General features: G+C 43.1%; 1 protein-coding gene across 2 annotated transcripts; it reads right to left on the bottom strand.

Moving 5' to 3' along the window:
- Positions 1–29,855: 29,855 nt before the first annotated feature.
- LOC124616679 lies at positions 29,856–109,013 on the bottom strand. 2 transcript variants are annotated; one of them, XM_047145009.1, is made up of 6 exons: positions 108,980–109,013; positions 97,714–97,860; positions 68,073–68,157; positions 63,301–63,362; positions 56,949–57,046; positions 29,856–30,770 (listed from the first exon to the last, which is right to left on the bottom strand). In XM_047145009.1, the coding sequence occupies exons 3-6, from the start codon at positions 68,091–68,093 to the stop codon at positions 30,571–30,573; spliced, it is 381 nt and encodes a 126-aa protein (XP_047000965.1). In that variant the 5' UTR covers positions 68,094–68,157; positions 97,714–97,860; positions 108,980–109,013; the 3' UTR covers positions 29,856–30,570. The 2 variants fall into 2 exon arrangements, 1 of the variants encoding a protein (XP_047000965.1); XR_006979863.1 differs by lacking the exons at positions 63,301–63,362; positions 97,714–97,860; positions 108,980–109,013 and having other exon boundaries at positions 68,073–68,125.
- Positions 109,014–127,477: the final 18,464 nt, after the last annotated feature.

Here is a 127,477-nt window from a genome sequence, read left to right on the forward strand (position 1 = left end):
AATAAAACACATTTATAACATTTTTCATACACAAAAAGATGTAATAACACTTTATGAAAATACTAGAACAGTTTATGAAAAACATTCTATTACTTTAGTGCACTCTAGTGGGCACAATCGAAACTAAATCAGTCCCCTATCCAATATTGTCCACAACCGGCTGATACCTAAACTACGTGCGCGTCCAGTCTCGCGTCACCATCTGTCACTATCCAGCTCTGAGACACATCTCCCACTTAATCGCCTCCAAGGCAGGATCGGTATACGACGCTACGCCTCAAGCTGTTACCGAGTGGTTGAAAGCTTTGATGACAGCTGATTTCACTTTCAATATTCTGTTTAGGGGTTCGTGGATAAGTGAGTGTAAATATGGTATTATTATTATATGGGATGGTATTATTATATTAATCCTCTTTTTGAGCATTATTGTATTATTTTACATATTAGTGTATATAAAGAATTGTTCGCCATGTGTACTTGATCATTCAACAGGGTTTTCCTTTCTGCTTTGGTTTTCTGTATGTGGTAATTTTCTTGCAGGTTTAGTGTTTTTTATTGTTGATTATAACTATTTTCATGTCATCTTCTCTAGTGGTTGGTTTGCGTTCATATTCTCTTAGGTGTTCTGCAAATGTGGAGTGGTTTGTCCCATATTTCCAGGCTCTCGTGTGTTCTTTGTATCTGACATCAAATGTTCTACCTGTTTGTCCTATGTACCTGCCTTAGCAAGTGTTGCAATATAGTTGACATATACCTGCTTTCTGGTATGTGTCTCTGTTTTTCGTCAGTTTTGGGGTGTATTTTTGTACAAAATTCTCTGTTGTGTATATTATTTTTATTCCCTGTCTTTTGAAAATGTTGTTGAATTTATGGGTAAGTTTGTGTTTGTATATCGTTGTGGATCACAGACAACAACACAACAGAACCAAACACAACCACACAGGATAATCAGAAAAAGATGAAAGAAAACACAAGATGGTACACAATGACATACAAGCAGAAACTCATGCATAAAATGACCAACATTTTCAAAAGACAGGGAATAAACGTAGCATACACAACAGACGATTATATACATAAAATGATCGCCAATACTGACAAAAAACAGAGATGTATACCAGAAAGCAGGTATATATCAACTATACTGCAACACTTGCTAAGGCAGGTACATAGGACAAACAGGTAGAACATTTGATGTCAGATACAAAGAACACATGAGAGCCTGGAAATATGGGACAAACCACTCCAAATTTGCAGAACACCTAAGAGAATATGAACGCAAACCAACCACTAGAGAAGATGACATGAAAATAATTAGAATCAACAATAAAAACACCTACTAACCCTGCAAGAAAATTGCCACAAACAGAAAACTAAAACAGAAAGGAAAACCCTGTTGAATCATCAAGTACACATGCCAAGCAATTCATTACTCACACTAATAGATAAAATAATAGAGTAATGCTCCCAAAGAGGATAAATATAATAATACCATCCAATGTAATAATAATACCATCTTTTCACTCACTTATCCATGAACCCGTCCACAAAATAGTGAAACGAAAAATCGAATCAGCTGTCATCAAAGCTTTCAACCACTCGCTAACAGCTAGTACATTCATACATTCATAGTCAACACCATACAATTCAAACCACCAGCCTCCCCAACCCCCCCCCCCCCCCAAAAGAACTCTCTTCATCTCTCTCTCTCACTCTCTCTCTCTCTCCCACACACACACACACACACACACACACACACACACACACACGTTATACACATCATAAACAGAAGTTAGTCTTGAACATAAGCTTCATTAGGTTGGCAACAAGTAGGTAAATACGCCAAAGAGGAGGAAACACGTAGTGGAGTTCCAATATTTACGTTGTTAAAAGCAGTGTCCGACGAAATAGTTATACCGAGTGGCAGAAGAACAATAGTACAACACACAAAAAAGAATAAGGAACATGGTGAACAGCGTGAAGGAGGTCAGGACGCAAAATTGTGCGTATATATCAGTAATAAAGAGGCAGTGCGACCTCCAGAGAAGATGAGAGGAAACACAGATCAGCAAATCGTAAGTAATTACTTTTTCCATTATAAATCGTGATGTGAGCTGTTTAATAATCTAAAAATAACAAAAGTGTATTGTTATAGATCCCACTAGCGATACCTTAGGACAAGAAAAAGTCGAAACGCGTCTGGGATAAATAAATTAAGTGGCGCCATGAAAAGGCGGTTTCATTTACAAAACAATTATTTTTCAATAAATGTTTACATTTTCCATTACATCTCCCCTTAAGCATATGTGATGGCAACAAATCATCATAAATTGTTTGAATCACAGTGGAATAATTTAATACGAACTGAAAACTGTTCCCCAGATTAACATCAATAATAAATTTGAAGTTTGTGAAAACTGCTTTTATATCTAAATCGCCGACAATCTTATAATTAAATGAAAACTAAACTGAAGTTTTGTTTTTTCATTAGGTGTTACATTATGCGACAAAGTGTGTCAGAAAAATTGTTAAGGAAGAAAATAAATTTTTTTAACAACAATTCAAATCATAACTATAGTACACATCCTTGTAACACTTTGCCAGAAATGGCAATTCACCTGTGCATTAACTACATTTATTTACTATTATCTCGTTTTGAAAATTTGTGTCAAACCATATAAGTCATTTTTCAAATGATGGCTGAGGACAAATACTGCAGCAGAGATGACACCAAAATATATTCTTCAGTACACATCTTTCTTTCCATAGAGGATTATCAGTTGTCAAACCTACACACTTGGATATAACACCAATTGAATCTGGATAGTTGAGATGGGTACTGACAGACTGAAGCAGTGATGTGGCTAACGATGAGTGCCTGAAGGTTCATCCACAGAATGGTTGTGAGGCTCCTTCACAACAGGTGGAAATGGAGTAACAAATGTTTTATGATACTTGCTTGAAATACTTTTTGGCATCAGTTTGTGTCACACATTTTCTAACTAATTCGCTGATGAATTTTCTTTCTTTGTGTGCAGTCTACATCAGGCACATAAACTGCCTGTCCATTATTTTCCCAAATTAGCATGGATTGTTACAGGCTGTTGCTATGGTCAAGATTCTGGCATTAAATATTACAACTCACCATTCAATCACAAAAATAAGTAAAAGGAACGTACACTGCCTTTTACTTCAGGTCACTAAACCTGTATTTTTATCTGATTCGGCCCTATTTTGAAAGAACATATGAAGAGGAGCAATAATTTTGAGTTATGTCCCTACTAATTTGCAAAAACAAAAGTTTTAAATTTCGTCTACTGCAAGTTATAAATATTAAAACAAAATCCAAAATATTTTTAATCAAGTGGAAAACTTTTAAGAATGAAGACTGAGTCTTGTTGTATTTTGATATTTTTATTGCAGGAAACACAATGAAAGAACTACCACAACTGTATTTGAAGTGTAGGTGCAGTCATCATTTACACTCAGTATTATCAAATATATTCCCATAAAAGAAAAATTAATCAATATTGTCATTTTTTCATATAATTTGACCTATTTTAGTCGATGTGAGTCTCTTTCTCTTCTCAGTGAATATTAGTCCTGCTTTTGAAAATATTCGTTCGCAGGTCCATGATGTTGCTGTGGTACATAATACTTTTTAGAACCAATTGATACAGCGTTGGCCACAGCGATTTTTTTGTTTCCCACCAGTTTAAGAGTTCGCTGTTTCTAGGCAAATATCCGTCCACTAAACATTTGTCCAATTCGGCAATTGATACATTTTCTGGGTTGTGACTTGCTAGAAGTTGACTAATAGTTTCATTAACTCCTACCAGATTGAAGAAGTCTCATGTGTAACGGTGGAAACTGGTTGAGAGATTAGCTCTGTTTTCCTTTTCTTATTGAACAATCAACGCATTAATTTTTGCAACAGCCTTTATGTAGCAATCCTGAAATGTTTTGCCATCTGAAAATCCTTGCCTTTGAATCGGGTGGGGAGGGGAGAGGGGGTCCAGTAATGTTGCCTGACTAATCATTTCATGTGAGAGACAACATCAAACCACTATGATAACCCTTTAAGCAAATTATTAACCAATGACGCTATATCTTGAAGATATTCTTTATTTTTGTCTTGAAAAGATTTAGTTGCCATTGCATTAACCTTGGCAAGATTTTGATTATTGAAACTGAGACTTTTTTCTGTGAGGGCACTTCTTCGGTTACCTCATCAAAAACTTTCAAAATCTGTAAAGCCTGCTGAATTATCTCCCAATCTGCATCTTTTAAGTCCGCAGCTCGTGGTCGTGCGGTAGGGTTCTCGCTTCCCACGCCCGGGTTCCCGGGTTCGATTCCCGGCGGGGTCAGGGATTTCCTCTGCCTCGTGATGACTGGGTGTTGTGTGATGTCCTTGAGTTAGTCAGGTTTAAGTAGTTCTAAGTTCTAGGGGACTGATGACCATAGCTGTTAAGTCCTATAGTGCTCAGAGCCATTTTCTTGTATCTTTTAAGCTTAAGGTGATCGATTTTCCACCTAAAATAGCGAGGTCAGAAATTGTGGGATCTTTATTTAAAGTAAATCTTTCCAATATTTCGTAATAGGTTACATCTGGTTGGGTCTTCTTGTTTCAATTTTAGTCTGTCTTTTTTTTTTAATTTCCTTGCGTTTCAGCAAGTCTGCTTAAACCAAAGGTTTTCTTGTTAAGAAACTGGTCAACGGATTTCTGTATGGACTTTTGGATTGCGTGTTGTACAGTGGGGCTTAAAGAATGTTCAAAGCATGGATATGTGGAAGTTTTAAAAGCCATGCAGTTAATTTAGTGTTTGAACCATTTTCTGTTATTCTAGAAGTGATTTTAAAATTGATATTGTATTTGAGAAAACAGACTTTACCCAGTTTGAGATGTTTTCTGCAATCTGTTTGTCTTCGAATTGTGAGCGCTCTAGAAGGTATGACTTTAGTTCACTCTTCTCAAACTAATGTTACTTACACTCGTCCACGCATCAGATGTACTGCAGACTGCCTGTTCGGTGGGCGAAAAATTTTTAATTTTACTGCAAATCATTTTCAAAAGCTGTACATCTAATGGCATACATTTTCTTAATGTGAACGGCTTTATAATATATTAAAAAATTACTTATTGGTTGTTGTAAATGAAAAGCAGTTGAGGATGCGGGCGCCACAAAGGAGATAAATCACGGCTTGGTCCAGAACCTGACGGTACCAGTGGGCTCGACTCTGCTTGAGACTCGATTTGCCATTTTGGCAGGATACCTTCAGCCGAGGTGGCCGGCACGGTAGCTCAGCGTATTCGGTATGAGGGTTAGCTGTCCTCTGTAATAAAAATTAAAAAAAAAAACAGAGTTAACCAATCAACGACGAACTTCAACGGGTGTCTTACGACGTCCGCCCCGAGCAGATGCAACGAACGATAGCGAACAAAATGAGATAAAAAAAAAGTGGAAGCAGACGTCAATGAGGACGGTTCACGAGAAATGATTCCTCGAATTTCTGCATCGACTGATGGCGACCTTGATTGGCTTTCTGACCCACATTGTTCCAGAGGTACTGTATGATGCTTCGATTTTAGATACCTTTCCAGGTTTTTATGATGAGCCAGAAGCCATGAAAATTATGTGCTCGCAGTAGTGTCATTTTCCTTTTTCTTCCATTTTGGTAAAAGGGTACCGAACATCGCTCGTAACTCTTCTAGGCGAAGGCAATGTGGATAACATATTGTTGCGCAGCACTGAAACTACACTGGAAAAATTAAAGTATTTGCTATTAATATAGCCATTTTACAATTTAAAAACTTAAAATGAGAACAAATATACACTCCTGGAAATTGAAATAAGAACACCGTGAATTCATTGTCCCAGGAAGGGGAAACTTTATTGACACATTCCTGGGGTCAGATACATCACATGATCACACTGACAGAACCACAGGCACGTAGACACAGGCAACAGAGCATGCACAATGTCGGCACTAGTACAGTGTATATCCACCTTTCGCAGCAATGCAGGCTGCTATTCTCCCATGGAGGCGATCGTAGAGATGCTGGATGTAGTCCTGTGGAACGGCTTGCCATGCCATTTCCACCTGGCGCCTCAGTTGGACCAGCGTTCGTGCTGGACGTGCAGACCGCGTGAGACGACGCTTCATCCAGTCCCAAACATGCTCAATGGGGGACAGATCCGGAGATCTTGCTGGCCAGGGTAGTTGACTTACACCTTCTAGAGCACGTTGGGTGGCACGGGATACATGCGGACGTGCATTGTCCTGTTGGAACAGCAAGTTCCCTTGCCGGTCTAGGAATGGTAGAACGATGGGTTCGATGACGGTTTGGATGCACCGTGCACTATTCAGTGTCCCCTCGACGATCACCAGTGGTGTACGGCCAGTGTAGGAGATCGCTCCCCACACCATGATGCCGGGTGTTGGCCCTGTGTGCCTCGGTCGTATGCAGTCCTGATTGTGGCGCTCACCTGCACGGCGCCAAACACGCATACGACCATCATTGGCACCAAGGCAGAAGCGACTCTCATCGCTGAAGACGACACGTCTCCATTCGTCCCTCCATTCACGCCTGTCACGACACCACTGGAGGCGGGCTGCACGATGTTGGGGCGTGAGCGGAAGACGGCCTAACGGTGTGCGGGACCGTAGCCCAGCTTCATGGAGACGGTTGCGAATGGTCCTCGCCGATACCCCAGGAGCAACAGTGTCCCTAATTTGCTGGGAAGTGGCGGTGCGGTCCCCTACGGCACTGCGTAGGATCCTACGGTCTTGGCGTGCATCCGTGCGTCGCTGCGGTCCGGTCCCAGGTCGACGGGCACGTGCACCTTCCGCCGACCACTGGCGACAACATCGATGTACTGTGGAGACCTCACGCCCCACGTGTTGAGCAATTCGGCAGTACGTCCACCCGGCCGCCTGCATGCCCACTATACGCCCTCGCTCAAAGTCCGTCAACTGCACATACGGTTCACGTCCATGCTGTCGCGGCATGCTACCAGTGTTAAAGACTGCGATGGAGCTCCGTATGCCACGGCAAACTGGCTGATACTGACGGCGGCGGTGCACAAATGCTGCGCAGCTAGCGCCATTCGACGGCCAACACCGCGGTTCCTGGTGTGTCCGCTGTGCCGTGCGTGTGATCATTGCTTGTACAGCCCTCTCGCAGTGTCCGGAGCAAGTATGGTGGGTCTGACACACCGGTGTCAATGTGTTCTTTTTTCCATTTCCAGGAGTCTACATGCAGCAAATTCTATAATCAGAAGTTACAGAGTAGGATATGGGAAGTTGTGATCTGCGAAACCTAGAGCCACAATCGTGAGGTTCATATCACATACGAAAAGTTCTGAAACAGTCATAGAGATTAAGAAACACGCAAAACGCAAGCCTGACAATATGCGAGGATTTCACTGTTGAAAGTTAAAATTTTTTAATACTTTAATATCCGAATTTGGGCTACATAGGGTCTAAACAGGAGATGACAGGATAATGGTGCGGATAATGGCTGGAAAAGAGCAGTGTAAATGAACTTGTCTACTCATGCAGCCACTATTTCTACTAGCGTGTTTGTATTGTTACTATAGAACATAGCTGACATCACTTTCGATTCGTTTCGACAAACGCCGCCGTATATTTCAGAATATCGACATCCATAACCTTCTTCTGACGAACTTGGACGCCAGGCTCAAGCCAAGCGTGCTCTCCAGTTCCATAACTATAGACTCCACTGTCCTAAGACATCGCAGAAGTAACAGATGAGGAGGTGGCGTAATGGCACAAAAACACTTTGACATACCACCGACCATGCCACTCACATCCAATACTAATGCAGACAAACAAGACAAATATATGTTTGTAAATATCAAATCCATTTAAAAAAAAAAGTTTGCCTAGTGTGCGTCCTCTATGGACCTCCGAAAGTAGGCAGGATAGCCTGTTTCAAAACTGACCTCTCAAAATTCGATTCAACTTAGGATCATACAAATAATGCTTGGAACACTAACATAAATATTCTGCCACTTCACTGTGAAATTCAAATGTGCAGTTTCTTCTTCACATGCAACGGTATTTCAGCTGGCACTTACCCATAATGCAGCCTATAGTCATGTCCCGATACATACATTTGCCACGAGACCCACAAGCAAAGAAATTCGTACCTGGAATATCAGCTTACATCATCATCACCAAATTAACTCTCTTACATAATAAATATGCTCCCCCAAAGACTGGAAACCTGAAGGGAAATATGGTCGCAGGTTCGAATCCTGCCTCAGGCATGGATGTGTGTGATGTCCTTAGGTTAGTTAGGTTTAATTAGTTCTAAGTTATAGGCGACTGATGACCTCAGAAGTTAAGTCACATAGTGCTCAGAGCCATTTGAGCCTGAAAGGAAAACCTGCAGCTTAGCTAACAGAAGAGCTAAAACAGTCCATGAATCTCAGAGACATTGCACGTCGGACTCACAAACGGCCGCCTACCCTTGTCAGTAAAATTGATTACATGCAGAAAGCAAACAGAATCAATCAAACTGAAAGAAACGATAACTAATATATGCCAGTGCATTAATATAAATCATAAAGACCAGATACTCTATGGAAAAGCTTGTGTGATCTAGGGAAGAATAGGCAAAGTAGAAGCTGCAGCTGATTCCATTGTCCCAACCAAGGATCTAAACCAGTACTTATCTTTAGCGATAACCTTCACTGAACCATAAACAAAAAATAGACTTATAAATTATTTCACAGAGGTAAATAACGGAAGCTGCGAAAAATTCTTTCTTGAGCTGACAACGCTGCCGAAAAATCCTTCAGCTCAGCATTTACTGTACGGGACGACGTCGCAATCCAAATACTCAGGCTTATTGTTGATCCACTGCTGCTCATAATAACTACTGTTCCATAGACCTTGAAGCTCTTTCCTGAACAACTCAGTAGAAGCTCTCGTTCCCATCAAAGTACAAGCACTAGAGATCCAATTGCTAAGAAGAGTAGCTGGGTACATTCTGTCTGAGGCGAGAGTCAATGCAGACATCAGAACAACGTAAATGAGCAGATTAAAGAATACAGAAACAACTAGGAGAATTATGTCAAAAGAATGGAAGACGACAAATTTCCAAAATTGGTGATAATTATTACCCAGTGGATAGAAGATATTTAAGAAGCCTGAAGAAAATCAACAGTTTCAGCCAAGAGGGCTAACAGGTAAATGCCTACTACATGTAGAGAGAAGAAGAAGAGGCATCATACTAAAAATATTATGCCTTTTCTAAGTAACTGTGATTTTAATAAGTTTTGCAATTAGATATAAAACTCTGATTTGATAGAAGAGGACTCGTGAGAGCATTAATCTGTTCAGGTTAAATGAATAAATAAAAAATTAAACACAATATGCATGTTTTCCAAGGATGAATTGTCAATATTTCTGTCACTGAATGTAACAGCAACATCAAATGTAGTGGGAAGAGGTAGAAGCAACGTATTAAGACTCGTCCAAGCTTTCGAAGTGATTTATTGTTTCAGACTACAGTGCCCCCGTTCCTCTTGATCTGCGTCACTGGGTCCCACAATGCTGAGGACACCACTTCGCTGTCTGCTAAATGGCTTGGTGTGGAATGGCTGCCTCAGCGACCCGTACGCGCACTGTGTGTCGGCCTTGTATGCCAGCGGAGCTGTGGCGTCGTCAGAATGCCATAATTTGACTCAGCAGTCTGAGTTCATGCCGACTGAGGGCCGCTCGGTGTGAGCCGCAGGTGGCCAGCTGCGTGCTTCTCGCCAGCATGGCTAATATCGTGGCGACGGCAAGGGCCCGCGATCCGGAGTCCGAATCTGCGGCCGTCGCCTCGGGATGCCTCCAGCATGTGCTGGAAACCAGGACGACTGCCCGTAGTAGCGAGCCATGGAGTGGCCCGCCGCTGGCTGGCTATGGACCCTGCTTTGGCCTCAAAGGGTCGAACCAGCGACCCGCTGTGGACTGGAACGCTGGCTCCCCATCTGCTGCTGTGTGTAGCTGGTGGTGTGATATGCCCCGCTGTCCAGGAGAGCTGCCACACTTGAATTAATCTCATTAGAAACTTGCACCTATTTATATGTGGCTGTGCACCTCTGTTTTGCCATACGCGCCGCTTCACATCACGTACTCATAACACGCTAGGTTGGCCAGTGGGCCCCTTCTGCCTGTGATTTGTGACATGCAATACTGCTACGTGTACTATTTCAACAATTTGACGCCCCTGTGGCCTCTATTCTACTTAGGAACTGTTGGTATGCGTAACTCACTGCAATCCCTATCCTAAACGGTGGTGCCGCTACAGTAAGGAACGATCGTTTGAGGCAAAAAACTTCGTTTGGACATATGCACTCTTCTGAATGGTTTCTGAGACAGAACGTGTATTTAATGTACACTGTTACTCACTTTCTCTATTATTCAGTACATTGTCATTGTTTACAATCTACCATAATAGTGTAGACGAATTCGAGACGAATAATTTGATATAGGACACGTGGTCTATGAAGTCGAGAAACTAGCTCAAACTGGCTTACCTACACCTCAATGAATGCGCGTTGCGCAATAATTTCCATATTCTCTCGCTCTCTTCACGCAACCTCAAAGTCCCTGAGAAAAAATGAATAGGACACCTTTATAGGAAATTTCATGTATTTTAATTTTGTACTGCGAGAAGTTTTCGCTAGAGGTCGCGGATTTCTTGCTATTGAAGAAAAACATATGAAAGTAACTTTAAATATGTTTTGTATCAGAAACCATTTGGAATATGGCATATGTCCATATTTAGTTTTTTGCTTCAGCTGATTGTTCCTGTAATATTTATGAATGTTGACCACTCCTCCTGAGACAACCTGTATACATGGACTATCATTTATTTTAAATTATCGTTACATTTAATATCCTATCCACCCAAAGTAATTAAAGGTGCATAAAGGCTACTGACACACCAACAAAAGCAACTATAGATGCAACAGACACAGAAGAAGAGATAATAGTACACCTAACACTCACACAACAAGAAAATAGAAGAAAAACAACACAAGAAGATGGCGATTAGAACAGATCAAATAAGGGTACAAAGAATTAAAAGTTGAACTCGGGTGGAGACGTGCTCAGTCATGAAAGCGAGTTGCAAGCTGTTGCACTCTGCGAAGGGATCAGAGAACAAAGTGACGCCTCTAATCGCCGCGTGGTCTGCAACAGGTAGTTGCTTTTGTGGGGAGCATTGAGCTAGTTTGCAATCCAATCCTTAAGAATGGTGGGGAGCAGTGAGATGCCTTGCAAGCTGATCAATGAGATTGTTGGTGAGCTAGTGAGACAGCCTACGGTCCGATCGGTGAGAGTGGTGGGAAACGCTGAGCTGTTGGGAGGGAGTGATGTGTGGATCGCTTTGCGACACGCTCTGAACATGCCGTGCCTGAAGGCCGCACCTTTTACGATCGCTTACTACACATTACGAGTGCGATGCTAAGTCAAAGGATAAGAAGTAACAACTCGCTCAGAAGCATGTAAACGTTTATTGAGCTTCTGAAATCTGAGGTACTCTTTTGAAATCAAGAACAGAAACATGCTGGAAATGTTATCAACATTAATGTATCGTTCTGAAGAACTCTGTTTTTGTTTGACTCGGTGGACGGCGCGGCCGAAAGCGAAATGGAGATCCCAGGTTCGAATCCCATCAAAGTATAAATTTTTTCCACTCACAGACTGGGTGTTGTGTCGTGCTTGCTTTCATATCGTCATAATTACCATTACTATCGAGATGGCTGAATCGACACTGACCGACAGCCAATAAATTGGGAAAAAACGGAGCTTTCTTTTTTTTATTTTCTTGTACTTCTTGTACTAATAAGGTTTGCAAATCCACATGTGCACATGGTCTATAACACATTTTTTGTAGCATGGGAAACGTTTTCTTAAGGATGTGACCTGGGCGCCGTTGCAGCCTAGCACAGAATTTTCTTCCCGCTCATTACAAGCACCAGAAACGCATTTTGAAATCAGATTAGCTACCATTCATTTATTCCGAATCATCCATTATCTAATCTTTAGAAAGATGTGGCTCTCTGAATCAATTCAGGAGCAGGGTGGCCATATCCAGTTTCCACAGAGAATCGTCCTCAAGATGGCTGTACTGATGCCAATGCATTGATATGCTGTCGCCAGTCCAAGACCCTGGATGTCCAAAACGAAGTCAGAAGTTCGATCAGTACAGTAATTCTAAAATTGTAATACCATAACATATTAAAATCAATAAAAACCCTTGATAAAATGTGGCTAAAGGAAGTATGTGGGCCTATTATAAGACTTTTCTTTTAGACTTCTAGATCATACTCGTGGCCAACGGCCTTGCCGCAGTGGTAACATCGGTTTCCGTCATATCACCGAAGTTAAGTGCTGTCGGGCTGGGCTAGCACTTGGATGGGTGATCATCCAGACTGCCGAGCGCTGTTGGCAAGTGGGGTGCACTCAGCCCTTGTGAGGCAAACTGAGGAGCTATTAGATTGAGAAGTAGCGGCTCTGGTCTCGTAAACTGACATACGGCTGGGAGATAAGTGTACTGATCACATGCCCCTCCATATCAGCACCCAGTGATGCCTGCGGGTTGAGGATAATACGGCGGCCGGTCGGTACCGTTGGGACTTCATGGCCTGTTCGGGCGAAGTTTAGTATAGTTTAAGATCATATTCATTCATATCATAAGGATGACTAACAGATGGTAACGGAAAATATAAAATACTGAAAACGCTTAAAAACAGAAAAAGAGAAATATTAACAGTTGAAGTTTTCATAAGAGTAAACGAGAATTAGGACTTATGATCATTAAACTTGGTAAAAATACGGTTTGTATCACTATTCAAAAGAAAAATTAAACTGTAGGTGAAATAAGAACATTGCTTCACAGTAACGAGAAAATTAAGACAAAGGGTTGTAAGGGCAATTCGCTATCGCATCATAGCCGTCAGTAAAAAATGGGAAAATTCATGAAACACAATATAATAAAAGGTCACGTAAAAAACTAATTAAACGAAAAAGTAGCTATCCTTCTTATTAAACAAGACCTGGATGAGTTTCTTCACAGAAGGCTAACTGTTCATGCAGAAGGGCTGAAGGGTTGTTCTTACAATACATGAATATTTCCATCTCTTCCATAGTGGTCAAGAACGGTCCCTTGTAAGCGGTTCTGCCCTGATATGATAACGGCCTAAACCGGTCAGCATTTTGAAATAAATGATTGTGTGCAATCTTGACCCTTTCATTGAGTGATAATTTGCAACAGATTGCTGTTTTATCTCCCAGCATGTTAGCTAAAATTAAAGACCTCAATGTTTTTATTTCTTCTCCCTGAACTTTACTTCGCCTTCTACTTGGTATCCTCTACTGCTTGCTCAATGCATGGCCTGAATAACGTTGTGAATAGGCTGCAACAGTCACTGCTTTTCTTTCATGTCTTTCGGCTCTTACGACAGCAATCTTGTTTATGTACAAGTAGTGAATAACTTTTCGCTTCCTGTATTTTATCCCTGATAATTTCAGAATTTGAAAGACTGTACTCCAATTCTCAAAATGTACAGATGCTACAAACGTAGGTTTGCCTTTCTTTAACCTTTCTCTAATATATCTTCGTCGATACCTTATAAGTCAGTATTGCATCGCGTGTTCCTATTATCATCTTCCCCGAGGTCGGCTTGTACAAGCTTTCCATTCTTCCGTAAATAAGTCGTGTGAATATTTTGCAATCACAGCTTATTAAACTGATATTTGGGTAGTATTCGCACCCGCCAGTATCTCGCTTGTTTGGAGTTGGGGTTATTACATTCGTCTTGAAGTTTTTCATTATTTCGCCTGTTTCAGATATATTTCGGGCTAGTGGAATAATTCTGTTACGGTACCTTCTCCCAGCAATCACAATAATTCAGTGCGAATGTCGTCTATTCCTAGAGCTTTGTTATAACCCTCAAACTTTCATTGCTCTGTCAAATGCTTCTCGCAGTATCAGCTCTACCACCTGATCTTTGTTTACTCCCTCTCTCGTTTCTTTAACGTTCTCTTCGTTTCCCTTGTACATTCCTCCTATATATTTATTCTATCTTTCAACTTTCCATTCTTTGCTTAGTGTTGGGTTGCCATCTAAGATCTCTTAATTTTCATACAGCTGCTTTCGCTTTTCTACGAAGGTCTCTCTAAATTTTCCTTTAGGCGGCATCTGTCTTTCTTTTAGTCGTACTTCTACAGCTTGAATTTGTCGTCTAGCCTTTCCTACGTAGACATCTTGCTCTTTCTGTCTAAACTTATTTTTAGACTGTGTATTCGTTTCGCTTTCCTCAATGCTTGTACAAGTGTTTTCTCCTTTCGTCTATTTAATTCAATGTGTCTCGTATTATCCAAGAATTTCTATTTGGTCTTGACTTTTCATCTAATTGATGGTCTGCTGTCTTGATTATTTCATTTCTCAAAGATGCCCATTTTTGTGGTTCCCTACCTCATTCGGTAAAAACGGAACCCTTATAGGATAAGTTTGTTGTCTGTTAAGACCACCTTTCTCAGGAACGCATAAACGTATCAAGCTGAAATTAATGTCAGATACTAAGATATACTGTCCCTTGGCAGTGTCAAAAATTTAAACTTCCAACATTAGACCGCAAATTTTAATTTCCTGTTTTTTACAAAGTCCAAAATAGTTGATTTACATGGATCTGAATGTGGTGAAGTTGAAAATGTCAATTTCAAATCTAGATTAGCTCAGTTTTGGAAATGACTGAAACTTTTATGTTATTCACGAATTACAATAGGCCATGAACAAGTGTAGCACTTCCCAACATACATTTACTCACAGAACATTTGGCAATGGCTTTGGGCTTAATTCGATGCACTGATCACAAATATGGAGTCAGTTTTTACAGAACGGCTCTAGTTTTTTGTTAGATAGGCTCTAGTCTTTTAGAAATTTGGTACGCTATGTCACTGAAACATATGAGCAATGCAAAATCGTAAAGTTTAGCCTATTCACAAATCACGCGGAACAGTAAATCAAAATACTTTATACTAAGCACGTGAAATGCTACAGGTAATTTAGTTCAATTAAAGATAGCCTATTAAGACCTACCTTGTTTACATCAAGCATTCCCTCTTCGCCTGCCGCTTCTGGAGAAGATGCGAGTCTTTCTCCGAAGTGTAACAAAAATCTGCCAAAATTGAAACATTGAATCATCCTCGGTATCTATGTTCCGTTACAGAGATTTGTTGGCGAAGTCACACACCATGTTCTTCACTAAATTTACCCATAATCTTCACGGAAAACGTAGATATGTGAGTTAATGAAGTGCATTTTGAGTGATATGTTGCATATATGTTCGTCATAAGCACAAATAAGGTCATTCACAAGTTCAATATAATTTTTAGTTTTTTGCTCAAGACCAATACGTAACTTTCTGAAAGTATTGCGACACATTTTGCTCATCAGGACAGAATACAACATCTTACATACTTGTGGACCAATGAGTACTTCCTTCTTGATCTCAGCACTCACCCAGGGAAACTTTCGAGGCAAGTATTCAAATCCTCGTTCGTTTGTCCTATACATTTCTTTTGTGCAAATGACTTCATCAGGTTTACATGTAATTGTGCTATTTCGACTTTACTGGGATTTAAAAGAGGCTCTCAAGAAATATTTTTCTTGAGATTTACAAGTGGCTCCTGTGACACATTTTTCTTGCCAGGCAATAAGGCTTTACTCAATCGTGGCCAGTCCTTTGGTCTGTAATCTACATCCTTAGCACGACTGACCCACTCACTAAAGGAGCAACACTACTCAGTATACTCACCTTGTGATTTCTGTGGCATTCCAGACACAGCAAGAAAACGAGAGCTAAAAAACAGAAATAAGGCTGTAACAAACTTCATAAAGCACGAAAACGGGAGCTAAAAAACATGCGTTATTGTATTTTCCAATTCAGCGTTAAAAAATTTATTCTTCTTTACGTAATAAATTCACTGATAAGCAATGAAAGTCAACGCAATCAAAAGATACCGCCATTTGTGTTGCATATTTTGATACCTGCAAACTCACCTAGAGAAGAACTATCTATACACATAAGTAAGTTTTACGGAACCCTAAGAGCTCGAGTCCTGTCCGCACCTGACCAGTTTGTCTTTACTGTATTTCCTTTACTCGTCTTCGTTAATCACTGCCTACCTTTGAAACTCTCAACACCTTCTGGTTCTTTCAATATATACAGGGCGATTATAATTAAAGTTTAACTTTCAAAACGCTGTAGAAATAACACCACTAGTCAGAATGATGTCAAATTGCAACGGAATATTGTCGCAGAAGGGGGAAAACGTATGGCAGAAGAAAAGAATAGTCTATATGTCAGAATACGTAAATGAAAACACCTGTCATGCGCACAACCCATGTGAAACGTCCCCTTAGAAAAATTATAAATGGCTGTGCTTAAACTTCTTACATTATTTGATTTTCAAACAGCTGAGCAAAACTGAACGTACTCAGACATTACTCTCTTTACTTATTCTGATCAACACTAAACCGACACACAATATTTTTAGCGCAACGCAATCTAACTTTCAAAAATCCCTACAAAAGAATAGCCCTGACTAACATTAACCTATGCGTTTCACAAATCACTTACCTCACAAAAATCTTCGTTACTCGAACTACTGCAATACAGCGAGCGCCACTACTGCCAGCTAAATAGAAGATTCAAACTACTGAAGGCACTAACTACTGATAGGCATAGTTATCATCATCATCATCACCACCATTTAAGACTGATTATGCCTTTCAGCGTTCAGTCTGGAGCATAGGCTCCCTTATAAAATTCCTCCATGATCCCCTATTCAGTGCTAACACTGGTGCCTCTTCTGATGTTAAACCTATTACTTCAAAATCATTCTTAACCGAATCCAGGTATCTTCTACTTGGTCTGCCCCGACTCCTCCTACCCTCTACTGCTGAACCCATGAGTCTCTTGGGTAACCTTGCTTCTCCCATGCGTGTAACATGACCCCACCATCTAAGTCTGTTCGCCCTGACTGCTACATCTATAGTGTTCATTCCCAGTTTTTCTTTGATTTCCTCATTGTGGACACCCTCCTGCCATTGTTCCCATCTACTAGTACCTGCAATCATCCTAGCTACTTTCATATACGTAACCTCAACCTTATTGATAAGGTAAACTAAATCCACCCAGCTTTCGCTCCCCTACAACAAAGTTGGTCGAAAGATTGAACGGTGCACAGATAACTTAGTCTTGGTACTGACTTCCTTCTTGCGGAAGAGAGTAGATCGTAGCTGAGCGCTCACTTCATTAGCTTTGCTACACCTCGCTTCGAGTTCTTTCACTATGTTGCCATCCTGTGAGAATATACATCCTAAGTACTTGAAACCGTCCACCTGTTCTAACTTTGTTCCTCCTATTTGGCACTCAATCCGTTTATATTTCTTTCCCACTGACATTACTTTCGTTTTGGAGATGCTAATCTTCATACCATAGACCTTACATTTCTGATCTAGCTCTGAAATAATACTTTGCAAACTTTCAATCGAATCTGCCATCACAACTAAGTCATCCGCATATGCAAGACTGCTTATTTTGTGTTCACATATCTTAATCTCACGCAGCCAGTCTATTGTTTTCAACATATGATCCATAAATAATATGAACAACAGTGGAGACAGGTTGCAGCCTTGTCTTACCCCTGAAACTACTCTGTGCCATGGACTCAGTTTACCGTCAACTCTAACTGCTGCCTGACTATCTATGTAAAGACCTTTAATTGCTTGCAAAAGTTTGCCTCCTATTCCATAATCACGTAGAACAGACAATAACGTCCTCCTAGGAACCCGGTCATATGCCTTTTCTAGATCTATAAAGCATAGATACAATTCCCTGTTCCACTCATAACACTTCTCCATTATTTGCCACAAGCTAAAGATCTGGTCCTGACAACCTCTAAGAGGCCTAAACCCACACTGATTTGCATCCAACTGGTCCTCAACTAATACTCCCACTTTCCTTTCAACAATACCTGAGAAGATTTTACCCACAACGCTGATTAAAGAGATACCTCTGTAGTTGTTACAATCTTTTCTGTTTCCATGTTTAAAGATTGGTGTGATTACTGCTTTTTTCCAGTCTGATGGAACCTGTCCCGACTCCCAGGCAATTTCAATTATCCTGTGTAGCCATTTATGACCTGACATTCCACTGTATTTGATGAGTTCCGACTTAATTTCATCCACCCCAGCTGCTTTATTGCACTGCAATCTATTGACCATTTTCTCCACTTCCTCAAATGTGATCCTATTTCCATCATCATTCCTATCCTATTCTACCTCGAATCCGAAACATTACTGATCGCATTTTCACCTGCATTGAGCAACTCTTCAAAATATCCCCTCCATCTGCCCAAGGCATCAACAGGATTCACCAGCAATTTTCCTGACCTGTCCAAAATACTTGTCATTTCCTTCTTACCTCCCTTTCTAAGACTGCTAATTACACTCCAGAATGGTTTTCCAGCAGCTTGACCCAAGGTCTCCAACCTGTTTCCAAAGTCTTCCCAAGATTTCTTCTTGGATGCTGCAATTATCTGTTTGGCTTTGTTTCTTTCTTCAACATAACTTTCTATGTCTACCTGAGTTCTAGTATGTAGCCATTTTTGATACGCCTTCTTTTTCCTTTTACAGGCTGCCTTGACTGTGTCATTCCACCAAGCTGTTTGCTTCATCCTACTTTTACACACTACTGTTCCAAGACATTCTTTAGCCACGTATAGTACTGTGTCCCTGTACCTTGTCCATTCCTTTTCCAATGACTGTAATTGACTACATTCAACTAACTGGTACCTTTCTGAGATCGCTGTTATGTACTTGTGATAGACATAGTAACTATATATATATCAGTCCATGATATCCAATATTACAAATTTACTCTTTCTGATGGACACACGTCCAGATCGTCCGCTCTCAAAATTCCACCATCTCTTTCCCTACATCCACCACTGCTGGCGGCTCACCTCCAACTGCGCAACGCTACGCGCTGTTAACATCCAGCTGCCCAACACTACCATAGCCAACAACAATGCAAACTAGCCACAGACTGCACACAGCACAGCCAGTGATTTTCATACAGAGCGCTACGTGGCGTTACCAACAAGAAAAACCTAAACAGCCTACTTACACGTGGAAGTTGGTATAAACAAGCCGGGTACACGACTTTACCTCCTTTAGCCTCTGCCACGTTCGCCAGGACTGTCTCAATGCGGGATCTGCTTGTAGAGCTTATTACAAGATTGATGACTGAGAACACGTCACTCTGCAGAAGTTCCGGACACTGAAGGATTTGAAAAAAGGCGTTGGTCCGATGACTGCAGTGGGTCTGGAGAAAATGATTCGGAAATTCGATAAGTCGCTACGGTCGCAGGTTCGAATCCTGCCTCGGGCATGGATGTGTGTGATGTCCTTAGGTTAGTTAGGTTTAAGTAGTTCTAAGTTCTAGGGGACTTATGACCACAGCAGTTGAGTCCCATAGTGCTCAGAGCCGTTTTTTTTTTGAACTGCATACAACATGGAACAAGCACTCCCTACTACAACATCTCAACACCGACTCACCACTACCACATCTCGACAAGCACTGCCAGTGGAGGCGGCCGAATAAAACTCTTTGGCGCAATCTCTGGCGCTGTGGCTCAGTGTAGCCACCTTTCATATGCCCTTCCTCCACGGGCCAGAATTTGATGGTATTTTTGCCAGCATTGGTGGTGAAAATACCACCAAATTCGTCCAAGAAGAAAAAAAATTACAGACAAAAATAAAAGATAATATTAATAATTAAATATCACATAACTAGATGAAATTTTGGCTTTGCACTGACCTTTCAATAACCTAATATGTAAAATACAGTAAGCAATACAAATTCTTTCATACATGTGACTTTACATAATAGTTTACACAATACACAAAAAATCAGTTTATACAAATGTTCACATAAAATGCTTTCGATGATTCAAAAAAACAAGTAGTTGATAGTTCCAGCAGTAGCACCCAGCAATGGTCAACAGGTGCAAATACCAACAAGTGACATCATTTTAGTAGAAGCAGTTCCATCAGTGGCACCCAGCAATGTTGAACAGGTGCAGACACCAACAAGTGACATCTTTCAGCAGAAGCAGTTCCATTAGTGGCACCCAGCAATGTTGAACAGGTGCAGACACCAACAAGTGACATTATTTCAGTAGAAGCAGTTCCATCAGTGGCACCCAGCAATGTTAAACAGGTGCAGACAGCAACAAGTGACATCATTTCAGTATAAGCAGTTCCATCTGTGGCACCCAGTAATGTTGAACAGGTGCAGACAGCAAGAAGTAACATCATTTCAGTAGAAGCAGTCCCAATAGTGACACCCAGTAATGTTGACAGGTGCAGACAGCAACAAGTGACATTATCTCAGTAGAAGCAGTCCATCAGTGGCACCCAGCATTGTTGAACAGGTGCAGACACCAACAAGTGACATTATTTCAATAGAAGCAGTTCCATTAGTGGCACCAAGCAGTGTTGAACAAGTGCAGACAGCAGTCCATAATATTCACTATCACTAATCACACTGTTCATCAGAGTTTATCAGCAGAAATTAAACATGTCCTAGTGGCACCAATCATGTAGAAAAAGTGCAAGTAACAGTCCATAATATTCACTATCACTAATCACACAGTTCATCAGCAGAAATTAAACATTTCTAAGTGTCACACATCAATGTTGGACAGGTGCAGGTGTGAACAACAGTTTGAATGCACACACAATTGCTTTTACAAAATTATTATCAATGCTCTTACACTAAACATACAAATAATAATAAACACACAAATGATATCAGATAATTGTCATATTAACTATTACAATACACAAATATCAGTAAACCTATAATATTTATGGTTGTCAGTGCAAGCCACAACAAACAAGTAAAATAATATTTAGGAGATAGGTCGGTACCAATTATCTGGGATTAGGAAGGGAAAACACACAAAACACACTCACTCATCTTTCGTCCACATTAGTGCTACTGTGTAGTTGAATAGTGTTAACTGTGTAAATGAAATTCTGTCAAAATTTGATGTTCAACTCGTGTATCAAGTAGTAGTGGCACAGTGTGTAACAGTCAATAATAGTTAGTCAACGTCATAGTCATCATGTCAAGACCAATGTTTGCCAAGCCAAATCAAATATACAGTTGCTGAACAACTGTCAGTGAGCCAAGATATGCAAATGCTTCCTCTCTCAAAAAAAAGTATATACTGCTTAGTGATTTAACAAAGTGTGTGTGTAGACAATCTTCCTTCTACTTGAGTGTTCTAGTCTGCCATCTTCATACTCCTTGTTCCATATAAACCAACAAAAAAAATATGCTCCTCACTTACTTTACCTCTTATCCACCAAAACTCCAATAATCATCAGCATCACATAATCTCAATACTTCAATAATACCTCTTACGTCGATACATATAAACTTATCATCAATATCATTTACCTTACCTCTTGTCCACCAAAACTCCAATAATTAATCATCAACTTCACATAATCTCAGTACCTCAATAATACCTCTTCAATACGTCGATACATATAAACCTTATCATCAATATCATTTACCTTACCTCTTGTCCACCAAAACTCCAATAATCATCAACTTCACACAATCTCAATACCTCAATAATACCTCTTCAATACGTCGATACATATAAACCTTATCATCAATATCATTTACCTTACCTCTTGTCCACCAAAACTCCAATAATCATCAGCTTCACACAATCTCAATACCTCAATGATACCTCTTCAATACGTCGACACATATAAACCTTATCGTCAATATCATTTCACTTCCATAACAACTCTTTCCTCTAGTCAGTCTCCTCGAACAAGTACAGACAAAATCCTAATGCAAACTTCAATTCATCATCCCATGCAATCCGAAGACACAGTGTCTACACACAACCTCTGTGTAATCCATCTGACCCAAATCTTCTACTCATTATGAATTAAAAGATACATTTTGGTTACCTTGTCCATCATTAAGCAAAAGAAATGCATACATGACCTCTAACAGCCTTTAGTTTGAATAACTCTCAGTAAGTAAGTACGAGTACGTAGTATGAAAGATCACATAACACTTTGAGTGAATAAATCGTAATATTTCACAGTGTGTACACCACTTCAAGAATCATGGCAAATCAGAAACATACATGTGGAGTATTACTTGTGTCAAGTGTCACTTCCTATTTCAATTGCTCACGAAGAATGCAGTGTAATAACTGTCAATGGTCTAACCCTAGTGTTGGTATGTCATGTCGTTAGCTTCCTTCCTATTAGCATAAATTTATACAGCTTCCATAAAACCTCCAGCTCATGTGACTTCTATGAAGTTTCTTGTACTAATGTCGTTCGTCGAATTATAGCAGTTCATTTTCTTATCTTAAAAATATAAGGCACTGAGCATAAGCAAAACATGCAACAGCAAGTAAATATACCAGTAGAGAACAGAATGTCAACAAGATGATGCAGCACAATCCCTACAACGAGGCTCTGCCAAGCGAACAATAATTAATACCATAGTGTAACCTAAACTCTATGTTCGTACACTGTACATCAGCATTGCTATATTCTAAATTGAAGAGTAGTTATGACAACGAAACAGAAATGTGTAAATATGCAATCCATACGCAAAGCAGCAAATATGTATCTTACATAATAAACTGGTCATTAGCATCATATCAGCATAAGCAAATAAATGTTCATACGTAATCTTAATAAGTAAACATGAAGGCGCAAGCAGATAAATCACAAAGTATAACTTACATACATAACCACAGTCAGCACAATTAATCAGGTGACAATTATAATTTAAATAAATAAAACAGCAGGTCCATAGTAAAAAAAAAAATATGACGTCAGTGAAAAAGCATAGCAGCCAAGCGATGCATAATATACATAAGTAACAACCCTGTTCATTAATCAATCATTGTCAAAATCAGTTAATGTACACAAGCACGTCGCTTCACAAGTAAATTCATAGAACATGAAATTTAGCACAAAGTATGAATCACGTAATCACGAGCAGCAAATTACGTCTAAAGTACATACCTAAGTGGAAATATGTTACCTGAAAAATAAATTCAATTAATAGTTACGCTTTTTAGTTTATTACTTTTTTCTTCGAAATTACATTCTTCCTGAAAATTTCTCGATAGCAAGTCCTCTTAACGCCGGACACACACAGAATTTACCTGAAGTTCTTAAATATTTTATAGAACCGTATCCTGAAAAATACAGAACGTTAATAACATAATTCATCAAGTCACTATAGCTTTATACTGAATTTAATGGGGGAAATTAGACTGTGTATTTGTTTACGGCTGTCAGTGCATTCGCACTGAGCGCTCGATCAGCTGTAGGTACGCGTGCCGTAGGAAGTAATTGTTTGCGGTCAACGACTGCCTTGTGCGGCGCGCAGACTTGACTGTTGCTTTGAGTATGTGCCGCCGCCAAAACACAGCGCGGTATCCTTGTATTCTCTGCATGTTTACATGTAGCTGTTAGTTTCTCTAAAGTATGTCATTCCACAAAAATTTTAACGTTTGATATATGATGTATTCCTTTAGAGCGGCGAGATTTAAGAGTTTCTACTTCGACAGTGTTATCATGAATGATTTTACGAACCCTATATGGACCGTTATAAAGCAGAAAAAATTTGCGACACAAGCCTTTTCCTTTGTGAGACAAACGATGAGACTTAATTAACACCTTTTGACCAACTGACAAGGTTTTTAAACGACCAGGACGTTTAGCTGATTTCTCTCTTCTAGCAGCCGCAGATGCAATACTTTGTAGAGCCAGATTCACAACTTCAGAATGCCGCAGTTTCCGTGTAGGCGGAAAAGGAACGATTTCAGAAATGCGATTTGTCGGTGCTTTATTTTTTAATATCAATGTAGGCGGTAAAGAAGTTGAGTCATTAGGAAGTTCATTCAGAATGTTTTGAAAAATATGAAGATACTGATTCCACGTTCTGTGATTCTGATGACAATAAAGACGACACAATTTATTGATTTCCTTCGTCCATCTCTCTGAAGCGTTAGATTGAGGGTGAAAAAGTGAAATGAAAATTGGTTTAATCTTACGACGCTGTAGAGTACGAAGCCAAATTTTAGAGCGAAACTGTGATCCATTGTCTGATATAACCTTATCAACATGACCCACTTCTTTAAGAAAATGTTTGATGAAAGCATTAGATACTGAACGAGTTGTTGCTTTGCGTAAAGGTGTAAAACACACATATTTTGATGTCAGTTCCACTGCTACCAAAATGTACGCAAAACCATTAGTAGAACGAACCACTGGACCGAACAAATCGACTGCAGCCATCTCCTTTAATTTCGCTGGAATGATAGGAAACAACGGTGCTCTGTGAGAAATAGTTGGCGGCTTAGCCTTTTAACATAATTTGCATTTGGCAAGAATAGATCGAATACGTTTTTCCATATTACTGAAGTAGCAATTTTCTCATAAGTTATGAAAGCATTTTCTGGGACTAAAATGTGCATAACTGAAATGTGTGTACCAAATCAATTTTTTAACCTACTCATCAGGAATACAAACTAACCAAACAGAGTTGTCGACCGATTTTCGTTTAAAAAGAATATCATTGCGAACTAATTAATACTGTCTAACAAAAATCTTTAGATAAATCCGGGTGTGAAAGAAGTGGAGCAGCAACTAAAGCATCACGAAGTTGTTCAAATTCTGACTGAGCTTCCTCATCCCAACACCAATTAGAATTCTTTCCAGATAGTTCACATAAACGAGGTGAGGCCAAATTGTCCAATCTAACAAAGCGTCTACGAAAATTACAGACACCAAGGAAACTACGAACATCACGTTTTGTGGTAGGTACAGCATAATTACGAATAGCGTCTAGTTTCTCTGGATCAGGAAGAATACCTTCTGTAGAAATAATATGACCAAGAAATTTCACCTGAGAACGACCAAATTCAGATTTTTCCATGTTCACTGTAATGCCAACTCTTGCAAAAATACGTAATAATGAATCCAAAATTTTGTTGTGCTCACTCCAAGAACGTTTAGCAATAAGAATACCGTCAACATATGAAATAATATTGTCACGAATATAAACAGGTAAAATTTCATTTAAACTACGAATGAATGCAGATGAAGATACAGTAAGTCCAAATGGTAATTTCCGAAATCACTTTTAGGTAAAATAGTCATATCCGGTTATTCTTTAACGACTCTCTAGATAGATTGATAGTCGAAGAGTCGTTTTGACAGATGCAAAGAATAGTAGAAGAGTAGGCAGCGGTGCAGAAGAGTAAAAGGGAAATAGCACCACTACAGCTCGGGGCCCTGTGCACGCTACGGCACATATTCACCTAGCGTAGTGAATCCCCTGAGGACTTTAATAGCCGCACATAATTTCTAGTTTGTGACTTAGTGGCCAGTTTCGTGGAAGTGCGTACATAAATTGATCTAACCATGAACATGGATGTATGTCGTTCTTAGAATTGCGAAAGATCTTAAATTTCCGAACAGTTAAGAAGCGTTTATAATCAAAGTTTTCGCCTCGTGGCGATAAAGACCTACCGCGTCTGTCCCAGTCCGAATGTCGATTATTGTCAAGTTCGCGCCCCTGGCGCTCTCTTGTTGCATCCCGTAAATGAAACAAATTACTTTCTTCAAACCCTTCTGCTATCTGTGATTCTAAATTTCTTTTGCTGTCTTTTCCTACGATTTCGCCTTCAATTTGTTTAACTTGCTTTTGTAATGCCTCAAATTCGCTTTTAACGCGTTCATTAAATTTTCCCTGATTTTCAACATGCTTACTTATGTTCTGGTACTCTTCGGTTTCTGCAAATGGCAATGGAGCTGTATCATCCGAATCTCTGTCCCCACTTAAACTAAGACTTGTCAGTTTATCTGAAATAACCTTAACTCTTTCCGATAAGTCACCTATTTTTTCTTTCTGTTTATTTACGTCTTCTGTAAGTGTCGCGACTCGGGTTTCAGTATTGACACATTTAGTAGTTAACTGTTCATATTGTTGTATTAGGTTATTTATTCTGTCATTTGGTACGGATTCCTCGATTCTCTCAAATATTTCTTCCTTATCGTGTGCCCATTGTAAATTTAACTCTGAAAATTTCTGTACTATCACGCGATCTCTTTCCTCCTGTTCTCTATCCTGTTCCTTTTGTCTGATTTCTATTGAAATTAATCTATTATTGTGAGCATTCAAAATCGGTTGTACTTCTTCTCTAATTTCTTTCTTTAATTCATCTTTCATGTTTTTGAAACATGTCCCTATTCGTGAATCTAACCGTGTTTCCATTGTTTCCATCTCAGCTTCTAGCCGTGTTGCCACTGTTTTCAATTCAGATCCTAACTGTGATCCCAATGAGTCTAACCGTATTTCCATTGTTCCCATCTGTGTTTTTAATTCAGATCCAAACTGTGTTTCCATTCGTGCTCCAAAATTTAATATAGCACCCATCAACTGCTCCATATTAACCCGTTCGAAATTCTTTTCGCCCCTAACATTTCCCGCAAAACTAACTTCCTTCTGCATAGCCATAAAGCTATCTGTGTTCGATACTATTCCAGAATCTTCTATCGTTAATCTCGTATTCTGTGAATTTTCTGATTGAGAAAAATTTTGAAATGGTTCCGGACTATCTTCCCGACTTATTAAATTGTTTTCAACTTCATCATTCATCATACTGTTCTCCTGTGTTGGCGAGTTCGCCATGTTAACAATTTCGTCATTCTCACTATTCATCAGTTTTGCCTTTTTCATTGATCGCGTAATCATTTACAAAACATACAAAACTCGTCACTGTACGAAAATTACACACAATGACTCTTTATCTCCAACAATACCATTCACACGAAATGTTTCCCTCAATCACGATTAACGAACAATTGAAATAATTGCACTAAATTGTCAAACCCGTAGACAAGACAACAAAAATTAAATTCTGCAAAAAAAAATACCATTAGAAGAATGACAATTACCAAATCTACACATGCAATATAGACTACAATTACTAAACTAAAAATTACTACAACAATACTACTGTCTGCTATTTTAACAATCAGAAGAATTCCAAGGGACGATCCGAAGCAGCGGTCGCCACGTGCATGTGGGCTTAATTATATTAATGAAAATAATTTTTATTTTTCGTAGCTGCATGTTCGGTTACGCTGTCTCGTAAACGGTTGGCCCTGACTAGTTTTAGTACGCAATCTGACTGCATAGAATAACAACAAAGAATGGAAGAAAACTTCCGTTAACACAATTAATTAATTAAGTCCCCAGAACTATAAAACGTACGAAACCAAAGCACAAGTGTAACTGTTCTGTGTGTGGAAGTGTGATTCAACGTACACATCTGGCACGGTTCTTCTTCAATAAGACAAGAAATTTTAAATACCATTTATACTGAAGTAATTTAAAAAAATAGAAATACTGTAATTGCGCAAGAAAACCAGAATTACACCCTAATACAAGAACGCAAGCCAGATGCTTTGTTGACTGAACCTGTAATGACGCATTATTTAAGACATTGAAAAAAAAAAGGGAATTTTTTTACCTTCATATATATTGACGAAAAGCACTCTGATCATTACAATATCTCCATTCGAACAACATCTGCTGTCTAGCCCATCAAACAACTGCATACAACATGGAACAAGCACTCCCTACCACAACATCTCAACACCGACTCACTGCTACCACATCTCAACAAGTACTGACTACTGCCACATCTCGACAAGCACTGCCAGTGGAGGCGGCCGAATAAAACTCTTTGGCGCAATCTCTGGCGCTGTGGCTCAGTGTAGCCACCTTTCAACATGCTTTGCGCCAATCACATGGAAATTAATAATCCGATTTAATGCTTTTTATGCTGTTTTTAACCTCAGGACAATTAAAAACAAATGTGGTTCATGCTTTTTATGTGGTTTTTGGCCTCAGTACAATTAAAATCCGATTTTTCCCCTGCGATGTGGTGTGACCTTGCCGTGTGGATGGGCTTACGTAATTAACAGTATCACACCTGTACACCCATGCACACTGGGTAGTACAGTTTGTTTACTGTCAACGTACACCTTTGGCAATGTTGTATGATTCATTTGCCATATTAAATTATGATGCTTACAGCGCCATTTATTGCTACATTTTGTAACTATTTATTTTTCTTCTGCCATACGTTTTTCCACTTCTCGGCTAACATTCCGTTGCAGTTTGACGTCATTCTGATGTTATTTCTACAGTGGTCTGAAAGTTTAACTTTAATTATAATCACCCTGTACATGTTCTATCTCCTATGTTAATCTGCAATGCACGACAATAAATTATGGTCAGAGTCCACATCTGCCCCTGGAAATATTTTGCGGTTTAAAATCTAGTTTCGAAATGTTTGTCTTATCACTATATAATCTATCTGAAGGCTTCTGGTATCACCATGTCTCTTGCATATATACAACCTTCTTTCATGATCCTTAAATACAGGGTTATCAATTACTGAACTTCGTTTTAGGCAAGGCGGTTTCTTCTTTCAATACATTCAGCCCATTCTATGTTCCCCTACTATTTTTCCTTTCCTTCCTTTTCTTAACATCGCTTTACAGTTCCCATCTCAATTGAGTTCTCCTTTCACTTAACTGTCAGAATAATTTATTTTATCTAGTCATATATTGTTTTAATCTTTCGGTCATCTGCGGAGGCAGTTGGCATATTAACACGCACCATTGTGACGGTCATTGGCTTTTATGTCTATCTTGGCAACTACACCGCATGCGCTATATTGTTCAGAGTAGTTTACCCGCATTCTTATTTTCTTATTAGTTATTGAACCTGCTCCTGCGTTACTCCTATTTGATTTTGAATTTATAACCCTCTACTCACCTAATCAGGCGTTGTATTTCTCCAGCCACAGCACTTCACTAAATCCCACTATATCTAACTTCCGCCTATCCTTTTCCCTTTTTAAATTCTCCATCTTACCAACCCAATTAAGGGATCTAACATTCCAACCTCTATCTGCCCCCGTAACTGTTGGACTTGCGTGGTTGGACACCAACCAATCCGGCCCAGGTTCGACTCTCGGCCACGTCGAGTGGATTCTTTGCTCTTCCGCTCGGAGAATAGATGTTATCCTCATCATCTTTTCATCATTGCTGACACACAAGTCATCTAAATGGTGTCCCTTAGTAGTCCTCGTGCGGAAATTCGAAGGCGGGAATACTTTACCCGAGAGGATTCTCTTATCAATAAACCACACAGCAGTGTTGAATTTCCTCAAGAAAAATAATGGCTGTAGTTTTCCCTTCCAGTCAGTTGTCCGCAGCACCATCGCAGTCAGCGCATGTTGGCCAATGATGACTGACCAGTCAAACATCCAGACTGGTGCTCTTGCAACTACTTAAAAAACTGCTACGCAAGGACGTACCCAGGATCGGAACTAGGGAGGGGGGGGGGGCAGGGGGCAGGTCATACTAGTCTCAGGAAACAAGGACTCGAGACAACATACAGCACTTCCTATTAAATAAAACAGTAAACCAGTGAAAAACTGCTTTTAATAAACATTTTAAATACAAGAATGCACTTGTACAATCCGAGAATACATGCAGCATTTCTTATTAAATAAAACAGTAAACTAGGAAAAAAACTGCGAATATCTTCTGAGGGGGGGGGGGGGGGGGGCAGCTGCCTCCGCCCCCCCCCCCCTGCCCCTCGCTGGGTACGCTCATGCTGCTACGCGTTTTCCTTGCTGGGACATTTATTCTTGAAGTTATTAGTCGCAACGCTTTGGAAATCTTCTCCCGCCTCCACAAAATGTATTTTCGGTCGATAATTGTGACTTACTTTTCGAATTAGTGAAACATAACTATCTTGCATGTTATATGGACTTATCGTCAAACGTGACCAAAAGTAACCAACGGTCACAGAAATAACAAAATTCGACGTTCCGCCCAAGGAAAAATTGTTGTTAAGACATTACTCTGCTATATAGTACTGATTATCCGTGAGTGTATTATGTAGTAAATAAATAAAGATATATTTTTGGTTCTCCTGTTAGTAACATAAAAATTGTTCACTGAACTCCAACAAATTCTTGAATGATAAATACTACTAAATACAGGACATTATTAATGCCTTGTCACAAGAAAAAAAATACTTACTTCAATAAGATAGGAATTCTTATTCCACATGACAGTTTTGCGATTTCCATTTTCGCATTTAATTGCGATTGTCCACTGTTCCCGCCTTTGAGTGTTGGACACACTTGCATTATAAAGTAACATTCATGTCTACTTTTCCATAACACACATTCATAGCGTTAAAAAAGTTTACAGTACTACTGTACGGATTACACTAGCGGAAGCAAAAACAGCTGACGTCGTCGTTCTGCAGAGTGTAGACAGTAGCATGGCAGTTGATGTTAATGATGCGTGGACCGCTAGAGGTTAATTCGTGAGAGGAGAGGCGCCGTCTCAGAAGCGGAGGCAGTGTCTGGAGAGTGGGGCGGAGTCTCGGCGGCGAAGGCAGAGCCCGGAGTCCAGCCTGGAGGCGCGGGCAGCGCCCTCACGGTGGCGGGGGGCAGGGCCCGCCCCCCGGAGGCGGCAGGCAGCGGCAGCCGGTCCGTGTCCCGCCTCCAGCCTGCGAACAGTCCTAGCAGCTCCCAGCTCCCTCTTGAGGCAAACTTATTCTACACAAGTAAGCTCGCCAGGCAACATATTAGGCTGCCCCTGAACTCTTTGAAGAGCTTCTAGGTGCTGTACAGCTGGCAACAGACGGTCATGTCACCTTCCAGTATTGACATCAGTCATGGCCGTGAAGTGGTGTGTGCGGGAAGCAATACTTGTTTTGTGCTGGTACTTAAAAGTGGGCGCAGAGCGTTCGACAAGTTGGTAGCGATGCCTTCGCCAGCGTGCTTCGAGCGGTAAAGCCGTCAGGATCCCTGTCTCCGCAAGCACCCATTTACTGCCCGTTAGGGGCAGGAAAAACCTACCAGTTAAAACCGATACCGGTATTTCAGTTCTGAATACCCGATGTATTTGTTTGGTTTCCTTTAAAACAGGTTATTTTCATTTTTTACTAATAACCGGGTAAAAAAACCGGCAAATAATTTGCCACAGCAGCATTGCTAAAACTTTTAATTTTTAAATAAAACTTTCCTTTACAACGAGTAATGCTTATTCTGAAGGTGGCAGGGGTAAAATACAGGGAGCGAAAGGCTATTTACAATTTGTACAGAAACCAGATGGCAGTTACAGTATAAGAGTCGAGGGACATGAAAGGCAAGCAGTGGTTGGAAAGGGAGTCAGACAGGGCTGTAGCCTCTCCCCGATGTTATTAAAAAAATGGCTCTGAGCACTATGGGACTTAACATCTGTGGTCATCAGTCCCCTAGAACTTAGAACTACTTAAACCTAACTAACCTAAGGACATCACACACATCCATGCCCGAGGCAGGATTCGAACCTGCAACCGTAGCAGTCGCGCGGTTCCGGACTGAGCGCCTTAACCGCGAGACCACCGCGGCCGGCGATGTTATTCGATCTGTATATTCAGCAAGCAGTAAAGGAAACAAAAGAAAAGTTCGGAGTAGGCATTAAAATCCATGGAGAAGAAATAAAAACTTTGATGTTTGCCGATGACATTGTAATTCTGTCAGAGACAGCAAAGGACTTGGAAGAGCAGTTGAACGGAATGGACACTGTCTTGAAAGGAGAATATAAGATGGACATCAACAAAATCAAAACGAGGATAATGGAATGTATTGCAATTAAATCGGGTCATGCTGAGGGTATTAGATTAGGAAATGAGAGGCTTAAAGTAGTAAAGGAGTTTTGCTATTTTGGGAGCAAAATAACTGATGATGGTCGAAGTAGAGAGGATATAAAATGTAGACTGGCAATGGCAAGGAAAGCCTTTCTGAAGAAGAGAAATTTGTTAACATCGAGTGTAGATTTAAGTGTCAGGAAGTCATTTCTGAAAGTATTTGTTTGGAGTGTAGCCATGTATAGAAGTGAAACATGGACGATAAAGAGTTTGGACAAGAAGAGAATAGAAGCTTTCGAAATGTGGTGCTACAGAAGAATGCTGAAGATTAGATGGGTTTTCACATAACTAATGAGGAGGTACTGAATAGAATTGGGGAGAAGAGGAGTTTGTGGCACAACTTGACTAGAAGAAGGGATCGGTTGGTAGGACATGTTCTGAGGCATCAATGGATCACCAATTTAGTATTGGAGGTCAGCGTGGAGGGTAAAAATCGTAGAGGGAGACAAAGAGATGAATACACTAAGCAGATTCAGAAGGATGTAGGTTGCAGTAGGTACTGGGAGATGAAGAAGCTTGCACAGGATAGAGTAGCATGGAGAGCTGCATCAAACCAGTCTCAGGACTGAAGACCACAACAACAACAACAACAACAACAACAACAACAACAAAAATGCTTATTCGTAAAATTTCCATTGCTTTGAGATATTAGATTGTTATAGAAACTGGGAAACACGATCAGCCCTACTTTCATAGCAACTCCTACAATTAGGAACTAGCAACAACCACGTTAAGAATCGATACAGCATTGCAGAGACAGTACTGTCCCTGATGTCGTGTGGCGCGGCATGTTAGACGGTACATTTCTCGTGCAGAGTGCAAGACTTGCCCCCATCTGATCTACACCGCAGTTTCTCGCTGTCGTCTTCAGGCATTAGTAATGTTACAGAATGGTGCCATCACTCGTTTATGGAAGTATTCTACAAAGTACAGAAGCAATGAAGTAGAATGCCATATTTGCATAAGAAGATTGAAAACGGTAGGAGGCACGACAGACTTGCGAAATAATATAAGAAGAAAACATCCACAACGTTCCTGTGAAGAGAAAGTAACTTTGATTGATATACTGATAATTTTATAAACTTTGGATAATAACGGAACCCTTAATTTTGTCGTTGCTTCAGGGAAAAGAATTAGTAACATACAAAACTGACAATGCAGGGAAGTCATCAACTTCTGACCTTTCGTTCTTGCTGCTGTCACGCCCGTCTCCTTCACCTTCGCAATCTCTGCTAGGAACGAAGAGACAGATTTCTCCTGCAGCCTCAACCCCACATCGATCGTGATCTCCTTCTTCTCAGCCTTTATCAGAACTTTTCAATCTTGGTTCGATGTCTACGTTTAATTCTGGAACTTCGTAATAGCAACAGAAAACCGAAAATCGGTCATTTCAGAAACCGCTTATTTCGAGCCGTTTTAACAGTTTAAACTGGAGACGAAAAGAACCGGTGTAACCCGAAACTGGTTGTTTCAGCGATAACCACCATCCCTACTGCCTGTATCTCGAAACGCGATGGAATCGTCACTCGACCAACGTTATGCTGTCAAGTTTTGTTCGAAACTGAACAAATTTGTAGCGGAAGCCACCGATTGACTGTGCAAGCATACTAGGACAGCAGTCTATCGTATTCGCAAGCTTCGTGGTGGTTAACAGCCATGTACCGCAAGTCTCTAGAGGAACGGGAGGTTCCAAATGATTCGAAAAGAGTACAGGTAGTTCCAGTTTTCATGAAGGGTCGTCGAGCAGATGCGCAAAACTATAGGCTTATATCTCTGACATCGATCTGTTGTAGAATTTTAAAACATGTTTTTTGCTCGCTTATCATGTCATTTCTGGAAACCCAGAATCTACTCTGTAGGAATCAACATGGATTCCGTAAACAGCGATCGTGTGAGACCCAACTCGCTTTATTTGTTCATGAGACCAAGAAAATATTAGATACAGGCTCCCAGGTAGATGCTATTTTCCTTGACTTTTGGAAGGCGTTCGATACAGTTCCGCTCTGTCGCCTGATAAAGTAAAAGCATACGAAATATCAGACCAGCTGTCTGGTTGGATTGAAGAGTTTTTAGCAAACAGAAGACAGCACGTTGTTCTCAATGGAGAGACGTCTACAGACGTTAAAGTAACCTCTGGCGTGCCACAGGTGAGTGTTATGGGACCATTGCTTTTCACAATATATATATATATATATATATATATATATATATATATATATATATATATATATGACCTAGTAGATAGTGTCGGAAGTTCCATGCGGCTTTTCGCGGTTGATGCTGTAGTATACAGAGAAATTGCAGCATTAGAAAATTGTAGCGAAATGCAGGAAGATCTACAGCGGATAGGCACTTGGTGCAGGGAGTGGCAACTGACCCTTAACATAGACAAATGTAATGTATTGCGAATACATAGAAAGAAGGATCCTTTATTGTACGATAGCAGAACAAACACTGGTAGCAGTTACTTCTGTAAAATATCTGGGAGCATGTGTACGGAACGATTTGAAGTGGAATGATCATATAAAATTAATTGTTGGTAAGGTGGGTGCCTGGTTGAGATTCATTGGGAGAGTCCTTAGAAAATGTAGTCCATCAACAAGGGAGGTGGCTTACAAAACACTCTTTCGACCTATACTTGAGTATTGCTCATCAGTGTGGGATCCGTACCAGGTCGGGTTGACAGAGGAGATAGAGAAGATCCAAAGAAGAGCGGCGCGTTTGGTCACAGGGTTATTTGGTAAGCGTGATAGCGTCACGGGGATGTTTAGCAAACTCAAGTAGCAGACTCTGCAAGAGAGGCGCTCTGCATCGCGGTGTAGCTTGCTCGCCAGGTTTCGAGAGGGTGCGTTTCTGGATGAGGTATCTAATATACTGCTTCCCCCTACTTATACCTCCAGTGGAGATCAAGAATGTAAAATTAGAGAGATTCGAGCGCGCACGGAAGCTTTCCGGCAGTCGTTCTTCCCGCGAACCATACGCGACTGGAACAGGAAAGGGAGGTAATGACAGTGGCACGTAAAGTGCCCTCCGCCACACACCGTTGGGTGGCTTGCGAAGTATAAATGTAGATGTAGATGTAGAAGAAAGGACGGAAAGAGGTGGTCGACGAACCCCGCGCTGGACGGCCGTCAGTCAGCACAACCGACGACAATGGCCCGTGTGCGTGATCTGTTAAATACTGACCATCTGTTGAGAGTCCGGAAGATTGCAGAAACTGTCAACATTCCCAAAACAATTCTACATGAACTGGTGGCCGATAAATTGCGTATGAAGGTTTATGCCAAGTTGATTCCCAAACTTTTGACGGACGATCAGAAGAATCACCGGATGGCTGTCGCGACTGAACTTCTCGAATGAATGGGAACTAAACCTTCTTTTTTGGGCAGTGTCATCACTGGGGATAAAACGTGGTATTTGGAGTACGACTCAGCAACGAAGCGTTGAAGCCGCGAGTGGCACACATCGGGATTCCGAAAACCGAAAAAAAACAAGAATGAACAAGTCGAAATTGAAAACGACGTCGATTGTCTTTTTCGACGCCAAAGGTGTGGGCCACAGGGAGTTCGTTCCTCGAGGCCTAATCGTGAACGTTGCCTACTATGTTCATGTGCTGGAAAAACTGCGAAAAAAGGTCGTCCAAGTGAGGAAGGAAGTCCCCCACTACCTGGCAGCTCCACCACGACAACGCTCCAAGCCACATTGCCCTGCACGTCCGTGGGTGCCTGCCGAAGCACAGCTTGTCAACGCTGCCGCACGCAACCTCGCTACAGTCCAGACGTGGTTCCAGCCGACTTCCTTCTCTTCCAAAGGTCAAGACCGCCCTGAAAGGAATCCGTTTCGGATCGACTGAGGCCACTCAAAGAGCCGAGACGAGGGTCCTTGCTGAGGTCCCCACTAAAGCCTGCCAAGATGTCTAGCGTGTGTGGAAAAGCTGCTTGAAAAAGCGTATCGATGCCCAAGGGAACTACTCCGAATAATATTAAACGTTTGTAACATTATCTGCGATAAATCTATTGGTGATAAAAATTCCATTACTTTCTGGACACACCTCGTACATGCCAGTCACTTGTATGGACTCGACGCAGTAAGATGGTTTCACAGAGGATACGTGCCAGAATGTCAGCAAGAAGCCATCGTATTTGCACGTGTTGGTGAAAGCACACTGAACGAAATTGCCAGGTTTGTTGGCGGGACAGTCCAGTGTGTCTGCAAGGAATGATGTGCCACTCACAGCTACACAGAGTACGCGAAAGGACTTGCCCCCCTTCTAACAGTCGTGTACCGCAAGTCTCTAGAGGAACGGAGGGTTCCAAATGATTGGAAAAGAGCACAGATAGTCCCAGTCTTCAAGAAGGGTCGTCGAGCAGATGCGCAAAACTATAGACCTATATCTCTTACGTCGATCTCTTGTAGAATTTTAGAACATGTTTTTTGCTCGCGTATCATGTCATTTCTGGAAACCCAGAATCTACTATGTAGGAATCAACATGGATTCCGGAAACAGCGATCGTGTGAGACCCAACTCGCCTTATTTGTTCATGAGACCCAGAAAATATTAGATACAGGCTCCCAGGTAGATGCTATTTTTCTTGACTTCCGGAAGGCGTTCGATACAGTTCCGCACTGTCGCCTGATAAACAAAGTAAGAGCCTACGGAATATCAGACCAGCTGTGTGGCTGGATTGAAGAGTTTTTAGCAAACAGAACATAGCATGTTGTTATCAATGGAGAGACGTCTACAGACGTTAAAGTAACCTCAGGCGTGCCACAGGGGAGTGTTATGGGACCATTGCTTTTCACAATATATATAAATGACTTAGTAGATAGTGTCGGAAGTTCCATGCGGCTTTTCGCGGATGATGCTGTAGTATACAGAGAAGTTGCAGCATTAGAAAATTGTAGCGAAATGCAGGAAGATCTGCAGCGGATAGGCACTTGGTGCAGGGAGTGGCAACTGACCCTTAACATAGACGAATGTAATGTATTGCGAATACATAGAAAGAAGGATCCTTTATTGTATGATTATATGATAGCGGAACAAACACTGGTAGCAGTTACTTCTGTAAAATATCTGGGAGTATGCGTGCGGAACGATTTGAAGTGGAATGATCATATAAAATTAATTGTTGGTAAGGCGGGTACCAGGTTGAGATTCATTGGGAGAGTGCTTAGAAAATGTAGTCCATCAACAAAGGAGGTGGCTTACAAAACACTCGTTCGACCTATACTTGAGTATTGCTCATCAGTGTGGGATCCGTACCAGATCGGTCTGACGGAGGAGATAGAGAAGATCCAAAGAAGAGCGGCGCGTTTCGTCACAGGGTTATTTGGTAACCGTGATAGCGTTACGGAGATGTTTAATAGACTCAAGTGGCAGACTCTGCAAGACAGGCGCTCCTCATCGCGGTGTAGCTTGCTCGCCAGGTTTCGAGAGGGTGCGTTTCTGGATGAGGTATCGAATATATTGCTTCCCCCTACTTATACCTCCCGAGGAGATCACGAATGTAAAATTAGAGAGATTAGAGCGCGCACGGAGGCTTTCAGACAGTTGTTCTTCCCGCGAACCATACGCGACTGGAACAGGAAAGGGAGGTAATGACAGTGGCACGTAAAGTGCCCTCCGCCACACACCGTTGGGTGGCTTGCGGAGTATCAATGTAGATGTAGATGTAGATACGAGGTGCGACAATACATTAATGAGACTGATTTTCTTTGCAAGATGTGGCAACCCTGTAGGCTTCCGTAGGCACAATATCTTTGACCTTGATCTACACTCCTGGAAATTGAAATAAGAACACCGTGAATTCATTGTCCCAGGAAGGGGAAACTTTATTGACACATTCCTGGGGTCAGATACATCACATGATCACACTGACAGAACCACAGGCACATAGACACAGGCAACAGAGCATGCACAATGTCGGCACTAGTACAGTGTATATCCACCTTTCGCAGCAATGCAGGCTGCTATTCTCCCATGGAGACGATCGTAGAGATGCTGGATGTAGTCCTGTGGAACGGCTTGCCATGCCATTTCCACCTGGCGCCTCAGTTGGACCAGCGTTCGTGCTGGACGTGCAGACCGCGTGAGACGACGCTTCATCCAGTCCCAAACATGCTCAATGGGGGACAGATCCGGAGATCTTGCTGGCCAGGGTAGTTGACTTACACCTTGTAGAGCACGTTGGGTGGCACGGGATACATGCGGACGTGCATTGTCCTGTTGGAACAGCAAGTTCCCTTGCCGGTCTAGGAATGGTAGGACGATAGGTTCGATGACGGTTTGGATGTACCGTGCACTATTCAGTGTCCCCTCGACGATCACCAGTGGTGTACGGCCAGTGTAGGAGATCGCTCCCCACACCATGATGCCGGGTGTTGGCCCTGTGTGCCTCGGTCGTATGCAGTCCTGATTGTGGCGCTCACCTGCACGGCGCCAAACACGCATACGACCATCATTGGCACCAAGGCAGAAGCGACTCTCATCGCTGAAGACGACACGTCTCCATTCGTCCCTCCATTCACGCCTGTCGCGACACCACTGGAGGCGGGCTGCACGATGTTGGGGCGTGAGCGGAAGACGGCCTAACGGTGTGCGGGACCGTAGCCCAGCTTCATGGAGACGGTTGCGAATGGTCCTCGCCGATACCCCAGGAGCAACAGTGTCCCTAATTTGCTGAGAAGTGGCGGTGCGGTCCCCTACGGCACTGCGTAGGATCCTACGGTCTTGGCGTGCATCCGTGCGTCGCTGCGGTCCGGTCCCAGGTCGACGGGCACGTGCACCTTCCGCCGACCACTGGCGACAACATCGATGTACTGTGGAGACCTCACGCCCCACGTGTTGAGCAATTCGGCGGTACGTCCACCCGGCCTCCCGCATGCCCACTATACGCCCTCGCTCAAAGTCCGTCAACTGCACATACGGTTCACGTCGACGCTGTCGCGGCATGCTACCAGTGTTGAAGACTGCGATGGAGCTCCGTATGCCACGGCAAACTGGCTGACACTGACGGCGGCGGTGCACAAATGCTGCGCAGCTAGCGCCATTCGACGGCCAACACCGCGGTTCCTGGTGTGTCCGCTGTGCCGTGCGTGTGATCATTGCTTGTACAGCCCTCTCGCAGTGTCCGGAGCAAGTATGGTGGGTCTGGCACACCGGTGTCAATGTGTTCTTTTTTCCATTTCCAGGAGTGTATAAGCTGCTTCTAGTCCAAGTGACACATCGATGCAACTGCTCAGCCGTGAGTTGTGCTGTAGTAAGTTAAGACATGTTTGTGTCTCTGGTGATGGAAATGGAACCGCATAATATTGCGCAACGGTATGACATTTCCTTTTGCGTTACATCGGGTGAAAACGCGGAGACAACTAACGGTAAGCTTCAGAAGGCTTTTGGTTCAAATGGTTCAAATGGCTCTGAACACTATGGGACTTAACTTCTGAGGTCATCAGTCCCCTAGAACTTAGAACTACTTAAACCTAACTAACCTTAGGACATCACACACATCCATGCCCGAGGCAGGATTCGAACCTGCGACCACAGAGGTCGCGCGGTTCCAGACTGTAGCGCCTAGAACCGCTCGGCCACCGTTGCCGGCGAAGGCCTTTGGAGAGGAGGTTATGTGAAGAGCTCAAGTTTTTTGTTGCCATTAAATGTTTAGTGAAGGCAGAACGAATGTTGAAGATGAAGATCGCAGTGGACGACCATCAACCTCACGGACGGATGTCAACTTGGCCAGGGTGCTGAACTCCTACGATCTGATCGAAGATTATCCGTGAAAATGATTGCAGACGAACTGAACATCAATCGAGAAACGGTTCGTCTAATAATAACTGAAGATCTTGGTATGAGAAAGATTTGTGCAAAAATGGTCCCCAAAAATCTCACACCACAACAGCGAGAAACACAGATAAATGTGGCAGCCGATCTGTTAGAGCAAACGGAAATCAATCTAGAATTGTTGAGCCACGTTATCACTGGTGATGAAAGTTGGTTTTTTCAGTACAATCCGGATACAAAACCTCAAAGTTCACAATGGTGCTCAAATGGATCACCCAGCCCAAAAAAAGCTCTCATGTCAAAGCCAAAATTGAAATGCATACTTGTGTGCTTCTTTGATTCCAAGGGAAATGTTTATAAAGAGTGGGTGCCTCCTGGACAAACAGTTAATCAATATTACTACAAAAAAATTTTAGAAAGACTTCGTAAAAGAGTTCTTCGTATCCGTGCCAACATTGCTGATAATTGGATTCTGCATCACAATAATGCGCCATCCCATACTGTTCTGTCAGTACAGCAATTTTTAGCCTCAAAACAAATTTCAGTACTACCACAGCCACCTTATTCACCAGATATCTCTCCGTGCGACTTTTTTCTATTTCCAAGAGTCAAAACGGCGGTCTAGGGACACCATTTTCAAACAACACAAGATGTCCAAAATGCTGTGGCGAGGGTCTTGGAGGATATTACAGAAGATGAGGTCCAGAAATGTTACCATCAATGGCAGAAGCGCTGGAAAAAGTGTGTGCAATCAGAAGGGAACTACTTTGAAGGAGACAACACTAAACTTGACGAAAACGGTACGCAACATTTTTTTCACATCAGTCTCATTACTTTATTGTCGCACCTCATATAACACGGCGTAAGATCACTACTTGTAAAAAGATACTATCCGACAGGGACTGAGGTCGAGTGTCACGCCTTTCCAATGAGAATCGGTTTCAAAACCAACAGGAGCTGCTGGAAGTTTCCGAGTGAATATCCCGATGGGATTTGTTACTTGAAGTCGCATAATGACATTGCTCGTAACGGCACATCAACCCGAATGACTCACTGGGCCACATAATACACAGATTGAACAATAGGTGACTAGAGGCGTGCTGTGCGATCCGATGAGTCGCTATTTCGTCTCTTTTCAAAGGATGCGAGGCGTCGATTGCACCGATGGCCCAGTGAGGCGTTCAACCCGCAATGTGTGGATGGTGCACCAAAGGAGGTTCTGTGATGTTATGGGGGTTTTCTCGTACCATGACTTGGGGTTACTCATTCAGATTACCGTGGACACAAGCCAGGATGTTCTTTACGAACGTTGCCGGTGACCAAGTGTTGCCCCTCCTTGTACATCGTGCAATCTATAATGACATGTCAGTGGTTTTTTCTTGTTTTTCTTGTACTATCAAAATTACATTCAGAAAAATAATGAATTAATTAGCACTGAGCCATTAATAACACAGAAAGGAGTCTTATTAATAAAATATACTGATGAGCCAAAACATTATGACCACTGCCCAGCCGGCCGGAGTGGCCGAGCGGTTCTAGGCGCTACAGTCTGGAACCGCGCGACCGCTACGGTAGCAGGTTCGAATCCTGCCTCGGGCATGGATGTGTGTGATATCCTTAGATTAGTTAGGTTTAAGTAGTTCTAAGTTCAAAGGGAGTGATGACCTCAGTCCCATAGTGCTCAGAGCCATTTGAACCATTTTTTTGAACCACTGCCCACCGTGCGGTTGCATGCAGCTTGGTGGCGTTGCGAGAACGTGACCGGTAAGGAAGTACGTAAGCAGAGCGGAGATGGCTGGGTAGTCATTCCAGTGAAGATACGGGTCGCAGATGGGGAAACCCACTGAGATAAGCGACTTTGACAAAGAGCAGATTATTATTATCTGAAGCATGTGAACGGGTATCTCGAAAACGGTGTAGCTGATCGACTGCTCATGTGCTATACTCGTGAGGGTCTATGAACAGAGGTAGGAGAGCACTGAAACTACCACTAGGCCCTAAATGGTTGCACGTCCACCAATCTTCACGGAACGTGGGGTTCGGAGGTTTGTCTGCTCGGCAAAGCAGGGTAGATGGCGATCTGTGGCATCTCTGGCGAAAGAACGCAATGCTGGTGCACTCATACATGTTTCTGAACACACCACTGAGCGCTTATTCATCAATATTGTGCTCCACAGCAGACGACGCCTACGAGTTCACGTGTTGAGCCAACGACACCGTCAGTTACTATTGCAGTGGACACTGGATCAGCTGGGATTGGACAGTGGATCAATGGAAACGTGTCACCTGGGAGAATGAATCACATTTCTGATCGATGGTCTTCTCCACAAATGTGGCCATTCAGGCGAACAGCGGCTCGAAACGCGCACACCGCCACCGAAGCAGACTGGTGGGAGCAGTATTATGCTACGATAGACATTCTCTTGAGCTTGCACGGGACCTGTGGTAGTATTCGAAGACACCGTGCCACCTGCGAACTACCTGTATGCTTGTTGCCTTCCCCGACTCTGACGGTGATGTCATGTTTCAGCAGTATAAATACAGTAGTTTGAGGAGCATTGTAGTGTGGTCACGTTGATGTTTTGGCGACCAAATTCACTGATGTAAATTCTATGGAACCCATCTGGGTCGCTATACGGCGCCTTCACCGCGTACGGAAATCAGTGGCCCGTTATTTACGCGAATTACATGACCTGTGTGTAGGCTTCTAATGCGTTGTATCTCCACAAACCTATAACAGACTGTCGCATCCGTGACAGGTAGCATCAGTGATTTATTTCGTTCCAAAGACAAATGGTTCAAATGGCTCTGAGCACTATGGGACTTAACATCTGTGGTCATCAGTCCCCTAGAACTTAGAACTAATTAAACCTAACTAACCTAAGGACATCACACACATCCATGCCCGAGGCAGGATTCGAACCTGCGACCGTAGCAGTCCCGCGGTTCCGGACTGAGCGCCTAGAACCGCTAGACCACCGCGGCCGGCGTTCCAAAGACAGAACAACAAGCTATTAAGCAGGTGTTCACAATGTTTTGGCTCATCGGAGTATGAATCCATTGTGTCTCAAAATCTGCAGGAAGGCGTTTAAATTTTTAGGTTTAAGTTCGTAGCGTTTCTCTGTAAGTTTAATAAACACAATAGATACACATAACAAAGACTTTGGTTATTAATAATACGAGGCGTGTTTTTTAAGTAGGTACCGCTTTGAAATTAAAAAAAAGACGTGCTAAGGTATCTTAATAATTTTGTTTTTACATGAAAGCCTGTACTTTAATCTACCCACTGACGCCATTACAGTCTGATTCTTCCTTGTTTACGTTGTGTACTGAGTGTTTAAGATGCCTCCGATAATCGTGAGTCCCACCGACTGTGAAGTACGGGCTGTTATAAGATTTCTTACTGCTAAAGGCCTAAAAGCGATCGATATTCATCGTGAGATCTGTGCAGTTTACGGAGAAAACATTATGAGTGATGGAATGGTAAGAAAGTAGGTGAGAGCATTTAAAGATGGCCGCACAAATGTGCATGATGAACAACGGAGTGGGCGTCCTTCCGTCGTTAATGAAAGTTTGGTGCAGGAAGTGGACAATAAGGTGAGAGAAAACAGACGCTTTACGATTTCCTCCTTGCGGGATGACTTTCCTAATGTTTCCCGTAGTGTTTTGTATGGCATTGTGACCGAGCACTTGAATTACCGAAAATTGTGCGCACGCTGGGTACCGAAAATGTTGACGGATGTGCACAAAACCAAACGTTTAGACAGTGCATTGACTTTCCTTGAGCGGTACCACAACGACGGTGATGATTTCTTAAGCCAAATTGTTACTGTCAATGAAACATGAGTGGCCTACGTCACACCACAATCAAAGCAACAGTCCATGGAAGTTGACCAAGGGCATCGTTTTGCTGCAAGACAATTCCCGTCCCCATCTGGCGAATCAGACCAAAGATCTCATCTCATCTTTTCGATGGAAAACTCTAGATCATCCTCCGTACAGCCCCGATCTTGCGCCCAGTGACTACCATCTGTTCCTGCACTTGAAGAAACACCTGGGCGGTCAGCGTCTTCAAGACGATGACGAAGTCAAAACAGTGGTCATGCAGTGGTTAACAAATCATGCGACAGACTTCTATGAGGAGGGTATTCAAAAACTGGTACAACATTATGGCAAGTGCCTCAATATTGACGGAAATTATGTAGAAAAGTAGATTAAGGTACAGGCTTTCATGTAAAACTGTAAATATTGAGATATCTTAGCACGTCTTTTTTTAATTTCAAAACGGTACTGACTTAAGAAACACGCCTCGTATATTCTCCTTCACTATTTACAACAGTCTGCCAACTCTGGGATAACTTTTCGATTCCGCCACTGTAGAAATTATACGCGGTTTTGAAGTGAAGAATTCGTCGAGCCATGTTCGGAAACCATTTTCATCCGGAATAGAAGTTCCTCGAAGGCTGTCAGACAAAGAGCGGAAAAGGTGAAAATCTGAGGGCGCAAGATCAACTGAATAAGGCGGATGCAGAGTGACTTCCCATTTTTTTGTCAGTCTAGCAGAATGCGGGCGAGCAAAATCGTGGAGTAGCATCACTTCACGCAGTTTTCCTGGTCGTTCTTGGATTGCGCCTGCAAGACGTCTCAGTTGTAGACATTAAATGTCAGCAGTGATGGTTACCCTTCGGTGAATGAATCCGTAGTACACCACACCACTGCTGTTCTACCAGATGCATAAAGTTATTTCTTGTGAATACACGCAGGTCTTTGTACGGCGAGTCGCTGCGTTGTTTGAGCTCAACCATTCCTTTATTTTCCTTACGTTAGCCTGAAGGCAACATTTCTCGTCACCAATAATGATGCAGGGTAGGAGCGGTCGGTGTTGTTCACGAGCCAATTGATGACGAACAAGCAGAGGTGCACATGTGGTGAGCCACTGATTTTTGTTATTTTGTCTTAGAGCACGCAGTACCTATATACCAGATTTTCGAACCTTCCCCGTTGCATACAAACATCACACTATGGTGGAATGATCACAGTTCATTGACTTGGATCATTGTGTATTAAAGCGTTTAAACGATTTTCATCAAACCCCGAAGGTCTTCCTGAACGTGGTGTCACTAATGTCAAAACGATCCTCCTTAAAACGAGAAAACTATTTTCTTGCCTTGTTTTGTCCAATGGCATTATCCCCAAACCGGCGCAGATGTTTCTGGCTGTTCCGCTGCTGTCACCTCTCTGTTAAACAAAAGGATACGTCGGAAATGTTCCGATTTCTCAACGTAACACTCCATTTTCTAGCGTCCGAAGATTCATTCACTACCTCCAAATGAAAAAACGACAGTATGTAAATTCATATAGCAACAGTGGAGTACAATGAATAAGTGACAATCGATAAATAAAACCATAGAGATCGGAATACCTACATGCAAAACAAGAACGCTACGAATTTAGGCACCAACTTAATACAATATCTTTGTGATATAACCTCTCTTTTGTCTGTCTTTCTCCTTCTTTGGATTTCCTCGTCCTGCCATTGGTCTGTTAAGATGTATGTACCATTGTAAACTCATATAAGTGATAATAATTGTTTATTTCTTAACATTAATCTCTTTAATGTGCCATTGGCTCGTTCTCAGGTGGAACTCTGAATGAGTCTTGTTGCACGATCGCGAATAACCGGCCTGAACGATAACTGTTTAGGCGCCATTGCGGCACTCTCACCGAGGTAGCCACCAATTGTAGTAATTGCTTAGAACTTGCACGTCATTTCATTAAAAAATTACGACTGATCAAATAGTGCACTTAATATAATCTAAATCTTCACGGTCACGAAAATGCGAAGCCAAGCCAGTTATTCCGGGGGAATTATCCGTGCGTTTTACATATTTTAAATCCGTAGACCTTTCGTCAGTTTAGCTCACCCAGTTGTAATTAGAGTGAGTTAACTGGCTACCGCTCGTACGGCTATCAAAATAGATCATTAATATGCTCCAAATGTAATTTTATTTCAAAATTTGCTTATTTCATGACTGTTGGTGCCTTTTTCTTGTAACGCAGCTCTCGTACATTCTTATATCGAAAAGCTCATAAAATTAAAAGGGAACGAAATTTATTGGATTTTAGTAACGAAATTAAAGGAAAGATTGTAAAAATAAGGAAATAATGCAATTAATAATGTAGTGTCGTCGGTAGCTGGACCGACACATTGAAGTTTAGCTGAAAAAGAAAGCTTGACTAACGCGGTAGCCGATAGTGCACGCATACAGCAGACGGGCGTGAAGTCTGGAACATGAGAACTTATAAATGAATACGAAGAAAAGTATGTAGATGCTTTTTACTTAACTTTTATTGACTCCTGGGAATACATCTCTCTTGAATACTCGTAAGCTATAGGCACTGATACAAATGGCTCCTTGCTATTCGTAGCCATTAACTTCTGATGGCTATTCTGTCTCTCGGCTAATGAGAGAGAAAGGCTTCGTACATCTGGGCGATAGCTAGGTTCGCGTACAACTGGGCGGTAGCTTGGTTCTCGTACAACTGGGGTCGAGTCCACTCTCGTATCACGAGACCTGCCTTGGTGGTGGCGCTAGGTCTGCGATCACAGTGGCGACACGCGGGTCCGACATGTACTACATGGACCGCGGCCGATTTAAACTACCACCTAGCAAGTGTGGTGTCTGGCGGTGACACCACAAATAAATTCTTGCAAAGACATCAGTGTTAAAGGCTACAACACAAGGTAAGATAACATACCGCTCATCCCACCTAGTCCTGCTTTCTGTAGCTATAAAATTTGTTTATTTGAGACTTTAAGAGTAGAAAATTTAGTCGGTAGTAATATTGGTAACTAATACGCAATTATTGTGTACTTTGTAAAAACCGGCCACAGAATGGCGGATATTCTTAATTAGGCCCGGGCAGTTTGTAGTAACGATTAGCTTTTGTCTTGCAAAGAAGTATTTGATAGTGTTGAGCAGCACGGAGATACCATCTGTAAGCTGTTTACATGTTAGCTGCATTACGATAAATAACATTTTCGACAAATAGCGTCAGCAGTTCAGGGTAATGGCTTCTTCTCAGACAGAAACTGAGTCTAATCAGATACCAGACGGAGAATTCGCCTTTGAAACCTGTCAATCCTATCACGTTAATTTTACAAAAACCAGGAGCCTTGGCTAGTAATGCAACCAGTCCGAATCAGAAACAGGAAGGTATGAATTAGCAACAAGACGATTTGACTAGCCAGGTCGCAAGAATTAATGAGAAGGTCAAAAATCAGACTGAACAGTTAAAAACTGAGATTGCTAGTTATAGGACCAACGAGTTGCGAGCTTATCTAGGTTCTATTAGTAACGATATCTAAAACGTGAAAACCACCATTACAATTACTGCTGAATCTGAGGAAAAATTGGCTGTGGACAAATAAAAAACATGGAACATCTTGTAACATATCTAAATTGTCCTGCGCGTTGATCCCTTGACGACCCTTGGCAAATCAAGCCTGAAGCTTTTGACTTAGCCCAGTATTGGGCCGAAAAATTGACAGCCCTGCGCTCGAAAAAGTAACTGACTGAAAACATTAGTACTTTTAAACTAGAAGAAGAAACTTTGAAATGCACCGTTCAACAGGCTGAAATCCAACTGGAGGATCTCTCCACTGATCAGAAAGGAAATTAGATGAATTTTTGAAGGCAAAGGACGAACAAATTACAGAAGATGAGAATCATAAATACAGAAAGCCGTGCAGCAAACTATTAACAAAGCGTATTCAGATCAGAGCATTTCTGCACAACCAGTTAAAGATGAATTTGGACTTGTACCACAAATTTTGACACAAGATTTGTCTAAATAGCAACGGAATGTCAAAACTCAGTTTCATGATCAGATAGGTAACACAAAAAAAGAAATTAAACGCAGCAAAGCAACAGCTTATAAATGACACATCACTAGCAGCTCAGGTGCCTGAGATTTGTTATGCGAAAATACATACCCGGTGAAAACACATACGACAATGAAATACACAGTGGTAATCTGATACCAGAAAACGTTACAACTAGAAGTACGGGGGCAGAGCCGACTCCTCCTATTTTATTAAACGAAAGTCTATTAAAGCACGAAAATGGTTCAAATGGCTCTGAGCACTATGGGACTTAACATCTTAGGTCATCAGTCCCCTAGAACTTAGAACTACTTAAACCTAACTAACCTAAGGACATCACACACATCCATGCACGAGGCAGGATTCGAACCTGGGACCGTAGCAGTCCCGCGGTTCCGGACTGCAGCTCCTAGAACCGCACGGCCACCGCGGCCGGCTATTAAAGCACAAACAGCTTCAAATGTTCAGCTTAATGACAATCAGTAATAACGACAATGACAAGAACTGCAATAACAGTTGCGGAGCGTTTGGTTTCTCGCAGCTGCACGTGAAATTTTGTTGGCGCGCTACGTCAGAAGACGGAAACGTCAGTTTAGTGGTGCAAGCAAGCATGTACGCGGCCACTGCGAACCACTCGACACACAGGGCGTGGTCCGCCTAGTGCCACGAAAATTGGGATTGACGGAAACTCAAATGATTATCATCCTCCAGATTGTGACACATTACACTGAACGTGACATGTTTCAGACATACCACTTACATCAACAACGAACTACTAGAATAGGGGGGAGGGGGGCAGTGTAATATCAGATCAATTACTTGCTAGCATGAACCAATAACAAAAAGGATTGGAGGACGTTATTCGCACCGAGAACTCTTTTCTCAAATGATCGTGGCGAGAACATAATGTTCCATGCACAACGTATTTAAGATACATTGTCACACCTTGTAAGCCCTTTATGTTTCGAATCTCTAATGCGACCACGTGCAGCTGCTGGATGTCTTGTTCCTAATTTAGACTGAACTCGATGTCCTAAACTACGGTAGTGAGCTGCATATCGTCATTGTGTTAATTTGTTGAATTAACGACCACTCCTGACTGGTCTCGTTATTGCATGGCTACCCTATGAATGAATTACAGTTCCTAGCAGTTATAAAATGGGCAGGGTAGGCAACATGAGTGAGGGTATGTTCTGCAATAAGGGTACTTGCTAAACTAAATGGGGGTTACTGTTCATGCAGATTTAAATCTGTGTCACGCGTGATGAATTCTTACCAGAGGTCTATCAGTTTTACATTATAGTGCTATTTTTGAAATGGCAAGAGTGAATTTGAATGTTTTAATCTAAATTTTGCCATAAATTTTCGAAGTAGGGCTTTGGCGTGGTACATGTGTTGCTTGCAAGTAGCTCTGAGTTCTTTCCTGTGTTTGCCATACCGGCCTGTCCTGTTGGTTTATTCGCGCTGTTTAGCCATTGCGCTGCGCCTGTGTGTTCGTGTCATTACGTTTGCGTGACTCGTTGCCACGTAGCTGCGCTCGCAACGCTTGTGTCTGCTCCCGCCCTCGATTTTCTTAGGTTACCGCCAAAGCCCGATAGTTCTATTTTCTTGTGTATCTCTGTAACTGAATTTGATCCACTCTGTTGCCTCTTTATTCCTAATCTTAGTCTGTTATAGAAGTGGGTTCTTGGATTTCTGCCGCCAGCAGTCTGTTACGTGTGGCGCCGTCACGGTATCTTGCCTGGAGGTGAGAGTGATTGAGCTACTTTACTGTTGCTGCCGCGGCCTAAATTTTTATATTCTGAGAAATTTTGTTATATTTTTTTTAAAGTCATTAGTACTAATTGAGGCTGAAAGGGCAAACTAATATGTTTCAATCCCATTGTGCTTGGCTGATTCGCCCTCAAATTGAATGTTTGAATAATTCGGTTTTCTATTGCCCTGGTAGAATTTTGCACAGAGCATAACTTAATCATAGCTAACACTTGGTTCAAGAATCATGAAAGAAGGTTGTACACATGGGAGAATCCTGGAGATACTAAAAGGTATCAGATATATTATATAATGGTAAGACAGAGATTTAGGAACCAGGTTTTAAATTGTAAGACATTTCTAGGGGCAGATGTGGACTCTGACCACAATCTATTGGTTATGAACTGTAGATTAAAACTGAAGAAACTGCAGAAAGGTGGGAATTTAAGGAGATGGGACCTGGATAAACTGACTAAACCAGAGGTTGTACAGAGTTTCAGGGAGAGCATAAGGGAACAATTGACAGGAATGGGGGAAAGAAATACAGTAGAAGACGAATGGGTAGCTCTGAGGGATGAAGTAGTAAAGGCAGCAGAGGATCAAGTAGGTAAAAAGACGAGGGCTAGTAGAAATCCTTGTGTAACAGAAGAAATATTAAATTTAATTGAGGAAAGGAGAAAATATAAAAATGCAGTAAATGAAGCAGGCAAAAAGGAATACAAATGTCTCAAAAATGAGATCGACAGGAAGTGCAAAATGGCTAAGCAGGGATGGTTAGAGGACAAATGTAAAGATGTAGAGGCTTATCTCACTAGGGATAAGATAGATACTGCCTACAGGAAAATTAAAGAGGCCTTTAGAGAAAAGAGAGCCACTTGTATGAATATCAAGAGCTCAGATGGAAATCCAGTACTAAGCAAAGAGGGGAAAGCAGAACGGTGGAAGGAGTATATAGAGGGTCTATACGAGGGCGATGTACTTGAGGACAATATTATGGAAATGGAAGAGGATGTAGATGAAGATGAAATGGGAGATACGATACTGCGTCAAGAGTTTGACAGAGCACTGAAAGACCTGAGTCGAAACAAGGCCCCGGGAGTAGACAACATTCCATTAGAAATACTGACGGCCTTGCGAGAACCAGTCCTGACAAAACTCTACCATCTGGTGAGCAAGATGTACGAGACAGGCGAAATACCCTCAGACTTCAAGAAGAATATAATAATTCCAATCCCAAAGAAAGCAGGTGTTGACAGATGTGAAAATTACCGAACTATCAGTTTAATAAGTCACAGCTGCAAAATACTAACGCGAATTCTTTACAGACGAATGGAAAAACTGGTAGAAGCCAACCTCGGGGAAGATCAGTTTGGATTGCGTAGAAATGTTGGAACACGTGAGGCAATACTGACCTTACGACTTATCTTAGAAGGAAGATTAAGGAAAGGCAAACCTACGTTTCTAGCATTTGTAGACTTAGAGAAAGCTTTTGACAATGTTGACTGGAATACTCTCTTTCAAATTCTAAAGGTGGCAGGGGTAAAATACATGGAGCGAAAGGCTATTTACAATTTGTACAGAAACCAGATGGCAGTTATAAGAGTCGAGGGACATGAAAGGGAAGCAGTCGTTGGGAAGGGAGTGAGACAGGGTTGTAGCCTCTCCCCGATGTTATTCAATCTGTATATTGAGCAAGCAGTAAAGGAAACAAAAGAAAAATTTGGAGTAGGTATTAAAATCCATGTAGAAGAAATAAAAACTTTGAGGTTCGCCGATGACATTGTAATTCTGTCAGAGACAGCAAAGGACTTGGAAGAGCAGTTGAACGAAATGGATAGTCTCTGAAATGGAGGATATAAGATGAACATCAACAAAAGCAAAACGAGGATAATGGAATGTAGTCTAATTAAGTCGGGTAATGCTGAGGGAATTAGATTAGGAAATGAGACACTTAAAGTACTAAAGGAGTTCTGCTATTTGGGGAGCAAAATAACTGATGATGGTCGAAGTAGAGAGGATATCAAATGTAGACTGGCAATGGCAAGGAAAGTGTTTCTGAAGAAGAGAAATTTGTTAACATCGAGTATAGATTTAAGTGTCAGGAAGTCGTTTCTGAAAGTATTTGTATGGAGTGTAGCCATGTATGGAAGTGAAACATGGACAATAAATAGTTTGGACAAGAAGAGAATAAAAGCTTTCGAAATGTGGTGCTACAGAAGAACGTTGAGGATTAGGTGGGTAGATCACGTAACTGATGAGGAGGTATTGAATAGGATTGGGGAGAAGAGAAGCTTGTGGCACAACTTGACTAGAAGAAGGGATCGGTTGGTAGGACATGTCCTGAGGCATCAAGGGATCACAAATTTAGCACTGGAGGGCAGTATGGAGGGTAAAAATCGTAGAGGGAGACCAAGAGATGGATACACTAAGCAGATTCAGAAGGATGTAGGTTGCAGTAGGTACTGGGAGATGAAGGAGCTTGCACAGGATAGATTAACATGGAGAGCTGCATCAAACCAGTCTCCGGACTGAAGACCACAACAACAACAACATTGCCCTGTCCAGTATTTAGACTCATTTAGACAAGATAATTGTTTGCCTTTAGGACTGGCTGGTTCTAGTGGTAACGTTTGTTGATCTTTGTGTTATGAGGGTAGCCCAGAAAGTAATGCACCGTATTTTTTCTTCAAGAATTCTTTATTGAACAAAATGAGAATTACACACACGAAAGAATGGTGTTTTATCTACACACCCCACTTTACCGCGTAACGTCCATCCCGTTCTATGGCCTTCCTCCAGCGCGAAACAAGGGCGTGTATGCCCTGTCGATAGCAATCTTCGTCCTGGTGGCGCAGCCAGTGCTTCACTGTGTGAACGTCCTTTGCTGACTGACTGATGCAGCGCCAACTGCCGAGTCGTAATGCGTCCGTCCTCGCGATAGACAACATCAGCTCGCTGCAACATGTCAGGTGTGACAGCCGTGGACGGTCTCCCCGACAGCTGCAAATCGTGGACTCCTCCAAACCACCTTCTGACGACCTCAGCCTCCGTGCCCAGCGACTAATCGTACTTCTGTCGACGGCAGATTATCCACAGACTTTGCACAAGCATTTGTGAATATTCCCCACACTTTCTTTCTCTGCAGTAAGAAATCCAATGAAGGCACGTTGCTTGTAACGTACATCACCTACAGACGTCATTTTGGGACTGTCCTGCAGCTAGGCTATCTGTCGGAAGTGACGGTAACTTGGCGCGCTCAGTCACGAAACTCCAAATAATACATAGGTAACGTTTCGCATTCGTGGCGTTGTTTTCGTCTAAGAAAAAAAATGCGGCGCATTACCTTCTGGGCAACCCTCGTATTTCTGTATTTCCACTTTATGTAAATTTTGGAGAAGTTACATTTAATTGCCTCGCAGGAGCAAAACTATTTTTAAATTTACCCTTTATAACTTGGTCATGTGCTGGAGAAATTGACAACTACTTGGCCCCATTGTTTAGGTGTATTTAATTTTTTATTATTCTGTTATCTATTTGCTTTTACATTTTTAGAGGAATTTTATGCCCTTTAATTATTTGTCTAGGAAGAACATTATTTATTTGAGCCTGTGCGGTTAAGTGCAGTCTCAGCACGACTATGGTTTGCCAGTAAATTTCCTGTGCAATATGAAGTTAATATTGTATATGAGACGCAATTTTACTGTAATTTTGGCATTAAAGAGCTGACTGAGTACCCGTTTTTGTTTCCCTGAGGGATGATATCAGTTGCTGAAATTCTGACTGATTGCTATATGAAATGTTATTTACTGTCGTCGTTACAGCCAGTTACACCGAGTGATTGTTAATCCAGTTCTGAACTTAAATACGGAGTGTATAACAATGAATGCTGCTGCCCCTGCATGTTTTGGGGTCCCTCCTTCCACTCCACAGCAACTTGCGCTACACCTTGCGTCATTTTAGCTCAAAGACGTATCAGTAGGTTCATAAAAGGAAATCAGTCAAAAGGCACAGTCCAAGTAAGTAATTAGATGCAGTTTGGTCGGGAATATGGAATTTTTAGAGAGGACGAGACAATCTACCTTCCATAAGGAATAGAATTTAATTAATGACCAAGTAAGCAAGTGTATAAGAATTTTGTGAAAAATGTTTGAGATAGCGCAGATCTACAGATTTGTTCCAAAATTGTTGAATATTGAACAAAAAACAGGGGTCGTTAGATGAAATGAAGGTCGATGCACAGCTATTGGAACATGTCATAACAGGTGATCGAACATGGGTTTACGAATTTGACATCGAAACTAAGGTCCGCAGTTCGTGGTCTCGCGGTCGCGTTTTTGCTTCCCGAGCGTTGGTTCCTGAGTTCGATCCCCAGAGGGAGCAGGGATTTTCACCTGCCTCGAGATGACCTGGTGTTTGTGTTGTCCTCATCACTTCATCATCAATCATGAAAGTGGCGAGTTTAGACTGAGCAAAGGTTGGGAATTTGCACGGGCGCTGATAACTGTGCCGTTGAGTGCCCCACAAACCAAACGTCATCATCATAATCGAAACTAAGGCTCATTCATCCCAGTCGGAAGCAAAAAATAACAAAAGCTTCAAAAAGTCATCGTTTCACATGAAATTAAAAACTCATCCTGTAGAGAGTCCTGTAGGGTCTTGCAGCACACCACAATGTTAAAGAAATTCGAGACACTGTGTTCCAGTTATCATCTGGGAGCGGCACAAGGCTGAGGACACAGCCAGTTCGCCGAAGTGCCACATGTTACGTCAAGGTGCAGCAGAGGTTCTGGTAATGAGGTGTCGATGCAGCAGCATCCCAACCAGCGCTGCATTCGTTAATTGCCAGACAGCTGAACAGTCACTAGGGTGCTGTTTTGTTACACATACCGCTGGACCCACCATGCAGAGGTTCGAACTGGCAACTGTAACGAGCGGGTTGTGAACACCCCACAACCTGCTCACCAATATCCGTGGTTTGGAGCGCCGCGCCACTTTGCCTCCCCACTGGCCTGCGACAGCCGCCGCTTTAGGGGCTGTGACCGTGAGCTGATGACTCAGCTCCTGGTGCGTCAGCATTGCCGAGCCGCCGCACTACCGCCCAGCCAATCCACTGCAGCGTTGCGTCTTCCCCATGGGCTGCGACATCGATGCCTGACCACACCCTTGGAACATGAACACCAGAGGCCAATGCTAGGACGAGTCACTGGGCAAGAGTGCGTGTCTTTAACTACTGTAGCTTCATCTCCGACGGACTCTAATATCACTAGGCAAACCATAGAACGCCTAATGCCGAGGTGGGAAAGCCACTGCCGCACTTATCACTAGAAGATCGGCTCTGCCACCCCTCCCCTGCAGTCTTGGCAGCCTTGACCCATCCATTTTGGCACTCAACAGGGTACAAGCGACTGCCTATCTTGCTGCACTGCTCCAATAGCTATCCCAGAACTAGTTCCAGAAGTGTTTTTGGATATTTCATACTGGACTGGCATAAGTGTGTAATTTCTAACGGGAACTATTTTAAAGGAGATAACAGTGGTGTAGACAAAAAACTCTCGCTGTTTTTTGAACACATCTCATACTTTGTCGATAACTGAAAATGAAAATTATATTTAACTGAGTATTTTAACGTAGTTTATTCTAATTACAATGCAGTTAATTATTTTCTCCCCTTCTAGTAACAGTTTAGCATCAGTCGCTGAATCAATGAAGAACTCCAAACGGTTGAAGAAAGGTGCAGAGGTTATTACACATTTCAAAAGCAGTCGTCAAACAAATGTGTACAATTGCAAGCTTGTACCGCTAATGTCGCATTGTAGTAGAATTATTCACCACGTTTTATGCTAGTTTTTCTGTAGGCCGAAAATCTCCTCCGTACGAATAAAGGTACCTTGTAAAACTCGACTTGCTCTCATTATCCGTGAGATGCATAGGGCCGACCTGATGACGTGATGAAACACAGGAGCGTTATTCTGTGGGCAGCGATTCAAACCCTCGTCCGGCCTTCCAGATTTGGAGTTTTCGTGATTTCTCCAAATCACTTAAGGCGAATGCTGAGATGGTTTCGATTTCCTGCCCTGTTTCTCCCCCAGTTCCGAGTTTGTGTTCCGTCCCTAGTGACATCATCGTCAAGCTACGTTAAACCTCCGTATTTCTTCCTTCCAGAGAGCTGCTGATAGCAACGACCAGGTAGATACCACCTTTCGCGACCTCCAGAAGGCGTATCACGCTGTTCTGAACTGTCGCTTAGCGAATGGGATCTGGAAAAAGCTTTACCACTGAATTCAGAACGTAGTAGCACACTGAACTCAACTCAAGACATTCTTCTGAACGGGGCTAAATCGTCGTATGTAAAAGTAATATCGGAAGTAGACCGAGGCAGTGTTTTCGTCTGATGCAGCTCTCCACGCTAGTCTGTGTTATGCAAGCCTCTTCATTTCTGCATAATTATTGCAACTTTCATCCATTTGTACTGAAGCCTTCATCTCCCTCTATAACTTTTACTGCCGCCCCCCCTCAAATGGTTCAAATGGCTCTGAGCACTATGGAACTTAACTTCTGAGGTCATCAGTCCCCTAGAACTTATAACTACTAAAACCTAACTAACCTAAGGACATCACACACATCCATGCCCGAGGCAGGATTCGAACCTGCGACCGTAGCGGTCGCGCGGTTTCAGACTGTTGCGCCTAGAACCGCTCGGCCACCCCGGCCGGCGCCCCTCTCACTCTCACTCCCCTCCCACCCCCCCCCCCCACCCCCCACACACACACATTCTCCCATTACCAAATTGGTAATTCTTAGGTTTTTGTCATTATTGTTCACAGAATATATAAACGCTCTGGTGGGCACCATCGGAAGTTCCTTGAAGCTGTTCACGGATAATGTTGTTGTCTTTAGGAAGGTTACAACGCCAGAAAATTCTAGATTAATCCGGAGAGGAGCTACACTTTTGCAGAGACTGGCAGTTGATCATCGGCGCAAATAAATATTAGCTTCCGTACCGACGAAAACTGAATCGACCATATAAAGCGAGTAGGATAGCAGATGCCAGATTGAGATTCAGTATCACAATTATAAAGAGGTGTAACTCACGCACGGGAAAAGTATTTTAACAAAAAACGAATTCGCCTGATTCCTGTCTTTACTCGCCCGTGAGGAAACCGTGCCAGATAGCAGCAGTAGACGAGACAGTGAAGGTGCAAAGAAGAGCACCACGCTTCGTTACGGATTCGTTTAGTAAGCTCATGTGTGTTATGGAGATGTTCATCAAGTTCTCCAGGCACTACAGGTGACGCGTTGTGCATCACAGTGGACTTTCCTGTTTAAATTCGGAAAAATTAGGGAAAGTATTACTTTCTCTGACATACATAATGGTAATATCCAAGAAATTTGAGCTGATACGGAAAACAACCAACAGTTTTCATGAGCACGATTCGCGAATAGATTAGGAAAGAGGGAAAACTATAGAGGTACACAAATTAACATCCGTTTCGCTTCGTTAAGGAGGTGTGCGAATTGTAGATGCAGATATAAATTCAACATCCTCTAGTAAAGAGACATTTTGTAGGATACTTACGTATCATTCTTTGGGCGACTTTGTACCTCCAGAAACCGTATCCACCAGCTGCTAACATAGCCATCACTCCAACAACTATCCATGCAGTTGCTTCAGTCCTGGAACATCAATAAGAAATCCGTTTGAGACTCGCGAAATGGCTGGCTCTGAGCACTATGGGACTTAACGTCTATGGTCATCAGTCCCCTAGAACTTAGAACTACTTAAACCTAACTAACCTAAGGACATCACACAACACCCAGCCATCACGAGGCAGAGAAAATCCCTGACCCCGCCGGGAATCGAACCCGGTAACCCGGGCGTGGGAAGCGAGAACGCTACCGCACGACCACGAGATGCGGGCAGACTCGCGAAAATTATGTCCACTCCTTGTTATTACAAACGTTATTATGAACAGTTGCACTTTAAAAGAGTCAACGTTATGGTTTGAAAGTGTCGAGTAGCTCTCAGAACGGGAATATTCCAACGATTCTCCAACTACATCCCAACGCAAAGAGTAGACTAATCGCGAATTGTAGTCGGATACAAAGAGGGCGGGCACGTTCGTGTCAGTTGCATTCATTCAGTCAATCTTTTTGTTCGGTGAGCTTCCAAACAGTAGCGGCAGAATGTATTCCGTGTGAAATGCAGTTTTAACTTTATTAACCTTAGCAATACCAAACCATTTTCCATGATGCACATTACCAAGGGGGCGGGGGAGGGGGAGAGATTCGAGCCCACATTAAAACAACGTTTCAAAAAAATTGATCAATTTTTGTTGAATTTTATTAACAACAAACTTGAAAAATAGGTACCGATGTGTCCTCAGAGTCCAGAACCTGAAAATACCGCTTATTTCTCTCTTAGCAACATCAACGCATTGTCAGTAACGCGTGAAACCGACTCCTTGCCCACCGCAAAATAAAAAAAAATTAAAAAAAATGTATAAAAATGCAAATGTCGTTCATTGCTACAGACTTTTTCTCTCAACATACTGTTTAAACAGATACTGAGCGTAAGAGAGGCCCTCAAACTGCAAATATTGAATACGACCTTCACTAGGAAAAGTGGCATTTACTGCAAAGACCTAAAATTCAACTGGAAAATTTAAAACTTATGGGGAATCTGGTAGAAGCACTAATGTAAAACAATAATTTTTCAAAATTTTAAAACATAAATTGCCGACGAGGACTCGCACGTCATGTACGTATAGTCCCGCCAGTACCACAGTAGTGTTGAACCTCGGAATTGTCTCCTTCCTCACGTTGCTACTTAGCGCTCTACTTATTGTACCACACCTTCTGTTTCTACTTACTGAGGGAGAGTAAGTGTTGTAACTGCGACCGGGACGATCGCGGGGTAGCAATGACGGAAAGCGCGGCGGGACCCGCGGAGAGGCCCGCCAACAACAACACAACGGGAGAGGACGGACACGACCAAAGGAGGACAGAACGAATACAACAAGATCGAACAACGGAGACACAAGGAAACAAACACGTCCACTCATTCAAATTCCGAGGCGCGCGGTTCCAGAGTATGCTACTTAACCCTCGCAATACTAAAGCGAGAGTGGAGAGAATTATTTCCGACCACATTTTGGAAGAATTATCATGTAGTCAGCTTATTGATTATTATTATTATTATTATTATAACGATTTTTCCCCTTTAGAAGAGCGATTGAACTTCAATTCATAATTTCATCTCCGGACGTTTTTCTTCTTTCAAAAAAATGGTTCAAATGGCTCTGAGCACTATGGGACTCAACTGCTGAGGTCATTAGTCCCCTAGAACTTAGAACGAGTTAAACCTAACTAACCTAAGGACATCACAAACATCCATGCCCGAGGCAGGATTCGAACCTGCGACCGTAGCGGTCTTGCGGTTCCAAACTGCAGCGCCTTTAACCGCACGGCCACTTCGGCCGGCTTTTCTTCTTTGCTTCCCAAAATTATATTCTACATATACTCCTAAAGGGGAACAATCGTTACAATAATAATAACAACAAAGAAGTAGCGGCAGAATGTATTCCGTGTGAAATGCAGTTTTAACTTTATTAACCTTAGCAATACCAAACCATTTTCCATGAAGCACATTATTATAACGATTTTTCCCCTTTGGAAGAGCGATGAACTTCAATTCATAATTTCATCTCCGGACGTTTTTCTTCTTTGCTTCCCAAAATTATATTCTACATATACTCCTAAAGGGGAACAATCGTTACAATAATAATAACAACAAAGAAGTTGACTACATTATAATTCTTTCAAAAGGTGGTCACAAATAACTCTCCCCCCCCCCCCCCTCTCCCTTTAGTATTGCGAGGGTTAAGTAGCATACTGTCCCTCAGTAAGTAGGAACAGAAGGTGTGGTACAATAAGTAGAACGCTAAGAACCAATGTGAGGAAGGAGACCAAACAAAATGGTTCAAATGGCTCTGAGCACTATGGGACTTAACATGTGAGGTCATCAGTCCCCTAGAACTTAGAACTACTTAAACCTAACTAACCTAAGGACATCACACACATCCATGCCCGAGGCAGGATTCGAACCTGCGACCGTAACTGTCGCGCGGTTCCAGACTGTAGCGCCTAGAACCGCTCGGCCACTTCGGCCGGCGGAAGGAGACAATGCCGACGCTCATCACTACTGCAGTACTGGCAGAGTTGTACGTGCATAAGGTGGGGGCCTCGTTGGCAAGGACTGAACTTGAGTCGAGGCCCCCGAAGACCAATTATGCAAATACTTTAGCGAGAAGCTACATTCCAAACAAATTTGTAACTGTACGTCATACTGAAGTCAGTGCCGGCTCTCAACCACATACTTCGTAAGCGGCCCCTTTGTAATCCCGTGGATACTGCCAAGTTCTTGCTTCTACTATCGTATACTTTCAGTCCTCTCAGTTTTAGCTGTTAATTATCATACACGCTGCGTATGAGATCATCAGTTTTGGCGATACTCTAAAATTTTGTCATTTAACAGGAAATGTAGAGCGTCCGTCGTACGTTTGCATTTCTCTTGCTGTCCGTCTTGTCACCCGCACACCTGATCGAAAATATCGCCAGAAAGGCACAAAACGGATAGGTCGAGCAAGGTCTCCATTATCACCTGACCCCAATCCTATTCGCGTTTCTGTCTATGGCGTCCTTAGAAGATAAGTGTACGGCACTTCCGTTACTACTTTTGAAGAACGGGAGCATCATATTGTGTAGCCACATCATGATTTACGAGATGATCTGTTGGAAACAGTTCGTAACTCATTGGAGAGACCAGTGCAGCACTGCCTCCAAATAAGAGGACCACTCATTTCTTCTCGATTTTCCAAATCGGGATAATAACTGTCAACAGGATTCATTACCCCGAACTTTTTGTACGAAAACACTGTAACGTTTATAGAAATACTTAAATGAATGCATGAACTGGAGTTATCGTGTAGCGTGTTGTAACTGCAAGTGGTATGCTTACTCTGTGTTATTGTTAGAAAAACTTTATACAGACTCCCAATACCAATAAAGAAATACAGTCACTGCAAAATACATTCAGCCCCTTAGGTACTAAACCCTCTGGTCCTGTTCAAAACTGTGCATATAACAATGAAATAAAATTGTCTTACCTCTAAAGCAGCAACGGTGGATCGCGTTATATTCTACTCTCTCATGAAGAAGAATAAAATATATTACCTACAAGCTCAGCGGTGTGCAATGCTCTTTTGGCTGATAAATGAAAACATTTAAGAAAAATTGTACGTCTTTAAAAAAAAAAAAACATTTTACCTTGACAGGGAGGCGGTAGTGATTTGGGTGAATGACTAAGACTGCTTTTTTCAAAAGTGGAGTTGTATTCGAAGTTAAGTTTGGCTTTTCAAAACATCTGACAATTGAAATTAGATTACTCCGAAATGCCTAATGAAAATCTTTCTTTGCTGAAGTAGTCACAATCAATGAGATTTGTACAGCAAGTATTATGTAACATCACTAAAGAGCATAAAGACAAATCATCAAATTACGTACACCTGTGTTAACCAGTCTTGGAAACATTTTAAAAGGGAAATATGTAACTAGCCTATATATCAGTTCTGTTTACGTACATTCTGGGGTTACTCAACAAGGAATTCACTGTTATCAGTTATCAGCCAACTCATTTACTAACGCGCTGGTAAAATGAGAGCAATAAAAATTAATTTCTTTATCTTAACTGCGAGAAGCCTTTTTCTTCCACATTTATATTACCAATAATAAATGAACTCGTAAAGCTTCTTGATAATATGAACTCAGTAATTCTTTCTTGTCACAATAAAATTTACATTTCATCATTTCACTTTACATTTCATTGTAGAATCACCCACCATTTTTAGCTGCCTATTTTACGTCCAGTGTAACGCAAAATATTGGTATGAGAAAATGCCTACATTATAATGTAACACTTGGTGGTTTAACAGAGCACACTACAGAACTGCCTACTGCATCCTCTTTCGTTCACACACACACACACACACACACACACAAACACACTCGCTGCTGTGTGCCAATCGCTCACTTGCTCAAACATTACCACCTCAGACCAGAAGCAGTATCTTTGGCTCTGCGATCGTGCAAAGTCAGCGATTCTCCTTTATGGAGCCTATCAGAGTCATACTTCGTGTACAATATAATAGTTTCATTTTAGGTTATATTAGTATCATTACCATATTCGGGTGCCACGTATAAGTGTACCCCAGTAGACTCCTCTCAACACTTAAGCTTTTTATGTAAAACAAATGGTATTAACATTCTACATATTTATTTTTAAGGTCTACATATTTATTTCTCAACAGAGTTGCCCTGGCGACGAACACATTTCTCCCTACCAGAGACCAGTTTGTTGACACAGTCACTGCAGAATTTTTGACTTTGTTGACAGAGCCACAGCCCCACCTCTGCTTCCATGACTTCATCACTATCAAAGTAAGTCCTCGAAGGTGTCCTTTAAGTTTTGGAAACAGATGATCGAATAGGGCCAAGTCGGGACTGTATGGAGTATGATCGCTGACAGTGAACACAAGGCCTAGGACTGTTGCAGATGTCGCTGCTTTCGTATGTGTTCTAGCATTGTCATGAGAAAGGAAAGGGTATTTCATATGTGGGCGAACGCTTCGAATTTGAAACTCGATTGCAGTAGGCTATTTTTCGCTCACCGACATAGTTACGTTAAACGCAGCCATGTTACATGCTACAATTTGGAGCCCTCTGGCGACAGAGGGTTGCAAATCTGTAGACAGAAAGAATAAAGATGTAGAATGTTAATAACGTGTGTTTTATTTAAAAAGTCTTACGAGTTTTCACATAAAAAATTCGCAGACATTACTTTTCAGCACGCACTCGTGACTTTGTGGTTAATGTTTCCGTGCAAAGGTGACATTAATATATATATTACACCAAAAACATATTTAGTTTTCTGCATTGTATTACACTTTTTAGAGTAAGCAGTAATACGCTGCTTAATACACAATCATATTCCCCCCGTCTGAGGTTCCAGTCGTCCGTCGGGCATGGACGGTGTTGTCCTTAGCGTAAGTTAGTTTAAGTTAAAGTACTGTGTAAGCTTAGGGACCGATGACCTCAGCAGTTTGGTTTCATAAGATCTTACCACAAATTTCCAATTTCCACAATCATAACTGTTATTTACTGCAAGTATTATTGCAAATTCAAACCACATTTTGTGTACGAATAGTGACTGTATGTCATACAATATGATAATATTACTGACACTGTGATGTAAATTTGTGTCTTACCAGTGGAATGTACGGACCGTAGTAGTACTTAGACACCTGATCACGACGTTCTTGCAAAAAATTAATTTACGAAATAAGAAAAATAAGTATTTAGGACAGCCGCCTCGGATGTCTACCATCCGTCGGCTAGTACACTACGGCCGTTCACGTCGCTAGGTCTGTTCCACACAGTACGCTCTCGCAGGCTTCAAATACAGCACGTACAGGAGGAGTACTTCAAAGTCAAGCTCGTGAGGCTGTGTTTATCTTCTTTAAATTTGTCTCAAAAGAAACCAAAGAGGGAGTCTGATAGTTGTCTACAGCTAGAGGTCAAGTCGTACTTCGTGCACTCTGCCACACACTGAGGTTATGAGCATCTCTGTGACTGCCTGGGTAAAAAAGTGCCACTGCACCTTTGAACACCTCTAGCGTGGCGCCTGTATTTCCTTCTTATGTGTAGGGGTGCAAGAAACGATCCTTAAATGTAAACCCGAAACAACCCTATGAAATGCATGCTGACCTTCAAAAAGCTGTTAATTTTTACTTCTAAATCACAAGGATGAGTACTCAGTACTAGGTGTATTCTGATCACTTAGAGTATCGGTAGGCATGCAACAGTATACTTACCAGCTAGTTGCAAAACGCCGGCCAAGGGTTGCGTGGCCGACCAGCCAGAAGCGGCAGCAAATCTGAAATGCGTGGCCACTGAGTCTGGTAACTTCCTCCAAGGCAGAGAAAAATTCTTCATTTAGTACAATCCTACCGATGAATGTGGCAATAAGCATGCAGGTACGTAAGCTATCATTTATTGCAGTTAAATTACGCTACTACGAAAAGATGTAGTGGGTCACACTTTCATGAATTTAAATTTCTAACCCTGCACGTACTAGTTCACGGGTGATAGTGAAAGTTCCGGCGAGCGGTTCGATTTGATGTGGCGACCGTGACAGGACTTAGTCAATTTTGTGTCACCATTACAAAATTTTGATTTACATAACCTTCACTTCTGTAAATTTTGCGTTGTAAACAGGATATCAGTTTTGGTAGGTTCATGACAACAACCTGTAGAACAATAGATAAACGACCAATTGGAACAGTTAAGCTGTTTGGTCTTGACTGTGTGAAACTTTCTATTAGACACGAACGAAGCCAGTACAAAATTGGGTCAGATCATAAAGTACAAGATGAAACTTTACCCATGGATCACAAAATTGCTGACGATAAAGTAGATCAGCAACATGTTAGGAGATAGTTCAGTGCTTCAACAAACATCAGAAACAGAGACCATGTCGTTAGTAGGAAATATAGATAGCGCAAGTGACTTAGACAATCCACTGAGCAAATCATCAAAATTTTAAATGTGGAGTAATATTTCATTCCGATACAAATTCAAAGTGAACCAAAACTAATATGGAGGCGATGCAGCTGCTGCTGATTTAGTGAATTTGTTAAACAGTATGGTGGCTCAAATGAACACTAATATTAACATTATGGATATAAGTATCACCACACAGTTCAAAAAATGGTTCAAATGGCTCTGAGCACTATGGGACTTAACATCTGAGGTCATCAGTCCCCTAGAACTTAGAACTACTTAAACCTAAGGACATCACACACATCCAAGCCCGAGGCAGGATTCCAACCTGCGACCGTAGCGGTCACGCGGTTCCAGATTGAAGCGCCTAGAACCGCTCGTCCACAACGGCCGGCACCACACAGTTGGAAACCAAAATTCAAGTAGCGAATTTAAAACTGAAAAATGAATTCAAGATTCAGATGAAGGTTGGATACAAACCTTTTACAAAAAAATTATGCCAATTTAGCTATTTTGACTACACAAAGCCAACGCATAACACAAATAAGTAAATCAGCAGGTAACGTAAAAGCTGAAGTAACCAAAATTCAGTCAAAGGCTACCGAAGTTGTGGAAAGGTTCGACTGCTAAATTCAGAGGATACAGGAGACGGTGGAACCCCTAACTGACAGGAAATTACGCATGTTAATACAGGGCTGTCAGAAGAGGCTACGGACGAATGTGATGAGTTGCATAACTCTGATATGAGTGTGCAACAGAGTTCATAAAGACAAGGAATTGTTACGATTATAAGTCACACACATAATACACACATGACCAGTCACATACAGTCAAACACATAACAGCTGCATACTGCTGATGGTACACTAATCTAAGATCTTAAGAAAAGAGAAGATGTTCGCACCTCGGAAGAAACAGGGAGATTGGCATCCATCAGACTTCATAACAAAATTGCAAGCATGTCTTATCTGAAGAAATGCCAGAAAAGGGAAAAGTCAATCTCGTGATTGATTTGTTATTTGTGAACACTTGTCAACTGAACTTGGATGTGGAAAATTGGATATTTTCAGTATTTAAGAACAGATTTCGGAAACATATTTCGTCTGTCCAGAAGCAAAACAGCTTATGGAGCGAATTTGTTGTCACAAGAATGCCAGAAAATGGAAGTGGACCTGTGCAAGAGTATTGCGAATTGTGGTTCAAGATGTTGTAGTATTTGAAGCGTAGCACTTCTGAATCAGAGATGGTATGGGAACTCTGGCAATAGCTGCCCAGTGATTCTAAGCAATACGTAGGGAGTAATCACCGTATTTTTGTTTTTGGAAAAACTAGATGATGAGGATAAATGGCACGAAACCCGCTACCCGAGGATTCAGGAACCAAAACATACCTGAACGAGGTGGTAGAAACGATCATCAAATAAATATGAAGAGAGCAAGAGGCCGAGGATGTTATTCTCAGTGTGGAAGAGGAGAAGAAGAATGAAACTAAGTGCCCTGCGGATCGAGGGCCTAACTCAAGCGAAAAAGAAGAAATGCCCAAAAAAACAATAACAGGCGTTATTCGAAGAACTGGCAAAGAGAGATTGGGGTCGAGAGCATCAAGTGTGCTTCTCATGAACAGCGGTTACGAAACCAAAATTGTAAAAGGATACAGACGGTGAAAAGAGAAGAAGAAACAATCTAGTGGAGGAGAGGAGATAGAATTGAACCGATCGGAATCGCAGGCTATAAGTAGAGCAGATAAGAGGGTTCAAGGTCACACAACCACAGGTGGAAGCACAAGCTGCCAAAGACACTGCTAGCTAGGGCATAGCCACCTATGGTAAACTAACATACGCAAACAGCGACAAACGTCGGCAAGCCCCTGCATATCAGCAACACTGACTGGCAACTACCAGCTGCTATTAGAGCCGACCAACAGGCCACAGCAGGGACACCGACGAGCTCGCCCACAGACGCACAAACAATCTGCCAACATTCCCTCACACTGTGCCTCCGGTATATGACCTATCGGACACAAGATCGATAACAAACCTAACTGTTGCAGGTTGCTGACGCTGAACGAGGACTCTGTACCAGCACCCAGCGCCAGCCGCCGAGCAGCACAAACGCACAACGTCAAGGTATCGACATGTATGATACCCACTACTAACAAAGCCTATTCTTGCATAACCTATCGCAGGCAGCAAGACAACCGCTACTGCTCTTACCGCCCGACCTAACTTTCGAAGAGTTTTTTTTCCCTTGGCTCTTGCCTTGGCATTTTTTTTTTTTTTCCTCTGCCCTTCAAACCGCTACCCTTCGTCAGATTTCGATCAATCTATCTCCAGATGAGCGCGTATTAATGGTTAATCCTAACCAGACGTACGCAAACATCGCAGTACCCACATCCTGCGACACCTCACTTTAGTAAATACTAACCCTTATGCAGAGATGGCAGTAGACCTTTTGTGTTGGCCATCATGCCGGTGTGGGCGTGGAGGGGCTCCACCTCGTGTTTAAAAGGTTCAAGGTCAGTAAGCAAAAATGGAGAAGGAAATGCCGATCACAGAGCATGTTGTCGTAAATGGGATCAACAGAGAATACAAGCTGTAACAGGAAGCGAGTAATGTTGAGAGAAACAAAGAAAGCGACCGAAAAGTAGATTGTGACGAGGAGGAATCATAGGGGAAGAGAGAGGTGGTGAGAAGGAGCATCCAAATTCAGAGATCATTCCTTTCTTGAGAATCAGCCTTCTTGGGAACAGGTGAATTCCAATGAAGAGACTAATTCTTATGTGGACATATAGTTTCTAGAGAGCCGTGCTGATTGCAGTTAAGTACGTAGTGACAGCAGTTGTACATACCCAACAAATTAAGAATAAGTAGTATCAAAAACAAGTTATAAGTTACATACATTTTGAAACAGAGGCTATTGGCAACTAACAAATTTTCACTTTCAAGGCAGGGAAACTTATCAGAACATTAAAGGAACTCCGTTTATTTGAATATATCACGTGTTCCATTCTAGAAGACCGTCTTCCGCTTCAAGGTACAAGACGGTGCACATCTGACGAAGTATGGCTTAATCCTCCGCACATTATGTAATTAGTTTTAACAAGATATAGATTTTATTCACCATAAAAATCTGTAACTGAAGAATTAACAATGTCCTCCAAACAGGTTTAATATATTATACAGGACTTATACGTAGAACTCGTGTCTCATGTCTCACAACAACAAAAACAGTAGAAACTGTCGGGAAGTGCTTATGGAGGTCTCTTGTGCGTGTTCCTTCGTGTGATTCTAAAATCGGACTCTGGAATGAAACACCGACCAGGAAACGCTGTGTGTTCCTAGGTACACAGTCCTCCAGCTGTAACACTCTCCCTTACATGTCGATATCGGAGTTCCAAAGAATCGTTGGAACACGTGAGGCAATACGGACCTTAGGATTATCTTAGAAGACAAGCTCAAAAATAGCATTTGTAGATTCAGAAAAAGCTTTTGTCGTTACTGAACAGCATACGCCCTTTGAAATTTTGGAGTTATCAGAGAAAACATGGAACGTAACGTTGTACAGAAATCAGACTGCAGTTATAGGAGTTGAAAGATATGAAAGGTAAGCACTAGCTGAGAAAGTTATGAGACAAGGTTGTAGCTATTTCCTTATTTCAATCTGTATATAAAGAAACCACTAAAGTAATTTAAGGATATATTTGATAAAGGAATTAAAATTGTAGACGACGTAAAAATTTTTAACCTTTGTTAGTGACATTATAATTATATCTGAGATGGCAAAGCGCTTGTAAAAGGAGTTGAATGGAGTAAATAGTATCTTCAAAATAGGAGGTAAGATGAACATCAGTAAAAGTAAGGCAGTAACAAGGCGCAACTGGATATAGGAAGCTGCAGTAGCTATACAGAGATCCAGAGAGCTTTGCAAACCATTTTTCGCACTGAAGATTTTAACAACAATCAATAGCGTCACACTGGTTGTAAAATCAATGCAAATTCGAGAGGAAACGTAATTTAAATTCTCGTACAGTTTTCAAACCTTGTTTCAGGAGAAACAGTGCCTTACAGCAGATAGGCCTCTCTTACCTCTCGGCTTCTGGGCAGCATCCATTGGGAGCAGTACGGCAGCAGTACAAGCCATCAGCACAAGAACGGACTGCGCTACATATATCTGCAAAAACAAACACACATCGCTGCATATCTAGGAGATAAATTTAGTGTTAGAGTTAACACAGATCAGAAGACGGTATCAGTCCATGTACATATGTACATTACACAAACGCGATTTCGCTGCCTGATCATGTAAGCATAGAAAAGTTGTAGAATCATTTCCAAGAGATAGTATCGACAGTAATAGAAATATACCACATAAATTAATAATTAATGATACTGATCCCCCATGGTACACAAAACGGGTCAGATCGCTGTTGCAGAAGCAGCGAAAAAGCATGCCAAATTTAAAAGAACATAAATCTCCAAGACTGGCAAAGGTTACCAGAAGTTCGAAATATAGCGCGTACATCAGTGCGAGATGCTTTTAATAACTTCCACAACGTCCGTGGCTCGCGGTCTTGCGGTAGCGTTCCTGCTTCCCGCGCAGGGGGGTCCCGGGTTCGATTCCCGGCGGGGTCTGGAATTTTCTCTCCCTCGAGATGACTGGGTGTTGTGTGTCTCTCATCCTCATTCACTCGCAAGTCGCCCTAGTGGCGTCAAAGAACTCTTGGAGCGGCGGCCGAACCGCCCCGCGACGGGTCTCCCGGCTACCAGTGCCATACGCTCATTATTTATTATTATTATTTCCACAACGAAACTCTGTCTCGGAATCTGGCAGAAAACCCAAAGAGATTCTGGTCATACATAAAGCACACCAGTAGCAAGACGCAATCAATACCTTCACTCTGCGATAACAACGGTGAAGTCACTGATGACAGTCCCACTAAAGCAGAGTTATTAAACACGGTTTTCCGAAACTCCTTCTCCAAAGAAGACGAAGTAAATATTCCTGAATTCCAATCAAGAACAACTGCCAAGATGATAAACATAGAACTAGATATCTTCGGTGTAACAGAGCAGCTTAAATCACTTAATAAAGCCAAGGCCTCCGGTCCAGATTGTATACCAATCATGTTCCCCTCATAGTACGCTGATACAATAGCTCCATATTTAGTAATTATATACAACCGCTCGCTCACAGAAAGATCCGTACCTAAAGATACGAAAATTGTTCAAGTCACACCAGTACCCAAAAAGGGAAGTAGGAGTAATCCGCTGAATTATAGGTCCATATCATTAACGTCGATTTGCAGTAGGGCTTTGGAACATATACTGTACTCGAACTTTATGAAGTATCTCGAAGAAAAGGATTTATTGACACTTAGTCAGCACGGTTTCAGAAAATATCGTTCTTTCGAAGCACAACTAGCTCTTTATACTCATGAAGTAGTACGTGCTATCGACAGGAGAAGTCAAACTGATTCCATATTTTTAGATTTCCAGAACGCTTTCGATACCGTTCCTCACAAGCGTCTTCTAACCAAACAGCGAGCCTATGGATATCGCCTCAGTTGTGCGACTGGATTCGTGATTTACTGTCAGAAAGGCCACAGCTCGTAGTAATAGACGGAAAGTCATTGAGTAAAACAGAAGTAATATCCGGCGTTCCCCAAGGAAGTGTTATAGGCCCTCTATTGTTCCTGATCTTTATTAACGACGTAGGAGACGATCTGAGTAGCCGTCTTACATTGTTTGCATTTACCGTCTTGTAAAGTCATCATATGACAAAAACGAATTGAAAAATGATTTAGATAAGATTTCTGTATGGTGCGAAAATTGGCAGTTGACCCTGAATAAGGAAAAGTGTGAAGTTATTCACATGAGTACTAAAAGAAATCCGCTAAATTTCGATTACGTAAGTTACGCGAATCTGAAGGCTGTAAATTCAACTAAATACTTTGGGATTACAATTACAGATAACCTAACCTGGAACGATCACATAGGTAATTTTGTAGGTAGATCAATCCAGAGACTGCGATTCATTGGCAGAACGCTTAAAAGGTGCAACAGGTCTAGTAAAGAGACTGCTTACACCACACTTGTCCGCCCTGTTCTGGAATACTGGTGTGCGGTGTGGGATCCGCATCAGGTGGGACTCACGGAAGACATCGAAAAAGTACAAAGAAGGGCAGCTCGTTTTGTATCATCACTAAATAGGGGAGATAGTACCACAGACATAATACGTGAATTGGAGTGGCAATCATTAAAACAAAGGCGTTTTTCGTTGCTACGGCATCTTCTCATGAAATTTCATTCACCAGTTTTCTCCTCCGATTGCGAAAACATTCTGTTGGCACCCACCTACATAGGGAGAAATGATCATCACGATAAAATAAGAGAAATCAGAGTTCGCACAGAAAAATTTAAGTGCTTGTTTTTCCCGCGTGCCGTTCGAGAATGGAACGGTAGAGAGACAGCTTGAAGGTGGCTCATTGAACCCTCTGCCAGGCACTTTCTTGTGAATAGCAGAGTAATCGGGTAGATGTAGATGTAGATGATGGAGAGTCTTTGCAAAGTCGGGGGCAAACCATTATGAGAGGAAAGTATTAACAAAAGTTTTAAGAAACGTATAAGTTATTCCAAAACATGTGCATCATTCTCGTTTGTTCTGTCTGACCACTCCCAATAGGATTTTGCATATTTAAGCAGTGTGGGGATCAAAATAACCTTCACGTTGAGGTCTGTTTTAGAATCTTCATTTATTTTTATCAGCGCCATCGATCACAAAGCGAAAAAAGTGGCCCATCTAAAACATTCATATTTCTTCAGGTGCTACACGAATATGTAATAAAAATTGGGGTTCCTATTTTTTTAAAAGCAGTTGATATCCGTTTGACCTATGGCAGCGCCGTCTAGGGGGCCAACCATAGCGCCATCTGGTTTCCCCCTTCAAGCTAAACGAGTTTCATTCTTTGTAATTTTTTCGTTTGATGCTTCTTTCGTGAGATATTCGGCCCGGTCACTATCAATGGACCACACTGTACATTTTTAATCAACAATGTAGAGGTTTCCTGTAAAAACCAACTGCCACAAAGAAAGGGCTGTGCTTTGCTCTTCTGTGAATATATGCGGTTCCCTTTTATTTCTCGTAATCAGTTTGAACTACAATTCTAGGGCATTTAAACCTTTAGAACTATCGCTTCTCCCATACTTTTCTCGTTATACATGGTGTTAGGGAAATAAGGGCAGATATTTTTATTTGTGGCTGAGATCAGTGTACTGAACAAGATTACATCAAGGTTTACTTCATTTGCAGACTACTAATTATAGCTATTAGGGTTAATATGTTTTTAGGTTGGTTAGTGCATCACGTACAATATACAAGGTGACAGTCGTGTAAGAGCAAATATTGCGAACATTGGTGCCTTAATCTGTACCCATTTCATTGTGTCAGCTGTTTTCTCTCTGTGCCCAATAGCCTTCGCACAAAGACATACCTAATTTACTGCCTGATGTTTCCTGCACGATCGTAACTGCACGGCTAAGTGGACTATGCCTGTCTGTGTAAACTAACCGTTTTCCGCATTTCAACATCTGATCTGAGTAATGAATCTTGCCTCCTGAGTATTTAGTACTTCATGAAATGTTCGATTCCATACATATTTAAGCCTGATTTAATTTTTATACTTGTTGTTGTTGTTGTTGTTGTTGTGGTCTTCAGTCCAGAGACTGGTTTGATGCAGCTCTCCATGCTACTCTGTCCTGTGCAAGCTTCTTCATCTCCCAGTACCTACTGCAGCCTACATCCTCCTGAATCTGCTTAGTGTATTCATCTCTTGGTCTCCCTCTACGATTTTTACCCTCCACGCTGCCCTCCAATGCTAAATTTGTGTTCCCCTGATGCCTCAGAACGTGTCCTACCAACCTGTCCCTTCTTCTTGTCAAGTTGTGCCACAAACTCCTCTTCTCCCCGATTCTCTTCAACAACTCCTCATTAGTTATGTGATCTACCCATCTAATCTTCAGCATTCTTCTGTAGCACCACATTTCGAAAGCTTCTATTCTCTTCTTGTCTAAACTATTTATCGTCCACGTTTCACTTCCATACATGGCCACACTCCATACAAATACTTCCAGAAACGACTTCCTGACACTTAAATCTATACTCGATGTTAACAAATTTCTCTTCTTCAGAAAACACTTTCCTTGCCATTGCCAGTCTACATTTTATATACTCTCTACTTCGGCCATCATCAGTTATTTTGCTCCACAAATAGCAAAACTTCTTTACTATTTTAAATGTCTCATTTCCTAATCTAATTCCCTCAGCATCACCCGACTTAAATGAGTCAAAACCGCTTTACAGTGAAACTAATATTATTATGCTTTTGTTTTCATGTAAACAATATTCCTGTTTTCATTTTTCTAATTTTACTATCGATAATTCAGTCATCAGTTATACGAAAACAGGAACCTGGTAGTTTTCATGTTCTCAAAATTTTCAGCCTTAATTATTAATTGTGAGGTGCATAAATCATTTTTAAAAATAATTATTTCCGGAAAACCTTATGTAAATTACACCTGAAAAGTAATTTCACTTCCGACAATCATAATAAAATTCATTTGAACTACATCCTGCTCTGTAAGGCTCTATGTATGTAAGACTTACAGAAATTTTAGGCACCAACGCGCCATAATAGTTTCAGTTGTTGTCCAGATTGGTCAGTGTAACTATCAAGGTGTTTGTGTTGTTTTGAAATATTCTACAATGCATTTACTTAACGAATGCTGTGAAGGAAGTGTCAATAAATTGTAAATAAATATTGATGACGTCAAAACGTAACAACATTCCAGCAACTTTTACTGGAACAAAAAATTCTTTGACCTATTAACTGGAATGCATAAACGGGAACCGACACCCTGGCACACTAGACAACGAGACACCCACAGCAAAATAAGTAATATTTATCTGCTAATATAATGTTTTTGCCCTTAAAAATTATATAAACATTTACAGCACTAGAATTGTTCTCTCAACATAGGATATTTACTTTTGTACATCTACGATCATTTTGATGGTTTGGGATATGTAACACAATACCTGTTGCCTAGAGAAAAATAGGCATTAATGGCTTGCTATTCCTACTTGTACTTGGAGGTACCAACCAACCTGAAAAACATACTACTCCTAATGGCTGTAATTATTAGGCTGCAAATGAAGTAAATATTGATGCAATGTTCTTCAGTACACTGTTCTCAGTCACCAATAGAAATATCTGCACTTATGCCTCTGACACACTGTATTTTTAAACAAACATTGTATGTACAACAATGTACTGTTTTGTCTTCATCCTCGCACTCAGTTTTCACAGAAAACCAAAAAGGTTGTATTTATGGCTCAGCTTATGATTGGAATACCACTGTGGTATCAGAATTTGCGATAACAATAAACGAACATCAAGATCAGGCAGGGGGAGGAGTGGATGGATAGAGAAGGAGGTAGAAAATGGAGGAGACTGGTAGAGAAAGGTGGAGAGAGAGAGAGGGAGAGAGAGAGAGAGAGAGAGAGAGAGAGAGAGGAGGAGGAGGAGGGAAGATGAAGTGATGGAAAAGGAGAGGGGAGAAGGAGATCAACAGGGAGAGGGGAAAGGAGGAGTTTAAGACATAGATCTATCACTCCTACATATTTAGCAATTGCAAAGCATTGTCGGATTCGCTAGTACATAAATGGTGGTAGTGACATAAGTGCAATATTTCTATTGATAACAGAGGGTAGTGTACTGAGCAACGCTATATCAGTATTTCAGTCAGCTGCAGACTAATAATTGTAGTTTTTACGAGCAGTATGTGTTTACGCCGTTTCCTACCTCCAAGTATGAGTGACACAAATAAACCAACAATGGTTATTTTCCCCAGGGCAGCAGGACAGGTGCTGGAGTGTGAATGCGTGGACGGAAAACACTTAGTCTGTACTGACAGGCGTTGTTGACTTCATGGAGCAGTTACTACCACGCAGAAAACATCAGGTACTAAATTAAGTGACGTGTTTTTGCGGGATGACTGTTAGAGAAAAAACGATTAACACACTGAAGTGGGTTCATATCAAGCTACCAATTATCAGAATATCTGTGCCTATTCCCCTGACGCCCCGTATATAAATGATCTAGAGGAAATCGTCGAATGCTCCATGAGGCTGTATGCAGATAATGTAGTTTTCTGCAAAAAGGTAGCAACCCCAAAAGATCGTTGCGAAATGTATGGAGACCTCCAGAGGATTTATGAATGGTGCAGGGATTGGTAATTGACTCTGTACGTAAATAAATGTGACATAGTACGAAAACATTGGAGAAGAAAACCACTACCATATTACAGGGTACCTTGTAGCAACACCGTACTCTTTCAATCCCACTGTATTCACGTACTGGTCGAAGGAAAACTGACTGCCTGTAGCCCTCTGTATGCCGCTTCGCCTTTCTTATCTTATTCTCAAGAGCCCCATGTCAGAAGTATTATTTGTTTGCCTTGAGTAGATTATGACAACCAGGCGCTCTCTTACGCCTAACCAGGAGCACTGCTTATTTCACATTATCTTCCCATAACGACCCAAGTGTTGTAAATGACTTACATATAATACGGGATGCAACATTTAGAAGTAACAATAACATGAACAGTAAAAAGCAGTAGTAGCTACAGTAGTAAAGAGAGGAATTCATATTACTTCATGAAATGTAGAATAACAGTGGTAGATCACAATCAAATGGTTCAAATGGCTCTGAGCACTATGGGACTTAACATCTGTGGTCATCAGTCCCCTAGAACTTAGAACTACTTAAACCTAACTAACCTAAGGACATCACACACATCAATGCCCGAGGCAGGATTCGAACCTGCGACCGTAGCAGTCGCGCGGCTCCGGACTGAACGCCTAGAACCGCGAGACCACCGCGGCCGGCGATCACAATCAGGTAGGTTTAAACAGGGGGACTGATAGCAACGAACGAGAGAGAAACGGTGAGAGAGGAAGGGATGGAGAACGTGACAGAAACATAAGTATTGTAGAGAATGGGAAGAAAGTGAAATGACTGGCCGAGGAAGAAACCTGAGTGGGAGAAGATGGGGGATATTGCTTCACTGTTGACAGAGAGGAAATTGGCAATGTTTTTCAGTTTTTGGGAATAGCAACTGAGGAATAGTTTGAGAAAGCTTTTCTTTTATAGATGGGAGCAGCTAGGATACTATACTAACGCTCATAAATTAAGGGTAATTGCAGAATGTGGTGCCACACAACGTGGCACTACACAAAACTGGCGCTAATGGCATAGGCACGTGAGTAACACACACGACACAGATCTGTAAGTCCACGGTATTGGTGATAAGTTGAGAAAACCGTTCCGAAACACTTGTACTACAAAACGGCGCTATTTACTGCGCATGTACCCCGATATCAGTATCGGACATGATCACCATGCACACGCACACAGGCCGCAGAACGGGTTGGCATACTCTGTATCAGGTGGTCGAGCATCTGCTGGGGTATAGCCTCCCATTCTTGCACCAGTGCCCGTCGGAGCTCCTGAAGCGTCGTAGGGGTTTGAAGACGTGCAGCGATACGTCGACCGAGAGCATCCCAGACGTGCTCGATGGGGTTTTATGTCTGGAGAACAAGCAGGCCACTGCATTCGTCTGATATCTTCTGTTTCAGGGTACTCCTCCACGATGGCAGCTCGGTGGGGCAGCGCGTTCTGTCCATCAGGAGGAAGGTGGGACCCACTGCACCTCTGAAAAGGCGGACATACTGATGCAAAATGACGTTTCGGAACACCTGACCTGTTACAGTTCCTCTGTCAAAGACATGCAGGGGTGTACGTGCACCAATCATAATCCCACCCCACACCATCAAATCACGACCTCCATACAGGTCCCTTTCAAAGACATTAAGGGGTTGCTATCTGGTTCCTGGTTCCCGCCAGATGAAAACCCGGCGCGAATCACTGTTCAGACTATACCTGGACTCGTCCGTGAACACAACCTGGGGCCGCTGTTCCAATGACCATCTACTGTGTTCTTGACACCAGGCTTTACAGGCTCGCCCGTAACCAAGAGTCGGTGGAATTCACCTTTCAAGTCTCCGGGCGAATAAACCATGTCTGTTCAGTCGTCTGTAGACTGTGTGTCTGGAGACAACTGTTCCGGTGGCTGCGGTAAGGTCCCGAGCAAGGCTACCTGCAGTACTCCGTGGCCGTCTGCGGGCACTGATGGTGAGATATCGGTCTTCTTGTGGTGTTTAACACTGTGTACGTCCCGTACTGTAGCGCCTGGATACGTTTCCTGTCTGCTGGAATCGTTGCCATAATCTTGAGATCACACTTTGTGGCACACGGAGGGCCCATGCTACGACCTGCTGTGTTTGACAAGCCTCCAGTCGCCCTAGTATTCTACCCCTCATAACTTCATCAATATGTGTTCTTTGAGCCATTTTCAACACACAGTCACCATTAGTAAGTCTGAAACCGTCTACACACTTACTCGCTGCACCGTACTCTGACATACACCAACACACCTCTGCATATGTGGACTGCTGCCAGGGGCACCGTGCGACGACCGCAGGTCAAACGCACCGCATGGTCATACCCCGAGGTGATTTATACCAGCAAACCGCCCACCAGAGCGTTGTTTCACCATGTATCAGCATTATCCTTAATTAATGAGCATGAGTGTATACAAGCGAGACCTAGTTTTTCGGTTCTGTTGACAGCAGTAAGATCTCAGATGCGAGGTGTTGGGGTGCATGCATACCAAGGATCCGATGAAGTTGACACACGGGGGATGAACAAAAATATGAAAACAGCAGACATGCAATACATTACCATGGCTAATACGCTGTACGAAACACGTTGACATTCAAAACAGCTTCCGGTCGTCTTCGATCGATAAATAGAGGTCCTGTATGTTTTTCGAGAGAATCTCGCACCATTCTTCCTACAAAATATCCATTTCTGTTTCGATAACACTAGGGCAGGGTCCTTGTCTTGCTCCTTCTTGATGTCCTGCATACTACAGGTAATAAAATTTTCAAAGGCTACTTTCTGCATATAGAAAAGGCAGTAGTGATTTTCCTCCAGATCTTCTTCCATGTTGTGCTCAAATCCGATCGGTGACAGTGATAAGGCGTCTGTAATAATGTTCTGACTGCCGGGGATATATTCTATCGAAAAGATGTACTGCTGCAGATATGATGCCCACCTAATGAGCCGCCTGTGATTAAGCTTTGCAGTCATCAGGAACTCGAGTGCCTTGTGGTCTGTGTAGACCCTCGTCTTGCGACCAAACGGAAGGTATCTGAATTTTTCAAACGCCCATACAATAGCCAGCGCCTCCAACTCGGTTACTGAGTAATTCCTCTCACTCTTGGCTAGTACTCTGCTACCAAACGCAATTGTCTTCCACACCCTGTTTCCTTCATGTACATAGTCTTGGAACACCATGACACCCAGACCTGAGTATGAACTGTCCGTTACTATGCAAAGCTCTTCTGCTAAATTAGGGTGCGATAGGATGGGTGCTTGTAATAATGCGAATTTTAATGCTTTCCATTCGGATTCGGCCGCCTCATCCCATTCCCAAGGAATCTTCTTTCCTGTAAGTTGATGCAACCTAGGACTGCTCTGAGTTTTGACATGTATAAAGCGGTTGTAAAAATTTATGATCCCCAAGAACCCCCTTAACTGCTTCTTTGTCGTAGGAATGGGAAACTTTTCAATCGCTTCGATCTTTTCGGGATTTGGCGCAATGCCCTCACCCGTGATGATATGTCCTAGAAATTTGACAGAGGACGCCCCAAAATTCGATTTTTCGATATTGATAGTCACTCCGTATTCCTTGAATGTCGCAAGGAGTTCACCGAGGACCGCATTGTGCTCTCCCCAAGATTTCTCTGCGATCAGCAAATCGTCCACATAGCTGGTGACATGACGTTTCAAATTATCGCTTAGTATGCCGTCCAGCCCCCGAATGAATGCGGCAGATGAAACGTTCAAACCAAATGGTAGACGACGAAACCGGTAACATCTTCCAAATGCTAAAAAGGCTGTGTACTGTCTGCAATTTGGATGGAGCTCGATCTGCCAGAAACTCGATTTTAGATCAACTGATGAGAAGATAGATATTCCATGGAAGTTTTGTAAGAGTTCCTCTAATCGTTCCGGTCTGTCTGTTTCGGGTTCTATTATGGTATTAATTTGTCGCGAGTCCAAGACTAAACGAATACTACCATCTCCCTTCTCGACTACTCTTAACGGGTTATTATAGGCTGAAGCTGTAGGTTCTATTATTCCTTCACTCAGCATTCGCGTAATTTCAGCTGCTACTTTCTGTCGATATGCCAAGGGGATTGGATAGGGTGGCACACGAAACTGGTTGTGCGGACGTACACGAAATTGATATTGGAAGTCCTTTATTGATCCTGTCTTGGGAAGGAAGACCTCCGCATGCTCTACTAGTAATTTATGAAGTTCTTTGCGGTGGTCGCACCTTATATTCTTTATTGCTTCCACTTTTTCTCCTATTTTCTCCTTTATTTCTCCCATTATTCCGACTTCATTCTCATCCGTGTCCTCTCTCCTACCCCCAACGTCGACCTGTTCTTCCTTTCTGTCTTTCAGACACGCATAGTTTATCCGTACACAGTTAGACGGTAGTTGAGCTGGGATCAGCTGGTCGTCGAACTTAATGTGGACGGGAATCCCTTTCCTCAAAACCACTTCACCTCGTCCTAGATCAACTATCGCTTCATGTTCATTTAGGAAGTCCGTTCCTATTATCATGTCGATCGCCAGATTTGGCACGATCCAGAAGTTAGACTCTATTTTGTGTCCTTGGCAGTAGAATTCCAGTCTTGTTTGTTGGGTGACCTCCGTACATTTACCCGCTAGTGCCCCTTTTATTTTGGTTTTCTTAACCGATAGGACAGGCCAGTCCATCTCTTGAGAGCACCTCTTGTATGCTGCCTCAGATATTGCTGTTATGTAGCTTCCATTATCGATTATCGCATTCATACTCTTTTCAGCTATTGCTACTGTGATAAGAGGCTGCCGATCTTGTCGAGGAGTTGCTTTATGTTCCTCGAGCAGGATTTCTGATAAATCTTCGTAATGTATCATCCGTAGTTGGCCAGGTCCGAGATTATGTGCGAAATTCCGGCGGCCTGTGTTCGCACTAGTCTGGCGTCAATCCCTTGTTAAGCTTCCCCTCCTCTGACGTGCATTAGGATTTGCGGGTCTAGTTTCAATCTCCTGGTTCCACTGTTGTCCTTGGTTTCGCTCTCTCCAATTACGGTCGCTTTGCCGTTCGTTATTCCTCCTATCCCAGATTCCTTGTGTAGATTGACCCTGTTCCCTGACGTTCTGGTTTCCGTGTCTCTGGTTTCTATAACTTTGAATAGCGTAACCTTGACTTCCGTAACCCTGGTTTCCAAACTGACCAGTGCGATTATGCGATCTGTTGTCGTCTTCCCTTCCTGGCCCGTGGTATTTGTTACTTTGCCCCTTCTTCCTGTCCTTTGCGTCTTGTTTATCTAAGACTACTTCGAGTTCGCGCAATAGACTCTTGAATCCTTCTATGTCAGATCCACACTTCCCGACAAGTGTCTGTTGGTACCTAACTGGCAATTTGGAAAAGCAAAATTTAATGATTTCTCCGTTGCTATATGGACTATCTAAAAATTGATTCTTCTTGAGTAAATCATCAAGAAATTTGGTTGCGCTCCTATGCCCGGACACTTCCAGTTCAGGACAAAATATTATTTCCTCTTTAATCCTGTCTTGCGTTTCCTTTGAGCAGTAAGTCCGCAGGAATGCACCAACAAATTCCTGATAAGTCCGACACGGCACTGCCACACCCCGCATCTTTTCTGCGGCTTGGCCTTCGATGTGTCCACACATGAATTCTAATTTTGCCTGGGTTAGCCATGATGCCGGTAATGAATTTGTAAACTGCATCACCCAGCTCTTCGGATGCATCGACCCTCCATTTTCTTTGAACTTCTGGAATTTTAGTATCGACAGGAAGTGATTGTGATCAAAATCCTGTCTGATCCTCGCACTGGTGTTGTCACTCGTTTCCGATACTTGCACGTCTGCTGAGTGTCCTGTTCTATCTTGCTGATAACTGTGATGTGCTACCTCTGTATCACAGTGGAAGTGGGACTCAGAATTCACTCTCCTAAGTGGGCTATAATTATTGGAGCTATTACTCGCTGTTTCTGCGTGTGCATTGTTAGTTCCGCACTCGGTCATTGGGCTAGAGCACGGCGGGCTTTTCTTCGGAGACACAATTCTGTGTATTCCATCATTGGTATCCGAACGCGCAGTGCTCGTGTTCCCGTTTTGCTCTAGTTTTGCTATCCGACTGTCTACTTCTTCCATTCGTTTCGTGGTGTTCGCAACCGCGATATTACCTTGGGTTTTTAAGAATGATAGGGATTTTGAGTGGGATTGTGTTGTACGTCGCAAGCGCCCTGCGAGTTTAGAAGTTGCTTCCGCGACTTTCATTGCCCCTATTGCTGCCGTTTTGGCCAGGCCTGCTACTTTTTGTGCAGCCATTGACATTTGTTTTACTTCTCCACATTCTTTCTTTATTGTTAGTAACTCCCCACGAATTTCCCCTATATGCGAAATTATTGCCTCAGTGTCCTTCTTACGCTGTTCGTCAGCTTCTTCCTTCTCCTTCTTACGTTGTTTCTCATCTTCTTCCTTCTCCTTCTTACGTTGTTTCTCATCTTCTTCCTCTTCCTTCTTACGTTGTTCGTCAGCTTCTTCTTTCATTGATCGTAGGAAGCTCAGTATTGGGTTTACGTCATCTTTTTCATCCTCTTCAAACGTGGGAGATGTAACTCTGGACACCTGGGCGCTAGAGCTCTGACGTGGCCGAGCTAGCCCCTGTCTGCTCTCGTTCGTTTGATTATAAACTTCTGCTACCGTCTCGACCTGTGTGCCTGTCTCTGTTTCATCCTCTACTTCACTATCATAATCACGGCCGCAACGCTGCTCTGAGATCGCGTCCAAATCACCTTCCTCATCAATGACCCTGGCGTCCTGTCCTGCTAAACATGTGCCCATCTCATCTCCGAACCTATTCCCGTCAGTAAACTGCCCCTTATCCATTATGTTATCCTCTTTTGTTTTAGCTTCGCTCGATAATAGTCGTGCCTTACTTCTCGTTATCATTCATGAAAAACAAATTTATCTAAAATGCACAATAAAATTAATCTACTCCATATATTTTTACACATAGACATAAAATTTCAACAACGCCTCTCCAACGCTGTAATTCTACGCACGATTTGTTGTGGTACAGAAACCGCACACAAACCCGACAAAGTGTGACGTGATACGGACACACCATCAAAGGAACACAAAAACAATGAACAAAAGAATATATACACTGAAAACAAAAACTGTAATCATGCGCCGCTTCTTAAAACTAAACGCGGAACTACCAGAAAAAAAACTTGAGTAATCAATAAAAAAAATTAAGCAAAAAAAATTCTGAGTGTCCCTACTACTAATAATACTTGCTTATCAGCGATTCACAGGAAAGATCCGAGGCTAAGGGTCGCCATTTTATGTGAGGTGCCGGGGCTAGCAGTGTATTTAACACTAAATTCTAGAATCTACATATGTAAATGATGCTCTAAACCCCCCCCCCCTATTCTAACTCCGACTTTTGCTGTTGCACAAGGATAAAAAATATACGCGAACTGACTGTAATCAACCCTGCAAGTGAAGTAGAAAAGAGTTTGGCACCTGCAATAATTTAATTTGATAAATAAGTTAAATAAACGAAGGTTTCATTAACATAGTGAGGAATGATAGGTTTGCTCTATCGATTAACAGAATGAAAGTTCTGTCCAAAATAACAATATGATTTATTAAGACTAAACACAAAATACTAAACCAAAACACATGAAACATTTACAATACATCAAATTGGCTCAAATTGGATACTCATACAAACACTGTAAAGGTGAAGTTGTCCCTAAACTAGATTGTGAGGTTTAAGACGAAGTGGTATGTGGAGCCAATTCCTTGCTACTCAAATCATAAGAGAGACACACAACTAACCCAACATTAATTGCTGGTACTCAAGACAGAACAAAGTTAGAAAACGACGAACGGGCGCGCTCTGCTGAGCTCTGATTATCACCTAGGAAAATCCCTATCTGCCGGTGCTGCGGACATACATTACCAAACTGTCTTCTTAACTGCCAGAACACGATCTGGCGTACCGTAGGCGATGGCTGGTTGCTTCGACGTCCTCGACCGAAAGGCGAGAGCCGACTACTTAGAGCACCCGTACCGGCCGAACACACAACATTCCCGCCCCCACGACAGTGGCCGTGGTTAAACGTTCCAATCAGCAACTCGAAAACCGGCGGAAAATTCCACTCCATTGCCAGAGCACTACCATTCCACCAATGGAGATTCTTGGCGCCAATTTCTGCGCTGATTTTGCTACGTCACGGAGCTATGCCCTGAGCCAGCCAATCACAGTTAGTATTTTGCAGAAAGCGCGGGAATTTTTCCGCCACAACTGCCTAGGTACACAAGTCATTCCCACGCCTCGCTGGTAGCCCGCCAGAAAGTGTTTTCGCTAAGTTTCTGCGAAGTAACGGAACTTCTAGCATAGCCGCTACTTCAGGCCGCGGCGGGCGTGTCTCTTGACAATGTTGGCGTCTGGAAAGCATTCACTCGACTGCCTCCCACACGTCGGCTTAACCCTCTCGAGATCAGTGGAGCCCGCCTGTCACCGGACCACCTGGGTGACGAGAGACGCTGCGTGGGAAGTCCGCGTGTGAAGGAATAGCAACTTTCCACCGCATGCAATCAGAGAGGAGAATCGTAAGATAGAAATATGAGAGGGGGCTCATGCCACCTCTCAACAAAAATATGAAAACAGCAGACATGCAATACATTACCATGGCTAATACGCTGTACGAAACACATTGACATTCAAAACAGCTTCCGGTCGTCTTCGATCGATAAATAGAGGTCCTGTATGTTTTTCGAGAGAATCTCACACCATTCTTCCTACAAAATAGTGGCAAGTTAAGGCAATGATGATGGAGGTAGGTAGTGATCGTGCACCCTTCTCTCCAAAGTAGACCGCAAAGGCTCAAGAATACTGACAGCTGGTGGCTGTGGCGGCCAGGGAAGATGTAACGGTATATCCTGGAACTCACAAAACCAGTCCTGGACGGTGCAGGCTGTGTGAACACATAATCACCACTGGGGAACAAACATTATGCCATGGGGTGGACCTGATCACCCAAAATGGTCACGTAATCGCTGGCAGTTTTTCGACCTCGCTGAGTAACCATGGGATCCAAGGAATACCCAGGTATATCTGCGCAAATCATCACCGAAATCCCGCCATGTTTGACTCTTGGCGTGAAAGCTCAGCCAGAAGTTTGAAACTGTGTGAAACAATACGTATCCCATAAAAGGACTTGCTCCGTTGCTCCATAGTCCTGGTTTTATGTCCTCAGCACCACCCTTTCCTGTTGCAGGCATTTTCGTCACTGATGAATGGTTTCGGAATTCCAGCTCACCCTGAAATTCCTTATGTTGTTTTGGCGCTGACGGGATTTGCGAGTGCGACATTCAGTTCTGCAGTGGCTTTTGCAGCTGTCGTTCTCTTATTTTTCGTAGGTAACAATCGTCTTCAATGACCGTCTGTCACGATCACTCAACACAGATTTTCGTCCGCTTGTGTCTTAGCGGGTGACTTTTTTCCGCTTTCCCTGAATGTGGTATAAATCTTCGATACAGTGCCTCTCGAAAAAACCAACGATTTCCCCACAGATGAATTCACTTAGTTGCGACATAATGCACTCACAACTACGCACAACAGTTCTTTCGTCGTGCAAGAGTGACATCTTTTCTAGTAGTGATTGTATCGGTGCTAGGTTTGTCTCTGGCCTAGTGCTGGGAGATCAGATGACGCTTGGCCACAAGTGTCCACATAAGCAGTGACAGACGGGATATTTGCCCTTGCTCGGCTAGCGTGATGGAAAATAATTGTCTGGCAGCAATGCTGATCGAAGGACAGCGTTTACCATGGATTTCAGAGTGCACCGTTTTAGCCGAACATTGCTGGAAAGCGGCGGCCTCGCCGTGGAGTGTTTTCGGCGCCATCACGCTGGTTGAGAACTTAATTGGCAGCTAATCGACCATTGAAGGAAGCAAGTCTACTCGAAGGAACGTTGTCTGCCTGTATTGTGAACCATCGTGAGGTCCCCTGAAAACAGTCATTAATTTTGTGCTCAATTACCACACCCCGATTCCTTTAGCATATACTGGTATTTGTGTCATTACTCCACTCTGGGGTTGTGAGCCAAAGGTGCTCCTTTGCGTTTTCACATAAGGCACGTTCTCACGAATTGTGGCGAATGTGCATAAAATTTGTTGTCTACTCGCCATGTTATTGAACGGCAAATGGCAGCTTGTAGAGTGCTTCCTTAATTTCTCTCTGCAAATCTTTGCATGATCCTTCTATGTCACGCTTGCTAGTTTCCTAAGGTGCCTTGCATTATATTACCTGTTACACACCTGGCCATTAAAATTGCTACTCCAAGAAGAAATGCAGATGATAAACGGGTATTCATTGGACAAATATATTATACCAGAACTGACATGTGACTACATTTTCACACAATTAGGGTGCATAGATCCTGAGAAATCAGTACCCAGAAGAACCACCTCTGGCCGTAATAACGGCCTTGATACGCCTGGACATTGACTCGAACAGAGCTTGGATGGCATGTACAGGTACAGCTGTCCATGCAGCCTCAACACGATACTACAGTTCATCAAGAGTAGTGACTGCCGTATTGTGACGAGCCAGTTGCTTGGCCATCATTGACCAGACGTTTTCAATTGGTGAGAGATCTGGAAAATATGCTAGCCAGGACAGCAGTCGAACATTTTCTGTACCCAGAAAGGCCCGTACAGTACCTGCAACATGCGGTCGTGCATTATCGTGCTGAAATGTAGGGTTTCCCAGGGATCGAATGAAGGGTAGAGCCAAAGGACGTAACACATCTGAAATATAACGTCCACTGTTCAAAGTGCCGTCAATGCGAACAAGAAGTGACCGACACGTGTAACCAATGGCACCCCATACCATCACACCGGGTGATACGCCAGTATGGCGATTACGAATACACGCTTCCAATGTGCGTTCACCGCGATGTCGCCAAACACGGAAGCGGCCATCATGATGCTGTGAACAGAACCTGGATTCATCGGAAAAAATCACGTTTTGCCATTCGTGCACCCAGATTCGTCGTTGAGTACACCATCGCAGGCGCTCCTGTCTGTGATGAAGCGTCAAGGGTAACCGCAGCCATGGTTTCCGAGCTGATAGCCCGAGCTGCTGCAAACGTCGTCGAACTGTTCGTGCAGATGGTTGTTGTCTTGCAAACGTCCCCATCTGTTGACTCAGGGATCGAGACGTGGCTGCACGATCCGTTACAGGTATGCAGATAAGATGCCTGTCATCTCGACTGCTAGTGATACGAGGCAGTTGGGATTCAGCACGGCGCTGCGTATTACCCTCCTGAACCGACCGATTCCATACTCTGCTAACAGTCATTGGATCTCGACCAACGCGAGCAGCAATGTCACGATACGATGAACCGCAGTCGCTTTAGGCAACAATCCGACCATTATCAAAGTCGGAAACGTGATGGTACGCATTTCTGCTCCTTACACGAGGCATCACAACAACGTTTCACCAGGCAACGCCGGTCAACTGCTGTTTGTGTATGAGAAATCGGTTGGAAACTTTCCTCATGTCAGCACGTTGTAGGTGTCGCCACCGGCGCCAACCTTGTGTGAATGCTCTGAAAAGCTAATCATTTGCATATCACAGCATCTTCTTCCTGTCGGTTAAATTTCGCGTCTGTAGCACGTCATCTTCGTGGCGTAGCAATTTTAATGGCCAGTAGTGTGTCTTCTGTCTTTCATTTTAATGAAATTAATCTTAATTTAAGGGTGTCTGCCTTTCCTCATTTTGGCATTTCGTTTGATTTTGCCGCTAAGTTGAAGGACGGTGGGCCTTCCGGGCAGCCCACTGCCATTGTAATACCCGTCAGGCGCTTCCCCTTTCATTTTGTTTCGGTGATTATCATACAGTTTCATTTCCCTGATTGATATTAATCTGATGGACTTTTAGGGTTAAGGTAAACCACTGATTGATCTCACAGTACTTGCATGGCTTGAGCAGCCGTGGTTGAATTAAACTCTACATCTACATCCATACTCCGCAATTCACCTGACGGTAAGTGGCGGAGGGTACCTTGAGTACCTCTATCGGTTCTCCCTTCTATTCTAGTCTCGTATTGTTCGTGGAAAGAAAGATTGTCGGTATGCCTCTGTGTGGGCTCTAATCGCTCTGATTTTATCCTCATGGTCTCTTCGCGAGATATGCGTAGGAGGGAGCACTATACTGCTTGACTCCTCGGTGAAGGTATGTTCTCGAAACTTCATCAAAAGCCCGCCGAGCTACTGAGCGTCTCTCCTGCAGAGTCTTCCACTGGAGTTTATCATCTGCGTAACGCTTTCGCGATTACTAAATGATCCTGTAACGAAGCGCGCTGCTCTCAGTTGGATCTTCTCTATCTCTTCTATCAACCCTATCTGGTACGGATCCCACACCGGTGAACAGTCTTCAAGCAGTGGGCGAACAAGTGTACTGTAACCTACTTCCTTTGTTTTCGGATTGCATTTCCTTAGGACTCTTCCAATGAATCTCAGTCTGGCATCTTGCTTTACCGACGATCACTTTATATGATCATTCCATTTTAAATCACTCCTAATACGTACTCCCAGGTAATTTATGGAATTAACTGCTTCCAGTTGCTGACCTGCTATATTGTAGCTAAATTATGAGGGATCTTTCTTTCCATGTATTCGCAGCACATTACACTTGTCTACTTTGAGATTCAATTGCCATTCCCTGCACCATGCGTCAATTCGCTGCAGATCCTCCTGCATTTCAGTACAATTTTCCATTGTTACAGCCTCTCGATATATCACAGCATCATTCGCAAAAAGCATCAGTGAACTTCCGATGTCATCCACAAGGTCATTTATGTATAATGTGAATAGCAATGGTCCTACGACACTCCCCTGCGGCACACCTGAAATCACTCTTACTTCGGAAGACTTCTCTCTATTGAGAATGACATGCTGCATTCTGTTATCTAGGAACTCTTCAATCCAATCACACAATTGGTCTGATAGTCCATAAGCTCTTACTTTGTTCATTAAACGACTGTGGGGAACTGTATCGAACGCCTTGCGGAAGTCAAGAAACACGGCAACTACCTGGGAACCCGTGTCTATGGCCCTCTGAGTCTCGTGGACGAATAGCGCGAGCTGTGTTTCACACGATCGTCTTTTTCGAAACCCATGCTGATTCCTACAGAGTAGATTTCTAGTCTCCAGAAAAGTCATTATACTCGAACATAATACGTGTTCCAAAATTCTACAACTGATAGATGTTAGATATACAGGTCTATAGTTCTGCACATCTGTTCGACGTCCCTTCTTGAAAACGGGGATGACCTGTGCCCTTTTCCAATCCTTTGGAACGCTACCCTCTTCTAGAGACCTACGGTACACCACTGCAAGAAGGGGGGCAAGTTCCTTCGCGTACTCTGCGTAAAATCGAACTGGTATCCCATCAGGTCCAGCGGCCTTTCCTCTTTTGAGCGATTTTAATTGTTTCTCTATACCTCTGTCGTCTATTTCGATATCTACCATTTTGTCATCTGTGCGACAATCTAGAGAAGGAACTACAGTGCAGTCTTCCTCTGTGAAACAGCTTTGGAAAAAGACATTTAGTATTTCGGCCTTCAGTCTGTCATCCTCTGAGTACCATTTTGGTCACAGAGTGTCTGGACATTTTGTTTTGATCCACCTACTACTTTGACATAACACTAAAATTTCTTAGGATTTTCTGCCAAGTCAGTACATAGAACTTTACTTTCGAATTCACTGAACACCTCTCGCATAGCCCTCCTCACACTATATTTCGCTTCGCGTAATTTTTGTTTGTCTGCAAGGCTTTGGCTATGTTTATGTTTGCTATGAAGTTACCTTTGCTTGCGCAGCAGTTTTCTAACTCGGTTGTTGTAACACGGTGGCTCTTTTCCATCTCTTACGATCTTGCTTGGCACATACTCATCTAACGCATATTGGACGATGGTTTTGAACTTTGTCCACTGATCCTCAACACTATCTGTACTTGAGACAAAACTTTTGTGTTGAGCCGTCAGGTACTCTGAAATCTGCTTTTTGTCTCTTTTGCTAAACAGAAAAATCTTCCTACCTTTTTTAATATTTCTATTTACGGCTGAAATCGCCGATGCCGTAACCGCTTTATGATCGTTGATTTCCTCTTCTGGGTTAACTGTTTCAAATAGCTCGGGTTTGTTTGTCACCAGAAGGTCTAATATGTTATCGCCACGAGTCGGTTCTCTGTTTAACTGCTCAAGGTAGTTTTCAGATAAAGCACTTAAAAAATTTTCACTGGATTCTTTGTCCCTGCCACCCGTTATGAACGCTTGAGTTTCCCAGTCTATATCCGGCAAATTAAAATCTCCACCCAGAACTATAACATGGTGGGGAAATCTACTCGAAATATTTTCCAAATTATCCTTCAGGTGCTCAGCCACAACAGCTGCTGAGCCAGGGAGCCAGAGACATCCAATTATCATGTCTGAGCCTGCTTTAACCGTGACCTTCACCCAAATTATTTCACATTTCGGTTCTCCGTCAATTTCCTTCGATACTATTGCACTTCTTATCGCTATAAACACGCCTCCTCCTTCTCTGTCCAGCCTGTCTCTGTAGTATACATTCCAATCTATAGAGGCAGATTTTTGGACGCTGTAGGTGACCATTGCATTAGGGGGAGCTTTAGAACTTTCCCCAAGCTCCAAGTGAGTTCATGGATTCCTTTGGGTCACCGAAACTGGCCTTGGGCCCTGCAGGGCAGTGGTTTATGGGCCGCCACTCCACCCGCTAGTCTTGTTCCGCTAGCGACCAAGCAAGAGGGTGAGAACACCATGGCTGAATGTGAAATGACACTTCTTTAGAAACTGGCGGCGCCGGGTATTCCGGCGCCCGTCTAACTGCTTTATTAGCGGGTGGACGTGGTGTGGGAGTCTGGTCTCCTTATTCCGTGTGCGGGTCCAGGTAAAGCGGCGTCGAGCCGGCGCTCAGCTAATGTGTTTATTAAAAGAACAGCATACCTTGTGAAACGGGACGACGAATTTCTCCGGAGGTCGCGTTTCTTAGACGCCGCCGCGCCTCGCCAAAACGGCGTCCACTAAATCGTTTTATGGACGAGACGGAGCTTGCTTTCAGTAAGAAGCTTCCCTCACCTTGTGAAATGCGCCGGGGGTTTGGCTGCAGGACCTCCAGGCATTGCGTGGTGTTTTTTCGGAGAACAGAATGTGTACTGCACTGCAGTGAATGGTTGAGGAAGATCGGATCTTCTTGCTAGAAAACACGATTGGCACGGTAACGCTGCTGGGCCATGATAGGTTTATTCGAGAACATCGGGAGAGAACGGCTGATTTTTGGATGGTTTTTAACAATGGGAGAGGCATGGACTTGCTTCTCGACGGTCGCAGAGTACAGCCGCTCGAGCTCCTCCATTTCTACAGAGAGATCAGCTAGTTGCAAACATGTCCAGACACCCAGGCGAAAAATTATATTTTCGCGGACGTGACAAAATCACCGTCATACGTGGGGTGATTTCCCGCAGTATGACACCTCTGCAGCACCTGCAGACAGACGACAGCATCTCGTCTTTCACCAGCTATATCGGTAACGTTGTGCAGCTTCGGCAAATTCAGAAGCCTATCAATCGTTTTCTTGGCCATCTTTTTCCATCGCAGCCTTATACTTGCAGTAGTCACTCCCAGCGTCCATTGCATGCTTAATTATATTTTGACACGAGAGACCAGTCAGTGGAACGATACAGCAGAGTGTACTTGCCTAGATTGGCATCATTCCACTCACAGTATCCAGTCTCATTTACACATAAATTCCAGTTAGGTTCCCCAAGTCTATTGCCAACCAACCTGAGTTCATGTTAATGAAACGTTATAGAGTTGAAGTTTGCTCTCTCTTGACCTTGATATTAGTTAACAAATCTCTTTGTGATACCGGAGGTCCCTGTTATTAGTTTTTCGATGACACTCATTCTCATTCCCTACGACGTCATTTATTTTGTTGTGGGTTTGTAGGAATTAAATTAATTTTGTGTCAAGTTAGCCCACTCAGGGGTGATCCACATTGGGGCCACTACTCAGATTCCCTTGGACTAATGATAAATGTGGCAGCTCTTGGGTGTGGTGGTTACGACTTTTTAGTCCCTTGGCAGACGGAGAACTGCCGCCACTAAAGGCTAGCTTGTCCTTTTGACTCTATTTGTTGCCATCCCGAGTTTTATTTGAAAATTGTTTTATGCTGTCAGTGCCTGCCGACCTTATTTTAAGCATTGTTTTCAGATTTGACTAGAATAATGTTTAATTCTGCCCTTATGTGTGTGTTACAGGGAAGTTATGTCATGCGTCATCTCTCAGGAACCTCACTTTCTGCCCTACTCGATCGTGTGATCTATTTCAGTGTGGTAGCTGTCCAGTCAGTTACGTAAGTCCATATTGCTTCTGATTTGCAATTTTTTTTGACTAGTCACCTGTGCGATAATTGTCATTTGTTTATGTACCGTCTGGCCTCGTACAATCTGTGTATTTGAGTGGCTACTGCCGTTATTTGCTTACCCCCAACATTAAAGGTTTGACTCGCTCTGATACTTTAATTATTGAAATTGTGTTTGGTTTGATGTAAATTTTTCTTTTAAGTTCACTCCACCCAGTTACGCAAATCTTAGCAGCACCGCCTAGACCCGACGTTTAGTATAAGTTGAGCCTGTTGTGTGTTTGGTCTTCATGCTGCATATCTCCCTGTATAGTTACTACTGGATTTCTTGCACTTGAGCCGAATTCCAGGCAAACCTTAAAGCGCTTTCGCCGATTATAAAACGTGTTTGCGTGGCCACCGGCCGTCAATTCACCTGAACATGTTCTTAGTTGTTCGAATAATACCAAAGTCCATTTTATGTAAAATTTGTCATATCCTTAAATTTTTGTTTTGGCTTCATCGTGGTTAGTAGATATTATTGAACCATAAGCTGTTTGGTAAACTACCAATTGCAATCATTGGTTTTGACATTTATGTTCTTAATCTGTAATTGTCCTTTTAATTTTGCTGCAGCTGCGTACTTTGGCTCACCGATGGCCCATACCTATTAGTTGGCCTTAAGCCAGTTTTGCAGTTGCTAAGTTTGTTATTTGATTTTCTTAAATTCTTCAGACTATTAACAAAGCCACAAGACGATTAACTACACTCCTGGAAATTGAAATAAGAACACCGTGAATTCATTGTCCCAGGAAGGGGAAACTTTATTGACACATTCCTGGGGTCAGATACATCACTTGATCACACTGACAGAACCACAGGCACATAGACACAGGCAACAGAGCATGCACAATGTCGACACTAGTACAGTGTATATCCACCTTTCGCAGCAATGCAGGCTGCTATTCTCCCATGGAGACGATCGTAGAGATGCTGGATGTAGCCCTGTGGAACGGCTTGCCGTGCCATTTCCACCTGGCGCCTCAGTTGGACCAGCGTTCGTGCTGGACGTGCAGACCGCGTGAGACGACGCTTCATCCAGTCCCAAACATGCTCAATGGGGGACAGATCCGGAGATCTTGCTGGCCAGGGTAGTTGACTTACACCTTCTAGAGCACGTTGGGTGGCACGGGATACATGCGGACGTGCATTGTCCTGTTGGAACAGCAAGTTCCCTTGCCGGTCTAGGAATGGTAGAACGATGGGTTCGATGACGGTTTGGATGTACCGTGCACTATTCAGTGTCCCCTCGACGATCACCAGTGGTGTACGGCCAGTGTAGGAGATCGCTCCCCACATCATGATGCCGGGTGTTGGCCCTGTGTGCCTCGGTCGTATGCAGTCCTGATTGTGGCGCTCACCTGCACGGCGCCAAACACGCATACGACCATCATTGGCACCAAGGCAGAAGCGACTCTCATCGCTGAAGACGACACGTCTCCATTCGTCCCTCCATTCACGCCTGTCGCGACACCACTGGAGGCGGGCTGCACGATGTTGGGGCGTGAGCGGAAGACGGCCTAACGGTGTGCGGGACCGTAGCCCAGCTTCATGGAGACGGTTGCGAATGGTCCTCGCCGATACCCCAGGAGCAACAGTGTCCCTAATTTGCTGGGAAGTGGCGGTGCGGTCCCCTACGGCACTGCGTAGGATCCTACGGTCTTGGCGTGCATCCGTGCATCGCTGCGGTCCGGTCCCAGGTCGACGGGCACGTGCACCTTCCGCCGACCACTGGCGACAACGTCGATGTACTGTGGAGACCTCACGCCCCACGTGTTGAGCAATTCGGCGGTACGTCCACCCGGCCTCCCGCATGCCCACTATACGCCCTCGCTCAAAGTCCGTCAACTGCACATACGGTTCACGTCCACGCTGTCGCGGCATGCTACCAGTGTTAAAGACTGCGATGGAGCTCCGTATGCCACGGCAAACTGGCTGACACTGACGGCGGCGGTGCACAAATGCTGCGCAGCTAGCGCCATTCGACGGCCAACACCGCGGTTCCTGGTGTGTCCGCTGTGCCGTGCGTGTGATCATTGCTTGTACAGCCCTCTCGCAGTGTCCGGAGCAAGTATGGTGGGTCTGACACACCGGTGTCAATGTGTTCTTTTTTCCATTTCCAGGAGTGTATTTAGTAGCAACTGCTGAGTACTTAGGTTGCAATTTGAAAGGCTTGGATTTGTAAGTTATTGTACTGCTGCAATGCAAAATTTTGAGTTGAGATTTCGCTGTCCAAGTGACTTGTCATTTGGCCTTAACCCATTTTACGTAGCATTGTTTTCGGCTGAGAAAAAAATGCGGTGCGTTACTTTCGAAGTATCACTGAGATATTCGACTGCGGCATATCAGCGAACTGGACCCTACAGAGCTCCAAGGCGTGCAAGGTCGGGCAGCATGCACGCACACGCCAGTCCAGAAATGTCTCACATGCGGGAGGACTCCGGCTGCGTGCACATGTTTACCTAGGCACCGTTGCTGGCGTGATGACGTGTGGGCACGAGATGTTTGCCTAGCGACTCACCCTCCCAGGCGCAGTTTTATAGTTGTCAGTGTTATACTGACGTCACATGTACATGTAAATAAGAGCCAAGTCTCCCTCCTGACATGTTATAGAAATGTTGTGCAATGCTTCCCAGAACAAACTAGGATGCATTCCTCCTTGTGATCCTAATGGGACAGGCTGTCATTACGTATCAACCCTTCCTGGAAATCGTAAAGTGCCACAGAAATAGTTATCGGTCGCTTTTGTTGTTGTACGAGCTTTCATGACGTCTCACCTTGTCTATATGCAAATACTTACCCCAACATGACCTATTTCAGAAAATAACACAGAATAACACCGAATGCATTCTTTCTCATGGTCCTAACGAGGCACACCATCCAAGGGACAGCATCCCGCCAGAGATGGGAGGTCTGCTTCAACTTGTCTTTGAACACTTGAACAAAGAAGCCCTCACATTGCTCCCAGAGCTTTCCATAGATACCTTGCTCCCATCTTGTTCGAACTATTCTGTACAGCCTCCTGTGTCCCAGAACAAAGGATATCTTCTGAATGAATTGAGTATTCTACTTGGCTCTTACTGAATTTATTCGCCAAATTACTGATGTTGCCGGTGTGGGAGCGCTGTCCATCACTTTTTTTCTGCAGACGAGACTTTCAGCAGCAAAACTATTTTGTACAGATCGCCATATTGCAGTGACGGTTAAACACTGTAAAAGTCATCAACAGACCACACTTTCACACTTACACTGCCCTGCCACTGACGATGGAAGATTGAATATTTCAGAGTGAAACCGACCTCCAACCCGGTTACATAGCACCACATACCGTATTGATGTATTAAACACACAATTCATATCCTTTGCCATACAAAGTGACATCTGCATCCTGCATATGGCTGTCGACCATGAGACTCTCATACATACACCACGAAGACAGGTAGGGTAAGCACGTGCACCAGATATAGTCCTTGTAGCAGTAGATATTCCACGTGAGCCCTGTAGGTCATTCACCGCAGCTGACGGTCACAGGTCATCTGCCCCTTCACACACACACTGGCCCGACGCCTGACCAGAGCACCCTCAGCGGACCGAGGTCACTCTCCAAACTGCTCTACAAAGGCTGTGTCCGATCCCCTCGGCACAAAGGCCTTACTGTTTCTAGCCCTGACCTGCTTCCTTGCTTGCTAGCTTTCTACACTACTGGCCATTAGAACTGCTACGCCACGAAGATGACGTGCTACAGACGCGAAATTTAATCTACAGGAAGAAGATGCTGTGATATGCAAATGATTGGCTTTTCAGAGCATTCACACAAGGTTGGCGCCGGTGGCGACGCCTACAACGTGCTGACATGAGGAAAGTTTCCAACCGATTTCTCATACACAAACAGCAGTTGACCGGCGTTGCCTGGTGAAACGTTGTTGTGATGCCTCGTGTAAGGAGGAGAAATGCGTACCATCACGTTTTCGACTTTGATAAAGGTCGGATTGTAGCCTATAGCGATTGCGATTTATCATATCGCGACATTGCTGCTTGCGTTGGTCGACATCCAATGACTGTTAGCAGAATATAGAATCGGTGGGGATCCCAACAGTCTTGTAACACCAGCAGTCGAGATGACAGGCATCTTATCTGCATGGCTCTAACGGATCGTGCAGCCACGTCTCGATCCCTGAGTCAACAGATGGGGACGTTTGCAAGACAACAACCATCTGCACGAACAGTTCGACGACGTTTGCAGCAGCATGGACTATCAGCTCGGAGACCATGGTTGCGGTTACCCTCGACGCTGCATCACAGACAGTAGTGCCTGCGATGGTGTACTCGAGGACGAACCTGGGTGCACGAATCCAGGTTCTGTTTACAGCATCATGATGGTCGCATCCATGTTTGGTGACATCGCGGTGAACGCACATTGGAAGCGTGTACTCGTCATCGTCATACTGATTTATCACCCGGCGTGATGGTATGGGGTGCCATTGGTTACACGTCTCGGTCACCTCTTGTTCACATTGACGACACTTTGAACAGTGGACGTTACATTTCAAATGTGTTACGTCCTTTGGCTCTACCCTTCATTCGATCCCTGCGAAACCCTACATTTCAGCACGATAATGTACGACCGCATGTTGCAGGTACTGTACGGGCCTTTCTGGGTACAGAAAATGTTCGACTGCTGCCCTGGCCAGCACATTCTCCAGATCTCTCACCAATTGAAAACGTCTGGCCAATGGTGGCATAGCAACAGGTTCGTCACAATACACCAGTCACTACTCTTGATGAACTGTGGTATCGTGTTGAAGGTGCATGGCCAGCTGTACCTGTACACGCCATCCAAGCTCTGTTTGACTCAATGCCCAGGCGTATCAAGGCCGTTATTACTGCCAGAGGTGGTTGTTCAGGGTACTGATTTCTCAGGATCTATGCACCCAAATTGAGTGAAAATGCAATCACATGCCAGTTCTAGTATAATATATTTGTCCAATGAATACCCGTTTATCATCTGCATTTCTACTTGGTGCAGCAATTGTAATGGCCAGTAGTGTATGTGCAACTCCAGACTCTGGGATTACCAGAGCATATGTATTTTCACGTGGTTTACCAGATATATCACACCAATTTTGCAATACTACTCGATACTGAGCACATAGCAATATCGCTTGCATAGCAGTTTCGCTTACAGAGTATAACTCCAAAGGTACAGACTGGAAGTTATTTCTCTAGAGGCCTGAAACTTTAGCGAGGTGGAACGTGCTGTAAACCACTGAGTAACTAGAAACGTGTCTTCCACCCGTCTTTCACCTGCTAGATGCAGCGACACACTCTACAATCGATGTTCTCTCAACCAAATAAAGACCGGAAATGTGCAGAAGCAGTCTACCAGAGCATTTACATCGGAGGGAATAACAGTCCTGCGCAAACACACGTCCATATTGAATCTTCTAAAATTTCCACGGAGAGCACATGTGATCACGAAGGCTGTCCAACACATACCACCTATTAGTTCACTATTCAGCCGTCTTGAGGGCGACACAGTTAAACCAGCTACATTGCTGTACCCCAACCGGACTCTCCATTTGGACGGCTCCTGCCATTAGCTGGAAACGTGGCTCATTCCGTTTATAGGCCACAGCCACGACGTACTCCTCGCACACCAGACAGAATCGTCATGGGAAATTGGCTGCTTATGTATTTGATCCTACACTTATTACGATTGTGGTCTCAATCGCACGACATTTGACAATGAGAGAAGTATCAGAAATTGCCCCTGCTGACAACTGTGGCTCAGGAAATTGAAATATCTGTACCATTCTTATGATTAGTCGTACTCTTCCAAGTGAAAAAAATCTTTCATTCCCTTTGCTGTCACAGTATTCCACGTCAAACCCATACCTTCCTTTCGACTGGACATAGTCATTTTCTTTACAAATATCGGAACATACACACATACTTTACAAGCCTGATGCTCAATATGAACCTATCACGCATCCCCTACTAATAAGTATAATAATCCACCAATAACTGATTGCTGGCGATACGAATCAATACTGTGCGAAAATGGGTGGACATGTCTCATAATTTTCTCCTGCGAGTGGTACCACAGTGTCTTAGAAAGAAAGGCTTAATCGTGCTTCAACCCGCCAGATGTTAAAAACACGATCGCAACGACCATGTTATTATCAGAATCGGACCTGGTTCTATAGGTGCTCACACGTATCGCTAACGATATCCATATTAAAAACTATAAAAAACTTATAAATCAAGGTATGGCATTACCTCCAAATTAAGTGGTTTTTCCAGACAAATACCATGACACAGAATGTAGATGGTGTTCGTGGGAGTGTATGTTATCAGACCAACAGCGCGGTCACATGTCGCAGACGATGTAAGCTCGTAGCAAAATCACCAAATTTAGCAAGTGATTCGGCTAAGGAAAGAGGGACGAAGCTGGTATTTACAACTCCCTCATGCCGCCACTACATATTTCTCTAGTATTTTTAATGCATTCTGTCTTGATGCCACGTAAGAGGTTTCTGTTATATCCACAGGGTTTAGGCGATGGTTGACTGAGAATGATCACAAACAGTAGATGGTGTGCTGATTGAGGTCGTAAGAAATGTACACAGGCTTTTCAGATCTGTATTGCTACGCTGTCCGGTAGAAATGCTGTCTGCGATTTGGAATCAAGTCTTTCCATTCAACCACATACCTGCGTTGGATCCCTTGGAGAAGTTTTTTAATGATTACAGCCACTAGTGAATCATATTTCTGGCCCTCTCATATCTCGAAACGAGTCACCTTTCTCGAACCTATCTCCAACGTAGTTTTAGATAGTATCTATGCATCTTGCAACTGCTCCTAACAAGCTGCCCTACCATCTCTGCAGCTCTGCGCTTGTAATCGTTCCAATTTAAGTCGGAACTGAGCAGAAGTCAGAGAGAGAGAGCTATATCTACCACATTCTGCAGCCTGTGTAGAAACAGGCTAGGCTGAGTTAGTGCTACAGGACCGTGTTTTGACCAGTCGATGAAAATGGGAACGTGTTCTCGTAGATCCGCCAACCGTGTATGATGTGGAAGGTCAGCGCCAAGTGAAGCCCACTCCTGCAACAAGACATAGTATAAAGACAGCACCAACAGTCACGGTGGTGTTTCTCATTGGGAAAATTAGGAAGACTCAACATCATACAGGTACTGCAGTCCGAAGCTGATCCGCGTCCCTCATGGTCCATTCATGTCTATCACCCCAACATTCTATCATCGTTATTCTGTACCACCCAACAGAGAAAAATTACGAACTATAAAAGCCATTCTAACTTCATCCCACAGAGATCTCGATAACATTTTTACTGTATCTCTATCTTTCTTCCGATATATTGAAAACAAATACAGTCTGCATGCCAGCATCGAGCACAACCGGCGATACTATTAAATATGTAAGTACAGATGCATTAGATCAGGTGGCCAGTGATTGAAGGTGCTCGCACAGAGCAGTGTAAAGTGTCAACACCCATACTATAGGAGGAGAATGACCCTATCTCACAGACTATACTATCAGTCGCAAAAGAGAGGCTCCCTGTGTCGTTGTTTGAAACGTTGTTTTTTTCTGCTGTAACATGCTTGGTACACTGCCTTACATTTTGATTTTTTTTTTCATCACGACTTGGAGGTCTGTGTCCATTATGATGTAAATCATGATGCTGCTGCTGCTACCACAAGGAAACTCATTTTTACTTTCCATTGAAGCAACGTTCTACTGTATGTCTATTGAGGTAACAGTGATACATGCGAATTGATTACTGTATTTCACGCTTCACAGGAAAACAGAACCGGCCGCTGTGGCCGAGCGGTTCTAGGCGCTTCAGTCATGAAGCGCGCTGCTGCTACGGTTGCAGGTTCGAATCCTGCCTCAGGCATGGATGTGTGTGATGTCCTTATGTTAGTTAGGTTTAAGTAGTTCTAAGTCTAGGGGACTGATAACCTCAGATGTTAAGTCCCATAGTGCTTCGAGCCATTTGAATTTGAAAACAGAGAACCATCTGCCTGTAAACTTACTTGCATCTGCGTTAAAGGATGACAGAGTGATTGGTTGAGATGCAGTTGTAATGAGGTACGATTTAATGGTAAACTGATGATGCATTCTAGAGAGGGAGGGAGATGTTGCTGCAGGTCATTTGATCATATTTTTCCGCTGTTCTGTGAGGATGCATCAGTTTTCTGACGTAGCCTGCGTTCGACTCGTGTACAACCGCGTCTCCTGTGTGTGACTTAGAGCACTGTCTACTTGCGATCGTCAACAGCAAACTCTCGGCCATCAGAGGAGATCCATCTCATGTCTAATGAAATGTGACCAACCTGTTTCGACACATTCCTCCAAACGTACGAAGATTTATGCGATGTACTCCGTTCCTCTGTCGCATTATTGGTGTAAAATCGAGACATCAGTTTCATATCTACGATGATTCTAAGTTAGCGATAGGTTTTTGTGAGAGACTGCAATCCACGTGTATACATCTGCTTGACAGATGTTCTGTTTGCAGAGTTACTTGCGGCATGACGTGTAATTTCACATGTCAAACTTCGCTGCTATGCGTTTATCAGTTTTCTTGTAAAAAGTATTCTCCATTAGTAACGATCATTTTATATAGGAATGATGCGAGCATAGTATAATTTCTGAACCGTGATTAGATGTAAACAGTGGACACTATATATCTCTGGAAAGCTATATTGGGAATGTATAACAAAGAATCGATGTTTTAAGGAAGTAGTTTTTTCACTTTATAGTTTGTTATCATAGTTTATCGTAGAGATATCTGCAAGTAGGATGTATTTTTATGCACTGGAAATATATTTCTTACACTGGAATATTAACAACGTTGTATCCCAAATGACCAATAGGTCGGAAACTGCACAAATCTAACGTTATTGCCTGTTTTAAGTGCAGAACCGTGTAACCTTAGGAGTGTGTGTGTTTAAGTTCAACTATACACATCTACTACTATACGCCAATAAGGGGGTGCTAACCTCCTCGACATGCGCCCATCTGAAGAAATCTTGTGCACTTGGATGGGTGTGGAACAGCGGTTATGGATTCGGCAAGCTCCTTTCATTCACGAGACGCTGAACGTAGTAGTCTATTCTGGTCAGCTGCAGATTAAATCGATAACGGTGCCGCAGGGTGGATTGGTCAAAGACAGTGCGACGGGATCTTTCAGTTCTAACTTTATAATAAGGATGCGAGAATGCCCTGTGATTCACATTTGCATAGAGAAAGATCGTAAAATTACGCACTATGCTCGAGGTGCTAGGATACTGTCTGGTATACACTCCTGGAAATTGAAATAAGAACACCGTGAATTCATTGTCCCAGGAAGGGGAAACTTTATTGACACATTCCTGGGGTCAGATACATCACATGATCACACTGACAGAACCACAGGCACATAGACACAGGCAACAGAGCATGCACAATGTCGGCACTAGTACAGTGTATATCCACCTTTCGCAGCAATGCAGGCTGCTATTCTCCCGTGGAGACGATCGTAGAGATGCTGGATGTAGTCCTGTGGAACGGCTTGCCATGCCATTTCCACCTGGCGCCTCAGTTGGACCAGCGTTCGTGCTGGACGTGCAGACCGCGTGAGACGACGCTTCATCCAGTCCCAAACATGCTCAATGGGGGACAGATCCGGAGATCTTGCTGGCCAGGGTAGTTGACTTACACCTTCTAGAGCACGTTGGGTGGCACGGGATACATGCGGACGTGCATTGTCCTGTTGGAACAGCAAGTTCCCTTGCCGGTCTAGGAATGGTAGAACGATGGGTTCGATGACGGTTTGGATGTACCGTGCACTATTCAGTGTCCCCTCGACGATCACCAGTGGTGTACGGCCAGTGTAGGAGATCGCTCCCCACACCATGATGCCGGGTGTTGGCCCTGTGTGCCTCGGTCGTATGCAGTCCTGATTGTGGCTCTCACCTGCACGGCGCCAAACACGCATACGACCATCATTGTCACCAAGGCAGAAGCGACTCTCATCGCTGAAGACGACACGTCTCCATTCGTCCCTCCATTCACGCCTGTCGCGACACCACTGGAGGCGGGCTGCACGATGTTGGGGCGTGAGCGGAAGCCCAGCTTCATGGAGACGGTTGCGAATGGTCCTCGCCGATACCCCAGGAGCAACAGTGTCCCTAATTTGCTGGGAAGTGGCGGTGCGGTCCCCTACGGCACTGCGTAGGATCCTACGGTCTTGGCGTGCATCCGTGCGTCGCTGCGGTCCGGTCCCAGGTCGACGGGCACGTGCACCTTCCGCCGACCACTGGCGACAACATCGATGTACTGTGGAGACCTCACGCCCCACGTGTTGAGCAATTCGGCGGTACGTCCACCCGGCCTCCCGCATGCCCACTATACGCCCTCGCTCAAAGTCCGTCAACTGCACATACGGTTCACGTCCACGCTGTCGCGGCATGCTACCAGTGTTAAAGACTGCGATGGAGCTCCGTATGCCACGGCAAACTGGCTGACACTGACGGCGGCGGTGCACAAATGCTGCGCAGCTAGCGCCATTCGACGGCCAACACCGCGGTTCCTGGTGTGTCCGCTGTGCCATGCGTGTGATCATTGCTTGTACAGCCCTCTCGCAGTGTCCGGAGCAAGTATGGTGGGTCTGACACACCGGTGTCAATGTGTTCTTTTTTCCATTTCCAGGAGTGTACTTTGGTGATGTATATGTTCGAGAATAAGTACTGAATGGATGTACTGCCCAGTCATCTACATTTGCAGTGGTACTCGTAAAGTAGAGGAGGGGCAGTTTAGCGACGATAATGAAACTGGGAAGCATGCTGTCGAATCACTGGTCGGTGTGGAAATTCCTGCAAAACTGCTAAAATTGTTTGCACTCTAAACTGTGATGCTTATTATTACAATACATCGACGGTTCCTTTCCATCCCACCCATCCACTAGTAAGCTGTTGAATACCACATAATGATTGACTGATACCGCATGTTTGAGATGGAGAAAGAGTCTTGGAGGAGAGGCAACACCTTTGGGGATGGCTGGCACCGAAACAGCGATCGGCTACATGACTGTAGTATGAGGAATAAGTCTAAATGGGACACAGGGCCATCAGCTATCCCGTCACTGTGACAGATGAGTTTTCAATGTAGAGGCTGTCAATCACCTTCTAACAGCAGTTTGGAAACTCTCCACAATGCCATAAAACTCTTCCAGTCTCCTTACTTTGTGACTGTCTTATATTTAAAATCATCGAGTGTCTCTCTCTCTCTCTCTCTCTCTCTGTGTGTGTGTGTGTGTGTGTGTGTGTGTGTGTGTGTGTGTGTGTCTTGTGGTGGCAGCAACCACAACATGTTTTACACGATACCGGACCCAGACCTCGAAGTCGTGGTGGAAAAATCAAAATGGAATGCAGTTTACAAAGCATGTTACAGCAGAAAAAAACAATGTTTCAAACAACGACACAGGGAGCCTCTATTGCGACTGATAGTACAGTATGTCGGATACGGTCATCCTCCTCCTCTCCTCCTATAGTACAGGTGTTGACACTTTACACTGCTCTGTGCAAGCACCTTCAATCACTGGCCATCTGATCCAATGGATCAGTACCTATATATTTAATAGGATCATTGCATGTGTTCGATCCTGACACACAGACTGTATTTTTTTTCGATATATCGGAAGAGAGAGAGAGAGACAGAGAGATGCAGTAAAAATCTTATCGAGTTCCCTATGGGATGAAGTTAGTGGAACTTTTATAGTTCGTAATTTTTCTCTGTTGGATGGAACAGAATAACGATGATAGAATGTTGGGGTGATACACGTAAATAGACCATGAGGGACGCGGATCTGCTTCGGACTGCAGTACCTGTATGATGTTAAATCTCCCTAATTTTCCCAGTAAGAAACACCACCGAAACTGTTCGTGCCATCCTTGTACTATGTCTTGTTGCGAGAATGGGCTTCATTTGGCGCTGGCCTTACACATCATACACGGTTGGCGGATCTACGAGAACACATTCCCATTTTCATCGACTGGTCAGGACACGGTTCTGTAGCACTAACTCAGCCCAGCCTGTTTCTACATAGGCTGCAGAATGTGGTAGATACAGCTCTCTCCGACTTCTGCTCAGTTTCGACTTAAATTGGAACGATTACAAGTGCAGAACTGGAGGGATGGTAGTGCAGAGTCTGAGGAGCAGTTACAAGATGCATAGAGACTATCTAAAACCACGTTGGAATTTTACTGTAGGAGATAGGTTCGAGAAAGGTGACTCGTTTCGAGATATGAGAGTGCCAGAAATATGATTCACTAGTGGCTGAAATCATTAAAAAAATTCTCCAAAGGATCCAACGGAGGTATGTAGCTGAATGGAAAGACTTGATTCCAAATCACAGACAGCATTTCTACCGGACAGCGTAGCACTACAGATATGTACATTTCTTACGACCTCAATCAGCACACCATCTACTGTTTGTGATCATTCTCAATCAAATATCGCCTAAACCCAGTAATGAATTTTCTTACTTCGTAGTGGGGGATGCGTGATATGTTCGCCTTGAGCATCAGGCTTGTAAAGTACGTGTGTGTGTTCCGACTTGTGAAAAGAAAATGACTATGTCAAGTCGTAAGGAAGTTATGGGTTTCACGTGGAATACTGCGATAGCAATGGATATGAAAGATTTTTCTTTACTTGAAAAACTATGTCTAGCCATAAGAATGGCACAGATATTTCAATTTCCTGAGCCACAGCCGTCTGCAGGGGGAATTTCTGAAGTTTCGCTCATTGTCAAATGTCGTGCAATTGAGACCGCAATCGTAATATTTAATTGTAAGTATAGCGATCAAATATACAAGAGGCCAGTTTCCTATGACGATTCTGTCTGGTGTGCGAGGAGTACGTCGTGGCTGTGGCCTATAGACGGAATGAGTCACGTTTCCAGCTAACGGCAGGAGTGGTATGCGTTGGACAGCCTTCGTGATCATGTGCGTTCTCCGTGGAAATTTGAGAAGATTCAATATCTATATGTGTTTGCACACGACCATTATTCCTTCCCATGTAAATTGTCCGGTTGACTGCTTCTGCACATTTATCGTCTTTATTTGGTTGGGAGAACATCGATTGTAGTGTGTATTGTGTGCATCTACAGGGCTCCTGGGGAATATCTTCTGCTGCAAGGACTATATACGTTCCATGTGCTTCTGCTGCCAGTTTTCGTGGTGTATGTACGAGAGTCTCATGGTCGATACCCATATGCAGGATCCATAAGTGGTCATTTTGTATGGCACAGGGTACGAATTGTGTGTTTAATACATCAGTATGGTATGTGGTGCTATATAGCCGGGTTGGAGGTTGGTTTCAAGCTGAAAGCTTCCATCGTCAGTGATAGAGCAGTGTAAATGTGAAAGTGTTGTCAGTAGATGACTTTTGCAGGGTTTAACTGTCAGTGCAAATGGCGATCTGTACAAAATAATTTTGCTGCTGAAAGTCTCTTCTGCAGAAAAAAGTGGTTGACAGTGCTCCCACACCGACAACATCAGTAATTTGGTTATTAAATTCAGTAAGAGCCAACCGGAACACTCAATTCATTCACAAGACATCCTCTGTTCTGGGACATAGGAGTCTCTACAGACTGGTCCGAGCAAGATGGGGGCAAGGTATATGTAAAGTTCTGGGAACAACGTGATGTCTCCTTTGTTCAAGTGTTCAAAGACAAGTTGAAGCAGACCTCCCATTGTAAGAGGTCCATGATTAAGGAATTTCTTGCTAGAGCACTCGAGCAGATGTAATTTCGATGGATTGCTCACGCGCTGCCTGCGATATGTAAGCTATAAGAGAATCTCAGACCAGAGAACAGTGTTGTCAGCAGTAGGAGCTGTGTAGCAGTTGTAGTAGTAGTAGCAACGAGCAGTCGTGTGTATGGAGTTGGCTGGGCCGGTCGTGCGAGCGATGTGGTATAAGGTAAAAGCAGCGTCGCGCATATGTACAATTGTTATATTAAGTCCCACGTAAATGTTTTTAAAAAAAATCTCTTAATAACAATTTTTCTTATAAAAATTAACTTTGACAATCATTCACCTCAATTTAAAGAATTTACTAATTTCTCCAATCCATGGTCATCCCGATTATTATAATGAAAAATCAGTTGTTTCTTTTTACATATGACAAATCTATCGGCCAGCACTGCACTGGGCTGTGCCAGAAAAATTTCTTATAGGAGCAGATATATATGCGTTATCCGGCGACCTTATTGAGGTAAGAATTTTCAATTTATTCAGAATGATCTTTCAGGGCCATGACGCAGCACTGCTGACGTCCAAAATTTACCAGTTTAAATTCACAGTCAATTATTGAAAGGTTGTAAGTGAGCCACAATTTTATTGAGAGATTAGTCATATTTTTACTATTTGTAGGTTAAGGAATTTTTTGTGGGGAGGTTATACCATCTCTGGCAGGATGCTGTTCCTTGGGTGATGTGCCTCGTTAGGACCCTCAGGAAGAATGAATTCCGTGTTATGCCTAGTGAACTTGTTTGTACATCAGTCTACTGCATTATTTTGTGAACATGTCTGCAGGCTGTGCAATGCATTATGTCGACAGTTTATAATTAGTGAACGTGTTTGCATAACGTTTTACAAGCATTATTTTGACAATTTATGAGTTATTTGGTTTTCTGTACATCAGCGTACTGCAATATTTCGGTAATTTACTAGTACTTTGCAGGTCTGTAGGCTGTCCAATACATTATTTTTACAGTTTACAATTACTGAACGTGTTTGCAGGCATTATTTTGAAAGTTTATGAGACGTTTGTGTGTCTGTACATCAGTGTACTGAATTATTTCTGCAATTTAGGAGTAGTTTGCAGGTCTGAAGGCTATGTATTGGGACCCCAAGCACGTCAGGGCGAATGTTTTGTATCAGCATAATAAATAAATCACATTAAATCCATCCCTAAATAAATTTCTCCAACTTCCTACTGAAAATAAATAATGTACACTCCTTACTCTTTCCAGCAGCTGGACACAGACTGAGTCCTTACCTCGCCTATTTTTCCCCAGACAGCCATCTTGGACTATGTCACTGGAGGGACGGTAGCACTCTTTGTTGGTGGTATTGTGTACTAGATCAGTCGAATCAGTCGAACTCCAGACCTCATGGGAACACAGTGGATGGAGCTAGTGCCAATGACAGCTCCAATTGTTTAAATAAACAATGATTGCTATATAAAGACTTACATCCATCCTGTCCAGCAGCCCAGCATGGCTGAGTCTTTTTCCCACCAGTTCCAAGGTAGAGGTGGTGCTTGGATGACAGGTTAGTGGAGGTATCCCAAGTGACCTATTTTCGAGCCTAAATTTTTCCGCCGTTCTGTTAGGTTAGTGGAGGTAGCTCAATTGACCTATTTTCATGCCCAGATTTTAACGCCATTTCCTAGGGAGAGGGATGGGGAGGGAGAGGGCACGGGGGAGGGGAGGGGATTAGGTTAGTGGAGGTAGCCCAGTCGACCTATTTTCCCATCAACATTTGAACTTCCCACCATGACGTCATTGCGACATTCTCAAATCTATTGTCGAAATCTTGACTCCTCCGTATTGAATAAATTTGGCAACAGTGCAACATGGGGTGACACCGCACTTGCCCTACTTCTAGTGTGTATTGGAGGAATGTACTCTACAAGACAGGCCTGCATAGTCACTTGCTTGCAGGAGGAATGGATTTTCGTCTCTGAACACCACAGCACATTATTCCATCTTCTAAGTGATCCTCTGACAGCGCCAGTTGAGCCATGCAATCGGTGCTGCGGCGTGAGTGGAAGTCTAGCTAAAGATGAGCTTGCCGTAGTTCAACCACTAATAACTGGTTCACAACAGTTCGTTTTGACACATCTTGGTTCACAAGCCATTTCTCTGTGCTGTGGTAGCTGTGTGGTCTGCTACTGCTGCCCTGGCAGGCGTCTGTACTGGGTGGACTTCCAGAGCATCGTCCAATGGGTGTGAGAATATTCACATGATTACTGATACCACCATCGTTTTACCACTGACACAGCATGTCCAGCTTGTGTGGCTATTCCCCAACAGGACCACCTACCCTCCTCCACCACTCCGAAGGTCACAGTTTGACCTGTTTCTAACTCATGCAGTTGGCTGTGGAAAGGATGAGTGTGTGTCCATGGAATGATTTCCTACTTGCTTCACACGTTTGCAGTACACTGTGCCTTCTGGCTGTGAACATTCCATATTGAATGGTAGTCACGGATGACTTACTGGTAGCTATACCACTGCGCTATCTGTAGGCGGACGACGTTAAAACTATTATCAGTACATCTACTACCCCGAAGGTGGCGTATGCCATCATCAGATCAAAATCGACGTCGTCTTTCCAGGTGTACTAATTTTTTCCGGCAGTATATTTGAACAATACGATGTGCTCAAGATGTTCACCACTAACCTTGTAGCCAGATGGTTCACATGGCTCGGAGCACTATGGGACTTAACACCTGAGGTCGTCAGTACCCTAGAACTTAGAACTACTTAAACATAATTAACCTAAGGACATCACACACATCCAGGCCTGAGGCAAGATTCGAACCTGCCACCGTAGCTGTCGCGTGATTCCAGACTGAAGCGCCTAGAACCGCTCAGCCACACCGGCCAGCCTTGTAACCGGAGGCTGTCAAGTTAGTCTTTGTTATGGACATTATTTAACCATATTTCCTGTCCACGAAACCGAGGGTCAGTCAGTAGGCCTCACAAGGGTAGGACAGGTGTCATGGGCCCAGAGGATGGAGCTGAGATTTTAAAAGTGTTACGCTTATGATGTCGGGAGTGAGTGATCTGATCCTCAGTGATCAATGTCGCTCTTTTCCTTTTCATTGTTAGATGGGGAGTGACTCAATGACAGACGATGTAATTGTTCATTTTATGCTGTTAAAATTCACAAAATTGTTAGGTAAAATTTATGTAAACGTTAGATTCACAATTTGTAAGTGTTCGCCAAAGCCAGCGGCGTAATAAGACTAGACAGTGAAGACCAAAAAACGTAGGATGTGGGAAATAATTACTAGAGTGTAGATATTTGTACAGTGGCAGGGAGTGCCACGAATAACACACTAGGAATCCTGACCAGTGGGGGCTAACTGGGGAAGTGGGGGTGCATCTGAAGGTCACTTTGTACGTTTTTCTTGGTTAAGTCGGAAACCATGGCCCCTAGCGAAGACGTGTTCCAGTACTAAACTTAACTACATTAAATTTCATACAAAAAGTTCCTGTTAATTTCTTCTGTACGAGCGACAGAATACTAAAACCTTGCGCGGGTTTGTGGAGGCCACCTATTACATTGCGGGTTGCCTAGAACAGCAGCGGTAGGGGCAGCTGAATCACCCTATACAGCAGCCATTGAAATGCGGAACAGTATCTAAGGTAAATGTCTGCAGTTCCTAATAACCAGACTGTTAACGCTAGCCTTTCTTCAGTTTATGTTGGTCGTCGGTGATTAGTGTTCTCCTTTTAAATTTCCTCTTCAGTTGTAATAGGAAGCTAGTGAAAAGCGTCAGCCGACATATGTGCAAAGTTGCGGACTAATGATAAGGAGAGCTGGAACTGCGATTCAGTATTGAGTGCATTACCTCCACGCATTTCACATTTCGTACAAAATGAGACATCTAAGTTCTTCTTTTCGCCGGCCGGGGTGGCCGAGCGGTTCTAGGCGCTACAGTCTGGAACCGCGCGACCGCTACGGTCGCAGATTCGGATCCTGCCTTGGGCATGGGTGTGTGTGTGTGATGTCCTTAGGTTAGTTAGGTTTAAGTAGTTCTAAGTTCTAGGGGACTGATGACCTCAGAAGTTAAGTCCCATAGTGCTCAGAGCCATTCTTCTTTTCCTACCCGGTTGTGCTCACTTCGTCAAAACGAGGACGCTCGCCATGAGAAATAATCGTCTGTGAATATTAAAGTCTTGGATCGTGGCTGTAACTATACGGTCTCATACCCAGTGTGATGGTTATTAGCGTCATAAATTAATAACGCGCTGTTTATAGGCTACGTGAGTTATCTCGTGTTGTCTTTCGTTCCTACTAGCATAAACGTTTGGTCACAGATAAAAGCGACTGCTCATTCGCTTGTGTTCGCTTCCGTGGTGAGTCTTCGCCCGTGGTACCGAAGTTTCATGGACGATGACGAGAAGGAACGCTGCTTACTCACCTAGGGAGTAGACATGCGCTGTTTGATGCGTCAGCAGAAGAAGCAGTAGGTGGTCCCACACGTCAGCCATGTCTACCCTTCACATGGAGACTACTGGGTCCTCGACAGCCGCCCATACACGCCTGCTATCTCCATAGGCGCCTTGCGCTTTTTGCTAGGTGAGATGATTCATCTCACAGATAGCCGCTGATAAGTGGCCTCTGCGCAGAAGCCAGCGCTGTTGGTGCGATTTCATTCTGAAATGTCACCACAGTTATCAGCTATCAGAAAGAAGGAAGACTACGTTTCGCCGTTCCGTAAACGACGTCGTCATTACAAAGGGAAAACTAGAGCCGACTGGGGAATGGTGCGAAAAAAGTCGGCCGGGCCCTTCACGAAGGAAGCATCGCGACCTTCTCTGCAAACGATTTAGGAAAGCCGCAAAAGACCAAAATTTGGGTGGCTGGACGAAGATTTGGACTGTCGTCACCCTGAATAAGATTCTAGTGTCTTACAGCTTACAAGGAAATAATCCAGTCCGACATGTCGAAACCTACCCTGAAATTTTTCACACAAAAAGAATACACCGAAAGAAATGCACTATCAAAATTTTGGCTGCTAAGGCGCACTACAAGTATTTTTTAAAAAATATTAAAGTTACTCATTCTTGCTGCACGAAGAACCGCTTAAAACAGCTGTTTGTACAATTCTACTGCCCGACACACGAATCTGCGAGTAAGCAGAAGTAGCCGTGACAAGAGGACGTAGAACAAGCCATAATGGGCACACGCGAGTGTTAAGCACTTAAACCACACCAAAAATGTCTCAAATCATTAGTTTATTGAATATCTCGCAGTTCATATCGACAGCTAAGCTGTTGCAGATGCAATTGTTACATAAATAACTAGCAGGAGAAAGAAAATCGAAGTACTGTATAAGGTTACATTACAGACGATTTCCATCAGTCGGGGCTTTGGTTTGTTGACATTAAATATTTTATCCTACCCCCATGAACCATGGACCTTGCCGTTGGTGAGGATGCCTGCGTGCCTCAGCGATAGAGATAGCCGTCTCGTAGGTGCAACCACAACGGAGAGGTAGCTGTTGAGAGGCCAGGCAAACATGTGTTTCTGAAGAGGGGCAGCAGCCTTTTCAGTAGTCGTAGGGGCAGCAGTTTAGATGATTGACTGAACTGGCCTTGTAACATCAACCAAACCTGCAACTCGAACTGTGAACGGCTGAAACCAAGGGGAAACGACAGCCATAATTTTCCCGAGAGCATGCAGATTCATTGCATGGTTAAATGATGATGGCGTCCTCTGGGTAAAATATTCCAGAGGTAAAATAGTATCCCATCTGAATTTCCGGACGGAGACTAATCAGGAAGACGTCGTTATCGGGAGAAACAGAACTGGCATTCTACACTTAGGAGCGTGGAATGTCAGGTCCCTAATTGAACAGATAGTTTAGAAAATTTAAAAAGGGAAATGGATAGGTTAATCGAAATTAGGGAAATTCGGCGGCAGGACTAACAGGACTTCTGGCCAGGGGAATACAAGCTTATAAATCGTCGGTCTGATAATGAATAGGAAAATAGGAATGCGCGTAAGCTACTATGAAGAGCATAGTGAACACATTATTGTAGCCAAGAGAGACACGAAGCCCACATCCACCACAGTAGTATAAGTTTATATGCCAACTAGCTCCGCAGATGACGAGGAGATTGAAGAAATGTATCATGAGACAAATTAAATAGTCAGATAGTTAAGAGAGACGACAATTTGTCATCAGGGACTGGAAATCTAAAGTAGGGAAAGAAAGAAAAGGAAAAATAGTACGGGGATGTGGGTTGAGGGAATGGAATGAGAGGAAGCCTCATGGTAGAAGTTTGCACAGAGCATTATTTAAGAATCATCAAAGCAGGTTGTATATGAAGATGTTTCAGACTGATTATACACTGAAGAGCCAAAGAAACTGGTATACCTGCCTGATATCATGTAGGGCCCCCACGAACACGCAGAAGTTGCCGCGAAACGACGTGGCATGGATTCGACTGATGTCTGAAGTAGTGCTGGAGGGAATTGACATCATGAATCCTGCAGGACTGTCCATAAATCCGTAAAAGTACGAGGGGTGGAGATCTCTTCTGAACAGCACGTTGCAAGGCATCCCAGATATGCTCAATAGTGTTCATGTCTGGGGAGTTTAGTGACCAGCGGAAGTGTTTAAACTCAAAAGAGTGTTCCTGGAGCCACTCTGCAGCAATTCTGGACGTGTAAGGTATCGCATTGTCGCGCTGGAATTGCCCGAGTCCGTCGGAATACACAATGAACATGAATAGATATAGGTGATCAGACAGGATGCTTACATACGTGTCACCTGTCAGAGTCATATCTAGACGTATCGGAGGTCCCATATCACTCCAACTGCACACGCCCCACGCCATTACAGAGTCTCCGCCGGCTTGAACAGTCCCCTGCTGACATGCAGGGTCCATGGATTCATGAGGTAGTCTCCATACCCGTACACGCCCATATGCTCGATACAATTCGAAACGAGACCTCTCCGACCAGGCAACATGTTTCCAGTCATCAACAGTCCAATGTCGGTGTTGACGGACTTAAGCGAAGCATAACGCTTTGCGTCGTGCAGCCATCAAGGGTACACGAGTGGGCCTTCGGCTCCGAAAGCCCCTACCGATGATGTTTCGTTGAATAGTTCGCATGTTGACACTTCATACAAATCTGCAGCAGTTTGAGGTAGGGTGGCACTTCTGTTACGTTGAACGATTATCCTCAGTCGCCATTGGTCCCGTTCTTGCAGGATCTTTTTCCGGCCGCAGCGATGTCGGTGATTTGGTGTTTTACCGAATTCCTGACATTCAGTGTACACTCGTGAAATTGTCGTTCGAAAAAATCTCCACGTCATCGCTACTTCGGAGACGCGCTAACTACAACACCAGGTTCAAACTCACTTAAATGTTCATAACCTGCCACTGTAGCAGCAGTAACCGATCTAAAAACTGCGCCAGAAACTAGTTGTCTTATATAGGCGTTGCCGACCGCAGCGCCGTATTTTGCCTGTTTACATATCTCTGTATTTGAATACGCTTGCCTATACCATTTTCTTTGGCGCTTCAGTGTATAATAGTAACACAGACTTCGGAACCGGATTTTAAATTGTAAGGCATTTCCAGGGGCAGATTTGGACTCTGACCACAATTTGGGTATGAACTGTAGATTACAACTAAATAAATTGCAAAAAGGTATAAATTTAACGAGATGGGACTGGATACGTTGAAAGAATCAAAGGTTTTTGAGTGCCTATGAGGGAGCATTAGGCAATGACTGACTACAACAGGGAAAAGGAATGTAGTAGAGGACCAATAGTTAGCTTTAAGTGATGAAATGGTGAAGCAGCAGAGGATCAAATAGGTAAAAAGACAAGGCATAGTAGAAATCCTTGGACAGCACAGGAGATATTGAATTTAACTGATGAAAGGAGAAAACATAAAAATGCAGGAGTGAAGCAGGAGAAATTGAATACAAAAGTCTAAAAAATGAGAATGGTAGAAAGTGCAAAATGACTAAGCAGGAGTCACTGGAGGACAAATATAAGGATTTAGAAGCTTATTTCACTAGGGGAAAGATAGATAGCGCCTGTAGGAAAATTAAAAGATGCATTTGGAAAAGAGATAAGCAGCTGTTAGAATATCAAGAACTCAGATGAACCAGTCTTAAGCAAAGAAGGGAAACTAAAAGTGAGAAGGCGTATACAGAGGGTCTATACAACAGGGATGTAGTTGAAGGCAATATTACAGAAATGGAAGAGGACATAGATGACGATAATAATAATAATATCGTGTGACGAGGGCCTCCCGTCGGGTAGACCTCTCGCCTGGTGCAAGTCTTTCGATTGGACGCCACTTCGGCGACTTGCGCGTCGATGAGGATGAAATGATGATGATTAGGACAACACAACACCCAGTCTCTGAGCGGAGAAAATCTCCGACGCAGCCGGGAATCGAACCCGGGCCCGTTGGATTGACATTCCGTCGTGCTGACCACTTAGCTGCCGGGGGCGGCTAGATGACGATGAGATGGGGGTTATGATACTGTGAGAAAAATTTGACAGAGCGCTAAAAGACCTAAGTCGAAACAAGGCACCAGGAGTAGACAAGATTGCAGTAGAACTGTTACTTGCAACAGCCTTGGGTGAGCCAGCCATGACAAAACTCTACCACCTAGTGAGGAAGATGTGTGAGACAGGCGAGATAGCCTCACTCTTCAAGAGTGCCTATTCCAAAGAAAGCAGGTATTGACAGATGTGAATATTATCGAACTATGAGTTTAGTAAGTCATGGCTGAAAAATACTAACACTAATTCTTTATGGAAGAATGGGAAAACTGGTAGAAGCTGACCTCGAGGAAGATCCATTTGGATTCTGGAGAAATGTAGGAACACGTGAGGCAATACTGACCCTACGACTTATCTTGGAAGATGACTCAAAGAAAGGCAAACATACGGTTATGACAATTGTAGACTTAGAGACAGATTTTGACAATATTAACCGAAATACTCTCTTTAAAAGTCTGAGGGTAGCATGGGGTAAATACAGTGAGCGAAAGGCTATTTGCAGCTTGTACAGAAACCAGACAGCAGCTATAAGAGTCGAAGGGCACGAAAGGGATGCAACAGATGAGGAAGGAGTGAGACATGGTTGTACCCTATGCCCTACAATATTCAATCGGTGCATTGAGAAAGCAATAGAGGAAATAAAAGAACAATGTGGAGTAGGAATTAAATTCCTGGGAGGAGAAATAATAATTCTGGAGTTTGCCGATGACATTGTACTGATGATGGCTGATGTAATGAGGGTGTAAAATGTAGACTGTCTATGGCAAGGACAGCGTATCTGAAGAAGAGAAATTTGTGAATGTTGAGCATAGATTTAAATGTCAGGAAGTCTTTTCTGAAAGAATTTGTATGGGGTGTAGCCATGTTTGGAATCGAAACATGGACGACAAACAGCTTAGACATGAAGAGAATAAAATCTTTTGAAACGTGGTGCTACAAAGGAATGCTGTAGATTAGATGGATAGATCATTTAACTAATGAGGAGGTACTGCATAGAATTGGGGGGCAAAGAAATTTGTGGCATATATGACTAGAAAAAGGGATCAGTTGATAGGACAGTTCTGTAATACAAAAGCATCACCAATTTAGAACTGGATGGAAGTGTGTGTGTCTGGGGGAGGGGGGTACAAATTCAGAAGGATTTAGGTTGCAGTAGTTACTCGGAGATGAAGAGGCTTGCACAGGATAGAGTAGCTTGGGGAGCTGCATCAAACCAGTCCTCGGACTGAAGACAATACAACACAAATATTTTATAACAACTCCAGTAGCACAGTTCTTATGACAGTTTATGAACAACGCATATTTTGCTAACAATGAAACATTTAGTTATTTATTCCCTGCAGTCATCACAAAATTGGCAAGAGTCTATTGGATGACGAAAGTAGTGGGAGAACAAGGACATTAGAGCGTTTTGTTAGTGCAGGTTGTCTACATCCGGGGCATGTAGACATTCAAGGCCAAATCGATTGTTCTCTTTTGACTGACAGGTCCTTAACCTATCGTTCTGTTAAGTGGATTATGGCCCCCTGTGGATAGTCTGTCCTTCTCAGAAACCTTCCCCCACCCCTCCTCCCTCCCCCTCCTCCACCCAACCCTCTGGCACCCACCAACCCTCCCCCCTCACCCACACTGTTACCTGTTACAGGTACACTTTCAGTATGCCCCTCCATCAATTTGATTGACTTATTAATTAAGCCCTCTCCCTCTTATAAATCCTCCCCCCCCCCCCTCCTCCAAACCGTAAATCGGTGGCTCTGAGATGAAGAAAAGGGCTCTCGCAACAGGAAATTCAGTTACATAGCAGAGGGTATATAATATATTTTTTAAAAAAACTCAATTTCTAGGGGTTGGATCTCTCCTGCTGATCATTCTCTGCTGTTCGAGAAGTCTCAGCTCTCGTAAAATACATCGAAAAGAGTAATTAAAACGAACTTTTTTTTTTATTCCGATCACGCAAGGAATACCGCCATGAAACACTCACAACACATAATTACGCTGTTAAAATCTTCAGATCGCGATGCACGCGCCGTCCACCACCCCCCGTCCTCTGGCCTGCGGACAGCGCCGGGTTGCGCCATCGCATTCGCAGGTCGCTCTGGGTCCCGCAAAGCGACATGTCTGTTACCGGTCGTGGCACATGTCGGTATCCAAGAAGTGTCTGCTCGTACCCCACGACTGACACGGGATGTTGTACTAATCCCCGAACAAAAGCGTCGCCTGGCACCAACGCTTTCATATTTGATATCCGAGAAATTTGTGTCGAAACTGCTGCTTGTTCTCTCTCTCTCTCTCTCTCTCTCTCGTCATGTAGTGTGCCATTAGAGGTCGGATCGAGCCGCAGACAAAGCAGTGTTTACCTGGTGAACCCCCAGCTGTGGATGCCATGGAAATATTCCCTCACTCTATCAGACAGATCGCCTATATTTAAATCGATACCCATTGTGTGGGACAATTTTTCCTTGCTTCCTATTGATGGGTACTAGGATTGGACTATTTGGCGAGATTCATTCCTGCAATGACCCTGTTTCCAAACCCTACTGTTGTTGTGAATATCATGTACAGTACTATGGCATAGACTATAGTGCCTCTAAATATTCTTTCATCGAGTAGAAAAATATTTTTCTTTATCTGCCACGTCATGCATCACAGGACTAGAATATTAAACTTATTTTTGGCTCATGACGGAGCGCTAAGATCTACCACAGTCACAGGACGTCCCCTCACTTTCGAAATCTCTTAAGGGAACCAAATTTCTCGCCACGCACAAAGCTTCTTAAGGTAACAGCACAGAGAAGTTGTAGATATACCTTTTATACTACATATCACTTTATCAATTTGGCAATACATTTCATTTTATTATGATGGTTGTCTCTCCCTGTTTAGGTAGAAGATTCAAACACTAGTAAAAGATATCACCGCAACGAAGAAAACGTCTGTTTACTGCCCCAAGTCAAGAATCATATCCGCAGTGTCCTAGCCATTCTTTCCACCCAACAGGCGGCATTTCACTGTTATCATATTCATAGGCTAAGTACACTACTCGCCATTAAAATTGCTACACCACGAAGATGACGTGCTACAGACGCGAAATTTAACCGACAGGAAGAAGATGCTGTGGCATGCAAATGATTAGCTTTACAGACCATTCACACAAGGTTGGCGCCGGTGGCGATACCTACAACGTGCTGACATGAGGAAAGTTTCCGATTTCTCATACACAAACAGCAGTTGACCGGCGTTGTCTAGTGAAACGTTGTTGCGATGCCTCGTGTAAGAAGGAGAAATGCGTACCATCACGTTACCGACTTTGATAGAGGTCGGATTGTAGCCTATCGCGATTGCGGTTTACTGTATCGCGACATTGCTGCTCGCGTTGGTCGAGATCCAATGATTGTTAGCAGAATATGGAATCGGTGGGTTCAGGAAGGTAATACGGAACACCGTGCTGGATCCCAACGGCCTCGTATCACTAGCAGTCGAGATTACAGGCATCTTATCCGCAAGGCTGTAACGGATCGTGCAGCCACGTCTCGATCCCTGAGTCAACAGATAGGGACGTTTGCAAGACAACAAACATCTGCACGAACAGTTCGACGACGTTTGCAGCAGCATGGACTATCAGCTCGGAGACCACGGCTGCGGTTACCCTTGACGCTGCATCACAGACAGAAGCGCCTGCGATGATGTACTCAACGACGAACCTGGGTGCACGAATGGCAAAACGTCATTTCTTCGGATGAATCCAGGTTCTGTTTACAGCATCATGATGGTCGCATCGGTGTTTGGCGAAATCATTGTGAACGCACATTGGAAGCGTGTATTCGTCATCGCCATACTGACGTATCACCCGGCGTGATGGTATGGGGTGCCACTGGTTACGCGTCTCGGTCACCTCTTGTGAACTTTGAACAGTGGACGTTACATTTCAGATGTGTTACGACCCGTGGCTCTACCCTTCATTCGATCCTTGCGAAACCCTACATTTCAGCAGGATAATGCACGACCGCATGTTGCGGGTCCTGTACGGGCCTTTCTGGATATAGAAAATGTTCGACTGCTGCGCTGGCCAGCACATTCTCCAGATCTCTCATCAATTGAAAACGTCTGGTCAATGGTGGCCGAGCAACTGGCTCGTCACAATACGCCAGTCACTACTCTTGATGAACTATGGTATCGTGTTGAAGCTGCACACGCCATCCAACCTCTGTTTGACTCAATGCTCAGGCGTATGAAGGCCGTTATTACGGCCAGAAGTGGTTGTTTTGGGTATTGATTTCTCAGGATCTATGCACCCAAATTACGTGAAAATGTTATCACATGTCAGTTCTAGTATAATGTATTTGTCGAATGAATACCCGTTTATCATCTGCATTTCTTCTTGGTGTAGCTGTTTTAATGGTCAGTAGTGTAATTAAACTGATTATGAGAGTTAGTTTACATGGCAAGTAATTTTTCTCTTTCAGTAGTAGGATCACGCTCACCAGGTGGATCAGATGGGAGAGAAGACGATGTGCTTTTCGAAAACCACTATTGAGGACCGATATTTCATGCTGACCACAGAAGGATTCTATCGCCAGCAACATACATTTTGCGTAAGGACCGCTCTGTTAAAAACACGATCGCAGCGAGTACGTTAAAGCGGTCTTGGTTCTACAGCTACACACAAGAGTCGCTGTTAGCCTTACGCTTTGTGGTAGATATTCTGTCTACGATTTGGGATCAAATCTATCCATTCAACCACATGTTTGCGTTGGATCGTTTGGATACGTCTTTTAATAATTACAGCCACTCTCATATCTCGAAACGAGTCACCTTTTTCTAACCCATCTGCTAAGGATCCCATACAGCATTCGTGAACAGTCTGACCTGGAAAATAATGTATTTGCACTACGTGTTGGCTAATGCACTGCATTTACAAGTAATTTTAGAATACAGAGAGATAGGTTATGTCACGATCACATGGGCAGAGGTGACATAAAATCGATAAAATTACGAAAAATTACGGAAAATTCGTATAAATTGAGGGAAAATACCTATAAATCGACGGAAAAAAACGTCGAAATGCGGGGAAATTGGGGGAGTACCTGCATGTCTTCTGCTTGATGCAGAACAATTCTTGTTCATGGGAGCGAGTATTCGACAGCAAGAGGAACGTGAGAAAAAGTTGACATGGAAGCACCACGAACCAGGGAAACTGTCATTTTTCGTCGACAACGATAAGACGGTTGGAACAGAATGTTTAACGTGGGTGAGCACCAAATGTAGACTAATAAATTTATATATGGCGCATCTCAAGCTCAGGTGTGACCCCAAAGTTATCACCAATCGCCTTACAAATGTTTATAAAGTATCCTTAGCTAAAGAGAGTTGTATTACCAGCTGTGGTGACTGCAGCCAACAACTACAGAACAGATCGCACTTTGATCCTGTGCAGTACTGTTAGTTATTTTAAACTCTAACAAACAGCATTTACAATGTGCTTCTCTGTACCCTCCGCCAATCACAATCTTACGGTGTCAGCTAACAAACAGTTGCTGTGTGGTTTTTTAACAACATTTTACTGTACGTCTATTGGGTAATAGTGATAAATGCAAGTTGACTGCTGTGTCTGATGCTTTCCTGGAAAATACTGATCTCCCTCTAAACTTACATGGATCTGCGTTAAAGGTCGATAGAAAGTAAATGGAGTCATCGGTGGAGAGGGAGAGAGGGAGATGTTGCTGCAGGTCATTCATCACACATTTAACCATTTTATTTCCGTTGTTCTGTCAGGGTATATCAGTTGTGTGGTATGACCTGTAATCGACTCGTATACAACGGCGTGTTCTGTGTGTGACTTAAAGCACCATCTGCCTGCAATCGTTAACAGCAAATCTTTCCAAACCACAGTCATCAGAGGACTTCCAAGTCATGTGTGATGAAACATGTCCAGCGATGGAAAACCTGTATCGATACCCATCTCTGAACGAATGAAGTTGTATGCGAGGTAGCCCATTTCTCTGTCACATCTTGGAATCGAGTCTTCAGGAAGATATAGGTACGAGGCGACTGTTACTATATTCTTCATGTTCGTCCTATCCCAAATGCATGCTAGTAGATCACTGGGGAGATAGCACATCTTAGGATTTTTTAGTAAGTTAGTGTTTAAGATGCGCAAATGTGCTCAAACAAAATAAAACAGCACATGGATATGTCAGCAATATGACCATATGCATATGGAGAGTCATGGAAAAAATATGGAAGATAAGATAAAATCGGCAAAATTCGAGAAAAATCCGATATAATCACGAAAAATTGATGTGAGATACGTAAAAATTGAGGGAAATACCAGGAAATATGTAAAATCGCGAAAACCTAGTAAAATTATAGAAATTGACTGAGAATACATAAAATTAGTGACAAATACCATGAAGAGAGTACTGAGCAAAATCAATGAAATTGCGTGTTCTGGAGGAGGAGGGTAGACTGATGTTACATATATACACCTTAATAGTGAAGAAAGGAGGCATTCTAGAGACGTGGCGTCATGGCGAAACGACAGTACTATCTCGCACATGAGCAATACAGCCTAAAATCGTACCATGACTTCTGTGTGCAAGAGGAAGGTGACCAGCGGCGGTGACAAACTGCGGTAAGACTGTTACATCTCCTCTGACTACTGATCATGGGGTTTATTTCCTCGTAAGATGTCACTGTTTCTTCGTGTACATTTTCGGCTGTCGACGATCATTTTATAGAGCTGCTGTGAACATATCATAATTTCCGAACCGTAATCGCGCATGAACTTCGTAAACAGCAGGCGTCATTCACTTCTGGAAACCTATGTAGTGCTCATGTTACAAAGAATCGATGTCGAGGAGGTTAGCACCCTTTATCGGTGTAATGTCGATATGAGAGAGTTGTGGCGATATAACAGACGGCTATGATGAAGAAACGTGTGGTTTATACACGATGGTGCTCCAGATAGACGTAGGTTGAAGAATTTTACGTAAATCAACTGCGCTATCATTTCATTGGGAAGGGAGTGAGACAGGGTTGTAGCCTCTCCCCGATGTTATTCAATCTGTATATTCAGCAATCAGTAAAGAAAACAAAAGAAAAATTCGGAGTAGGTATTAAAATCCATGGAGAAGAAATAAAAACTTTGAGGTTCGCCGATGACATTGTAATTCTGTCAGAGACAGCAAAGGACTTGGAAGAGCAGTTGAACGGAATGGACAGTGTCTTGAAAGGCGGATATAAGATGAACATCAACAAAAGCAAAACGAGGATAATGGAATGTAGTAGAATTAAGTCGGATGATGTTGAGGGAATTAGATTAGGAAATGAGACGCTTAAAGTAGAAAAAGGAGTTTTACTATTTGGGGAGCAAAATAACTGATGATGATCGAAGTAGAGAGGATATAAAATGTAGACTGGCAATGGCAAGGAAATCGTTTCTGAAGAAGAAAAATTTGCTAACATCCAGTATAGATTTAAGTGTAAGGAAGTCGTTTCTGAAAGTATTTTTATGGAGTGTAGCCATGTATGGAAGTGAAAAATGGACGATAAATAGTTTGGACAAGAAGAGAATATAAGCTTTCGAAATGTGGTGCTACAGAAGAATGCTGAAGATTAGATGGGTAGATCACATAACTAATGAGGAGGTATTGAATAGAATTGGGGAGAAAAGGAGTTTGCGACACAACTTGACAAGAAGAAGGGATCGGTTGGTAGGACGTGTTCTGAGGCATCAAGGGATCACAAATTTAGCATTGGAGGGCAGCGTGGAGGGTAAAAATCGTAGAGGGAGACCAAGAGATGAATACACTAAGCAGATTCAGAAGGATGTAGGTTGCAGTAAGTACTGGGAGATGAAGAATCTTGCACAGGGTAGAGTAGCATGGAGAGCTGCATCAAACCAGTCTCAGGACTGAAGACAACAACAACAACAACAACCAATTTGATATCAGTGACATGCTGCCTGGTGGCTGGAAGCAATAGCTAGGGCACCATGGATGTCATTCTTGACTTGTAGCGGTAAACAGATCTTTTTTTTCTTCATTGTGGTGATATCTTTTAACGATATTTTAATGTTCCACCTACAGAACCATCGTAATAAAATGAGATGTAGTACCGAATTTATAAAGTGATACGTCTTATAAACCTGATATTTACAACTTCTCTGTGCTGTAACCTTATGAGACTTGGTACGTGGCAAGCCATTTGGTTACCTTAAGAGATAGTTCGAAAGTGAGGAAGCGTCCTGTGACTGTGGTAGATCTTAGCATTCCAACATGAGCGAAAATGAGTTTAATATTCTAGTCCTGTGATGCATGACGTAACAGATAAGAAAAGATTTTTTCCTACCTGATGAGAAAATCCTTAGAGGAAATGTAGACTACGCCATACTGTGACATGATGTTCACAACAAGTAATAACATTTCACTGATGTGGAACAGCGTGTATGCCTCGATTTCGTCTGTCTTCGAAAATGACTTGGATAAAAGGGAGAAATCTACATTTAGTGTGAGAAATTCGAGGTCTCTGGTCAACAACATTGCTTTCTCGGATAGGGTAAAGTGGATTTTTAAAACTGAGGGATGGGAGGGGGGGGGGGGGGGAGGTCTATGTCAGGGTGGAATTGGTTATAACTAGTGTATACACCCAAGCTGCCGCTGCTTGTTTCGCAGTGCACGGTGGCGGACTGCAGCAGCGGTCACGAGGAGTCATCAAACAGCAAGTAACGGATTAGCTCAGCCTGTGATATGCAGTTAGATACCAGAATGCGCCGACTTGTCCCATCTTGCCCACACCAGCGAGGGCTGGTGAAGTGACCAGTGTGCTGGGTGAGTGCGCACACTCGCATGTGGCGTGAGAAAGATTCAAAATGATGGATGTTTGCACTCGATGTATTGATAACATCCGAATTCCTTCCACTCCAATCAACCCTGCTTGCCCTCCGCAGCCTCGGGTGGTGCCCTCTGACATACACGCATGTCCGTGTCTGCAGCTGCGATCGCAGCGGTAGTGTTCATTGACCTCTGAGCGTTGGGTGCCGGTGGCATATGAGGGGTTGGCACGCTGCGTGTGGGCCTTGGGAGATGAGTGCGTGGGATGCGCGAGTATTTCAGTGATCCCTGATATCTTGCCATGGCATCTACTGCTAAGGACTGGGTCATGGTTTAAGTGTGTTGTGTTTAGTGCTTCTCAATACATTGCAGTGAACTATGTCTAACAGATGTATTTGTTGTTGTTATTGTTGTTACTATTCTATCACATGGTAGATCTTTCCTCCTCCTTCCGAATGTAGAGGAGAGGACCAATTTAGTTTTTCTATAGTGCTTTAAAATCCCAGTCGCAACGTCAAACCCCCGATTGATCAGTTTACTGTTTCTGATAGTTGAATTCCGATCACGCATCTGTACAGCCCCTCCAACAAATTGTTTAAGGACATAGCATGCGACTGACGTGAAATCTGTAATTTTTCAGCTACCTCCAACATAATACACTTCCTACCGAATGACCTAACTGTCGTTTTTGGTGGGCAGCTCCCACTGCCCAACGTAGACTTGAGGTAGGGTTTTGACGTTGATCCACCCATTCAGGGTTGCGTCCACAGGTGGAGCTACCAGCGTTAGGTCTGGGGTAGCGTCTGAAGGTGAATGCCCATGTATTACACCGAGAATAGTGCTTTGCATACACCAGCACAGTCAGGGATAGTGGTTCAAATGGCTCTGAGCACTATGGTACTTAACATCTGAGGTCATCAGTCCCCTAGAACTTAGAACTAATTAAACCTAACTAACCTAAGGACATCTCACACATCCATGCCCAAGGCAGGATTCGAACCTGCGACCGTAGCGGCCGCGCGGTTCCAGACTGAAGCGCCTAGAACCGCTCGGGCACACCAGCCGGCGCAGGGATAGTGTCTAAAGGTCGCCTGCACTGTACCCAAATTAGTTTTACGTGATACTGTGGTCACAAGAGATAAGTTAGTACTCTGGATATTATTATAGTTTACGTCGCATTAGAGATTCTGTGGTGGAGATAGCAAAAACCGCTGTGTAATTATCTATACATCAAAAGGAGCTACGTTTTTTGTTAAAGTGAGATACTGCACATTGATATTGTGTACTGAGACTGATAACATCTAAGTAAGACATTCTTAATATGATCGCATCACAGTCTTAAGGGGACCACACCCTGCCTATCTAACCCATGTTAATTTAGGCAAGTATTTGACCCATTTCTGAAAAAACTATTTGATGCAGGACCTTAATATTTGTACTGTATTTTACATTATGCTAATACAGACAACTGTATTAAAAAAACAACTTTATCCATTTTATAGTTTTTAAGAAATACTTTTTTAAATTTATTAACAAAAAATGTTAAGTTTTTTCTGTAGAAAATATTTTTTGTGAACTTCCTAATGGGGAATATTAATGAAGTAGTACCAGAGGTGGTTTTTTATGTTATGCAGAGTCTCTGAAAATTCCATTCATTTACCTATGATAGTTTATGATATAATGGGGCATAGGTACTGAAAATTTTAGTTTGTGGGAAATTGACTTTAAAGAAAAAACTTTTGAAATTTGCTACTTACAGTTAATTAAAACTGTCCTGTTGCACATGAATGCCCTTCTTTGGCCTCTAGCAGGTCTTCCATCTTCTTTTTCACCTTCCTGGATGTTTGCCTTGCTTTCTTGGCCATGTTAGATGCAGACCTGTCTGCATAGGCTATCCTCATTTTATAGCAATGTTGCAGCCCAGTTATCATATTTTCACCAGGATTAATTCCTAGCTTTTCCAGTACCCAACACTTTCCAATATTACCACAATTTAATGTAATAACAGCAGCATGAACCCCTAGATTCATTGTATGCATGTTTACAAATACAGTTTTAAGAAGGCGGTTCCAAATTATGCTGTTGAAACATTCATTTGGGTTCCTTGTCTGCCTGTGTAGACATTTCCTTAGAAGATCAGAATGAGCCAAGTCTCTGAAAATAGGTATAATTGTTGTAATAACAGCAGCAGGAAGACAATGCTGGTGAGAATAAGTTTCTCCAGTTGCCTCAACCCTATTGTATTTGCACCACGAATTTTTTCCTGATGGACACAATGCATGACATGGCTTATCGTCAGTAGAAGACTTACGGAAGAATATGGCCCAAACATCTCTCTTCATTGCCTCCAAATTTTCTTTCTTTCCCCTAATTGCCTGCCCATAGTATACCTGCAAGTTTTCTATTTCAGTTTTAGTTAACCGACCCTGTCCAGTCACCAATTTTCCATCTTCTAATTTTTTTCCTCTCATATCAACAGTTACTTTTCTCGGCCTTGTTCCTAAACGTTTTTGAGCATGGCCTACACATTCTATTTTGCTAATAATGGCATCTCCATATGGCTCTTAGTTGACAGTGGGTGGATTGACAGTGGGTGACAGAAAAGTGGGCGTGGCACATAAACACACTTGGTAGGAAAATTCTCTTTAAATGCTCTAAAAAAATTTTTTCAGCAAAATCCTTAATCCATCGAAATATGGTGAAAACAGAAAATCGATTTTTTTCAGCCTGAACCACGGTGTAGTCCCCTTAACACTTCCTTCGAAAAAAATTACGAAATTATACTTTTGGTACTTTATCATGGAACTGACAGAAAATATCACTGTTTATCGAAATGGATGGCCTTACACAGGGTTAAAAAGACACCATTTTATTCCCACAAAGTGCTGTTGGTACAAAAATACGTCTGTATCACCTATTTCCAAGCGTTTTGCGCCAGTGACACCTTGTATTTAACATTCCACTGTACCTGTAGTGACCTAATTCTGTATTAAGGTGTGTTGCATCAATAAATATCTGATTCTGTTACCACAAAGACCATCTGTAACCTACGAATCATAATTACTTGTCAACAGCGTTAAAGAATCATGATTTTAGTGTCAGGCCATAGAATTGGCAGACATTACCCGACTCAATGTAGGGTCTACTGCATGAAAAAAGTATAGGATACACTACTACAAATAACAGTTCTGTCAGCCACCTATACTGATTTATTGATCCACTTAGGAAAACACATTATAGAGTGGAAATATTCGGATAGAAGCTGTAGGGATTTAATGTAGGCATTACTTATACAAAAGAGATGACAATCTATATGCGTACTTTATTAGACAAAACGTGACACAATGTCGAAACTAGCATTTCTCCTTTAAAGGAGCAACACTGTGGCAATAAAAGGGTGTTGGAATGGATGCATTTTCGTGAAAATATAAAAAAACAATCCAGTGGCAATATGGCACAATATAGTGGAAATGTCCTTCACTGAAAGAGATCAGCTGCCTGCACAATTGCAACAGTTTCCCACAGACGACTATTTGCTTATGGACCCATATATAACGCAAGATTTTGCTGGAATTTTTAACAAACTGGGTGTGTGCGACTATGTAACATCAATCCATCACTTCTGTGTGCAAGGAGAAGAGTAGTATCAGGTAAACGGTAACGACATTGTAAACAAAAATAAGGCTTCCAGAATGATATTTTCACTCTGCAGCGGAGTGTGCGCTGATATGAAACTTCCAGGCAGATTAAAACTGTGTGCCGGACCGAGACTCGAACTCGGGATCTTTGACTTTCGCGGGCAAGTGTTCTACCAACTTTTTTGTTTGTTTTTTAATATCATTTTGTTCGTTATAGTTCGTTGAAATTGTTCGTGCCGGACGTCCCTTGATGCCCGTTGAAGTTCGTTATTGATCCATTCACTCAGTTTTTTTATTACAGAGGGTAACTAACCCTCCGACCGAACACGCTGAGCTACCGTGTCGTCGTCCACAATACAGCTTTTGCCGTTATTCGGTTCAAGAATACCGGCTTAGATCTTAACACGATCCAAGCCGCCCAAAAATTTACAAGTAGCTGCCGCACGCGCCATAGAAGCTTCGACCCAAGCACGACTCAAGCTCCGTCCTCACAGCTTTACTTCTGCCAGTACCTCGCCTCCTACCTTCCAAACTTTATAGGAGCTCTCCTGCGAACCTTGCAGAACTATCACTCCTGAAAGAAAGGATATAGCGGCCGACGGCAGCGCCATATTCTGCCTGTTTGATATCTCTGTTTATGAATACGCATGCATATACCAGTTTCTTTGGTGCTTCATTGCATAATTGGATGATATTTTGCGTGTTTCTGTCCCACTTTTTCAACTGAAAGTGAAACAATTTGTAAATTATAGGACTAGAATGTCCCATAACTAAACTAAAGAAAATCAGAAAATTGAAATATTTATTCTTCACCAAGTTAAATAGGAAGCACACATTTACTGAAGCCAGAACAGTACAGTAAGTCTAGTTCTTTTGCTTTCTCAGACAGCTTTCAAAGATCGCAGGAATTGCCTTAAATACACTCCTGGAAATTGAAATAAGAACACCGTGAATTCATTGTCCCAGGAAGGGGAAACTTTATTGACACATTCCTGGGGTCGGATACATCACATGATCACACTGACAGAACCACAGGCACATAGACACAGGCAACAGAGCATGCACAATGTCGGCACTAGTACAGTGTATATCCACCTTTCGCAGCAATGCAGGCTGCTTTTCTCCCATGGAGACGATCGTAGAGATGCTGGATGTAGTCCTGTGGAACGGCTTGCCATGCCATTTCCACCTGGCGCCTCAGTTGGACCAGCGTTCGTGCTGGACGTGCAGACCGCGTGAGACGACGCTTCATCCAGTCCCAAACATGCTCAATGGGGGACAGATCCGGAGATCTTGCTGGCCAGGGTAGTTGACTTACTCCTTCTAGAGCACGTTGGGTGGCACGGGATACATGCGGACGTGCATTGTCCTGTTGGAACAGCAAGTTCCCTTGCCGGTCTAGGAATGGTAGAACGATGAGTTCGATGACGGTTTGGATGTACCGTGCACTATTCAGTGTCCCCTCGACGATCACCAGTGGTGTACGGCCAGTGTAGGAGATCGCTCTCCACACCATGATGCCGGGTGTTGGCCCTGTGTGCCTCGGTCGTATGCAGTCCTGATTGTGGCGCTCACCTGCACGGCGCCAAACACGCATACGACCATCATTGGCACCAAGGCAGAAGCGACTCTCATCGCTGAAGACGACACGTCTCCATTCGTCCCTCCATTCACGCCTGTCGCGACACCACTGGAGGCGGGCTGCACGATGTTGGGGCGTGAGCCGAAGACGGCCTAACGGTGTGCGGGACCGTAGCCCAGCTTCATGGAGACGGTTGCGAATGGTCCTCGCCGATACCCCAGGAGCAACAGTGTCCCTAATTTGCTGGGAAGTGGCGGTGCGGTCCCCTACGGCACTGCGTAGGATCCTACGGTCTTGGCGTGCATCCGTGCGTCGCTGCGGTCCGGTCCCA

Source organism: Schistocerca americana, chromosome 5, assembly GCF_021461395.2.
Source record: "Schistocerca americana isolate TAMUIC-IGC-003095 chromosome 5, iqSchAmer2.1, whole genome shotgun sequence".
In the NCBI taxonomy this organism is placed as follows: domain Eukaryota; kingdom Metazoa; phylum Arthropoda; class Insecta; order Orthoptera; family Acrididae; genus Schistocerca; species Schistocerca americana.

Coding starts and splice junctions, on each gene's coding strand:
- LOC124616679 (XM_047145009.1), bottom strand. CDS start 68,093: ATGCTGCCCAGAAGCCGAGAG. Junction 63,363..68,072: donor TGCTGCCCAGAAGCCGAGAG/GTAAGAGAGGCC, acceptor CACGCATTTCAG/ATTTGCTGCCGCTTCTGGCT. Junction 30,771..56,948: donor AGTCGCCCAAAGAATGATAC/GTAAGTATCCTA, acceptor GACTGTTCGCAG/GCTGGAGGCGGGACACGGAC.